Source organism: Mustela lutreola, chromosome 1, assembly GCF_030435805.1.
Source record: "Mustela lutreola isolate mMusLut2 chromosome 1, mMusLut2.pri, whole genome shotgun sequence".
NCBI lineage: Eukaryota > Metazoa > Chordata > Mammalia > Carnivora > Mustelidae > Mustela > Mustela lutreola.
In genome coordinates this window covers 34,877,690-34,999,585 of record NC_081290.1, presented here as the reverse complement: position 1 = coordinate 34,999,585, position 121,896 = coordinate 34,877,690, and the positions used below count along the sequence as shown (strand labels likewise).

Sequence of the window (121,896 nt, the reverse complement as noted above, 5' to 3'; positions counted from 1 at the left end):
GTTACAAAGTAAGGGAGTGTTATAGATCAAATTAAAAGTCATTCTTCTGGACTCTCATAGCAGCCCTGCATATGTGGGTTCTTTATCTCATTACATTTATATTATCTCCTTAATATGCCCCTAATTCAATCATTTATTCATCTAACTATTCATTCTCTAAATATTTATTTACAGTTTTACATAGGTCAGGCACTGTGGCAGGGGCTAGGAACAGTGTTGACAAGTTAGATCATGTATGGGACCTCACTGAACTTAGAGTGTAGGGGGGTATACAGACGATTTGATTAAACAGATGTGTGCTCTGGTAGCAGGTAGCAGGGGGACATAATCAGTAGTTAAGGAAGCCTGGAAAATTATTCTGAACTGAGAAGGACAAGGATCGTGGGAGGTGAGTGAGGTAAGTATCTTATGATGTTTGGCTTGGAAATGATGGGTCGCATGTCATATTTTTTAATCCCCCCAGTTTAGTGGCTTAAGAAACAAATTAAACCATTATCTCTTCATAGTTTCTGTGGTCAGGAATTTAGAAGTGACTTAATTAGGCGGTTGTGGCTGAGGGTCTCTCTGTCATCAAGATACTGACTGGGGCTGCAGTCATCAGGACATTTAACATAGCTTGACTGAAGGGTGTGTGAGCTCTTTCTCATGGCTATGGGCAGGAGCCCACTTCCTCACAACAAGGGTCTTTCGCCAGCACTGCCTGAGTATCTTTGAAATATGACAACTTTCTCAGGAGCATGTGATCCTACAGAAAGAACAAGGAGGCCACAATGTCTTTCATGACTTAGTCTTAGAAGTCATGCACCATCACTTGTACAAACATTCCATTCATTAGAAGTGAGTCACTTAGTCTACCCCATATTTAAAGGAGAAGAGAATTAGGCTACAACTATTTGAAAGAAGGAGTATCAAAAATTACATAAACATATTTTAAAACCTCCACATATGTTTGGGGAAATGACAAAAAAGTTCAGCATGGCTAGATTTAGAGTAAAAGGAGAGTGATGATGGTTGAGGAGAAGACTTGTGACCCATGACATGAGCTGGGCCCAGATTTCTTATTGCCTTATTAATCTCTGTGATTTAGTTTTTATTTTGAGGGAAGTAGGAAGCCATTGAAGAGTTTTTGTTTGTTTGTTTTGTTTGTTTAAACAGCTTTATTGAGATATAATTACTAACCATATAATTAGGGACACTGGGATGTCTCAGTCAGTTAAGGTCTGCCTTCGGCTCAGGTCATGATCCCAGAGTCCTGGAAATGAGTTCCACATTAGGCTCCTTGCTCATCGAGGACCCTGCTTCTCTCTCTGCCTGTCGCTCCCCCTGCTTGTGATCTCTCTCTCTCTGACAAATAAATAAATTACTTTTTAAATTCTTTGAAAATATAACCATATAATTATTCACAAACCATATAATTCATCCATTTAAAATGTTCAATTCAACGGCTTTTAGTATATTCACAGAATTGTGTCCCTATCACCACGATCAATTTTAGGACATTTTCATTATTCCCCCAAAAAACCTGTACTCCTTAGTTGTTACCCCTTATCCCACCTGTCCCTAGGCAGCTGGTAATCTACTTTTTGTATATATATATGTAATATATATATAATCATAATATATAATACTACTGGCTTCTTTCACTTATCATGATTTCAAGTTTCATCCATGTTTCACCATGTGTCAGTACTTCATTCCTTTTTATGGCTGAATAATACTCCATTGCATGGATATATCACATTTGGTCTATCAGTTGATAGACATTAGGGTTGTTTCCACTTTGGGACTATTATGAATAATGTTGCTATAAGGATTCACATTCAAGATTTTGTGTGGACATGCTTTCATTTCTCTTGGGTATATACCTAGGGATGGAATTACTGGGTGATATGATAACCATACGTTTAATTTCTTGAGAACCTGTAGACTATTCTTCAATTAGGTGCACCATGTTACACTCCTGCTAGCAATGTCTGAGGGTTTCCAATTTCAGGAATTCACATCCTTGCTAACACTTGTTATTCTTCCTCTATTTGATGACAGCCATCCTAGTGGATGTGATGTGGCATCTCATTATATTTTTAATTTGCATTTCTGTTTTAAAATGTGGATTTTGTTGTTATTCAAGTATGGCGAGGTCAAAAGATCAGATTGCCATTGAAGAGATAGCTGTCATACAGATCACAAGAGGAGGGGTTACGCCAAGCCCTGCCTGAGGAAGCCAAAAGGGGAGGCACCAAGTTAGGTCAGGCTGGGGATGGAATGTGGGCAAGAGCTTTTAATGTGGTTTTTATGGGAAGAACACAGGCGAGGCTGGTAAGCAGGGTCAGAATTCGCTAGGCTGAATAATTATCAGAGGCTCCACAGTGTTGAAGGCACTGCTCCTAGTTGCTTGGTATGTGGGTTTGGGGTAATTAGGGTAGGGAAATACTAGCCTGATAAGGGAGTAGTTGGGAGTGTGGGCTCTGGAGTGGTTGATTTGCATATGAAAAGCATATGCAGGCAAGTCCCTTACTATCTAAGGGTGGATAGCCCTACAAGGGACAGTTGCTTCAGCATCACCAAGACCCCCAAATGTCAAAGCCTCAAAATACATGGTTAATAAAATTCCACTCGTGGCTGATGATGTCGAGTGTCTTTTCAGGTGCTTGTTGGCCATTTGTATATCTTCTTTGGAGAAGTGAATGCTCAGATCCTTTGCTCATTTTTAAATTAGGTTATTTGTCTTTTTATTATTGAGTTGCAATAGTTCTTTATACATAGTGGCTACGGGTCCCTTATCCAATATATGATTTGCAAAAGAATTCTGTTCTGTGGATTGTTTTTTCATTTTCTTGATGTTGTCTTTTGAGGCACGAAGGGGAGGGTTTTAACAGGACCAAACAGATTTACATTTTAGAAAGAATACTTGGTACTATAGCTAATTGTGTGTGGGTGAGCAAAGGGTGTAATACAGAATCTTTGGCTTGGAAACTTCAGGACACATTGGAAGTGTAATTAAAGGAACACTAGAGATAGATTTTCCTCATTAGTTGGTACTTTAAACAAAATTTAAATATACACATTTCTAACTTCTAGAACTGAAAGAAGTGCAGTCTAAATGGAACATAAAAATAGTTAATTTTTTTTTTAATTGAGAGAAACCAGGAGGTGACGTTTAGATGTAAGGAGTTCATTGCTACAAGAAAAGTAAGTGTTTTCCTGCTTGGAAAGGGTTATAAAGTTATAAAGTTATAAAGTGAATTTCTATTTGATTTTAGACAAATATGACTTAAGCACTAGAAGGTGTGTCATTTTCAGCAGTAAGTATCACATTTCAGAATTACTACTGAGCAAAATATGAAACTCAATATGAAAAATGATTAATTCAGGATGCTTGGGTGGCTCAGTGGGTTAAGCCTCTGCCTTTGGCTCAGGTCATGATCTCAGGGTCCTGGGATGGAGCCCTGCATCAGGCTCTCTGCTTAGCAGGGAGCCTACTTCCCCCTCTCTCTCTCGCTGCCTGCCTATCTGCCTACTTGTGATCTCTCTCTGTGTCAAATAAATAAATAAAATCTTTTTAAAAAATTTAATTCATTTATATCTGAGTCTTTAAGTGAAGAGAATGAGGGTTTTTTGTTTGTTTGTTTTGTTTTTTAAGATTTTGTTTATTTGAGAGAGAGCACAAGAGAGAGCACAAACAGTATGAAGGTCTAAGACAGAAGCAGGCTTTCCCCTGAGCGGGGAGCCCAGCATAGGACTTGATCCCAGGACCCTGAGATCATGACCTGAGCTGAAAGCAAATGCTTACCCAGCTGAGCCCCCCAGGCATCCCTTCAAACACTTTCTAAAAATGCCCTTTCCCTGTGCCTGGGTGGCTCAGTCAGTTAATCATCTGCCTTTGGCTCAGGTTGATCCCAGGGTCCTGGGATGGAGTCCCATGCTGGGCTCCCTGCTCAGTGGGGAGCCTGCATTTCCCTCTGCCTTTGCTTACTGCTCCCCTCCCCTTGTACTCTTTCTTCTCTCTCTCTGACAAATAAATGAATAAAATATGTTTAAAAAATAAAAATAAAAAGTTTTTGAAAATAGGCTTATTTAAAAAAAAAGAAAATGGGTTTATTGAGGAGGATCAGGCCTGATGACAGGTTGGTAACTGAACATGTTATGTCTGAGGTTCCTCTGAGATATTCAAGTAACGATTGGCTCAAAGGCCTTCGGATGTATGATTCTGGTGCCTGCTGGAAATATCTAAATTGTAGTTCTAGATTTGGGAGTCATTTTCATACAGATGGTAACTGAAAAACATTGGATATATTGAGATAATTCAGGGAACTGAACAGTAAGAATGGAAGAAGGTGCTGGAAAGAATCAGGGAAGCATCATTGTTTGAGGCATAAAAAGAGGAACTTGGAAAGAACAGGAGGATTAGCCAGAAAGGTGGCAGAAAAACAGGGGGAGTCTCTGCCCTGGGTGTCAAGGTCAAGTCAAGAGAGCTAGACAGTGTGAAATACTTTTTTGAGAGAAAAATTTGTCTGCTGATTATAGGAATACAGGGATTAGAAATGATCTTAGAGTAATTTGGGGGGAGTAGTAAAGACAGAAGTCTGTGCAATGAGTTCAAGAAGGAATGTAAGTGGAGGGAATGGAGATTGTGAATATAGAACTATTCAACTGCCTTCAGTCCTAAGGGCTAGAGTGGAATGAGAATGTGGCATGAGAGAACAGCGTTTTTCATTTAGGAGAGGGCTTACGTGTTTAAATGCTGATAAGAAGAAGGCATTAAAACGATATTTTGGAGCGGGGCGCCTGGGTAGCTCAGTGGGTTAAAGCCTCTGCCTTTGGTCTCAGTTCATGATCTGCAGTCCTGAAATCAAGCCCTGCATCCAGCTCTCTGCTCGGTGGGGAGCCTGTCCCCCCCCCACCCCCCGCCTGCCTCTCTGCCTACTTGTGATCTCTGTCTGTCAAAAAAAAAAAAAAAAGATATTTGGGAGCACCTGGGTGGCTCAGTCCATTAAGCAACTCACCACAATTCCAGGGGCCTGGTATCGAGACCCCATATTGGGCTTCTTGCTCAACCGGAGCCTGCTTCTCCCTTTCCCTCTGCCTGCTGCTCCCCCTGCTTGTGCTCTCTCTTTCTGTGTTAAGTAAATAAGCAAATAAAGTCTTTTTAAAAATGTTTTTTAAATGAGCCATTTAGGTGACTCAGTTGGTTAAGTGACTGCCTTTGGCTCCGGTCATGATCACAGGGTTCTGGGATGGAACACAACATTGTACTCCTTGCTCAGTGGGGAGCCTGCTTCTCCCTCTCCCTCTGCCTACTACTCCATCTGCTTGTGCTCTTTCTCTCTCTGTCAAATAAATAAATAAAACTTTTAAAAAATAAGTAAAAATGAAAAGATATTTTAAAATACATTTAGTGCCATTTTATTACTGGCTTTGTTGTTGTTTCTGGAGATTTTCTCTGTTTCTTTCTTGTCTTTGTCACTTCTAGTCTTTCTTTTCACTCAAAGAGTCCCTCCCCTTTAACATGTCTTGCAGGGCTCATTTAGTGATCACGAACTCCTTTAGTTTTTATTTGTCTGGGGAAATCTTTTTTTTTTTTTTAATTTTATTTATTTTATTATTTATTTGACAGAGAGAGATTACAAATAGACAGAGAGGCAGGCAGAGAGACGGGGGAAGCAGGTTCCCTGCTGAGCAGAGAGCCCGAAGCGGGGCTCAATCCCGGGATCCTGGGATCATGACCTGAGCTGAAAGCAGAGGCTTTATAACCCACTGATCCACCCAGGCGCCCATGTCTGGGGAAATCTTTACTCTCCTATCCTGAGTAGTAGCCTACACCTGAAGCTAATATTACTAAGTAATATGTTAACTAACTGGAATTTAAATAAAAACTTTAAAGAAGATGAAATCTACTTAGACTTTAATATCTTAGCAAAGATATTAGTTGAAAAAAAGATATTAAAAACACAAATGAATAGTATATGGACCAGTTACTGAAGACTAAAGACAAAAAACCCACACAAGTATTGTGCTGAGTAAATGTTTCTCACATTGGTATGGGTTAACATTCTCTAATTACTTTATGTATATACTAGGATTGAACGTATCAGTAAATATATTGTGGATAATGAGAGCCAGGTTTCTCATTGTTGGAGAAAGAAGAAGTTACAAATAAAGGAAGAAAAAAGGCTGGAATAAACTTTGTGATCTGGAATCAATGGTGTCAGCAAAAACTGATGAATATATATATTCATATCATATATTCATATATATATGAATATATGTATATGTGCATTAGTAAACATACATGTAATTCCTTAGCTCTGTTCAATAAGAGGGCCACTGTTTATTAAGATACCCTAGTAGCAATGAACACTTCTAGCACCCAGATTGGCTCCTAAATGCCGTTCTTTAATAAAGGGAACCAGGGGACTTCTTGGAAAAGTTGTTGATTTCAAGGAGTCTGGAATAGCTTCTGGTACAAGAAATTAAGGAAGTGCTTAAAAAAGGAAGTGGGCATGTCAAAAGAATGCAGAAACTAGCCTGAATGAGCTCCCAATGGCCAAAGTTGAACAATTTGAGAAATAAAACAATGATAATATTGAATTATGACCCACAGAATAAAATAAGTATCTTTAAGTCCATACTGACACAAATATAATTAAACAAATAAACTAAGGAGAAGGTATAACTATTCCTCACAGGAGAATTCCAATTAGTAAGTGTAGAATGAATGAGGGAAATATACAATCTCTCTTAGGCAAACGTAACAGTAGTAAATTGTTGCAGGCAAGATCCACTGATGTGTGGTAGAACCAGTGAGTGACAATTCAAGGAGAAACAGGATTTTTGCAAAATCTCCACGTACCTTAAGATTTTTATCAATACAAAGGAAAAATAGTAATTTTGCTACCTGGTAGATACCAGCTTAACCAAGTGATCAAGATTAAGACACCAGTAGTAAGATGTATTGACATGATGTACCCCTGATAGGGTACAAAAGCCATTAAGGCAAAAACCAGTAAAATCTCAAGAATGTCTATAGTTCAGTTAATGGTATTATATGTTCACTTCTGTTTTTGATCATTATACCATGGTTGTGCAAATTGTTAATATCAAAAAAAGCTTGGGTGAAGGATATACATGAACTCTGCACTATGTAGTTTTTCTGTAAATCTAAAACGATTTCAGGACAAAAAGTTAAAAAAAAAAAAAGAAAAAGAATGAAGGTGAGGGGTGGGATCTAGAGCACAGGGTAAAAGGCACTCCTGGTTAGGAGGAGGTATGGCTCTCCCGTGGAACCAAGAGAGCTGGCGGAAAGCATGAGTGGTCATGGAAGTAGGGTTACTGAACTGATGTCGGGAAACTGGTGGGGTTCTTTAAGGGAAGACCAGGGTTGTCCCCTCAATGTCCACCACGGGGCTTGCCATAGAGCAGGGACAGAGCAAGTGTTTATTAAACTGAACAGGTCTGGATTTGAGACATGATTTCTAGATATGATCTTAGGCAAATTCTTTACTCTCTATGCCTCCATTTTCTCTGAAAATGGGGATGATAATCCCAACTGTTGAGTTAGAAATTAATATATATTTACCAAAGTCTATTTCCTTTTCTTCCTGGACACGTAGCTAGATATGCTTCAGCTTCCAATTATGTTAGAGGCCTACTGACTCACACATCACTGTCTCTCAATATATATTTAATGAAAGATCATAACTACTGAAATGTTCCATTATAAACTTTGTTGTGGGGACACCTGGGTGGCTCAGCCAGTTAAGTGTCTGCCTTCAGCTCAGGTCATGACCTCAAGGTTCTGGGATGGAGCCCAATGTTGGGCTCCCTGTTCTCAGGGAAACTGCCTCTCTCTCTCCTCCCTGCTCATGCTCTCTCTCACTCTCTCCAAATACATAAATGAAATTTTTAAAAAACAAAACAAAACTTTGTTGTATTACCAGTTACTCTTTATCTTGGTCCAACATAGTATCTTGTCTGGCCATGGAGGTGGTTAAGACCAAATGAGGGGAACCTGGGTGGCTCAGTCGTTAAGCCTTCGTTCAGGTCATGATCCCAGGATCCTGGGATCGAGCCCTGCACTGGGCTTCCCAGCTTGGCGGGAAGCCTGCTTCTCCCTCTCCCACTCCCCCATCTTGTGTTCCCTCTCTCACGGTGTCTTTCTCTGTTAAATGAATAAATAAAATCTTAAAAAAAAACAAAAGACCAGGGGCGCCTGGGTGGCTCAGTGGGTTAAAGCCTCTGCCTTCGGCTCGGGTCATGATCTCAGGGTCCTGGGATCGAGCCCCGCATGGGGCTCTCTGCTCAGCAGGGAGCCTGCTTCCCCCTTCTCTCTCTCTGCCTGCCTCTCTGCCTACTTGTGATCTCTGTCTGTCAAATAAATAAATAAAATCTAAAAAAAAAAAAAAAAAAAAAAAAAAAAAAAAAAAAGCCGGTATTCTTAATACTCTGACATTGGATAGACCTGGAAGGAAATAACAGTTGTGGGAAATATTTACAGATCATTTCTTCCCTTTTTTCCCTCACCACTCATCTAATTTGAGGACACACTATTATTAGAAACAGTGTGATGGTTAGGGGTACGCCGTGGTTAGAGAATGGGAAAAAAGAATTACAGCGAACAAAAACTTGCTTACCACTGAGGTAGGGTCCCCTGGGGTTGTAGTACCTTAGATTAAGCCATCAATGGTTTAGATTTTGAATCTTGATGTTTCTGGTTCAGTTAACACGGTCACATCACTTAGATGAATTAAATGAATCCACGGATTCTCATGCCAACCAATTTCTTGTGAGAATAATATGTAAATCAGAATGCTAATTTACTAATTTATGATAATAAATTAAACCAAAGAGCAGACTGTATGTTTTATCAGCTGCCTGATGCACTTTCTTTGTAGGAAAATCTATATGGAAAGCCATATACTTATAATCAGAAAGTTTTCTAATAAAAAGGAATCTAGAGCAAGAAGAGTTAGATATGTAATTTTTTTTAAAGATTGTAGATATGTAATCTTAAAGGCCGGGATTATCACGTTATGATAACTGAACACACATAGACTATACTTTCAGGGATCATTTCTATAGTTTGTTACTAGAGAAGTTTCTCTGAAGTCGTAGAGTACCCAAGACCACGAGGAGGAGGCGTAGTATCCCTTCCTGAGCGTGAAGCTGATCCTGAGTGTTGTGTATGATAACTGAACACAACCATTTCAATGGTAGGGACAGACTTGTTCAGGGACGGTTGCTTTTTCTCCACTGGTATTTTCTTTTATGTAGATTGAGCTGTGATGGTATAACCCTTAGCTACTCACTATTCCTTTACCCATCCCAGGAAAGAGAGTGATACCTAATTGGTAAATTTAGGAAGAATGACCTAGGCATCTCGTTTCATTCCTGCTCTTTTTCTTGAGTAAGTCGCACTCAGAGAGCACACACTTTTTTCAGGATATAAGATTTACTTGGTTCAGTGTGTTGCCCAGGGCCAACTTCTCCATTGGACACAGTAGGATCAATTTCTTGGGTCTCCCATACTTTCAGAGGTCTGTAAAATGTTTTAATTTAAAATCAGAAGGAAAAAAATGAACTTGTAGGTAAAAGAAAAAAATTAAGATTTTATTTATTTACTTGAGAGCGAGAAAGAGATAGCATGAGTGGGGGAGAGGCTGAAGGAGAGGGAGAAGCAGACTCCCACTGAGTAGGGAGCCTGAGGTAGGGCTGGATCCCAGGACCCTGAGATCATGACCTGAGCGGAAGGCAGAGGCTTCACTGACTGAGCCACCCAGGCATCCCAATGAAATAAAATGATTAGGGGGAAAATGTTCAGTATATAATAACACACACACACACACACACACATATTTATACACACACTCAACATCTTCATTATCCATTCATCCATGAATGGATGCTTAGGCTGTTTCCATAGGTTTGTTATTATAAATAATGCTGCAGTAAACAAAAGGGTGCATGTATCCCTTTGAATTAGTGTTCCTGTATTTTTTGGGTGAATACTCAGTAGTGAGATTGCTAGATCATAAGATATTTCTATATTTTTTAAAGATTTTATTTATTTATTTGACACAGAGAGAGATCACAAGTAGGCAGAGAGGCAGGCAGAAGGAGAGGGGGAAGCAGGCTTCCCGCTGAGCAGAGAGCCCGATTCAGGGCTCAATCCCAGGATCCTGAGACTATGACCTGAACCGAAGGCAGAGGCCCAACCCACTGAGCCACCTAGGCGCCCCAAGATATTTCTATTTTTAACTTTTTGAGGAACCTCCATACTGTTTTTCACAATAGCTGTACCAGTTTGCATTCCTACCAACAGTGTGCAAGTGCTCCTTTTTCTCCACATCCTTGCCAACATCTGTTGTTTCTTGTGTTGTTGATTTTAGCCATTCTGACAGGTGTGAGGTGATATGTCATTATAATCTTGGTTTGCATTTCTCTGATGATAAATGATGATGAGCATCTTTTCATGTGTCTGTTGGCCATCTGGATGTCTTCTTTGGAGCATGTCTGTTCATGTCTTCTGCCCACTTTTTAATCATAAAGTTGTTTATGTATTTTGGATACTAGCCCTTTATCAGATAATGTCATTGCAAATATCTTCTCCCATTTGTTTTGACTGATTGTTTCCTTCACTGTGTAGAAGCGTTTTATTTTATTTTATTTTTATGTAATTCCAAAAGTTTGTTTTTGCTTTTATTTCCCTTGCCCCAGGCGTCATACCTTGAAAGAAGTTGCTATGGTTGATGTCAAAGAAGTTACTGCCTATGTACTCTTCCAGGATTTTTATGGTTTCAGATCTCACATTTAGGTCCTTAATCCATTTTGAATTTATATTTGTGTCTGGTATAAGAAAGTGGTCCAGTGTCATTCTTCTAGGTGTTGCTGTCCTGTTTTCCCAGCACCATTTGTTAAACAGACTATTTTTCCCCCATTGTATATTCTTTCCTGCTTTCTCGAAGATTAATTGACCGATAGCTATGGGTTTATTTCTGGATTTTCTATTCTGTCTCATTGATCTATGTGTCTGTTTTTGTCAGTACCATATTGCTTTGATTACTACAGCTAATATACCTTGAATTCCAGAATTGTGATGCCTCTGGCTTTGCTTTCTTTTTCAAGATTGCTTTGGCTATTTGGGATCTGTTGTGATTGCAAAGAAATTTTAGAATTGTTTGTTCTAATTACGTGAAAAATGCTGGTTGATATTTTGATAGGGATTGCATTAAATGTATAGATTGCTTAGGGAGGGGAGTATAGACATTTAAACAATATTTTTTCTTCCAGTCCATGAGCATGGAATGTCTTTCCATTTCTTTGTTCATGAATTTCTTTCATCAGTGATTTATAGTTTTCAGAGTATAGGTCTTTCTCCTCTTTCAAACAGGTTTTTTGGCAGCAACCCATCAAAACAATGAGAAATTCCTATGCTCTATCATGAACGAATGTTCAATGAAGGACATGTTTTGAAACATCTACATCTATAGCGGATCCAAAGCAAAATCTGGAACTGTTTTACATATTTAAAGAGCACTTATGGAAACGCCTAGGTCGTTCATTCAGTTAAGTGTCTGCCTTTGGCTCAGGTCAAGATCCCAGATCCTGGGATTGAGCCCCCCATCTGGCTCCTTGCTCAGTGGGGGGTCTGCTTCTCCCTCCCCATCTGCCCCTCTCTGCTGCTTGTATGCATGCTCTCTCTCTCTCATGCTCTGTCTCAGATAAATAATCTTAAAAAAAAGAAAAACACCACTTATGTTAGGTGATACTATTCTACTCAAAGAGCAAGTTGGAATTATGAATACCATTTTCCTAGGAACATAATTATATTCTTAGTTTTTTCTTTACCTAGTTTACTTGATTAAAACCTTGTATGGGGTGCTTGAGTGGCCCAGTTATTTAAGTGTCTGACTCTTGATTTCAGCACAGGTCTTGAGTCCTGCACTGGGATCTGTGGGGAGATCTTCAGTGAGGAGTATGCTTCAGATTCTCTCTCCTTTTCACTCTGCTTCTCTCTATTTGTGCATGCTCCTTCTCTCTAAAATAAATATTAAAATCTTTCAACAACAACAACAACAAAAACCCCTGTATATTTGAGTTTTAGCTTTAAAGCAATTAAAATTTTGATTCTCAAAATGATTGAAAAGGCACCTGGGTGGCTCAGTTGGTTAAGCGACTGCCTTCGGCTCAGCTCACGATTTCAGAGTCCTGGGATCGAGACCTGCATTGGGCTCCCTGCTTGGTGGGGAGTCTGTTTCTCCCTCTGACCCTCCCCACCTCTTGCTCTATCTCTTTCATTCTCTCTCAAATAAACAATGAAATCTTTAAAAAGAAATCTAAAAGTCAATATTATTTTCCATTTCACTATCCTACTCCCCCTAGTAAAAATGACAATGATTATGCTCTGTATGTACGTCTTACCTCAGAAAAATTGCCACAGTCTCCTTAAAGACAGGGGTTGTGTCTTTTACTTTTATCATATCCCTAAATTCTCAAGAAATATTGGTTGAAGAAAGCATAGCTCCTGATATTTATTTAATGTTATTTAATTTTTCAATGGGATTTTAATTGATACAAATAAATTGTTCTGTTCTACCCCTTAGTGTATACATGCAATTATTCTGACTGACTTTACAGCAGATATCATTTCATCATCCTGTTTAAATTCACCTTATATAAAAAGTGTAGAGGAGTGCCTGGGTGGCTTAGTCAGTTAAGTGTCTGCCTTCCACTCAGGTCATGATCCCAGGGTCCTGGGATCGAGCCCCCGAGTGAGGTTCCCTGCTCAGTGGAGAGTCTGCTTTCCCGTCTCCTTTTGCCCCTCCCCCGGCTCCTGCTCAGGAGCTCTCTCTCTCTCTCACAGTCTTTCAAAAAAAAAAAAAAAAAAAAAAGTTATAAATACAAATGAAGCTTCTATGCTACAGTTCTTGGAATGTGCATTACAATACCAGGCTCATACAGAATACATTTAACTTCACGTGTAGGCTGTTTTAATTCTAGAAGATGCTTTACAAGTTCACTCGGGACCTTCTAGGAATTTCCCAAGTACTTCCCACATTTTCAGTTCCGGGAAGGATGATGTAAAATAAATAGTACTATCCACAGATTTGAAAAAATGTTAAAAGAAATGGAAACCACTTCCAGAAATGTTTAGCTTCAAAGTAGTAAGTAGTTCTGGGTCTTGGAAATTTATATTTGAAAATGCTTAAATAATTGTGTTAGGATTGGTGCTCTTCTTGCTCTGTTCCCTAATGCTTTTTCTAAAATACAAATCAGCTTAAACCAAACCAACAAACTTGTACTCAATCCTCAAACTGTCCTAATTAGCAAAATTCAAGAAGTTTCATGTTTCAGAAATGTTATCACCAAACATTCACTGAGAAGTCTCAGCTCTTAGGCAGTATTAGAGAGGAAGGTCTTCTAGGTGGAATGTGGCCCCAGGCCACAGTTTATATTTTGGCCCCAGGCCCAGGTTATATTTTCCACCATCAAACACTACTTTTGCTTAGGGTGAAAATCTGCTGAGCTAGCCCTCTCTTAACTTGAAAAAAGTATTTTTTGTGCTTCTTTTTTGTTTTTGTTTTTTTAAAGATTTTATTTTATTTATTTGACAGAGAGAGAAATCACAAGTAGGCAGAGAGGTAGGCAGAGAGGGAGAAGCAGACTCCCTGCTGAGCAGAGAGCCCGATGTGGGGCTCGATTCCGGGACCCTGAGATCATGACCTGAGCCAAAGGCAGAGGCTTAACCCACTGAGCCACCCAGGCGCCCCCCCCCTTTTTTTAAATTGTTAAATAATACAATCAGATTTTGAGAACCCAAATGGATTTCATTATAGAGAACATTACATTTTATTTTAACAAGCATTCACAAAAAACCTACTAAATAGTTAAACTCTGTTGGACACCACTATTAGAAAACACCTCAAGTTAACCTAGGCCCACAAAGGGGAGGTTTATTGTGATAAAAGAGATGTTTTAAGAGAAATAAGGAGAGGGGCACCTCGTGGCTTAGTTGGTTAAGCATCTGTCTTCAGCTCAGGTCATTAGCCTGGGGTCCTGGGATTGAGCCCCTCCCTCAGCAGGCTCCCTGCTCAGTGGGGAGTCTGCTACTCTCTCTCCCTCTGCCCCTCCCCCTGCCTTGTGCACTTTCTCTCTCTCTCTCTCTCTCTCAAATAAATAAATACAATCTTTAAAAAAGAAAGAAAGAAACTAAGGAGAGGGTTGCAGCTAGCCCCAGGAAAGACTACAACCAAATTGTCCATCTCTCAATCTGTTTTCTCTGCTTCGTCTGCTTCATTCTTTCCAGGAAAGGTTCCTTTGCTCCCCAGCCTTCTTGCAGAATATATCTGGCTTCAATTTCTGAGTTAATCCTCTAACAGGCTTAGCTGTGCAAAGAAACTGAATCTCTCTAGAGTATTTTATTCTTACTTAAATGATATTTTTTAAAAATAGTAAATAGATTCTTTTGTTTCAAAAAGGTACAATGAAAAGTCTTTCCAGCCCTTTTCCCTCTAGTTACCTATTTCTGTTTCTCCAAGGCAACCAATGGTACCAGTTTGTTCTAGCTCCTTCCAGACCTATTTTATGTATATATGATAAAACACATTTATCTATCTCTCTGTCTAGAGACATTTTCCCCCACTAATGGCAGTATAACATACACACATTTTCTCTGAGCAATTTATTCTGGAAACTCTACAGTATCAGCATTTAGAGAATGCCCTAGGATTTGACGTTGTGAGGTAACGTATTTCACCATTTCTGAGTTGATAAACATCTAGGTTTCCCCCCTTTTTTGCTATTACAGATAATGTTGCAATAAAAACTGGAACACTCACACATTTAAGAGTAATTTTTCTTTTTTCTGTGAGCAATCTTTTTTATGCATTATCTATTTTTTTTTCCTATTGGATTATTGGTCTTTTTCTTATTGATTTCTACATATTTATATATTAGAGAAATCAGTCATTTGTCTCCAATTCGAATTGCATTTTTTTCTTGTTTATCATTTGACTTTACTAATGATGTTTTTTGTCTTTGTCCTAATTCTAAAATTCCCCAGGAAGAGCTAATTGGATAAAGACACCTACTCTTGGTTAATGCACTGTGGCTGGGGAGGTAGAGTCATTTTTTTTTTTTTTTTAATCCTGGAGCGCACTTTATGGAATGGGGGTAAATAAAACTAAGGGGAAATTGTGAGTGAGGAAGTTACCCTAAAAGGAGTCTACTAATTTCAATGTGTAAAGAACCCTTTCTAGTAACTGGGTATACATCTTCTTGCCTAGGGGAAGAGAGCTCACAGCTTAGGGAAGATACACAGTGACACATAGTCACCACTACAATCGCTTAAAACCGGATATATAAATTCATGTGGGCATAGAAGCAGCAGCAGTTCATTATGTTTGGGGTATCTGGGAGAATTTTACAGGAGAAAAGGAATTTGAGCCGGGAGTGTAAAGACAGAAATAAGTGAAAATGAATGATTGCTGGCCAGGGGCTTAACATCATCGAAAGTAGGTTATATTGGGAAATGTATGATTGTCACAAATGGAAGAGTAATGTGACTGACAGAAAGATGTCACCAGGAATGGCTATGGGATGTATTATTTCCTTATTGGTAAATGATACGAAATCTTTGAAGAGAGAGAGGTCACAAGTAGGCAGAGAGGCAGGCAGAGAGAGAGAGGGAAGCGGGCTCCCCGCTGGCTCAAACCCAGGACCCTGGGATCATGACCTGAGCCGAAGGCAGAGGCTTTAATCCACTGAGCCACCCAGGTGCCCCTAAATGATATAAAATCTTAACAGTTACATAAACTGGAGCTACCACAATATGCTTCTGGACTGAAGCGTGGCTTCCTGTAAAAATCCCCCACAAAGACAGACTATGGTCGCTATCATACCCACAGGATTCTCCCGGGCATGAGAAAGCTATCCTTGCCATACTGCAGTTCTAGTTCTCTTAGGGTTTTTTGTTTTTAATACTCTCTTTGCCAATCCCGTCTCTACCCTTCCCTGTCAGCTTTGGAGACTGTCTCATGCCTGCCTGCCTACTCATGGAGAAATTGCGTAAAACAGGGATACATTTCTCAAGAGCATTCCTCAGTGTTTCTAGGCTTGAGGGTCCATTTGAAGTCCATATCTGTAGAATTAGTGGCAGGATTTGGATGCATGGGCTGAGGGGCTGGGATTTTATCTTCAAACATATAAATGAGTGTTTCTTCCCAAAGCATGATATAAAATTTTATGCCCTGAGATACTCTCCATGGAAATATGTAATATGTAATGCTATTCCTCCCTTTCATAGTGTACCATGTTATATTAAAATCTCTCAGAATTTATTCAAAGGACAGAATGCAATGAGAAGCCTTCCAGTTTAAAGGAAAGGTATAATTTATTTACCCTTCATTTACAGATTTTCTCATACAGTGTTTCTTACAATTTTGAGAAAAGCTAAAATAAATAGTGGGGAGCTGTGAAGTTTCTGATGCAGTCAGATTTCATTTTTCATGAAGTTTTCACTCAGTCTGCAACACCCTCTTTCTTCTTATTTTTTTCTTGTTCCAGTTTGCTTATTTTTGTTTTTTGCTTGCTTATTTTTTGTTATTGTTCTTTGGTTTCTCAATAGTAGGTTGACTTTTTTCTCTTCCTTCTACCTTCCCACCCAGCTTTACCGATATACAATTGATAAAATTATACATACTTATGTGTGTACAACGTGATTTAACATATATTGTGGAATGGTTAACACATCCATCACCTCATATGATTACCTTGTGTGGGGGGGTACATATGCGTAGAATACTTAAGATCTATTCTCCTAGCAAACTTCAATTCTCAAAAGTTATCTCCCATTAGTAGATGTGGTTAGTATTCTATTCCTTCCCTCAGGATATTTGTTTCCTCATTTAAAAATCTTTTACTTATTTATTTATTTATTTTTAAAGGTTTTATTTATTTATTTGACAGAGAGACATCACAAGTAGAGAGGCAGGCAGAGAGAGAGAGAGGAGGAAGCAGGCTCCCCGCCGAGAAGAGAGCCCGACGCGGGACTCGATCCCAGGACCCTGAGATCATGACCTGAGCCGAAGGCAGCGGCCCAACCCACTGAGCCACCCAGGCGCCCCACTTATTTATTTATTTTTAAAGATTTTATTTATTTGACAGATCACAAGTAGGCAGAGAGGCAGGCCGAGAGAGTTGGGGGAAGCAGGCTCCCTGACGAGCATAGAACCCCATGTGGGGCTCGATCCCAGGACACTGGGATCATGATGGAGAGCTGAAGGCAGAGGCTTTAACCCATTGAGCCACCCAGGTGCCCCTTAAAAATCTTTTAAACACAACTTTATGCCTGCCGTTTATAGATAATTGCACAGAAAGTCATTTTTCTTCATGATTGAGCCCACTAATATTTGCAAGTAATAGTAACTACTTTCTATTGAGTATTTTTACATGGTTTCATTATTTCAATTAATCATAAAGTGAATATAATGAATGCATTTGAGAAATGAGTGAGTTTTAGAGGGCTTAAAATAATCTTCCTGAAGTCACAGAGCTCGTAGCTCTTGTTAAGCATGGTAAAGCAATCCTTTATAAAGATAAGTCCACTGATACTTATTTACTTTAGATGACAGCAATATTACCCACTATCCAGTTTCCACTAGATTTAAAATTGAAAAGTACAGGCGCTCCAGCATATGTTGGTCTTATTCTCTTTCAGTAGCTTTCTTGCAACGATGCTATTCTAGGGGCACCTGGGTGGTTAAATGGTTAAGTGTCTGACTCTTGATCTTAGCTCAGTACTTATCTTGGGGGCTTGACCTTGGGGTTGTAAGTTCGGCCCCACATTGGGCTCCATTCTGGTTGTAGAGCCCACTTAACAACAATGGAACAATGTTATTCTAAGTTTAATTGGAATGAAAACAAGTATTTATCAGTTATTATGTACAGGAGGAAAAAGTCCTGAGACAGATTTTCTTTGATTTGCCATATGCTGTGTTGTAGAGCAACGCTCACTCATTCTTTCATTCAGCAAATATCCCTGGATTGTTTATATTGTACAAGGTTCTGAGGAATAAAAGATTGAATGGAGAATGGAATCTATCTTCAAGGAACTGATGAATTACTGAGGGAAATTATAAATATGTAAATAATTATAATTAAGCAGAATGCTGAGTCAAAATCAAAGAATGTGAAAGCAGAGATTATTTTTGATTGGGAGGAAATCATACTGATGTTCTAAACATAAATATAAACATCAACAAGCAGGTTTAGTATTTAGCCATTAAATAGGCCAAAGATGGCTTTAGACAAATATTAAAGATTTACTTATGATGCATTGGCCATTTTATTTACAAAAATCCAAGACATTTTCTAAAAGAGAAACTATTATTTCCTTAAAGGTTATCTTTCATAGAAAGAAATGGCAGTTTTCATCTTACTTAAAGTATTAGGTTGTAGGCATTTAGTCATTCTTTAGATTCATCTGGCATTTTAGAGAATTAAAATATTTTAGCAAACTGTAATGTAACCCATTGGAAGATTACAGAGAGCAGAGTGTGATCAAGAGTAGCAATTTGGTATTTAAGGTACATCAAGATACTCAACCATTCAAATATTCTTAAATTTCTTCTTTGAAATGAAAAGATACATGATCTTAAATGAGAACGAGCATGAAAAACAATCTTCTTAAATGAGAACGAGCATGAAAAACAATCTATTTATCCAATGTTTTAAGCCAGTGCTAATATCTCATCCTTTCAAAGATGTGTTGTACTTCTGCTATTGGCTTAGAATTTAAACCAATAAGGAAGGAGAACATTTTTATAAATATTCACAAAGAAAGGCTGGCATTGTGAATATTGAGTAAAGATTGCTTTGTTCTTCGTTTGAGTCTGATTTTCAGAATTTTGTAATATCGATGTTTTTCTCTTATTGGTGTAGGAAGCACTCATTTTTTAAAAAATTCAAGCTGGATGATGTCTTGGCTTCAAATATATTTTCCAATGTTAAGAACACTTTCTTTCTTATTGTTCAGGCAAGAAGTGATGAATCTTTAAGTGTTCAAAGGAAAATCAAGAATTTAAAATGTGTTATTACCGTAGTGAACATACTTCATACGAACAAAATTGATACTAATTTGCTAGATTTGTTTGAAGTTCATAATTACTAGGGTTCTTTCATTTCTAAAGTGGCATATATCACTGTTATTAGCCTCTTTTAATGGCTGTTCAGAGGCAGAGTTAATGTTAGGTTCTCAGCAATAGCTATTTATATCTTGAGATTCTGGGTTCTTTATTAAAATTTTTGCTGTTTTGAAATTTAATAAAAGCATTAGTAAAGATTTTGTATTGTAGTTTCTTAATTGGGACTCAAGGATCTCTAATAATAGAAAAAAAATCATACAAAAGTAAAATTGTGTATTGGTTTCATTAGAAAATCTACCATCCCGAGGTCTCTGCTTAAATATTTCTGATTCTTAAAAAAAAAAAACAACCCACTAGAATGTTTCCATTGAGTGTGAGTAGGTATTCCAATGAGATCCAGATGAAGATAAAAATTCACTTGAACTTTTCCCAATTTTCCACTCACTTTAAAGCAATTACTACAACATGGACAGTCTGCCTCTTCGACGCAGAGGAGTACTTCGTCAGGAAGCTGTTTTGTTTCTCTATGAAAAACAATGAAAGTGGAATAAAAAGCAATCGCAAAGGGAGTCGAACAGAACGAGAAAAAAAAAAAAAAAAAAAAAAAGGATCAGCAAAACCACCATCCCCTGCAGAAAGGAAGCGTGAAAAATTCATGCACCTGAAAACACTGACTTCACGTCCCATCCCAGAAGAAACAAACCAAAGAAAGCAGAGTTTAGGGGAAGAAACGGAGCAGGCGTAGGCGACAGGCTCATGGTACAGTGATCGCAAAAGGGAAGAAAACCTCGTTTTTTCTTGGCATCTGGAAACTGAAGCTCTAACTGGAGGGCAAGGTCAGTGCCTGCAGCCCAGCGCCGCAAACGAGCACACGTTTCGGTGCTTCCGCCAGCGCGTTCGGACCCAAGCGGGCAGCGCGGGTTGGGAGCCCGCAGCCTCCGTCCCGGCCGCAGCCGCCGTCTACCCCTTTGTTTCCCCGCGCCGAGGCGGCCGGCGCGGCCCGGAAACCGACGCGGGCAGCGCCGCGCGCGCAACGGCGGGTTCGCGCGCCCGCCGCCGCCGCCGCCGCCGCCGCCGCGGCCCGGAGCCCGGAGTCAACAGCCCAGTGAGGCAATGCTGAGGCGGTCGGGCTGGCCCCGCTGTCCCTCCCAACTTGCCGCCGGGACCCGCGCGCTGGCGGGCCCGCCCCGGCTGTCGTTTCCTCCCCCGCCTCGACCAGCGCCGAGTGCGACCTTGGGTTTCTGCCTTGGTTTTCGGGTTGGGAGCGTGCGGAGGGCTAGAAACAGCCGTGGTCTCCCGCGCCGTTTACTTCGGCAAAAATTTGGGGCCCCTGATCGATAACGTTCACGAGCTCAAAACAGCGCCCGTCTTCCCCGAAAACTCGACACTTGGTTTGCTCCTCCCTGTGGCCGCTCCACCGGGAAAGGGGGAAACACAGGATGTCGGGGGAGCTTTTTGGTGGTGGTGTTGGTGAAGGCGGGGGTCCGAGGGCAGAATCGGCCAGGCCCGGACTCGCTCTCCTGAGGGAGCAGGAGAGAGCGCGCCCGCCGGCCCGGTCTCCGGAGCCGGCCCCGCGGGGCGGGCCGATGCGCCACGGCGGACTCGGGGACGAACCAGAGGTCGCGGCGGGGGAGCCGTAGGGTGTGTGGGGGGAGGCGGAGGGCAGCGAGCCACCTGAACGACGTGGCAGCCATTCCCTACTTCCCGAGACCCCTCCCCACTCGGCCGCCCACCCGCCCTCTCGCGGCTGGCTGCTGCGAGGCTGCTCTTCCCGGGCCGAACAGAGAGCGGCAGTGTCTCCCCGCCCGGCACTCGCCGCGCGTCCCCCCCCGCCGCGCGTCCCCCCCCACCCCGCAGCACCCCCCCCCGCCCCGCGGCCGCCGCTGCTCGCCAGCCCAGCGCCGCGCCGGAGAGCGCAGTGGCGGCGGCGGGAAAGGGCTGCGGACCCGCGGCGCCGCGTCGCACACTCGACGACGCGGCCCCGGCCTCGACGCCCTCCACCCGCTTTCGGAGCAGGTAAAGGCGGCGGGTGATAGGCGCGGCGGAGGGTCCGGGAGGGAAGGGATTCCGGGGCCCCAAGCCGAAGCGAAGGGCCTGAGGCAGCGGCGGGCAGCGCTGCGACCGAAGCCCAAATCCCCGAACGTGGGGGCCGGCGCGGGGCCCGCGGGCCTGGCCGCCTGGACGGAAGGGAAGTGAGGCGTCGGGGAGAGGCGGGTCCTGGCGTGCCGCCGAGGCCGGGCGAAGGCGGGCGCCGCGGCCGCTTCCCCGGCCTCCCAGTCCCGGGCGGGCCTCCAGGCCCCAGACACACCCCTCTCGACCCCCCGGGGTTGCCTCCGTGTGGGTTCCCGCCGGGACTTGACCTCGTGCTTCTCCGAGCACCTTCGGCGTTTCCCAGGCGGAGCCTTCTCGGAACTTCGGGCCACCCTCCCGTAGTCCTAGCAAAGCCGTTTATTTACTCACTTCGTATCCAAACACAACCTCGCACTCCGCACGTTCCGATTTTGGACACCGTGGGGAGACACCCCAGGTCCCTGGTATTTGTGCCTCTTTGACCCTCGTCCGCACCCCCCTCCCCCACCGCAACTTTGATCCTCTGTGGGACCCTGCCTGAACCCTTCTGTCATCCGGACCCTCTCCGAGCTGTCCCTGTGCAAATTCGTCTTCCATAGAGTGAGTCATCCGACCGGGGGCACAGTTTATTCCTTAAGCTCGTTTGATTAAAACAGTAAACAGCCCCCCCCCCCCCCCCCCCAAGAGAGCTAGAGTAATAACGTGTAGATGCTAGATCTCGCTTGGTGTCGCTTTAAAGAATGTTCCTTTCCGCAACAGCCTTTAGAACTAGCAATCTGCTATTTGTGGCAGGGACAGGTTTGTACACATTCTCGCCATGCAGTGGTTGTAATGTCTCCATAGCACAATCCCGACTTGCGGGCAGGATTGGCTGGTTTTTCTACACAACATCTTTAAGCCAATCACGAAGCGCTGCTTGCTTGGAGACTGGTTAACTCAGAAAAGGTAGGGATTGGCTGAGCGCAGAGAAGAAAATCCTGGTGATCAACCTCGTCTCTGGGAAAACAATGACTGATTTGCAGATGCCTCTCTTCTCTCACTTAAAAAAAAATTACCTTTTATCCTAGCATCAGATTTTCGTTACGTTTTTATTATTTCTATGGCTTTTTCTCTCAAACACCGAGCTCTCTTTTGTAACTCCTTTTAACCATCCTTCAATTTTCAATGAAAGAATCCTTACCTGCTTTAAGAAATGTAAACGTCATGTGTTTGGATGCCCGGCGTGGTTCAGTTTTCTAACATGTACGTTTTTAAAGGTCAGAAATTCAGTCAACAATTTCTAAGTCCTATGCTAGATAGAGCCTTTATCATTTAAGTGGTTGTGTCCGGACAGGGGGGCTGCAGTGGTGGAGATGGTGGGAAGAATAGGGAAGAAATGGCTGCTTTTGTACGAGGAGCCTACAATTTACTTCATGAAAAAAGACTACTATATTAACGTGGGGGTGGGGGGACCAACAACAAAACCAGTGCAAAATCCCAGTGCAGAAACCCAGCATACAGTACTGATGAAATGTCAGTCTGTGTACCTGTTGATTTTCATAGCTTTGAAGGGGAAGGGTAAAGAGGACCAGGTGTTGGACCGAATAGAAAAAGTGGGCTTAAGTTATTACGGAAGAGTATTTTTTCTTTATTGAAGTAGGTATAATATCTTGTACACAGTAGAGGCTAAATAAATATCAGCGTAGGTGCATGTTTTTTTAACTGAGGATTTTCCTTCTTTTAAAATCTCCTTGTTTGGCTTCACCATTATCCGTGATTGTGGGTGCCTTTTGATACGCAAAACAGTAACCATTTAGTGGTCACTCTGAGTTTTAGGGAACAGCTATCTCTTTGCCTTCCTTCCTTCAGCTTTTTATATGCAAACTCATGTTGTAAGTCTTGTGAAGAGTAGGTCAGGCCAAATATTGAATCTTAATAGATCCCTATTAAATGCCTTTAGAAGTAGCTTTAGGAATTAAAGAAGAGATTGAATGATTGGAAAAATATTTGCCATGCTAGGCAATGAGTAAGCCAAAAGTCATTATCGGCCTAATCACCCTCATCCTTACAGTAATAAAAGTGGCTACCAATAATACCTGTTTGTATTTGTGCATATGTATATAAATGTATACATGCGTATATGTGCGTGTATGCCAGGCACTGTTTTAAGCACTGTGCATAGACTACTGTATTTAATTTTCACAGTTCTATGAGATTTTCATTATTACTGGTACAATTTCACAGATGGGGAAACAGACAATATGAGAAATGCGAAGAAAGTTGTCCCAACATCAGCCAATTGGTATTTGGCAGAGCCAGGATTCTATCAGTTCTGGATCTTTCTGACCCCAAACCTTACTCTTATCATATTCTTTTTGTGGCCCTCTGAAACAAAAGCTTTGATATCAAGTAAATCGTGACATTTCCAAATATCTACCATTCCTTGCATCAGTTATAAGATGGATTATTTTATGTACGTTTACAAAACCCCCCCCAAACCAAAAAAACTCCCAAGTAACTGTGATATGCCATTTATTTTAGGGTTGTCCTTACCACATAAAATGTAAAGATGTCTTAAAATTGGTGAAATAAGTTATATTGGTTTGTCACATAAACATTTTTTCCCTCTACATTACAGTTCAGTTTGCTTATATAAAATCATATACAGATTTTAACATTACTCTGAATTTTGGTTTATTGAAGTTTCTTTTAAGTACCTTCCTACCCCCTGAACTGAAGTTTTAAAATATGTGTAGGTGGGCAGACTGTTGGAAGAATCTCAGCCTTGTTCTCCAGAAATTATTTTAGTAATACATCTAGGTTCAGGTTAATTAATTTGTGCTATCCAAACTCACATAACTTTGAAAATTAAAAAAAAATCATTTTGTTAATTTCCACGGAGGAGGAAACTAGCCATGCGAGCTAGGTTTTTATGACTATTAGTGGAATTAGTAGCAGGAAGAACCCACATGTTGCCCTTGACTGAGCACTGGTTCTGGGTATACCAGTCTCAATAAACCCCACTAGACTGATAGTGGACACCATTTTTCTAAACATGGATTGTTCGAATCCTTTGATCATATATTACATCAGTTTCTCTTAAAATGTTGAGAATGGTCCAAATATATGGTTATTAGTGTCTTTTTTTTCTTGAAATATTTTTCTCTAGCTTGGGGTTTTATTTTTTGATTATTTTTATTTGTCAGAAGTTTAAAATGTTCATACATGAATCCATCATTCTTTTCCTTTCTCATTGTTTCACATTTTGTTTTTTAACATTTTATTTATTTGCCAAAGAGAGAGAGAAAGAACACACAAGCAGGCAGAGAGGCAGGCAGAGGCAGCAAGAGAAGCAGGCTCCCTGCCAAGCAAGGAGCCCAGTGCAGGACTCGATCCCAGGACCCTGGGATCATGATCTGAGCCAAAGGCAGCGGCTTAACCAACTGAGCCACCCAGGCGTCCCATTGTTTCACATTTCTAAATTAAAACATTTCATTGTTCTGCAGCTGTGATAATCAGTTTTTTCCTAATATTCCTAAAATTAACTTTATAATCAGAATTTAGAATAAATTCGAAGCATAAATTCATAATTCTAAGGTAATACCACCTTAATTGTTTTACAGATTATTATTAAATCATTTATCACTGTTAAAAACTTGAATCTTCGTGTTTTGGAAAGCCTATCTTATTACATGTAAATTTTGAGATATAGTTAGGACTTTTTCTGGATTCTTGCATTTTTTATAATAGTTCTTCAGTCTTTTATTGGACTTTTGTGATTGTACCATTTAATTTTATTGTTACTGTCATAGCATGCTTGGTTTGTTTTTTAGTGGGCTCCATGCCCAGTGTGGAGCTCAGTGTGGGGCTTGAACTCACAACCCTCAGATTAAGACCTGAGCTGAGATCAAGTGTTGGTTGCTTAACCCCCTGAGGCACCCAGGCACGCCTTCATGATATGCAATAGTATTTGGTAGAAGGAATTTCCCCATGTTACTTTTTTGATGAAAAACATTTTTGTACATTTTCTATTCATTAAATTTAAGAATTACTGTGAGAACTGACAATGATACTTTTTTGTTGTTCTGAAGCAAGGTTTCTTTTTATTTATTTATTTATTTATTTATTTATTTGAAAGTGGAGCCCAACGTATGGCTTGAACTCATAATCCTGAGATTGAGACCTGTGCTGATATCAAGTCAGTTGCCTAACCAATTGAGCCATTCAGGCACCCCAAAACAGGGCATCTTTTTAAAAAAAAATTCTGTGTTTGAATTTTATTTATTCTGCCTAGAGTGTTTTATTGTTTTCTCTGCCCTCCTCCCCCTAACCTTTGAACCTTTGATGTATTTCTAATATACACTTAATGCTATGCTAAGCTTCTTCCTACCTCCCTTTAGTAATTGAGCCTCACTGAATCTTCCTTTTTTTTTTCCTGCTAACACTGGTCCCAACCTAATTACTTTAGGTATGTAAGTATTAAATAAATACTGGCATGAATAGAGGAGATATTTTACTTTTGAAAATATTTCTCTCTGTTACCATCTATATTCTGATAATTCTCTGTCTTCAACCCAAAGCTCTTTTCCTGATAAGTGGACTCATGTATCATTTGTCTTCATGACATGTCCATTTGTATGCTATCATCGGGACTAAGCCTATCTCAAACTGTAGTCATTAACAACTTTCCGTCTCTTATCCTCAAACCAAAAATACAGAACAGATTGTTTCTTCTCAGTCTTCTTTCTAGCGGAAGATTAAATGAGATAATGCACGTGTGTTAAAAATTCAGTAAATGCTAGAGATTGATAATAATAACTTGGGAGAAACATGGGCTATCCGTTGTCCTCTCTTTTTGCTTTCACATTCTGATTGATCACTGAGCCCTGTTGGATACTTCTTAGTATTTCTTGACTCTGTGCCTGCCTTTTCCCTCTCCCCAAGGCTACCATCCTGCTCAAGGTTAGCATCATCTCTCACTAGGATTGCTGCAGTCCTCTCCTAAGGTTGTATCCCTGCTTCCAGTGTTGCCTTTCTCCCCCGCCCCCTCATTGTAGCCACAATAATCTGACACAGCTGCATATTTTACTTCCCTGCTAATAAACCTTTATTGTGGCTTTTCATCATCTTTAGGATAAAGTCAGCTTCTTAATTTGGCTTTCAGGATCCTCATGATCTAATTTCTGTTCACCTCTTCGTCTTCATCCTCTCTCACCTCTTCCCTTTGCCTTCAGTGTGCTGAACATATTCGGTTACAGCATTTCTTCCTTAGGATGCCGGGTTCGTTCAATCTAAGCCTGAGTACAGGAGCTTCCCTCTGCATTGCCTTCTCTGGTTCCCCGCTTCCTTTCCCTTTGGTTTTGTTGTCTTATGCTTGTCTTTTGGGTCTCAGTCAGGATCATACCTCTGTGGGGAAGCTTTTTTTGATATCTCAAGGCCTGGTTTTTCAGGTTTGTCCTATTTCTTCTGTTTGTTTCCCTAGCCAACCTGTATTATCACATTGTTCTACTTTGCTTATCTGTCATCTCACCCTGTAGTGGTTAGGGTTAGTGAAAGAAAGAGGTGTATTGGCTATCTTAAAAAATGAGGTGATTTGCATGGAGGGAATTAAGTAGTTATTTTTGGGTTTACCTAGTAGAGAAGGGAAGAAGACACTATATATAATAGATGAAAGTCCCCCCCCTCCCTTTTTGGGAAGATTTTATTTTTGCAAGAGAGGAAGAGGTGGGGGGAGAGAGCGTGTGTGCAGAGGGAGAAGTAGATTCCCTGCTGAGCAGAGAGCCTGATGCGTGGCTCCTTTCTAAGATCCTGGAATCGTGACCTGAGCTGAAGGAGGATGCTTAACCATCTGAGTCACCCAGATGCCCCAGATGAAAGTTCTCTCGCTTAGGAAAGGGATACTAGGTAGGCCCTTTTATAGTGTCAGTGAAATACATCTTTACGTAAAATTTCCATATATTCAGTTTCTCTGTTAGGACTTTTTAGATTGCAAGGAACAGAGATACAGTTAGAAATAGCCTATTTCAAAGGAGAAGTTACTGGTTAACCACACAACAGAAATGGTATGGCTAGAAGTGGCCATATGGGCTAAGTTAGGAACTTGCCCGTAGGTCGGTCCTTCCTATACCTAAAATCTGTGTATACTGGTGCCATTTCTCCTCTTGTGGCTATACTTCATGTGGTAGGACCCGGTTCCTCCCAGCACAGCTCTATTTAGAGCCTTATTTATGAGGTTTTGGGTAGATTTGGTCACATGTCCATACCTTGACCGATGCCTGCAGCTGACGAGCTGAGGTGCTAAGGTGCTATGCTTTGTTGAGTTTAGATCACGTAATGTGCTTGTTTATGTGTCAGGGGTCTGTTAACAGAAAACAGACCCCTGGTGGAGTAGGGGAGGAGAAGGAGTTTTGGGGAAAGAAGTGGTTGAGTAGGATATGGATATAGCGTATGTACAATCCTCGTAGATTGTAGAGTATTTTGCATATAGTTTTTGGAGCTATAAAGATCCAGGAGGTCTATTCTATCCCGGGACTCAAAGCTGATAACTCATTATGTAGTTGTAACCAATGTAGTTCACTTCTCAGGATTTCTGTTTGTGATTTTCTTCTCTGTTCTGACTCCAACTCTTCAGTGAACATTTTCTTTCCCTGCTAAAATCACCTTCTCTTTTTTTTTTCCCTTTGTACTTAAACCCCTTATAATTTTATTTAAAAAGTTGGTAAACATATACCATAAAATTAACTATCTTAATCATCTTTAGATGTACAGTAAGCACAGTAGTGTTAACTGTATGTACATTTTTTTTGTGTGAATGTATTTGTTTTTATTATGTATTATTAAACAGCTTTAGCAATCTTACTGGCAAGAAGCAATATTAAAAGAAATACCTTCTTTTAATCACCTTGCTTCTTTTCTTTTCTTTTTTTTAAATTAACTTACACATACTTATTTCAGGGGTACAGGTCTGTGATTCATCAGTCTTACATAATTCACAGCGCAGACCATAGCATATACCCTCTCCAGTGTCCATCACCCAGCCACCCCACCCTGTCCAGCCCCCTCCACTCCAGCAGCCCTCAGTTTGTTTCCTGATATTAAGAGTCTCTTATAGTTTGTCTCCCTCTCTGGTTTCATCCCATTTCATTTTTTTTCTCTCTTCCTCCATGATCCTCAAATTCCACATATCAGTGATATTATATGATAATTGTCTTTCTCTGATTCACTTATTTCACTTAGCATAATACCCTCTAGTTCCATCCACATTGTTGCAAATGGCAAGATTTCATTTTTTTTTTTAAGATTTTATTTATTTGTCAGAGAGAGAGAGAGAGAGAGAGAGCACACAAGCAGGCAGAGGCGGAGAGAGAAGCAGGCTCCCTGCTGAGCAAGGAGCCTGATGTGGGACTCAATCCCAGGACCCTGGGATCATGACTTGAGCGGAAGGCAGCAACTTACCTGACTGAGCCACCCAGGCATCCCAAGATTTCATTTTTTGATGGCTGCATACTATTTCATTATATATATTACATCTTTTTATCCATTCATTTGCTGATGGACATCTGGGCTCGTTCCATAGTTTGGCTATTGTGGATGCTGCTGCTATAAACATTAGGGTGCATTTGCCCCTTTGGAGCTCTACATTTTTATCTTTGGGATAAATACCCAGTAGTGCAGTTGCTGGTTTGTAGGGTATCTCAATTTTCAATTTTTTGAGGAACCTCCATACTGTTTTCCAAAATGGATGCACCAGCTTGCATTCTCACTGACAGTGTAGTAGGGTTCCCACTTCTCTGCATCCTCACCAACATCTGTTGTTTCCCGACTTGTTCATTTTAGCCATTCTGACTGGTTTGAGGTGGTATCTCATTGAAGTTTTGATTTGTATTTCCCTAATGCTGTGCGATGTGTTTGTTTTTATGTGTCTGCTTGGCCATTTGGATGTCGTCTTTGCAGAAATGTTTATTCATGTCTTCTGTCCATTTCTTGATTGGATTATTTGTTCTTTGAGTGTTGAGTTTGATAAATTATAGATTTTAGAAACTAGCCCTTTATCTGATATGTCAGTTGCAAATATCTTCTCCCATTCTGTTTTTTGGTTTTGTTGACTATGTCCTTTGCTGTGCAAAAGCTTTTGATCTTGATGAGGTCCCAATAGTTCATTTTTGCCCTTGCTTCCTGTGCCTTTGGTGATGTTTCTAGGAAGAAGTTGCGGTGGCTGAGGCTGAAGACTTTGCTTCCTGTGTTTTCCTCAAGGTTTTTGATGGATTCCTGTCTCACATTGAGGTCTTTCATCCATTTTGAGTCTATTTTTATGTGTGTTGTAAGGAAATGTCCAGTTTCATTCTTCTGCATGTGGCCGTCCAATTTTCCCAATACCATTTGTTGAAGAGAGACCGTCTTTTCTCTGTTGGACATTCTTTCTTGCTTTGTCGAAGATTAGTAAGCCATAGAATTGAGGGTCCATTTCTGGGCTCTCTATTCTGTTGCATGGACCTATGTGTCTGTTTTTTTGCTGGTACCATACTGTCTTGATGATTACAGCTTTGTAATAGAGCTTGAAGTCTGGAATTACGATGCCACCAACTTTGGTTTTCTTTTTCAGCATTCCTCTATCTATTCCGGGTCTTTTCTTGTTCCATACAAATTTTAGGATTATTTGTTCCATTTCTTTGAAAAAAGTTGATGGTGGTATTTTGATAGGGATCACATTAAATGTGTAGTTTGCTCTAGGTAGCAGGGACATTTTCACAATATTTGTTCTTCCAATCAATGAGCATGGAACATTTTTCCATTTCTTTTTGTCTTCCTTAATTTCTTTCATGAATATTCTATAGTTTTCTGAGTACAAATTCTTCACCTCTTTGGTTAGATTTATTCCATATCTTACGGTTTTGTGTGCTGTTGTAAATGGGATCATCTCCTTAATTTCTCTTTCTTCTGTCTTGTTGGTGTGCATATGTGCATTGTTAATACAGTAGATCTCTAGAACTTTTTCATCTTGTAGACCTGAAACTCTAGTCCCAAAGAATTCTCCTTTTCTCCCTCTTCTCCAGCCCCTGGCAACCATCATGCTACTTGCTGTTTCTAAAGTTTGACTACTTTAGATACTTCGTAAAAGTGGAATCGTATAGTATTTGTATTTTTATGACAGGATTATTTCACTTAGCATAATGTCTTCAAGGCTTATCCGTGTTATAGCATTTGACAGGATTGCCTGCCTTTTTTGAGGCTGCATAATATTGCATATTGTGTGTTCGTGTGTACACCAATTATTCTTTATCCATTTTTCTGTTAAAGAACATTTATGTTGCATGGACATTTTTGGTTGTTTCTACTTCTTGGCTGTTGTGAATAATGCTGCATTGAACATGATTGTGCAAATATTTCTTTGGGGTCTTGTTTTTTTTTTTTTTTTTTGTATATACCCAAAAAGTGGGATTGGTGGATCATAATATATTTTTGACTTTGGAGGAACCTCCATATTGTTTTCTGTAGCAGCTGCACATTTTATTTATTTTATTTTTAAAATTTATATTCCCATATAGTTAATATTCAGTGTGAAATTAGTTTCGGGTATGCGACATAGTCATCAGCAATTCTTTATATTACTCAGCAGCTGCACATTTTCCATTCCCACCAGCAGTACACAGGAATTTCAGTTTCTTCCCATTCTTACCGACGCTTGTCCCAGCTTCCCCCCCCCCACCTTTTTTGATAGTGGCCATCCTAAAAGTTGTTAAGTGATACCTCATTATGGTTTTGATTAACATTTCCTGATGATTAGTGATGTTGAACATCTTTTCATATACTTGTAGATCATTTGTATATCACTTGTAGAGAAATAACTATTGGAGTCCTTTGCCCATTTTGAAAATTGAGGTTTTGTTTTGTTTTGTTTTTTGACTTGTAAGATGTATGTATTTTGGATATTAACATCTTATCAGAGATTGGTTTGCAGATATTTCTCTTATTCTGTAGATTGGCTTTTTGCTCTGGTGATTGTTTTCCTTTGCTGTGCAGAAGGTTTTTTTTTAAGTTAGATGTAGTCCTGTTTGTTCTTGCTTTTGTTTCCTGTGCTTTGGTGCCATATCCAAGAAGTCATGCCAGTCCAGTGTTATGAAGCCTTCTCCCCTGTTTTCTTCCAAGTTTTATGGTTTCGGTTCTTATGTTTAGGTCTTTAACCCATTTTGAGTTAATTTTTTTTTTTTTAAAGATTTTATTTATTTATTTTACAGAGAGAAATCACAAGTAGATGGAGAGGCAGGCAGAGAGAGAGAGAGAGAGAGAGAGAGAGAGAGAGAAGCAGGCTCCCTGCTGAGCAGAGAGCCTGATGCGGGGCTCGATCCCAGGACCCTGAGATCATGACCTGAGCCGAAGGCAGCGGCTTAACCCACTGAGCCACCCAGGCGCCCCTTGAGTTAATTTTTGTATATGGTGTCCGGTAAGGTTCCAGGTTCATTCTTTTGCATGTGGATATCTGGTTTTCTAGGCACCATTTGTTGAAAAGACTATCCTCTCCCCATTGTGTAGCCTTCACATCCTTGTCAAAGATTACTTGAAGGTAGGGGTCCCTAGGTGGTGCCTTTGGTTAAGCGACTGACTCTTGGTTTCAGCTTAGGTCATGATCTTAGGGACATGAGACTACATCAGGCACCTTGTTCAGTGAGGAGTCTGCTTGGGATTCTTTCTGTCTTCCTCTCCCTCCCCTTTTGCCCCTTTCCCCACTCGTGCTCGCTCGCGCTCTCTCTCTCAAATAAATAAAGATTACTTGACTGTATATGTGAGGATTTATTTCTGGGCTCTGTATTCACAACCTGAGATCAAGAGCCATATGGTCCACTGACTGAGCCAGCCAGGAGCCCCTCTTCAGTTTTATCATTTAAGATTTCTTCTTTCAGGGGCACTTGGGTGGTTCAGTATGTTAAATGTCTGCCTTTGGCTCAGGTCATGATCCCAGAGTCCCGGGTTGCGGGGGGGGTGAGGAGTGGAGGTCCTTCTCAGTGGGGAGTCTGCTTTTCCCTCTGCCCCTCACCCTGGTCTAAATAAATTAAATCTTTTAAAAAAATTTTTTTTCTTTCATTTTCTTCCTTCTCTTTACTTATGGAGTAGTTGAATTTTTCTTCTCAGAACACGCATGGATAGATAACCAGATATAACCTTTACTCTGCTTTATGAAAACTTGGCATATTTGAATTAGAAGTTTCAAATTAAGTGTTGGTATTTGGATTAAAAATAATTTTTTTCTTTATAGATTAGAGTAGTTTACTTGAAGCATGGTACATTTAAAGACTTTTATAAATGGAAAATACTTAAGCATATAGGAAAGTAGAATAGTACATTGAACTTGTGTATACCCACCTTCTAGATCGAATAATTTTTAATAATTTTGCCATATTTACTTTACATATCTGTGTATGTACAGATATTTTCTGCACCATTTAAAAGGATATTAATGGTGGCAAGTGAAAGTTATTTTTAAGATTTTATTTATTTGAGAGAGAGAGAGTGAGCAAGAGAGAGCACAAGCCAAGGGGAGAGACAAAGGGAGAATGGGAGGGAGAAACAGACTCAGTGTTTCAGATTCAGGTTAAAGGTTTTTAGATGAGTACTTTAGCAATGCTTTGTATTCATATTGCTTCATGTTAAGAGCACATAATGTTTACTTGTCCATCATTCTTTTTTTTTTTTTTTTTAAAGATTTTATTTATTTGACAGAGAGAGAGAAATCACAAGTAGGCAGAGAGGCAGGCAGAGAGAGAGAGGGGAGGAAGCAGGCTCCCTCCGGAGCAGAGAGCCCGACACTGGGCTTGATCCCAGGATCCTGGGATCATGACCTGAGCTGAAGGCAGAGGCTTTAACCCACTGAGCCACCCAGGCGCCCCTACTTGTCCATCATTCTGATGCTGTGTTTCATCACCACGCTGAGGTGGTGACAACCAGATCATCTTATTGAAGGTTATCTTTTTCTTTTTGCATCTGTAAGTCATCTGTGAATGGCACTTCGGCACTGGGTAAATCTATCAACCTGTTTCAACTAATAATTTTAACCTTCTTTGGTGATGGCTGATTCTTGTTCAGCTCCTCGTTACAAATATTAAGATTCTTTTGTTCCTTTTACATTCTTTTAGCATAGTCATGTTCTGTGAAGAAGTTTCCCTCATCAGTTAGGGCTATTTTGTTATCTTGAAATGATGTTCTACTTGGAGAATAAATGCTTAGTTTGTTCCTTTAATATAGCCTTTTCTGGAGGGTTACAGTTGCCTCCAGTGGTGACAAATGAGGTTGGGTCTTTTTTGTCTTTGTTTTTGTTTTTGTTTTTTAACTTTTGTGGCTTACTTTCTTTCCTTTTTTTTGGCTGATGTATACTTTTATTTATTTATTTTTTTAAATTAATTTAATTTTTTCAGTGTTCCATGATTCATTGTTTATGCACCATACCCAGTGCTCCACGCAATACATGCCCTCCTTAATACCCACCACCAGGCTCACCCAACCTCCTCCCGCCCCTCTCCCCTCCAAAACCCTTAGTTTGTTTCTCAGAGTCCACAGTCTCTCATGCTTCGTCTCCCCTGTGGATTTCCCTACTTCACTTTTCCTCTCCTTTTCTTAATGTCCTCCAAGTTATTCCTTATGCTCCATAAGTTAGTGAAACTATATGGTAATTGACTCTCTCTGCTTGACTTATTTCACTCAGCATAATCTCCTCCAGTCCATGTTGATACAAAAGTTGGGTATTCATCCTTTCTGATGGAGGCATAATATTCCATTGTATATAGGGACCAAATCTTCTTTATCCATTTGTCTGTTGAAGGGCATCTTGGCTCTTTCCACAGTTTGGCAATTACTTTTTTGGCTTTCTCTGTGGAATATCATATGTACTTATAAGTATTACATATTTTGAACTTCGGTTTCATTTAGGATTATATATCGATGTAGATTTGCCTTTATTGTATATATAAAATATATTAATATATTATTTTTTTGTAGTGAGAAGACATGTTGAATAACAGGAAGAGCTATAGAGTTTGCAGATATCAACTGTGGCCTTAGTAAGCACATTCTTAGCGTCTGTGTCAGACAGATGGTAAGTATTGTTAAAGTCATAGAGTATGAATTTTTTGCACTTAGGTTCTCAAGCTGTTTTAGTGGCTTAAAAAAATCTTTCAGAAAGAAAATGTAATCGTGGATTTTGTTACTAGAACTTCTCAAAGAGCTTGTGGTTGTATAAAAAACTGTACTGTAGTTCTGCTTTTCCTCTTTAATATTTCCCCTTTAATGTATTAGAGTCTCTGCTTCTAAAATGCTTCTTCATATTTTATATATTCTCCATCTGCAAATATTATTTGTGCACCTATTTTATGTGTGGGACTACAGCTAACTGTCAGACTGGAGTATGTATCATTACTTGTGTTACTAAGGAACATGGCTAATAGGGAAATATACACACATAGATGAAAATATGTTGGTAAAACCAACAGTGTGAGGCCCTAAAATAACCAAGCAAGACTAATACTGGCAGTATGTAATGGAGGATTATAGAAAGTGTTGAAGAACTCTAGAGAATTACATCTTCCTGGGTTTTTTGGCCAAAAGCTGTATATTATTTAGCAACTGGATTTTTCACTTAAAAATATGTTTCAGGGGTCATTCTGGTTTCTACATATGTCTGGTTTCTTTATCTTAAACTGCTTAATAGTTGTCTAGTATTCTAAAGGGTGACTTTTACCATTATTTATTTAGCCATACTTCTATCCATTGATATTTAGGATGTCTTCAATGATTAGTTATGGTAGTTTTTATGTCAGATAAATACATTTTAAGATTACTGGTCACCTTAATTTGATTACATTTTGTATAAATTCTGGTGTTTTGTTTGTTTGTTTTTTAGTGACACACCTTTTGGTACCTTCATGAGATTTAGTATTTATCTTATCCTTATCATAGTGGTACACTTAAAATCATTTTGTAGGTAACTTAATCCCCAGTAAAGGTGGATTGTTTGGTTTGGGTAGCATTTATTTCTGAAAGAGATGTTTCTTCATCTTGTTTGGGATGATAGAATGTTTTGGGTTCTGTGACTTCCATATATATTCCTTATAGAGTGATGTTTTTGTTTTTCTTTCTTTTTTGATGGCTTTAAGGAGCTAAAGTATTATTAATAAATTTGATTGTTCGTATCAATTTTCTTAGGCCTCTTCTTTCTAGATGGTTGATATTGCATATATTAAATAGAATATCTTTCTTGTTACAGAAATTTATTTTCTGATATTGTTCTATAAAGTTAAGTTTTCTAAAATTAGTGGCCTTTGTATAAATAAAGCAGATTTATTTGTAAATGACATGGGGAATTTCTTTAGTGTTTTAGTATTGTGTTGATGATGTAGCTTTCGATAGGAAGGTTTTTTTTTTGAAGTGGTATTTATTGGTATATTCACTTTAATGGCAGTACTGACTATTGCCATACCAGTGTTAGAATTTGTGTTCACTCTTCTACGTTTATAAATTTCATGTTAACCCAGACTTTTTTTTTAATATTTAAAAGAACATGTATCTTTATCTCTTAAAAAAAAACAACAAACAAGCAAACAAAAAAAACTTGAGTTGTTAAGGCCACCTGCTGGAATATTCTGATGGTAATCAGTGAGCAAATACATATTGGTTGGTTCTCTATCAGGTTAAAATTGAATTATAGAGATAGAAGAGCTTAGAAAATGAATAGAATATGAAATTTAAATTTTCATGGCCTCATTATTAATAAAAATTTATATTACTTGTTTTTAGGTTTTTCATTTGAGCCAGTTTCACATTTCTCCATAATATATCAAACCTTACTTACCCATCCTTATTTCCCATATCCTTTTAGAATACACTCTGTAGGTCAGGTATGTATGTGAATAAGCTACATAACCTTGTTTAAACTAGCGTATTAATAAGGCTCTCTTTATGGAAGAAGAAAGATGCCTTGGATCAGTTGATAAAAGAGTTGAAGATCACTCAGGGGGATAAATGGAATTGAAATAATCTGGGTATAGAAAGTAAAACTGGTACTTGGTGGTAGTGTATGTTTTCATAGAGGTGCTTCACTATACTAAATATTAGTTGGGACACTTAAGCTGCCTACATGTTTAGATCTTTTTCTGTATAAATGGACATGATGGAAAAAGAGGTAGAAGGGATGTATGGCTTGCCAGGTAGAGGAAGTATAGAGGAAATCTAAGATTCAGCTTTATTAATAGTGGTTGTTTTTTCCCTCCTGTTTATTAAAGTATGTATATAGTATAGATTATTTGGAAAATGCAAAAGTAGTATTTAAAAAGAATAGTATGCTAAATATAAAGTAATTTATAATCCCATAAGAGATTTCTAGTCTAATATTGTAATTTAAACTAGTTCCATTTGGGTGTCTGTATAAATTATATTTAGTTTTGTGTCTTGCTTTATTTTCTAACATTGTCTTAAAAAAAACACTCTCAAATATTATCCAAAATATAGTCTTTAATGACTGTATAAAATTCCATTTTAGGAATCTTAAAGGGATATTGTGCTTAGTGGAATCTAATAAATCTGGGTTCAATCCCTGTTTTGTTCCTTGAGAGCCTTAAGCTTGATACTTACCTTTTCTAGTTCTTATTTTTCTTATTTGCAAAATAGGCATAATATTACTTACCATTTTAAAAGTTAAGTAAAATCATGGCCATAACATTCTAGCTGATGTATGTTAAGTATTTCATAAACGGTAATTGCTATCACCAGAAATTATTTTGTTATTTCTTTCTCATTACTTTATTGTTTTTTAGTTTTTCTTTGTAAAAAAATTACTGTATTTTGAATATTTCTGTATAAATATCTATTTAAATATGTAAATCTGATTCTTTTCTATCATGAATTTCTGAAAGTGGAATTGTTTGATCAAAGAATGTAAGTTGACCCTTGAACAACACGGGTTTAAACTGCCCGGATCCACGGGCATGCAGATTTCTTACAGTATAGTACTGCAAATATATTTTCTCCTCTTTATATTTTCCTTAATAACATTTTCTTTTCTCTAGCTTACTTTATTGTAACAAAACAATACATATAATATATAATACATATAATACATTTACAAAATTTGTGTTAATTGACTTGTGTTTATATTCTCAGTAAGGCTTCCAGTCAACAATAGGCTGTTAGTAGTTAAGTCAAAAGTTATCAGTGGATTTTTGATTACCTGGTTGGTGTTCTTACCACCTCCCCCAACATTGTTCAAAGGTCAACTCTAATTTGAGATTTCTTGATACACAGTGCCAGTTTGCTTTCTAGAAAGGTTCTACTAGTTTATTCTCATTACAGTGTATTAGAATTCCTATTTCACTATAGCCTTGCCAACAATGGCTATTATTATTTAAAGATTATTTTTTTATCTATTAAGCAACATAACAGTCATATCTGACGTAACAGTAATATTCTTTCTCTTTAAAAAAAAAAAAGAAAGAGAGAGGATGGGCATGGAGCCTAATGTGGAGCTTGAACTCAGGACCCTGACATCAAGACCTGAGCTGAGATCAAGAGTTAGACGTTTAACTGAGTCACCCAGGCACCTCAGTAATATTCTTTTAACTTCACTTTTTAAAACAAGGATTTATTTATTTATTTATTTGGGGGGGGGGAGAGCACAAGCGGGGGAAGTGGCAGGCAGAAGAAGCAGGTTCCCTGCTGAACAAGGAGGCCGATATGGGACTCCATCCCAGGACCCTGGTATCATGACCTGAGCCAAAGCTTTACTGATGACATCACCCATGCATTCCTCTTTTAACTTCATTTTATTAATGGGGTTAAACTTTTAAATTTTTATTGAGTATTACAATTTCTTTCTAGAATTCTATACCTATTGCTTTCCTGTTCTTATTTCTTTTTGCTTACCTTAATCCTTTATTTATCTAGCAGGAATTTATTGAGTGCTTACTATGTGCTAGACATTGTTTTGGTATTGGTATATAGTTTTGGTACTTATTATTTAGTTTAGTGATGGCAGTGCAGGAGTGAACAGAATTGCCAAAAGCCTTTGGTTTCAAAGAGTTTACTTCCTAGAGTCAGGGTATATACAAGCATTAACCAACATAAACATTGAAATTACAGAGTGGTAATTGATTTGGAGGGAAAAAATAATGAGAGAGAAATGGAGAGAACATTCGTGTGTGCAGTTTTGCATAGTACGGTTAGGGGAAGCCTTGCTTCAAAGGTGCCATAAGTTAAATCTTGTAAGGAGTGAGTCAGGTATGTATCTGGGGGAGTGCATTTCAGGCTATGAATTAAGTATAAGGGCAGTGAAACAGGAGAATACTGGGTGAATTTAAGAAAGAGCAGGAGGGAGAGTACCAAGAAATGATTTGAAAGAGTTCTTAGGGAACCATACTGTTTAGTATCTTAATTAGGCCATTTTAAGAATTTGAGGTTTTACTCTATATGAAATGCAGAGGTCTTGGAGGCTTTAAATCAAAACTTTGACTTAGGATCTACAGATTCAACAGAGTCCCTGTCAATATTCCAAAAGGCTTTTTTGCAGAAATTGGTAAACGAATTCTAAATTTTGCATGTAAATCCAAAGGGCGCAGAATAGTCAGAAGTCTTGGAAAAGAAGAGCAAAGTTCAAAGACTCACTTTTCCTGATTTTATTTTACTTTTTTAAAGATTTTATTGTCAGAAAGAGAGAGAGATACAGAGAGACAGAATACAAGCAGGGGGTTTGGCAGGCAGAGGGAGAAGCAGGATTCCTGTTGAGCAAGGAGCCAGATGTGGGACTCTATGCCAGGACCCCCTGGGATTGTGACCTGAGCTGAAAGGCAGACACTTAACTGACTGAGCCACCCAGGCATCCTTACTTTTCCTGATTTTAAAACTTAACTACAAGTCAAGATGATGTGATACTGGCATAAGAGTAGATATATAGACCAGCGAAATAGAATTGAGAATTTGTAATAAACCCTTATAGTTATGGTCAGTTGATTTTTGGCATGGGTGCCAAGACCATTCATTGGAGAAAGAATAGTCTTTTTGTTTTTTCAAAGATTTTATTTATTTGTTAGGGAGTGAGCAAGCGAGAGAGAGCTCACAAGCTGGAGGGAGCAGCAAAGGGAGAGGGAGAAGCAGACTCCCTGGTGAGCAGGGAGCCTGCCAGTGGCAGAGGTGGGGGAGGGCTTGATCCCAGGACCCTGGGATGGACCTGAGCCAAAGGCAGATGCTTAATGGCTGAGCCATCCAGGCGCCCCAGTGTGTAGAGTTTTTATCATGAGTGGATGTTGATGTTTTTCAAATAGTTTTTGTGTGTATATTGAGTTGATTATATGATTTTTCTTCTTTATTTTGGTAATACTGGGTATTGCATTGATTAATTTTCCAAACATTAAAACAGCTTTATAATCTAAAAATAAATTCAGGTTAATTGTGATACTTTTTTTTTTAATAAATAACTAATATTTTTGTGTTTTGTATAATATATCATTCATAATTTATGTCTTTCTACTGTAATATTTTGCTTTGGAATTTTGCATTTATTTTCATGATTGAAATAGGCCTGGAACTTTTTTCTTTTAATATCCTTGTAAGGTTTTGGTATCAAGGTTAGGTTGGCCTCATAAAATGAGTTGGGAAGTGTTTTCTTTTTAACTGAGTCTCTAGAAGAGTTTGTGTAAGATTGATATTATAGGTTATTTAGTGGGATTTACTTATAAAGCCATCTAGACCCTAGAGTTTTCTTTGTGGGAAGGTTTTAAGTTAAAGATCCATTTCTTTAATAGATACAGGACTATCAGATCTTGTTATTTCAGATATGGTATGATATATGTTTTTAAAAAAATGTACATTCCATTTAAAGCTTAAAATTGGCATAAAATTATTTATGATCTCTCTCCCTGTTTTAACACATGTCTCTCGACTTGATGGGCCCAGCACACTTCCACTGTGCAACTCTGCTGTATCTGGACTTGATAATGATGTCCCCTTTTTCATTTCTGATATTGGTAATTTGTACCTCCTCTCTCTTTGGTCGCTCTTGCCAGAGATTTGTTATTTTTAATAGTTTTTTTTTTAAGACTAGTAGATTTCAGAGAACTGTCTTTTGATGTTGTTGATCCCATTTACTATGTATTTGTTTTCTATTTTGTATTTGCTGTTTGTTATTTCCTTTCTAGTTTTTTGGGGTTTGATTTGCTGCCGCCCCTCTCTAAATGGCCTATTGAATGTTTAGACAGTTGATTTTTCAGCCTTTCTTTTTTTCTAATATATGCATTTATATGCATCTTTTTTTAAAAATAAAGATTTTAATTATTTATTTGAGAGGGAATATGAATGGGGGGATGGGAAAGAGAGAGGGAGAGTCAGAGTCTCTGCTGAGCAGGGAGCCTGATGCTGGGTGGGACTAGATCCCAGGACCCTGAGATCATGACCTGAGCCGAAGGCAGATGAACTAACTGAGCCACCCAGGCACCCGCATTTATTTGTATGCATCTTTTTCTGTGCATGACTTTAGTTGTATCTCACAAATTTGGATATATTTATTTGGTTAAAATATTTTCTAATATTAATTTATTTTATTTTTTAAATTTTCATTTATTTATTTTTAAAAAGATTTTACTTATTTATTTAGAGAGGGCTTGTGGGGGGTGAGGAAGGCAGAGTGACAGAGAGGGACAAGCAGACTCTGGGCTGAGTGCAGAACCAGACCCGAGGTTCAATCTCACATCCCTGAAATCATGACCTGAGCCAAAATCAAGAGATGGATGCTTAACCCACTGAGCCACCCAGGTGCCCTTTAACTATTGTCTTGAATTGATGTTAGCATTTCACTAACATAGTGGAATTCTTCTTTGACTTAAGTACGGGAGTATATTTTCAAACAACTGTGTCTTCTAGTTCTGTTTTAGTTAATAATTTTAATATAATCCCATATGTACTAGAAAATAAAGTATATTCTGTGGTTATTTGATTCAATGTTATATAGATAGTAAGCCAAGTTATTTATTGATCTTCTCTGTCCTTATTGTTCCTCCCTTCATTTTTTTTTTATTTTGTTGGGGGGGGCTCTTTTTTCTAATAGTTATAGAGGGAGCATTTTTACAAGTTGAATACAAACTTAGAATTGCAGAATTGTTACATCTTCCTGGTGAATTTTATCATTGACATGTACATCAGTGGTGATTTAGATAAGAGCAATTTTTATTTTTTTTTGAAAATGATTTAATATTTGATGTAAAAAGAACAACATAAATCACAGGGAAAATCAGAACCTTTCTGGGCTTCTTTTTCACTTAGTTTAGTTTAGATTGGCTTGTACTTTGAAATGAATATGGGAGAAAGTACCAAAACCTTTGGTTGCTTAAGATCTCTAAAACATTTTTTTCCTTTTAAAAAAATTTTATTTTTTTATTCAAGTATAATTAACATACGGTGTTATATTAGTTTCAGGTATACAGTATGATGAGTCAATAATTCTATGTATTTCTCAGTGCTCATCAATATAAGCATACTCTTAATCCCCTTTATTTCACCCATCTGCCAACTTACCTCTTCTCTGGCAACCACCATTTTGTTCTCTGTATTTAAGAGTCTGGCTCCCCCCCCGCCTTGTTTCATTTGTTTTGTTTCTTAAATTCCACATATGAGTAAAATCATAAGATATTAGTCTTTCCCTGACTGGCTGTTTCACTTAGTATTATATCTTCTAGGTCCATCCCATGTTGTTGCAAGTGGCAAGATTTCATGGCTTTTTTATGGCTGAGTAATATTCCACTGTGTTTGTGTGTATGTACACATCCCACATCTTTAATCATCTGTTGATGGATTCTTGGGCATAGAGGCCTGAATTCATGACCCTGAGATCAAGACCTGAGCGGAGATCAAGAGTTGGACATTTAATGGACTAAGCCATCCAGGCATCCTTATGTCTTGGCTATTGTAAATTATGCTTCAATAAACATAGGGGTTCATGAATCTTTTTGAATCAGTGTTTTCATTTTGGGTAAATACCCAGTAGTGGAATTACTGGATAATATGGTAATTCTATTTTTAATATTTTAAGGAACCTCCAAATAACTCAATACCTAAAAACTGAATAATCTGATTAAAATGGGCAAAGGACCTGAATAGACATTTTTCTAAAGAAAACATACAGATAGGCAACAGACAAATGAAAAGATGCTCAACATCACTAATCATTGGGGAAATGCAAATTAAAACCACAATGAGATACCACTTTATACCTGTCAGAAGTACTAAAGTCAAAAAAATAATAAGTGTTGATGAGGATTTGGAGAGAAAAAGGAACTTTTGCGCACTGTTGGTAGATAAGAGCAATTTTAGGGTAGTTGTAGAAATGGTGGAGGCAAAAATCTATGAAAGAATGGAAGGAGAAAAATTGAAAACAGTTGCTGTATGTTGTACGTATTTTCCCCTAATTTTGTTTCTGATACATAGGTCTTTTACATTTAAATGTGGCTAGATCTGTTAGTATTTTTTTTTTTCCTTATGATTTCCTCTTTGTACTTTTTTGCTTATATAGTTTATTTTCCCAAGATAGGATATTCACTTGTTCCATGGATCTTATACTGCTGAACATTGCTGTCCACTAGAACTTTCTGCACTGATGGGAAAAGCTTACTATTTCTGCTCTCCAATATGGTAATCATTAACCACATGTAGTAACTGAGCATTTGAAATATGAGTAGTATGACTGATGAAATGAATTTTTAATTTAACATGCTTTTTTTCAGAATTAAACTTTTTATTTTGGGATTATACATTCACATCTGGCTCTAATAAATGTACAGAGAAATCTCCTGTGTTCTTTACCCAGTTCCCCCGATGGAACATTTTTGCACAACTGTCCTATGGTATCATAACCAGGATATTGTCATTGATATAGAACATTTCCATCAATACAAGAATCCCCCAACTTACCCTTAAATGGCCACACCCAGTTGCCCTCCTCTCCCCATCCCTTCCTTAACTCTTGGCAGTCATTATTCTGTTCTCTATCTCTTTTTTTTTTTTTTTAAAGATTTTTATTTATTTATTTGACAGACAGAGATCACAAGTAGGCAGAGAGGCAGGCAGAGAGAGAGAGGAAGAGAAGCAGGCTACCCGCTGAGCAGAGAGCCCGATGCGGGGCTGGATCCCAGGACCGTGAGATCATGACCGGAGCCGAAGGCAGAGGCTTAACCCACTGAGCCACCCAGGCGCCCCTGTTCTCTATCTCTAATTTAAAATGTTATATTAATGGGATCATCAATATATAGCTTTTGGGGATTGGATTTTTTCCATTCAGCATAACTCTGGAATTTCATCTAGGTTATTTTTGTGTATCATTACTTTATTCCTTTTTATTGCTAACTAGTAATTTGTGGAATGGAATGGAAGTATCATAATTTGTTTAACAGTTCACCCATTGAAGGACATCCGAATTGTTTTCTAGTTTTTGGTTATAATGAATGAAGCTGCTATAAACTTGGTGTACAGGTTTTTGGGTGAACTTAATATTTAATTTATCTTAGATAAATGCCCAGAAATGCAATTGCTGAATTGTTGTATGATGTTGTGTGTTTAGCTTTTAAAGAAATCTCCAAACTCTTTTCCAAAGTGACTGTACCATTTTACCTTCCCGGCAGAGTGTATGAGCCATCCATTTTCTCTGTAACCTTGCCAGGATTTTGTGTTGTCATTAGTTTTTAGGTTAGCCCATTTGATAGCTGTGTAAGTAATATCTCATTGTATGTAGCTTTAATTTTGCATTTACTTAATGCCTAATGATGTTGAACATCTTTTATGTGCCTATTTGCCATTCATATATCCTTTTGGTATTATGCTTTTTGCCCATTTTCTAATTGAATTGTTTGGTTTTTACTCTGGAGTTTTGGTAAGTTCCTTATGTATTTTAGATATCAGTCCTTTGTTGGATATATGGTATGCAGGTATTTCCTCCAATCTATAACTTATGTTTTCATTTTCTTAACAAGGTCTTTCAGAGAGTGAAAGTTTTTAATTTTGATGAAATACAGTTTATCTGCTTTTCCTTTTATGGATTATGCTTTTGGTGTTTTGTTTAGCTCTGGGTCCCAGAGATCTTCTCTTTTTTTTTTGGTTTTTGTTTTTGTTTGCTTCTTTTCCTAAGATGTTTATAGTTTTATGGATTTGAGTTTTTGGTCCATTTTGAGATAATTTTTCTATCAAATGTGAAAATGAGGTCAACATTTATTTTTTTAATCTGTGGATGCCCACTCGCTATAGTTCTTTTTGTTGAAAAGACTATCTTTTCTCCATTAAATTGCTTTTGCACCTGTCAAAAACATATTGGTATATTTCTGTGTTGGTATATTTCTGGGTTCTCTCTTCTGTTTCCAAGTGTATAATCTGTTTTCAGATCTATATGTCTGTCCCTCTACTGATACCATACAGTCTTAGTTAATGTAGTTATACAATAAATCTTGAAATTGAGTTGACTGATTCCTCTGTTTCAAAATTGTTGTAGCATTTAGTTTGAGAGTAATGTTGTCCGTATCCACAAAAAACAATCTGAGAATAATCTTGTCCATATTCACAAAAACTCTTGCTGGGGTTTTGAAAGGAATTCTATCAGTTTAGGGAAAATTAACATCTTTACTATGTTCAGTTTTCTAGTCCGTGAACATCCTGTGTCTTCCCATTTATTTAGATCTTTGATGTCTTTTATCAGTGTTCTATAGTTTTCAGCATACAAGGTTCTGTAGTGACATCCTTTTTTTCATTCCTGATATTGGTACTATGTGTCTTTCCTCCTTTTTTCTTTGTTAGTCATGTTAGAGGTTTGTCATTTTTATTTTTAAAGAACTATCAGTTTGTTTCATTGATTTTTCTTTTTTGTTCTTATGTTTTCCATTTTATTCATTTCTGCTCTTATTTTTATTTATTCCCTTTTGCTAGCTGTGGATTTGTTTTGCTCTTCTTTTTCTAGGTAATTGCTGTGGGAGCGCTTCAATTATTAATTTGAGACTTTTCCTCTTTTGTGATTTGTTTGCATTTGGTTATAAATTTCCAGCATTGCTGCTTTAGCTGTGTCCTACAAATTTTGATATGGTTTATTTTCATTTTCATTCATTTCAGTGTATTTTTAAATTTTTCTTAAGACTTTCTCTCTGACTCATGGATTATTAGGTATATTGCTTAAGGTCCGGTTATCTCTGTTAATTGATTACTGCTTTGATTCCATTGTGGTCAGAGAATACACTTTGTATAATTTCAGTCCTTTTAATTTTCTGGGTTTGTTTTAAGGCCTCGGATATGGTTTTTCTTGGTACATATTTGGTGGGCACTTGGAAATAATGTATTTTGCTATTGTTGGGTGGCGTGTTCTATAAAAGTCAATTATTCTTAATTGATGACGTTACTGTGTTCAGTATCCTTGCTCATCTTCTGTCTAGTTATTCTATCAATTGTTGAGAGAAGAGTTTGAAATTTCTCTAATTGTGGATCTGTCCGTTTCATTTTAGTTCTGTCAGCTTCTGCTTCACTTATTTAGTGGCTCTTTTGTTTGGTGCATACACATTTAGGGTTGCTATGTCTTCTTGGTGCATTGATCCTTTATGATCATATAATGTCCTTCTCTGTCTCTGATAATTTTTTCCCCTCTGCATTCTACTTTATGTGCTATTAATATAGAAAAGTGCAATTTAACTTAATTTAACTTAATTTAAATTTAAATAGGCACATGTGGCCAGTGGCTGCCATATTGACAGTGCAGTTCTGGAAGATGGAGAGAGCTATGACACAATAAATTTAATTAAAAGGTAAATTTTATAGTATGGGTGTTAAGGGCCAGTGGTTGGTTCAGAGAAAGGGAGATTGGGGGAGAGGGATTGGGGCGACATGATTTTAAATTGGTTAATCAAGGAAGAAATCATTGACTGTGACACTTGAATAAAGATTTGAAGGAGTTGCAAATTTTGGGGGAGGAGTTTATCAGAGGCCAGCAGAGAGATGGGCTACTGCAAGAACTTTAGCTTTTACTGAGTGATGTGGAGAACCACTTGAGGATTTAGAGCAGATCTTGATTCATTCTGACTTGTAGGTTGTTGTATATATGTATGTTGTATTTTGTACAAAGATCATTCTGCTTAGTGTGTTGAAAATAGACTGTAGGAGACAAGGATTGGAAGCAGAGCATTTAGGATCCTGGAATATGAGTGAATGAGGACAGTAGCTAGACCAAATGGTTAGAGTATATTTTGGGGAAAATATCAGACATTTAGTTTTAGATGTTAAATTTGAAACGTTTATTAGATACATCCAAGTAGAGAAAGCAAGTAGACTATCTGGGGTTCTCTAGATCAATGAGTCCCTGCCCTTGTGGAGCTTACTTACACTTTCTTAATTATGGGTAGTAAATACAATAAAAAATGAGTAAAACATACTCATTCTTTGAAGATGATAAGTCTTATGAGAAAATTCGAATAAGGAAAGTCGGATAAGTGGTGTTGGGGGATTGACTTCTTGAGTGGGTAATGTTTAAGTAATGATAGGAAGGGGTTGAGGAAAGAAACTTTTATAGATACCTGAGAGACTAGTAGTTTAGGTAGAGGGAGCCAAATGTAAAAGTTCCCCACAGGGAACATGGCTGGTGTGTTGGAGAAGAACAAGGAGGCAAAGTGTGGCTGGAGCGACACTGAGCAAGGGAAAGAGGTTTAGGGATGACAGTACTGATGTAACACATGTCTGAGTTATGGGCTTTTACTTTTATGGGTTTTAAGGGTTCGGGCTTTTACTCTGAGTGAAATGGGAAGTCGGTAGATAGTTAAGCAGATCTGTATGATCTGACTTATAGTTTAACTGAGTCACTACTGATTGCTCTGCTACATATAAATAGAAGAAGGGACGAGAAGATTGGTTTAAGACTTATATAGTAATCTGGGCAATAGGCTGTGGTGGCAGTGAGATTGTGAGGAAAGGTCATATTCTGGATACATTTTGAGGGTTGTATTGACAAAGTTGGCTTACTGGTTGGATGTGGGATGAGAGGAGTTAGGAATTTTCTAAGATCTGATTTCTGATCTGAGCAGTTGGAAGAATAGAGTTGTATTAATTGAGGATGGAAAGACTGAGAAGAGTGGGTGTGAAGGAAGTGACCAAGAGCTCAGCTTTGGGCATGTTAAGTTTATAATGCCTGTTAGACGTCCAGATTTGGTGTTCAGTAGGCATTGTCATTGTGAATACTGTTTTATGTTTTTCAAAAAATAAAATAATGACATTAAAACAGTGTATACACTGTTGGGAAAATTGATTACAGTTGTTAATATCTTGAGTTTTAACATGTTCAATCTTGGCAAACTTGAGTATTTTAGAGAGAGAGAAGTTGTCTGACTGCTTTTTGGCTTTGCTACCAGAGTTGGTGGTACTTTCTTAGAGTTAAATAAAGATGTCATTCCAATTTTAGAAATGGAAATGTAACTATATAGTCTGAGTGTTTTTACTTGCTTTCTGTTTTAGGTCCTATTACTGCTGGATTGTGCAAGATATTTAACCATGTTTTCTTTGAGGTATGACTTAAATATCAAACATCTTAAATAAGAAAAGGGAAACATTTTAGTTTTGGAAGTCAGAATGCCAAGGAGAAGGAAAAATCTTGGGGGAAATCCTATTCGGAAGACTGCAAACTCTAAGGAAGTTGTCGTATCCGGTGTTGCTAGTCATGAGGAGCCAACTACTATTCCTTCCATGTGTGAGACAAAAGTTGATCAGGAGGAACTCTTCACCAGTATCTCAGAGATGTTTTCTGATCTGGATCCCGATGTAGTGTATTTGATGCTTTCTGAATGTGATTTCAAAGGTGAGAAAAAGTTTAGTTTGAACCCTTTGCATCATGTAAGAAGATTCCATGTACTGTGCCATGACTAGTAGTAATATAGAAAAATGATTGCCTTATTTCTGTTTTGTTAATTTATTGAGCATCTGCTATGGGCAAGGTACTAAGTTGGTATTGTGAGTAATATGAAGAAGAAAGCATAGTTTTTTCTGCTTTTGAGAAATATACAGTTCTAGATGTAAGATGTATATATAGATGTCATATTTTATGTTTTGTTTTTTTTTAATCTTTCCCCTAGAACAGGTGGGCGCTATTAACATTTCGGACTGGATAATTCTTTGTTGTGAGTGGCTTTCCTGTAAATCATAGGATGTTTAGCAGCATCCCTGGCCTATTCTCCGTAGATTCCAGTAGCAACCTTCAGCAGCCTGTTGTGACAATTAAAAATGCCTCCATCTATTGTCCTATGTCCCTTGGGGACCAGAATCATCCCCAACTGAGAACCACTGTCTTAGGATGTAAGCTCCATAAAGACAGATTTTTATAAACTGTTTTTATGCTGTATCCCCAGCCCCTAAAATAACAAATGATTCAGATAGGACCTCAGTAAATATTTATTGAATGAAAAGATAATTGTAATTGTGGGAATAAGAGCTGATTAGGAGTTGATGCTAATAGGGTAGTGTTTCGCAATATTGGCTTTGGAGTCAAGAAACCTGGGTTAGATTTCTAGTTCTGCCACTTAAGCTCTCTGGGTCTGTTTACTTATCTGCTAATGCGAAAAATAATAATATGTATCTCATATGACTTTTTTGGTGAGAATTGAGATTTTTTTTTGTAAAGTCTTTATCTTTAGTATTATTAATAACTTGTAATAAATTGTTTGGAAGTATTTTGGCAGATGGACAAGCAATCAAAGTTGACTAAATGAGTAAATTAAATGTTAATGCTTAGTGTTGATATGATCAGTATAAGATAAAATTATTCAAGATTGGGGAAGTTTTGCTAATGCATGAGAAACTTCCATTATTACTTATCACATGGACTGTGATGTGAGCATATTTTAACTATCCTGTTATGATATGTATGCAGAAAACCAGTTTTCAGCAGTTCATATGATGCTCAGAAATGATAGTGTACAGAATTTTATGTGACTTCAATATTTATTTCCTGATGTTGCGGTACTTTAAAATTTGTTTCACATACACTAACATAGAAATGAGGAATTACAAGAAAAATATATTACCCTTACATCCTAACAAAAATATTTCTCTTTTCCAGGATCTTCTCTACACCTTGTTCATAAATACTGATATTTTGAGTATTTTGAATAATAGTATTGATGAAAATATGTATTTTGCTTTTTAAACTTAACCTAAGCATTTTTTCCGGTGTTGCTCTGATCTTTATAACTATTTTTAATAGCTTTCTAATATTTCACTGAATTGTTGTGCTCTAATTTTTTTAGTTATATGTAAATTTTTCATGAATAATTAATAATTTTTTTGGTTGACCTTGTGTTTTTCTATTATGTAGATTTTCTTCGTAGAACTACTTCTGTGTTTGCTTGCGTGCTTTCTTTCTTTTTTTCCCCTCCATGTTTAGGGCTTCTAACCTTTGTACTATTGCTATAATATCCTAACTGATCTCTGCCGGGCCTGCCCCTCCAATTCCTCTTTGTTTTTCTTCTTAAGGGAACATTATTTGGGTGCTTACTAGGTGCCAGTCCTTGTGCACAGCACATTTTCACGGATTATCTCATTTAATCCTCACAACAACCCTATGAGGTAGGTACTTTTATTATCCCCATATTGCAAATGAGAGAATCAAGGCTTAGGAAAGTTAGGTAACTTGTTCAGAGGGTCTTAGGCAGCAAGTGGAGATTTAGGTGTTGGTTTTCTGACTCTAGACCAGAGCTATTACCTCCTGTGCTCTGCTTCCTTTTCATATATATTTTCCATAAAACAAAAGACGACAACACAAAAATAAGCAAAACCCCAAATTTCAAATGCTTAACAATTCTAATTCTGTATTTGTATTATAATAGAAAGAGCTCAGCATTGGAGTCAGACATGCCAGTCCTGACTCTGTCACTTAATACCCGTGTGACTTGGGCCAACTTAATATACTTTTTGAACTACATTTTCTTCATCTATTTGCTAGAAATACTATACCTCATAGTATTATTTGATGGTTCATTGAGGTGATAAATATAAACCATCAGAGACTGTGGACCCTGAGGAATTAACTGAGGGTTTGGGAAGGGAGGGGGTTGAGAGGTTGGGTGAGCCTGGTGGTGGGTATTAAGGAGGGCACATATTGCATGGAGCACTGGGTGTGATGCATAAACAACGAATTCTGGAACACTGAAAAGAAAAAAAAAAAAAAAAGCTCCTAGCTCAAATATGGTGACAGGTAGTTTTTGTAGAAAGTAAAATTGATATGTCCTACCATGACATGTAGCACTTTTTCCAATTCTGCTTGATCTTTTCCAGTTTTGTCTCCTTTTATCTTCCATACCTACTGTGTGCTCATACTCCAACCAACTTCTCTTAATACCTTAAACATGCTTTGTGTTTTCAAGACTGTCTTTACTTTTCCCTTTGTGTCTGACGAGTTTCTTTTTAATCTTCAAGTCCCAGTTCACTTATTACCTTATGTGAAATTTTTTTTTATTCTCCTATAAGGCTGCTATGGCATTTGTGTATTACTAAAAGTGTGTATTATTTAATCTACATTATATTATAATGTAATTGTTTTCTAACTTAATTATCTTTACCTCCATTAGGCTTTAAAAATCCCTTAAGTATAGTAAAAACTATGTCTTATTTACTTTGAACAGAGTATGTCTGATACGCTGATGCCTATTTTTTGTATTAAGTGAAATTCATAGCATAAACCATATAAACAGGTTTATAGGAGAGTGCTTAAAAATGCTTAATATTTAAAAAGATAGGCAAGTAGCTAAGTACTTATTGAATGAATTAACTGGTTTTGGGTCTTTATAAATAACCATAATATATGCAATTATAGGTATTTTTAGATACCACTTACAGATAATTTTTAGATACAACTTACAGGTATCTTTAGATATAATTCATAGATATTTACGTTTATTCACAATTGTCAGAGATTATCTTCTTGATGGCAATTTATTGTCCTACTTTAATGCAATTTGTCTGATAGTAACAGCATTACATGACTTCATTCAAACCTTTCACTAATATAGACTGGTATATTTGTAAAATATTAATTAAAAATGACTTGAATATTTATAAATTTCTATATTCCATTCAGTGCAAAAGTATAAATTTACCCAGATTTTAATCAAATTATACTTCACTGTTTTCAATACACATGTATATTGCTCTTGTTGTTGTACAGTTGAAAATGCAATGGATTGTCTATTAGAATTATCTGCCACTGACGCCAAGGTAGAAGAATCATCTTCAAAAAGCTTTGTTGCTTCTGAGAACCAAGTAAGTGTTGTGGGACGTGAAATAATGGAAAAGTATCCTCCTGAAGAAGAGAGTGAAGAATCAAAAATGGATTCATTTTTGGACATGCAGCTAACTGAAGACTTGGATTCTTTGATACAGAATGCTTTTGAGAAATTGAACTCTTCTGATGACCAAGTGTACTCATTTTTGCCTTTGCAAGATGTTAATAGTGTTAGTGACCCGAGTGCATTTATAAATTCGGATTCAAATAGTATGACTCCCATTCTTTCTGCACAAAATGTGGAGTTGAACAGTGAAAATTTAGAGAATTCTGCCTCTGCATTAAGTTCAAACACCTTAATTTCACATTCTGTTTCTAATGAGTCCAAAAGTTTTATAAAGAATGACACATTGGCATTGGAAGATTCTCTTCTCAGTAGTTCTTTAAATGTAGCAAATGACACTGTGGTGGGTGGTAGCAATCTCAGTCAAAGACAGAAAGAGCTTTTAGAATCTGAGTGTGTCGAGACTCCGTTCTCTCCAGCCCCTGTAGATTTGGATGCCAACGAACCTCAGCCTCCTTTAAGCCTTCCCGTGCAAAATCTGGGGCTTGATTTACTAGGTACAAGTGAGGATCAGAAATCTACTTCTGTCCCTGATGCATTTGTACCTTCTGAAGAATTTGGTTTCAAGCCACAGAAACATACTGAACTGCCGTCAAAGGGGAAGGATGTGAATTACTGCCCTATACTTACCCCTCTCCCTCTACTGCTGCCTCCTCCTCCACCTCCACCAATGTGGAATCCAATGATTCCTGCTTTTGACCTCTTTCAAGGAAATCATGGCTTTGTAGCTCCTGTTGTAACCACCACTACACACTGGAGACCGGTCAACTACACGTTTCCCCCTCCAATTATTTCTCACACTTCCCCAACAAAGGTATGGAGAAATCAAGAGGGAACAAGTGCTTATCAAGTGCAAGAAGCCCCAGTTTCTCAGATTGTAAGAAAGAAGACGTCATCTTATGTTGGACTAGTTCTTGTTCTTCTCAGAGGGCTTCCAGGATCAGGAAAATCCTTTTTGGCAAGGTATGAGGTTTAATTGAGTTTTTAAAACAGTGTAGTGCTTGAACGTGAACATTAACAGAGTATGAATATGTGAAATGCTATTGCTTAATAGAGATGTTTAGTAACCACTAAAATTTTTTCTTTTTACTCATTTTTTTTCTTTGTAGCTAATAGCAGTACTCTTTTCTCCAGAAGTTTTTATTGAAGTCTTCTATCTTAGACTTTCATTTTGGGAGATAGAATAGAAGAAAAATTCAAAGATAATTCCAAGACTGTGAGCTTCTGAAATCAGTAGAAATAGCTTTATGTGAAAGAGAACTACTTTGAATGGGAAAAAAGAGAAGTTCAACTTTGATTACAGAGTTACAAAGCCATAATTGATTTTCAATTCAAGGAATAAAATAGACTTGTTTTAGGTCAATGTTCTTGGGAGTCAAACTTCTGCTAAGAGGATTTCCAATATGAGTTGTCTGGATATTATTGTATTCTCACTTTTAAGTACCAATACTTGAATTCTATATTTGGATTATGACCTTTTAAAAATTAGGAGAGGGAGTTTAGGAGAAAAATTAATGAAAATAATTCCATTTATCTTTCACAGGACTTTGCAAGAGGATAATCCAAGTGGAGTTATTCTGAGTACTGATGATTATTTTTACATTAATGGACAGTACCAGTTTGATGTAAAGTACTTAGGAGAAGCACATGAATGGAACCAGAATCGTGGTAAGAATAGACATTAGATTTTGAGTAATATTAAGAGCACTATGAAATATTTGTCTTTTGAGAGGGAGACAGTTTTTAAAAAGGGTATAATTCCCTTTATTTATTTCTCCTTTTTAAGACTTTATTTACTTGATAGAGAGAACTCATGAGTGTGGGGTGAGAGGTAGAGGGAGAGGGAGAACCAGACACCTTGCTGAGCAGGGTGCCCCATGCTTGGCTTGATCCCAGGACCCCAGGATCATGACCAGCTGAAGGCAGTTGGTTAACTGACTGAACCGCCCAGGTGCCCCCCCAACTTTAATTACTAAAGTGAATTATTTACTTAACTATATATAATATATAAAATTGTAGCAGTTGTTACATTACAGAGTAAGAAGTGAAAGAGGTTAGTCTTATGTTACAGAATTGTTAGGATTAAACAAGTTAAATTTTGTAAAATGCTTAGAACATCGCATAGCATGTTTAAGTTTTACTTAATCAGTGGGGATCTTGCTAAAAGTGTATCATATTTTCTATATGGGTCTCAGAATAGCTCAAGATGTCTCCAGTTGTCTGGTATGCTTCAGTTTCTATTTCCTAAAATGGATTTTTTTTTTTAAAGATTTTGTTTATTTAAGAGAGAGAGAGCACAAGTGGGATGAGGGGCAGAGGGAGAAGCAGACTCCCTGCTGAGCAGGGAGCCTAATTCAGGGCTCAGTTCAGGACTCCAGGATCATGACCTGAAGTAAAGGTAGATGCTCAACCGACTAGGCCACCCAGGTGCCCCCTAGAATGGAATTTGTATTGTTAACCCCTGCTCTTCCCTAGATTGATTTTATTGTTATGGGGGGACAGTGTGAGAGTAAAAATGGCTCTCTCCTCAAACCGACCTTACTGCTTTTATTAATGCAATGATCTGTTCACTGAAGATGGTTTTATCATGAAATATTTAGTTACAAATAGTTTGAATTTCATATGAGGAATTCTTTTTCTTTTCTTTGTTCTTTCCTATTTTCTTTTCTTTTCTCTTCTTTCTTAGTAGGCTCCATCGCCAATGTGGAGCTCAACATGGGGCTTGAACTCAGGACTCTGAGATCAAGACCTGAGCCAAGATCAAGAGTCAGCAGCTTTACTGACTGAGCCACCCAGGCATCCCATGAGGAATTTTTAATACACATAGACGCTATGTTAGCCTTTATTTTATGATAAAGGCAACATGAAAGTGATTCTTGATTTTGCCATCTTCAGACATTTTTAAATTTTTCTGTATTTTTTTCTTGAACTGAATATTAAATTGAGAACTCAGGAAATGGCTCAGTGGGTTAGGCCTCTGCCTTCAGCTCAGGTCATGATCTCAGGGTCCTGGGATCGAGCCCCGCATTGGGCTCACTGCTCAGTGGGGAGCCTGCTTCCCTCTCTCTCTCTGCCTGCCTCTGCCTACTTGTGATCTCTGTCAAATAAATAAATAAAATCTTAAAAAAAAAAAAAAGAAATGAAAATACTAACACAACAAAAAATGAAAACAGTAGGATGTGGTGAAGAATAATCTTGGATTTGGCAGTTACTAGCTGTGTTTTCTTGTAGAAGTTATTTATACTCTCTAGAGCTCATTGTCTTCGTCTGTAAAAGGGCTTAATATTACCCCCATGATTGTTAAGGTTGAAAAATAAGTGTTTAGCAGTGGTTCAACATGTCCTCACTACTGTAAGAGCCATAACAGTAATGATATTAAGTTAATAGGCAGAACTCTTTTTAAATAGCTTTATTGAGAGAAGAATCACATGGTTTTAAGCATATTCAGAGCTCTACAACGATCGCTTTTAAGAACATTTTTATCTTCTACCCACTTAAGCCTCCATGTTGCATCACCACTTCCTCATATCAGGGAGATCATATGATAGTTGTCTTTCTCTGCTTGACTTATTTCGCTAAGCATGATACGCTCTAGTTCCATCCATGTTGTTGCAAATGGCAAGATTTCATTTCTTTTGATGGCTGCATAGTATTCCATTGTGTATATATACCACATCTTCTTGATCCATTCACAGACCTGGGGATAAAAATATATGTATATAAAAAATATATGTTTATAAAAAAAAAAAAAAAAAAAAAAAAAAAAAAATGAGGAGCAAGAGAAAAAAAAAAAAAAAAAAAAAAAAAATTTTTATCAATTTTAGAACATTTTTATCATCCAAAAAAGATCCTTTACCCATTAACAGTCACTCCTCATTTCTCCCCAACCTCTTCCTGCCCTAGGCAACCACTAAGTTACTTTCTGTCTCTATAGATTTGCCTGTTCTGGGCATTTCATATAAATGGAATCATATCATTCATGGTCTTTTGTGAATGGCTTTCTTTCACTTAGTGTAACATCTTCAAGGCTCATGTTGTAGCATGTATCAGTAATCCATTCTTTTTTTTATGGCTGAATAATACTCCATTGTATGAATATGCCACATTTGATTTATTCTTTCATTGGTTGGTGGGCATTTGGGGTGTTTCCACTTTTTGTCTATTATGAATAATGTTGGTATGAATGCACAAGTCTATGTCTAAACTTCTTTGGAACTACCAGCCTGTTTTTCCAAAGCAACTGCACCATTTTACATTCTTGCTAGGGGTTTATCAGGGTTCCATCTTCTCTAAATGGTCACCAATACTAGTTTTTATCTATATATTTGATTATACCTATCCTGGTGGTTGTGAAGTGGTATTTCACTGTGATTTTGATTACATTTTTCTGGTGGGTGATGATGTTAAGCTTTCTTTGGTGTATCCTTTTGGCCATTACTTTATCTTCTTTGGAGAGTTATCTAAGTTTTTTTTTTTTAAGATGTGATTTAAAATTTTTAATACATTAGTTATATTCAGGTACAGTCTTTCCCTTAAAAAATATTTAAATGAAAAAATAATATATCCTTGAAAAAAATTGTACTTTTTCTAAAGTATCTTGTGTTCTTTTTTGAAAAAGTATTTTTTTTCCATCATGATGACTGTACTCTTTAATCCAGTCACCTATTTTACCCATCTTCCCTCTCATAACCATTAGTTTGTTATGAGTGAAGAGTCTGTTTCTTGGTTTGTCTCTCTTTTTTTCCTTTGCTTATTTCTTAAATTCCACATATAAGTGAGATCACGTGTTACTTGTCTTTCTCTATTGACTTATTTTGCTCAGCAGTATACTCACTAGCTCTATCCCTCTATCCATTTTGTTGGAAATGGCAAGATTTCATTTTTTTATGGCTGAATTAATAGTCCATTGCGTGTGTGTGTGTGTGTGTGTGTGTACACCACTTCTTTATCCATTCATCTGTCAATGGACACTTGAACTGTTTCCATAGATTTGTTGTTGTAAATAATATTGCAATAAACATAGGGGTGCATGTATCCCTTTGAATTAATGTTTTTGTACTTTTTGGGTAAATACCGAGTAGTATGATTCCTGAATCATAGAGCATTTCCATTTTTAGTTTTTTTTTGTTGTTGTTTTTGTTTTTGATTTTTTTTGTGTGTGTGTGTGTAATCTCCATACCATTTTCCACAGTGGCTGTACCAGTTTGCATTCCCACCAACAGCGCACGAGGGTTTCTTTTTCTCCACATCTTCACCAACACTTGTTTCTTGTGTTTTTGATTTTAGCCATTCTGACAGGTGTGAAGTGGTATGTCATGGTGGTTTTGATCTGTATTTTGATCTGTATTTCCCTGATGATGAATGAACATCTTTTCATGTGTCTGTTGGCCCTCTGTATGTCTTCTTTGGAGAAATGTCCCTTTGTGTCTTCTGCCCATTTTTTTAATTGGATTATTTGTTTTTTAGATGTTGAATTGTATAAATTCTTCATATATTTTGGATACTAACTCTTTATTGGTATGTCATTTGCAAATTAAGATTGAGGTATCTTTCCTCTAGACCTTCTTTGCAGATGATTATTCTCATGAATGATATTGTACTTTGTTGAATGCTATTTCTGCATCTGTTGAAATGATCCTGTGTTTTTTATCTTTTCTCTTATTGATGTGATGTATCATGTTGATTGTTTTGCGAATATTGAAGTATCCTAGCAACCCAGGAATAGATCCTGCTTGATTGTGGTGTATGATTTTCTTAATGTATTGTTGGATTGGATTTGCTAATATTTTGTTGAGGGTTTTTTCATGAGAGAAAACCCTCTCTTTTTTTGTAGTGTTTATCTTGTTTTGGTATCAGGATAATGCTGGCCTCATAGAATGAATTTGGAAGATTTCCTTCCTCTTCAGTTTTTTGTAATAGCTTGGTAGAATTCGCTTGTGAAACCATCTGTCCTGAACTTTCATTTTTGAGAGTTTTTTGGTTAGTGATTAAATTTCATGCTGGTAATTGGTGTGTTAAATATTTCTATTTCTTCCTGCTTTAATTTTGTTGGGTTATATGTTTCAAGGAATTTATTCATTTCCTCTAAGTTGTGCAGTTTTTTGGCACAGAGGTTTTCATAATATTTTGTAAAAATTGTATTTCTGTGGTATTTTCTCTTCTTTCTTTAGTAATTTTGTTTATTTGGGTCCTCTCTTTTTTGATGAGTCTGGCTGGGGGTTTATCAATTTTGTTGATCTTTTAGAAGAACCAGCTTCTGGTTTCATTGATTGGTTCTATTATTTTTTTAGTTTCTATATCATTTCTTTCTTTTTTTTTTTTTTTTAAAGATTTTATTTGTTTATTTGACAGACAGAGATCACAAGTAGGCAGAGAGGCAGGCAGGGCAGGAAGCAGGCTCCCCACTGAATAGAGAGCCCGATGCAGGGCTTGATTCCAGAACCCTGGGATCACGGCCCAAGCGAAAGGCAGAGGCTTTAACCCACTGAGCCACCCAGGTGCCGTGTATCATTTATTTCTGTTCTAATCTTTATTATTTCCTTCCTTTTCCTGTGTTTGAGTTTTGTCTTCCTTTTCTAGTTCCTTAATCATTCCTTATTTTTAAATTGGATTATTTGCCCATTTATTACTGACTTATAAAAGAGTACATGGAATTTTTAAAACTTCCACATAATTTCCTTGTAAAGCTTATTTATTGTGCTTCATTGTTAATTTCCTGAATGGTTCAAGTCCTTGGGGAAAAAACATAGTTTTTTAAGAAAATATCTTGCAGGGATGCCTGGGTGGCTCAGTGGGTTGGGGCCTCTGCCTTCGCCTTGGGTTGTGATTCCAGGGTCCTGGGATTGAGCCTGCTTTCCCCCCACTCTCTGCCTGTCTCTCTGCCTGCTTGTAGTCTCTGTCTGTCAAATAAATAAATAAAATCTTTAAGAAAAAAAAAAATCTCTCGCATGACAGTGTATAATAATGTTTTCTTTATTTTACATCATTACATCTTTTTGTATGTGTTTGTTTAAAATTTGTACTTGTTTGTTTTAAGACTTTATTTTGGAATTATTTTTGATTTATAGAAAGGTTGCAAAGGCAATGTAGAGTTTCTGTATACCTCTCATTTATTTCCCTCTAATGTTAACATCTTATATGATCGTGGTACATTTATCAAGACTAAGAGATTAGTGCTGGTATATTGCTATTAACTAAACTCTGACCTTATTTGGATTAGTTTTTCTTTAAAATTTTAATTTATTTAATTATTTTTATTATTTTTTTATAATTTTTGTTTTTAATTAGGCTCCATGCCCAATGTGGAGCTTGAACTCACAACCTTGGGATCAAGAGTTGCACGCTCTATTGGCTGAGTCAGCCAGGCACTCTGATACTAGTTTTCTATTTAAGTTCTTTTCCCTTCTAATATCTAATCCAGGATACCATGTTGCTTTTAGCATGATATTGTTTTTAATGATAGTTTTTTTCCCCATTTATGCCATTTATACATGTAACACACATAAAATTTAGACAGTTTTTGTTTTATAATTTTCTCTGATTATAACTTTAGTATTTATTTTTTATTATCTGACATTTACCTGTACTTTAATTTTTCATACACTCAAAAGTGACATTCAGAAGTAGAGTTGTGGGGGGCCTGGGTGCCTCAGTTGGTTAAGCAACCAGTTCTTGATTTTGGCTTGGGTTGTGATCTCAGGGTTGTGGGATCAAGCCCTGTATTGGTGTCCGAGTTGGGTGTGGAATCTGCTTGGCATTCTTTCTGTCCCTCTCCTGCTGCCCTTCCCCCTCCTTAAAAAAAAAAAAAAGTAGTAGAGTTGTGAGTAAAATTACCACATATCTATGATTTTTAAATTAGGAAAATTTCCAGAGAATACTTAATACTGTTATAAAAAGTGATTTGTTGTCTTCTGTTTGTGTTTTTCAGCGAAAGAAGCGTTTGAGAAGAAGGTGTCTCCTGTAATAATAGACAATACAAACCTACAGGCATGGGAAATGAAGCCATATGTTTCTTTGGTTTGTACCATAAATTATCATAAGTCTATGGTAGTAAGTTTGAAATTGTTGGGGGATGTGATTACATAACCGAATCTTAAGCAAACAGTGTTTGGGACTGTAACTGAACTTTCTCTGGTCTTAAGTGAAATGAGAAAAATAGGAGTAGTATTTGCATAAAGCTAAAATTAATCAGTTTTCAGATTCTGAGATTTAGTTTTTAAATCCTGTGATTATTTTCATTTTTGATGTCTTATGAAAAAATAGTGGTATTATCATTTTATGTTTGTGTGTATATAGATAATAAATTATAATGTTATGTTTATATGGGTATATGTGTCTGTGTGTTAATGTGTATACACACAAATATTTTTCCTTATTGCTATTACTCGGCAGAAACAAAATTGGCTGTCCTTTGTTAGTAACCAAATTTCTTTTGATTCTGCTTTTCTGATAAATTGAGACTTTTATAAATTCAACGCTTTTCAGTTCTTCAAATTTGCCAGATTCTTTTTTTTTTTTGCCCAGCTTTGATGTCACTTTTTTCAGGAACTTACTAAAAAGTGGAGTGGAGTACTCTTTCTGTTTTCATGGTACCCTGACTTAATTCTGTGATACCATTAACATGCTGCTTTTATCATTAAGCCATGGGTTAGCTAGCTTTTGTCTATAAAGTGCTAGGTAGTAAATGTTTTAGGTTTTTGTGGGCCACCTATAGTCTCTGTTGTGGGTTTTTTTTTCCTTTTCTTTTTAAATGATCCTTTAAAGATAACAAAAAACTGTCCTTAGCTCTTAGGACAAATACTGGCTGATGGCCTAAATTTGGCTCTAAGCCATCTATATATTCTTGAAGATAGGTCTGTGTTATTTATCATTGAATCTTCAAGGCCTAGCACTGTGCTTGGCGTATGATAAATACATATTTGTTGGGTTAAAATGGTGAACGAATGAAGCTTTTGTGATTATGGGTATTGTTTATTCCCCCAATATTAGCACACGTGTGTCTGGCATGTTAAAGCTCAATTTATATTTCTTCAGTTAATGAATATTGTACTTCTTTAATGTCCTCAGCATATCCAGCCTGTACCTCCTTTGCTGTGCTTTATGCACTTATACAGTTTTGAGGGTGTGACTCTTCATTTTTCTGAAGAAAATTAATGCCTTTTGAGAACAAATGAGATTTTACTTTTATGAAGGGGCAGTAGAGGGAAGAAAGACTCAATATTAGTACATGGGCAAGTGAAAGTCAGTTTGCTTTCTGGCCTCAGGAGTTCCCAGTTTCTAGCCTAACATATTTATCATGGGGAATGCTTTCTCCCTTAACTTTACTTGCCTTCTCTGTGTGTTTTCCTTAGCTTCCTCTTATCATATGGAGGTTCTTTAACACCCATTTTCCCAATGTAGAAAATAAAAAAGCCTCTGCATTACTGTCTTACTGATTTTCATTTAGCCTTCAGGCTTCCATAGTAGTGTCTTTCTTTCCTTTTTTTATTATATAATAATTGAAATTATAAAGCTGTTTTTCCATTATTGATTCCTTGGCTCTTCCCAACTCTGCTTAGAAGTATAAAGGACTGGTGCTTATCATAGAATGATATTTCAAATTCTATGGTCATTCTATGATCATTCTATGATCAAATTCATTTTTTCTTCAAAAAGAAGTAGATATAGCAATTACTGTAGAGAAGAGGATCGCTTTTTGCTCCTTTTGGTAGCAAGATAATGAGAGCTGTGGGGGAATGAATAGGTTGGAGATAACCGTCTATTACTAACATGACTCATTTACAGAAGTAGTTTGGAAGTGAGTTGGGGCTAAGTAGCAAGCAGTCAGGTATGCTCAGTGGCATCTAGCAAAAGCTTATTACTTTAAGAAAAAAATATATATAGTTTCCCTCGTGAGCTGTCATATAGCTTAACATAAATCAGAATCCTCCCAAGTAATAAAACGTTATTAAGATTTGCCTATTGATATGGGAGTTGAAAAAGTCTTTAAATTCATAGTCTCTTTTTTTTTTCCCCTCTGTATGTATATATTCATTTAAAATTAATTTGATCTAAGAGCTATAGGACACTCCTTAAGGTAAGAGACTGGGGCTGTTGCCAGCCCCTGAATAAAGTGTATACGGTTTGGTACTGAGATGAGGAGTTGGAAGTGAGTAGATGCATTACAGGGTGTTCGGTCACTTGTTACCTAGGTTGATTTGGGGGCTTTTCTGTCAGAATAATGGAAAATAGCAATGAGTACTTTGCATCTTGTCATAAAACTTGAGGGGATCAGTAGTGGGAGATGAGGTCAGAGATGTAATGGTAGTTGGGGAGATAGGGCAGATTATATTAGGGCTCATAGATCACTGTGGAATTTTAGATTCTACCTTGAGTGACACGGAAGGTGTATTAATCTGCTCAGGCTGCCATAAGATACCACAGACTGGGTGCCTTAAACATCAAGTTTATTTTCTGACAGTTGTGGAGGCTTGGAGTCCCAGGTGAAGGTTTGGTAGGGCTCGTTTCTCGGTGAGAGTTGTTTTCCTGGTTTGCAGATGGCTGCCTTCTTGCCGTGTTCTCTGATGGTATATAATGAGTTCTCTGGTGTCTCTTCTTATTTGCTTACTAATTCTGTCACACTGGAGCCTTACCCTTATGTTCTCATTTTAACCTTAATTATCTCCATAAAGGCCTTATCTCCAAACACAGTTACATGGTGGGAGTGGGGTTTCAACATAATGGGGCTTGCAGGGACACAGACATTCAGACCATAACAGGATTTTGAGCAGGGTAAGGACATAATCTACTATTAATAGGATTGCTGTATCCCAGTGTTGAGACTAGAGTTGGGGTAGAGGCAGGGTGGGGTGGCAAGGGTGGAAGCGGGAGATTATTTAGAGGACTGCAGTGATAATTAAAGTAAGAGATCATATGGCTTACACCAACATGGTGGCAGTGAAAGTGACAGTACTGATTAGATTCTGGGTATACTGTGAAAGTAGAGCCAACTGAACTTCGTATTGGATTGAAAATGGATGTGAAAGAGGGAGAAGAGTTCAGTGTGACATCAAGGTTGGTTTTTGGCCTGTGTAATTAGAGGTTGTCAGGAGGTGAGAATGATGGAGAAGGGTTCAGAAAAAATAGTTTTATGATAGGTGTGTGGTAATGGATTTTGAAAGTTTAGGTTTGAATATATTAAGTTTGTTGAATAGGTAATTGGATCTGTGAGTTTGGAGTTTAGGAGTGAAATCTGAGCCAGAGATAAGTATCTGAGAGTTATTATCATATGGATGATACTCAAAGCCAGGGAATGGAATAATATTACCAAAGAAGTGGGTATAGATCAAGAGTAGAGGACCAAGGACTAAGTGAAGGACCAAGTGGGAAGAGGTCTGGGCAAAAAAGGACTTGCAAAAAAGAGTGAGAACACCCTTCCAGAGGGGCAGGATGAAAGGATCAGGAGAGGGAGTGATGACCTGTGACAAACGCTGCTGAAAGTCAAGAGGGGACTGAGAATTAACCGGAGCATTTTTCAGCGTGGAAGTAATCTGTGGTCTTGATGGACAGTTTCAGTGGGGTAGCCAAGCCCAATTGGAGTGGGTTTAAGAGATATGGGGAGAGGAATTGGAGACAAAGTGTAATAATTATTTTGAGGAATTTCTTCCTGCAAAGAGGAGCAGGAAAATGGGGAGATTGCTGGCAGGGGAAAGGGGATTAAGAGTAACATGGGAGAAATAACTGAATGTGATGAGACTGGTTCAGGGTGGTGAAACCACCTCAGAGAGAGGGTTGAATTGCTAAACTCAAGTTATCCTTGAGATGCAGAGGGGAAATGTGTGCAAGTGTACTAGTGTACAAGTGTAAGGCATGGCTTTTAGATTATAGCCATGTTAGAGTTTTGAAAAATAAAATGAAGTATTACTTACAATAGTTTTAAAATTATAAAAGTAATACATGTAAGATAAATAGTAAAATTATAAAAAAGAATGCCAAAATTCCTACTCCCTTGAGGTAGATACTTTTAGTAATATTTTTGAGAATCTTTGTAGAAGAAAGTATATAAAAATGTGTGAATAATTCTTTTTTACCCAAGTGAAAATTCTGTATCTTACTTTCTTGACAGTTTGTATTGGAACCTTTTCCCATTAACACATAAAGCATTTTTTTAAATTGCTGTATTTTCATTGTATGGTTGTACCTTCATCCAGTTGTGTATTAATAGTCACTGTGCAGTCCTCTTTTTTTTTTAACCACAAATAATGGTGAACTGGATAGCTTGTGTCTATGTGCATGTTTGTGTGTGTATGTGTGTGTATTTGCACTTACATAATTTATTAGCATAACTTTCTAGAAATTAATTGCTGGGTCAAAGAGATTGTACCTTTTGCCAGCTTAACAAACTCATCACAATTACATAACCTTTAGGTTCTTTCAGTTTTTACATGCTGTGAATTTGGGAACAATGCATTTAATTTCATGGAAGTAGTATTTTTAAATACATTTGTCTTTTTTGTATGTAGTCTCAAAAACATAAATATAAAGTCCTCTTCCGGGAACCGGATACATGGTGGAAGTTCAAACCAAAGGAACTTGCAAGGTAAAATTTAGAGACTGTTTAACATGTTTTTAATTTTATGGCTGTGATAGAAGGTCCATCTAGACTTTTTTCTCCCTATAAATAATGAATGAAACAAACCAGATTAGATTGCAGCTTTGATAACAAATTTTGTATTTCCTGTAGACCTTTTTTCAGTTTATGAAGTTTGTATCTTTTTGTTCCTAAGATTGAATTAATTAACAAACATTCCAGTTGTCTTATATAGTCAGTACTTTATCACTTATTAGTAGTATAATATCAATATCTGAAATTAGATCCTGAGGTTTGGCATACCTGAGCGACATGGGCTGGGAGGAACAAATCATTGTGCTGCCTAGTGACAGTTTGCTTTGTGCTCTGTGTTCCCTTGGAGAGAACCCTAACTTGATTTTGGTCAGGGTTATTTTTTCTTGGCCATTTTAACTAATTTCACTTCTAACTAAAGGACAACCTAGTTTTAGTATATTCCTAATGTCGTGCAACCATCACCACTATCTAATTAGCACACATTTCCGTCACCTCCAAAGAAACCCCGTACCTGCTGTTGGTCACTCCCAATTCTCCCTTTCCTTTGGCAACTGCTAATTTGCTTTTCTGTCTATGAAATTGCCTATTCTAGACATTGCATATAAGTGGAATCATACAGTTTGTGGCCTTTTGTGTCTGACATCTTTCACTTAGCATAATGTTTCAAGGTTCATTTGTATTGTAGCATGTATCAGTACTTCATTCCTTTTTACATGTTTTTGGTACGTTACTAGATTTGGTTTTCTAGTATTTTGCTTAGGATTTTTGCATCTGTATGAAAGAGTAAGGTTGATCAATAATTTTTTCTTCCTTGCCCTTTCTTGCCTGGCTTTGGTATCATGGTTGATAAAATTAATTGGAAAGTATTTCTTCTTTTTCTCTTTTCTGAATTTGTGTAAGTTTGGATGTTTGATAGAATTTACTTTTGAAACTTCTGGACCTGCTGTTTTCTTTGTGAGAAGTTTCGGTCGGAATTTGTCCATTATACCAAAGTTTCCAAATTTATTAAGATTTTATTAAAATAATTATAATATTCTCCTACCATTTATATCTGTTTCATCCATACTTAAGTTCCTCTTTTCAATCTGGATATGTTTATATGTATCTTCCTTCTTTTTTTCTTGATTATTCTCACCAGATACAAGATTTTTTTATTAGCCTTTTCAAGTAAACATCTCTTTGCTTGTTTGATCTTTTTGTTATAAGTTTGTTTTATGTTCAGTTCATTTCTGCTTCTCTTTTATTCTACCTTCTTTGCTTTTTAAAAAATCCATTTTGCTTTGTTTATTCTATTATTTTTATAAGGATTCATCTGAAAGTTTAGGTTATTTTCTTATATGAGCATTTGAGGCTATAAATTTCCCTAGGAAATTAGATGCTCCTAGAATTTTAATATGTAATGTTAATATATAATACTTTCTTTTTATCATTTATCCTCTAATTTGCATTATGATTAACTTCACTTCTTAACCCTTGGGTTATTTAAAATTATGTTTTTAAGTTTGTGAGCAGATAGTTTTTATATTTCTCTTTTAAGAAATCATTTTCAACTTAGTTGTAGTGGGTAAGATTGTGCATTTGTGTGATACTAATTCCCTGATATTTTAAATGATGCATTTGATGACCCACTGCATTGTGGTTTTTTTTTTTAAAGATTTTATTTATTTATTTGACATAGAGAGAGAGATCACAAGTAGGCAGAGAGGCAGGCAGAGAGAGAGGGGGAAGCAGGCTCCCTGCTGAGCAGAGAGCCTGATGTGGGGCTCTATCCCAGGACCCTGAGATCATGACCTGAGCCAAAGGCAGAGGCTTAACCCACTGAGCCACCCAGATGCCCTTCATTGTCTGTTTTTTTTTTTATTAATGTTTCATGTTTGCTTGATAAAAATGTATACTGGTTATAGTATGTTATATTATTAAATCAATTCTGTTGCTCATATCTTCTTTAGCTTTACTTTTTTAAAAAAATTTGCTTGATGGCTTAATGTATAAGAGAGGAATGAGGAAATTGATGTGAGAGGGATGTGTTGAAATCTCCCCTTATTGTATTGAGTATGTTCAAGTTTCTTCTTATAAATCTACCTATTTTCACTTTATGTATTCTGAGGATATTTTTTGATGTGCTTATAAGCTTAAAGTTTTTATATCTGTCTGATTGAACCTTTTATTCTTGTCAAGTGATTTTCTTTTACCCTTAATATTAATTTTTGTTATGAAGTCTAATTTGTCTAATATTAATAGAACTATACCAGCTTCCTTTTAGGATTTGAGTGTTATTTCAATTTTTCCATACTTTTACTTTTGACTTTTCTGTGTCTTTACATTTAGGTGTATCTCTTATAACCATTACTGGGTTTTAAAAAATCTTCTCTGTCCATCTTTGGCTTTTCATTCTTAAGCTTAATTCTTTTATGGTTATTTTGGTTATTCATATAATTAGTCTTGTTTCTTACTACCTCACTCTGTGTACTTTCTCTTTATTTCACCTTTCCTGTGATTGTTTTTCTCCTATCACAGAAAATTATATATTTGATTTTTTCTCCCTTTTTATAAACATGCCTTATTTTGGATTTTTTTCACTGAATGCAGATTTTCTTATTTTTTCCTTTTAATTTAGAAATTATATACAGTATTTTTATCCTTTTAGTTGTTATATTAAAACTTAGATCATGCAAACTTTAAAGTCAAGCCATTTTCTTAGCCTTCCTTCTCACAAATATAAGGACTTTCAAACATTTTAACTCTGATATTTACCTCCCTTCTGACTTACATACTATGATTGTCCAGAATGTATAGACAGTATGTGTTTTCACTCATATAGTTATTGGTTTGTGCTTAATTTTTCTTTCATCATAGATATTTCATCTGGGATTTCCTTCTGTCTGACATTCATCTTTTAGGATTTTCTTTACAGTATAATTCTGCTTCATGTCAAACTCTTTTTTTTTTAATCTGAAAATTCTTTTATTGCCTTCATTCTTATAAGATACTTTGGGTGTGCATATTCTAGATTGACAGTTTCTGTTACTGAAGATAACATTTCATTCTCTTTTGGCCTCTGTTATTCTTGTTAAGTTAGCTATAATTCCAATACTTGGTTTAGATAACTCGTTTTTTTCCCTTTAATTTCTGCTTGCTTTTAATATCATCTCCTTATCTTTGGTGAATGACAATTTTAGTACCATGTTTCTAGTGGATTTCTTAATATGTGTCTTGTTTGGGATTTGTTGGGCTTCTGAGATCAGGGGACATCAGTGATGTCTTTGATCAGTTCTGGAAAATCCTCAGCCATTTTTCTTTAAATTGCTTCTGTCCCATGTACTCTCTTTCTGGGACTTGGATTGGATGTATACTACCTTTTTATTCTGTCCTCTATGTCATAACTCTTAACTTCTCTTTCATATTTTCTATCTCTTTGCTTCTCTGTGATCTGAAACCAGACAAGATTGAGGTAGGTAAATATGAAAGCCAGATTTGCCCAGGTGGCAAATACTAATATTAGCTCTGGGATAGACACTAAGCCTTGGGTCCAACCCAAGATAGGAATTTGTTGCAACTAAGATGTTTTCATTAATACAGGATCCTTGAGGGACTAAAGCATATTCATCCGGCCTCCTGGCAGATGCAAATCCAGATATTGCACGAAGGAAAGCACCCCAGTTTAAGGCCCGAGGATTCTCATATATTAGGTTCAACTAAACATGAGTCCATAAAAACACACAAATAAGCTACCATGAGTGAAAGCACAAATATGACAGATTTCATATTTGGTCATCCAGAGACTTGGTATACTAGGAATTTTTTTCTTTGTTTGGACTTAAAATGTATTAAAATATATGTGTGCTTTAATTGACTTGGGATCCAGTTTTATTGTAATAGGAGAGCCCTTTGGACATCTAACCTGCCGTAGTGGCATAAGTAGAAGACTATAGTGGAATTTTTTTTACCTCCTAGTTAATAATTAGTCTTGAAGTGATGGTCATATTGTTACGAAATGTTTTTTTGCAGAGCTTGAGAATAACTTCTTTGAAAGTTATTAGGATCTGCTGGCTTTTTCTAAATTGATAAATGATGTTTAGTAAAGTTCGTATGCAGTGATTTAAAAAATAGTCATTTCAGACATCCTGAATAAGATGAAATTAGAATTGAGCAATATATATTGTGTCATAATAAACCAGCTTAGCTATTTTTACATATTATTAATAATACTGATTTTCTTGACATTTTATGTTCCAATTTTGAAAAAAACTTAATTACCAATATCCTTTCTACCCTTTTCTCCCCTGGAATTTTTAGGCGTAATATTCATGGTATAAGCAAAGAAAAAATATCAAGAATGTTGGAACATTATCAGCGTTTTGTTTCAGTTCCAATAATCATGAGTTCTTCAGTTCCAGAGAAAATTGAACGTATTGAGTTGTGTGCCTATTCTTGTGAGGACAGAAGTACTAGGTAGGTTAAAGTCCCTCTGTACACAAATTCAATTTGAAATATAAAAAGAATAATGTTTGAGCTTGTGAAATCTCTGCCAAACAACTTAAAAATATAAGTAGACTTTTATTATTTGTAGGGTTTTAGATATAGTCTTACCTAAAGCAAGATATATATGGTTAGCAAGTTGTGTATGGTCAGCAAGAGAAGTGAAGTTATATATGCAGTGACATGGGATTTTTTCCATTGTCCTCAGGGTTTTGTGTTTATACTGTGAATACTCCTGCCTTCTTTATGTAACTGCCCACGATTCCAGTATGTATCTGCGATTGGCTGTGGTTATTTTGTATATAATTGCATCACTTCTTAATTTCTTTAGGTATTTGTAAAAATACTCTTTCAAGTTAGTATTATAAAAATTAATTATTAATGGTATACTTTGTCTAAGTAATACAGGTCACAGCCTTTTGAAAGTTTGTAGTCCAGCATAGTACTGGTTCTATTAAACATTTAAGGCATATCAACAGATATGTGAGTTAAAAAATAACCTTAAATATAGATAGAGCTCTAAATTGCCCACACTTTTTGATCATAAGGAATGGTGAGGCTTTATTAGAAAGGAGCTGGGAAGAGAAAATTCATAAATGTTCTTTTATTGAGGAGTTGTGTTGCAAAGTGGTTTAGGGGATGGGCCCCCTAAACTGTGTTTCCTGGATTTAAATCCCAAGGTTCTGTAATCTTTGACAAATTATAGAATCTCTCTATCCTTCAGCTCTTCATTTCTAAAATGGCAATAATAACACCTTGCTCAAGCGAATCATATAAGGATTATGAATACTTTAAGACTTAGAATAGCATCTGGCATATAGAAGACTCAGTGTTAGATGTGATTTCATTTAGGAAAGCTTCATGGGAGAGTTGGGACTTTGAGAACTCCAGAATAAAGAAAGAGGGGAAGATGAATTGATATATTGACTAAGGAAAAAACACTGAAGTTGAAAGTGTAATAATTAGGCAAAAGCTCTCTAAGTCTGAAATTAACATTGAGGATGGTTTTAAAAAAAATTAACAGGTGACATTTCAAATGACAGCTCTCTTCCCTTTCTCTCATTTCTTTTAGTTGTGCAAATCCTGTTGACTCTTTGTACCTTTGTAAATGAAGCTTAAGCATTACCCTCTAGCAAATGACAGGTGTTATAGAGGTAGACTTCTTTTCACATACATTAAGCTAAAATAGTTCTGATGAAAGCCAGGGAGGTGGTGTCCTCTTCTGGGAACAAATTTAGAATCGTAGCTTTAAAATATTTTCATTTATTTATTTGACAGACAGAGATCACAAGTAGGTAGAGAGGAGGAAGCAGGCTCCCAGCTGAGCAGAGAGCCCGATACAGGGCTCGATCCCAGGACCCTGAGATCATGACCCGAGCCAAAGGCAGAGGCTTAACCCACTGAGCCACCCAGGTGCCCCAGAATCAAAACTTTAATATTTAATGCATATGAACACCTTAACTGAAAAATCTCATGTTTACTATTTAATTCAAAAAAGTTTGAGTGCTTCCTATATGCCAAGTATTATGTTAGGTGTTAGGGTTACAATAAAGGGATGTATTCATAATGTACAGGGAAGGATCAAGATGAGCTTTTATAATTTTAATGTAGTTTATTTATAGAAGTTTTAAAATGAATGTTAAGAGCCTTATCTTTCAGTTGAATGCTTCTTTGATTTAAATCATAATGTTAACGGCAACATTAAGAGACTTCCTTATAATACTTTAAAAAAATCTTGCAGCCCAAAAGACAATGAAGATATTACCTCTGAAAAAGAAGAAAATGTTTTATCCTCATCTTTGAAGCATCTAGAATTGACTGAAGAGAAGAAACTTGAAGTGACCAAAGAAACTGTATTACCCGAGAATGTTACAGCTCTCTCTAATGCAGATTTAAAAAAAGGAAGAAAAGAAATAAATACTATGAATCCTAACATTCAGAGTGCTTTCATTCAGGAAGTTTCGGACATGGATATTTCTGATTCTGAAAGCAAACAAGCAACAGAAAAAAGTAAAAAAGAACAGGTTGAACTGACTTCTGAAAAAGAGTGCAGTAAAGTAGATGCAGTTGGTGTTGTAGAGAGAGTGTTGTCAAGTATTTGCTATGGTGAAAATAACCAAGAAGACTATGATCTTTCAAATACTACACCTTTTCATAATGAAAGATCTTCACCTGGTGAAACACTGGAAGAAAGAGCCACAGTAAGGAAAAAAGCCTTCGGAAAACAAAAAAGCAAGTCAACTTTGGAAAAGTTCCCAAGACCTGAACTGTCAAATTTTGTTGGTGACTGGCCAGTTGATAAGACTATTGGTCAGAGGACAAAAAGAAACCGAAAAACTGAAAAAGCTTCATCTATACAAAGTGACAAAAAATATAATCGCCCTCAGTCACGCAGAGGATTGGAGAGTACCCTATCTGTGAATATGGATCATATCCAGCAACGAGAATCTCCACATGAAAGTACAGAGGATGACAGGAAGTCACAGTATGATGATGCTTCAGAATCTTTCAATAACTGTCAATATGATACATATAAAAATACTGAAAAACAGTCATTCACCATTGTGGGTGACTGGCCTTCATCTGATTCCTTAGCTCAGAGAGAGCACAGATCAAGAATGCCAAAGAATAATTTAAAGGAACCCAACCTAGAATTTGGAACTAATGACGGTATGAATGAGACACCCTTCTGCACAGCCCATGAGACCTGTTGTTGGGGCACAAGCCCTGAAGAGCTAAAAACCCTGGGCAGTTCCACTCTAGGAAATTCTGAAACGCTGCCCAATGAAATGACCTGTGAGAGCAAGACTTGTCCAAGTAAAAACAGTCACAGACAGCATACACTGTCTCTTACTTTTACCAAAAGTGAGCCAACTATTCCTGGAGTAGTAGGACCACAAACTTTAGCTGAATTTCCAGAAGGAAAACCTAAAAGAGTTCCTGGAATAGAAGAAGGGATGTGTACCCAGACTGAACCACGGGATTTTGCTCTCTTATGGAAAATAGAAAAGAATAAAATTAGTGTTTCGGATTCTGTGAGAGTGTTAACAGGACGATTAGATGGGTTTAAACCAAAAGCTTTCAATAGCAACACAAAATTAGATGTTCAAGAAACAATTCCATATAGGGTCATGTATGACAAAAGCACGTATGTCGAAGAAAGTGAGCTTACTAGTGCTGATGAATCTGAAAATCTTAACATTCTTTGTAAACTCTTTGGATCCTTTTCATTAGAAGCCCTGAAAGACTTATATGAGAGGTGTAACAAAGATATTATTTGGGCCACAAGCCTTTTGTTGGATTCTGAAACTAAACTATGCGAAGATACTGAATTTGAGAATATCCAGAAATCATATGATGAAGCACAAATTGGGCCATTTTCTCTGGGATTAAATTTGAAGGAAATTATTAGCCAAAGAGGAACTTCAGAAGATTCTAATTCTTCTGTGCCAGAATTTAGCCATGGCACTGCTGACAGTAACACTAACATACAGTCCTCCTGTGATTCCGAAGAGGGAAATTCAGAGCAGGCAGAAATAAGAGCTATCACTACTGAAAAACCTGGATTAATAACAGGTTTATTTCCGAAAGCCACTCTAGATTTAAAGAATACTAACGAAGTACTTCCCAGTAGCCAGGCAGAACTTCCGGGTCTATATACCATGAAGCAGTCTTTCCCAGGTACTCTCAAAGCTCCTGGTGCTCAAGATGTGAGTGAAATGGAGAAGCACCTAGAAGTCACAGAGACCGGAGACAGTATACATTCTTCTTTGAATTTGTCTGATATTTTAAACTCTGTACCGAGCACTTCAAATCTTGAATTAAATGAAGAAGTTGATTTTATTGACTCTCTTGAAATAAAGAAAAATGAAAACTTCCCAAAGGATTGTGTGAGATTTCCAAACACCGAAGAATTTATGAATGAAGATGAACAGGAAATGGAAAAAATTCTAATGGCTGAGAGTACTTTGTCAGCTGGAGTTAGTGAAGAAGATAAATCTGAGACGTTGAATCCCATGCCAGTGATGCCCAAATCTCTGACCATAGACTGTCTGGAATTGGCATTACCGCCTGAGTTGGCTTTTCAGCTCAATGAGTTATTTGGCCCTGTTGGTATTGATTCAGGTAAAGAAAAAAGTACATTACGTGTGTGTGTGTCTTTGTGTGACTAGAATACAGATTCAGGGTTCTGTCTTAATTTTAAAATTGTTTGTTAATCGAAATATAAAAGTAATTTGTGTTGCCTACCTTATTTTTGATACATCTGTTTGTAGGGGATTTTTAAAAACCGTAATTTAAAGAAATAGTATTTATATGGATTTTGTGTTCATCCCATTCATATATTTTCTGTGGTATTTACCTCATACTTATTTGCACAGATGAACCTTTTTGAATCTCTGGTGCTACTCCAGAGATACTTAAGGCAAGATTAATTTCTTAGAACACACTTCTTGAAAAGTCTTGAGTAGTGGAAATGAATATATACATTTAAACTAATGGACATGAATAACTTAAATATATGAAGTATTTTATAATTGCACCTGCCAGGAAGTGTGAAAACAATGACATAGTACTTAAACAAATATATTCCAAGAGATTTAGAACTAGGAATTAGGTTAGTAATTAATCTAAATTAATTTTAATGGTACATAAGGTGGTTGAGTATGTTTTCTGAAAACATATGAGTAATGATTATATTTTCTTTTCTTTTCTCCCCCTCACAAGGGTCTCTAACAGTTGAGGATTGTGTGGTTCATATAGATCTGAATCTGGCTAAAGTGATTCATGAGAAATGGAAAGAATCTGTAATGGTTGGTAGGCTTTTTTTTTTTTTTTTTTTTTATCAAGAGCTCCTTTTGTCTTCACCTTTGCTCTTAATAAAATCTGTTGTATGAAAGAATTCTATTGAATTTTGACTTTGAGAGAGAATGAACTTTTTCCAGTAAAGAGATTAGTGATATTTTTTTGTCTTCCCAATATTTTAGAATATTTCCAGACTGGCCAGATATAGAACTAATGGTGGAGCTCAATGTGATTGTTGGCTTTTTTTTTTTTAAGACAAAAATCATAGTTTTTTATTTTCTAAAGACTTGTAGTACTAGTTGATTAAATTTCAAAAACAGTCTAAAGATAAACAGCCTCAGAGCTCTATAAGTGGAAAAAAATATATTGATAGGGTCAATTTCATAATCTTGCTTATTTTATTGTTTCACTTAGATTTAGCAAGGATGATTAATAGTTTTACAAGGAGAAGTGATTTCTAGAGAAAAATAATATAATCTTATTTTCTAATGCACCCTCCCTTTGTAAATCCCCCATCCTGCATTTGTGTTTAGGAGCGACAAAGACAAGAAGAGGTATCCTGTGGCAAGTTGATGAGAGGTAAAGCTCATATTTTTTTTTACTTCTGATGTTCTTGTCATGATGTCAAAACTTAGTATATGTGTATGAATTTTACCTCATTATTAAATGTACTTCCACAAAATATGTTACCCAAGCATTTCGATTTGCAAATAAAAGTTCTTTTAAAACATTTATCATTTAATATTGATGTAAAATAAAACTAGAAGAACTAAAAAGTGCCTATAATTAACTTTCATGAGTACAGTGGAATGCCTTAGGTTATGTATCTGGTAGTACATATGGTCAAGGTGTTTCCTGTTTAAGATTTTGCTCTGAATGAAAGAAAACTGTTCTGGTTTGAGAGCGATAAAATGTTCATGTGTCTTATTGAGAGCATCATTCAGCTGTTACTTGGTTACTCAAAATGGGTATTGATGTTAATTTTATTAGAGCACAAAAGTCAGCTTGCTTTTGGAACATCTGCCAAATTGAAATATTTGATTCTAGAAGACTTTTTAGGTAGCATTGTCCTCCGTGATTAGCGCAGGGTGGCAGAGCTGTTAACAGAGGTCTCCTGTTGTGCACGTTGCCTTCAGATCTCCCCATGCCACACCGGGATTCTGGTTGAAGGTTCTTTGGGTATAATTGCATCTTCGAGAACTAGAGCTGTTTGAGAGCTAGAGGTACCAGGTACCGAAAGGGTATCAGAGTTATGTGGGTGGCAGTATCTCCAGTCTTCACTCTCTGGAAAAGCACAGGAGTGTATCAGAATGTGCTGATATCCCCTAGAGATGCTGAGATAGTATACACTTAAAGCTTGTTCCTGTGAACTTAGAATGTTCAGTTTCTTCCTTATGTTGAATATCATTTGTTCAGTATGTGTTGTGTGCCTTAATGGGTTTATGGGTTTGCCAAAATACTGGTCCTTTCAGTGTTTGGAGTGGCTGAGCAGAGCTGCGCAGAGCTGTGCAGAGCTGCTCGGCTGGTGGCTTCCACCTGGCCACAGCTGCCTTTGTTCACCAGCGTGTGTGCGTTGGTTTGTCTGTGCTCGTGCGGTATAGAAAGGAGTGGGGACCATCGCGTTGATTTACAGTGATACTCAGATCCTTGCTCATTTGAAATATTCCTACATTTACACCTATTTCCTGTTTGTAATTATGTGAAGATACATTTTGAAACCTCAGAGTTATATTTATAAGCTAGAAATTAAAAAAAATTCATGTTTCTTTGGTCTTTCTGAGGTAGTTGTAACAGAATGAGTAGTGCATTGTGTGTTTATTGTTGAGAGTCTGATTCTATTTATACTGCTTTTGTAGATCCTTCCCTGGTTGGGCATATTGGTCTTGATAATCCTGAACAAAAGTCATCTCAGAGAACGGGCAAAAAATTACTGAAGACTTTAGCAGCACCTGAAATGCTACCCTTACTGGATCATTGGAACACTCAAACTAAAAAAGTGTCACTCAGAGAAATAATGTCAGAAGAGATTGCCTTACAGGAAAAACACGATTTGGTATGAGTTAGTATAACTATTAAGCTTTTATCTCTTGATTCTAGGTTGATGATATGTTTACTTTGTGATTTTCATTTGATTCTGTATTTCCTAGTCTGGAATCTTTATTTAACCTGACTGAAGTTAATGTTAAAATTGAAACGGTTTTGAAATTTGAAGCTGAAATTTTTTGCTTCTGGGAGACTAGTTGATATTCTATAACAATAAGTCAGTCTGTGTTAATTTTTTTAGATTTAATTTTGCAGGTGATTGAGCTGCATATATATTTTTTGACTTTTAGCATTTATTTCTATAATTTTTTAATTTTTTAAAATAATTTTTTAATTGTTGAAAAACATGAAAGAAATCTTTTATTTAAAGATAATTTTATTCATAAATTAGTAAAAAGAAATGTCTTCTGTCTTGCTATTAATGATGTTTCCAACCTCAAAACAATATATATATATTTTTTAGGTAGGTTCCATGCACAGCGTGGAACCTGGGGGGTGGGACAGGGGCTTGAACTCATGGCCCTGAGGTCAAGACCTGAGCTGAGATCAGGAGTCAGATGCTTAACCAACTGAGCCATACAGGCGCCTTAAAACAAAGTTTTTTAGAGAAAAATCTAGAAACTTAAAAAAAATTAAGTACTCTTCTTTTTCTAACTTTTTAATCAAACAAGTTCAAATAGAAACTTTATTTTTGTTCTTTATTCACCATATCAAGTTTTATGAAGCCATAAGTGAATTTGGTTTCTTTTCTATTTCTTCTTAGCCTTTTTTTAAATTCTGAGAATTAGTATTAGAGAATTTCAGAAACCAAAAAGGGAAAAACCTTAGAAGTTAGTTAGTCCAATTCTCAAAGAAAAGAAGTAATTTTTAGATGGTGATCTTAAACATTTTACTTTCTTACTCATTTGACTACTCAAAGGAGCGTCTTTACATTTGGCTGAAATACATAGAATTGGGACATTAGAAGAATGGTGGGATTCCTCCACCTTCGTATTTATTTTCCCCAGTTATCTTGTTAATCAGTTGGAAATATGCTGCCATTTTTGCATGTTTACATAACCTAAGGAACAATCTCTTTGATAGGGTCTTATAATGTGGTGTTTCACCTATCCTCTTCATTTATATGTGTAATAAATTGGAGAAATGCATTTACTTAAAGAAATAAGGAAATTTTAGAACTTAGGCCCAAATAGTGTGACACCTTTTGTTGAAATGCCTTTTTTACTACTGAAACTTATCTTTGTGGTTCTAATCTGCCCTTTAATCTCTCAGTATAATAGCGAACAGATGAGTATCTTTGACTTCCCAACTTAATGCATTTTTTTTTTCTATCAGTGATTTTTGCTTATCTTTCTATGGGTTGGGTGATAGAAGCTGTACTTATTTTGTCCCAAGGACTTCTCTGTAGGTAGAACCTCAATAAAAGAATTTCTTGCTGCTTTCTTTTCACTCTTTGTCTCCAAAGGAGAAATATGCTTTGTATTTTTTTAAGCAAAGAATATAAAATAAAACATTAGGCATGATATATGAGTAGAATAATAATAAGATGGTTAAGGTCATGAGTTTCAGTCATGAGACCTTAGAATTTGTAGTTTAGAAACTCTATGACCTGGTAGAGTGCCAGTAAATCTGATAACTGAATTTTTTATTAAGTTCAGATTATAATGTATATCTTAAATAAAACATGAGATATTTTTAATTCTTGAGGTGGCTTGTTTCCATTACTCTTGTGATGTGTGATGTGTTCAACTCTACTAGTCTCTCTTTCTGGTCAGATTGTCACCTATTGTGGATCCTCTTTTATTGTTGTTTGGTGTTATAAATGACCTAAATACGTTAGGCTTCAAAAGCAATAACTGTTCTAGGGTTGTCCTAGATTATTGTAATTTTCATATTTTTGAGTCACATTTGAAATTTTATAAGAAGTTATTTTTCAAACATTAGCAGCTTCATAGCAAACAAAAATATTACTACTTACATCAGAGTGTCAACAAATTGTTTTAGAGTTAGAAATCAACTTTAAGAGTGTTTACCATAATCCTAGATTAGAATTTAAAAAGCACGTTTTATTTAGGTAAGTTCTTTAGGTAAGTTTGGCAATTTAAACAGATCCCATTTACGAATTGTGAAAAAAATAACAATCAGCGACAGTTCTCATACAGTTATTTTGGAGTAAATATGTTTGTGAAAATTTTTTAAATTGTGAATTTTAAGATTTTCTCTCAACCTGAATTTGCAACTTATTTGTACGTTGTAGTTTCTGCCCATTGAGGAGAATATGTTTTTGAGGACGTTGTTCACAGCATCACACAGTGTCCCTTTTATGAGGACCCATGGGAGAAATTTCTCTCAGGTCTCAGTACCAGAAAAAGCTGTACTTCTCCTGAGCAACTGGTTTGTTTTTATTTTATGGACACTGAGAATCTTTGTTTCCCCCTTTGCTTTGGCCACTGAGAAGCTCAGAACTGAATTTGTGGCCCACATTTAGCAATGTACAGGATTTTATGGCATGCATTTATATACTAATTTTACTTGCTAGCTTTATCCTATATTCTTGCTTTTTTTTCTGTACTCTGACTTCTTCATTTATTTATATCCTGTTTATATATGTGTGTGTGTGTATGTATATGAATATGTATATGAATATGTATCTTCATCTTTTTTTAATATAATATGACTGTGCTGAGTGTGTATATGTGAGAGTATATATATATTTATATACACTTGCACACATTTGTATATGTGTGATTGTGTATGTATATAAATGAACAGCTTCAAATTGCAAAAAATGGGATATAAATAAATAATGCAAGAATACTTACATTACTAATTTCAGTCTTTAATCAGTGAAGAAAGTCTGTGATTGCTTTTAAATGACTAATCTTTTTGCAACAAAATAACCATGCTTTTGGATCAGCATAATTAGTTTTATAAATTCTGTCTGAAGGATGACTTTTGTCTTTCTCGTTTGTTTGTTTTAGAAAAGGGAGGCACTTCTGTTTGAAAAAGATTGTGCCACTAAACTAAAGGAGAAGCAGCTCTTTAAGATCTTTCCAGCCATTAACCAAAATTTTCTGGTGGACATTTTCAAGGACCACAAGTGAGTGATAGGATTATCTGTAGGTTCTATTATGATGTAATTGAAAGCATATCATTTTAATTTTTCTGATAACAAATCATAATAGGCATATTATAAACTACTTAAGTGCAATGTACATAATATAGAAAGTGAGCAGGTTTTGACAGGTGGTTCATGGTCCACTGATGTGTATGTGCTTACATGTGTATTGTTTGCTTTTTTGTCTATGTAAAATATATATATTTCACCAAAAATAGGTTGCTTTATATACTATTTTGTAGTTTTGTTGGTATTTATTTTTCTAGTCCATACTTAGTAATTTGCTTTAAGTCCATAGAGTATTCCATAGTAATCTTAAAGTTTTTTTTTTTTAAAGATTTATCTATTTACTTTCCATTCTAATGGCCATCTTTATAAAAATCCAGATATAAAATGTATTCTTTCAGTCTTTCCAACTTTTCTTTTTTACAAAGACAAAAAAGACATGTAAAATACATTCCCAGTTGTCATTCTTAGGTGGATGTTTTCCCCCCAGAAGTACTATAATTTGAGCGTGCTCCTCTTTATGGCCTTTTTGACTGCAAGAAAAATTGGTAACCAGTTCCAGGAAGCCTCCTTGAGCATACGTTTTTGCATACATGGATGAATGCTATTGTATGCTAGTTTAAAGTGAAATTGCTGGTTTAGAATGTACGCTTTGAAAAGTTTTAGAGCTAATGTCAATTTTTTTTTTTTTAATAGAGGCTTTCTGTACTGATAGTGTAACCCATCCTGGATATTAAGAATCTTTAAATTTTTCGCCATTCTAATGGATAAAATTGTTGTTTAAATTTAAATTTTCTTTTTAAAAAATTAATTAATTAATTTTTGAGAGAGAGAGAGAGCACAAGCAGGGAGAAGGGCAGAGGGGGAAGCAACTCCCTGCTGAGCAGGAGCCCAGTGTGGGACTTGATCCCTGGACCCTGGGATCATGACCTGAGCTGATGGCAGATACTTAATCCACTGAGCCACCTAGGCGCCCTAAATTTTAATTTTCTTGATTACTAGGAAGGTTGAGCCTTTTTCATTAATTTATTTTTCTCGTCATTAATTTTGGCCAGTTTTCTGTTTGGTTCTTTGTATTTCTTTTGACGTTTGTGAGAACTCACTATATGTTATGTGTAGTTATCTTTATTTCTGTAGATTATAATTATTTTTCTACCCTGATACTTAATTGTTTAACCTAGGATAGTCTCTTTGCGTCTATACATATTTTAATTCCTATGTTTTATCAGAAAATTACTTCCTTTTTGGTTTCATGTGTCCTATCACAGTATTATAAAAATATTCCTTAAGTGTTTTTATTTTTTTTATTTTATTTTTTGATTATTTATTTATTTGATACAGATAGAGAGGGGGAGACAGCACCAGTGAGAGTGGGCATAGGGAGAGGGAGAAGCAGACCCACTGATGAGGAGGGAGCCCAGTTTGGGACTCCATCCCAGGACCCTGGGATCATGACCTCAGTTGGAGGCAGACGCTTAACCAATTAGACACGCAGGCACCTCTCTTCAGTATTTTTAATAGCTAAAAAGTTTTAACATATCTAGCATTTCCCATTTACCCAAGGAGTTTTAAATTTTCTAAATTTTATGTGTATGGTATGAGGTAGAGATTTAACTTAATTGAGATGAATAGATCATCTTTACCCACTGATATAAAATATAAACACTACTATTTGCTATATTCCAAAATATACGTTTTCTTTTAAAGACTTTTCAATTCTGTTGAGTTCTTTGGTCCTGGGTTTCCACTATGTTGTTTTAATTATCATAGTATTACAGTGTATTGGATGTTTGGCATGTTAGGGATACTTCTGGTTTGAATAATATGTATTTAAATCTTAGTATTAAATTTGTATTTTAGCAAGAGTTTTTTTTTTTTTTTTTTTTTTAAAGATTTTATTTATTTATTAGAGAGTGAGAGAGAGCATGAGCAGGGGGAGAGGCAGATGGAGAGAAGGAAGCAGACTTCCTCACTGAGCAGGGAGCCTGATGCGGGGCTTAATCCTAGGACCCTGGGATTGTGACCTGAGCCGAAGGCAGACGGTTAAACTGAGCCACCCACAGGCCCCAAGAGGTTTTTTGAATACATGCCTTTTTATAATCGTTTGAGAATCTAATATAAATTTTTTCTTTAGTTTTAGTGTATTTTAATCATAATAGTGAGTTTCTAGAATAAAACCTATTTTACCTTCAGATTTTTGTTTTTGTTTTTGATTTTTTCTTTTTCTTTTTTTCTAAGTTTATTTAAGTAATATTTATACTCAATGTGGGCCTCAAACTCATGACCCCAAGATAAGAGTCATGTGCCCTTGGTGCACCTGGGTGGCTCAGTAGGTCAAGCGTCTGCATTCAGCTCAGGTCATGATCCCAGACCCTGCATCAGGTTCCCTGTTCATCAGGGACCCTACTTCTCCCTCTCCCTCTGCCTGCTGCTCTGCCTGCTTGTGTTCTCTATCTCTCTGTCAAATAAATAGATAAAATCTTTAAAAAAAAAAAAAGGGTCACATGCTCTACACACTGTGCCAGCCAGGCACCCCTGATTTTTTTCCCTCTAAATGCAGTGTAGGAATTGATTTCAAGATTTCACAACAGTAATTAAATGAGATTGGTCTCTGATTTTCTGTTCTTGTGCTGTCCTTGTCAGATTTTGGTTTCAGGGTCTTATTTGGCTTTAGGCTTAATAAAATAATCTGGAAAGACTGCCATTTTTCTCTATGCTCTAGAAAATTTAAAGTTGGTACCTTGAAAGTTCTGGAGTTGTGCCTTTTCAGAGAGAAGGTCTTTAGAATCTTTAGTATCTTTTTAAGGTTATTGCTTTATTCAGATTGCTTTTTTCATGAATCTTTTCTGGTAGTTTGTCTGCTAGAAAATCAGTTTTACCTTAATTTTTGAGTTTATTATTGTTAAGTTATATAAATATTCTTTGATAATTGAAAACATTTTGTATTTGGTTGTATCCCTTTTTTCCTTTCCTGATGTTTTTTTTTCTCTGTGTTGTTTTTGCTCTTTATCAGATTGGCCCTTGTAAAGAACAAGCTCTTGGTTTATTGATCTGTGTTTTCACATCATTTATTTTTGTTTTTAATTTTGGTAATTCCTTTCTGTTTTTGATAGTTCCTTTTTCTTAAAATTTGTTGATATATTTTCAACTCTGGTTAGTTTGTTTCCTTTCAGTCTTTAATAAAAAATACATTTAAGGATATGAATTTTTCTTTGTATAGTGTTTTTGATATATATATAATGTTTTGATTTTGATACATAATATTTTCATTTTCCTTATTTTTTCCATTAAAAAAATTTATTTATTTGTCAGAGAGAGAGAGAGAGAGCACAGGCAGGGGGAGCAGCAGGCAGAGGGAGAAGCAGACTCTCTGCTGAGCTAGGAGCCCGGTATGAGACTTGATCCCAGGGTCCTGTGTTCTGAAGTGAACACAGACATTTAACTGACTGAACCATCCAGGCATCCCTCATTTTCATTATTTTAAAATAATCTCTAATTCAAGTTGATTTTCTCATTTCCCCAAAAGTTTTTAATTTTTTTTTTAAGAGGGTTTAATTTTCTAAATGGTTTGATGTCTCTAGTGGTAGGTAGAGTGAGGATTATTATTTATTTTGTTTTGTTGTATTGAGGTACAAGAATGTGGCCTGAAGAGTTCTTTTTAGAATTTAAGATTTTCTTTGTGGTTTATGCATGATCAGTTTTTACAGATATTACATGAAAGGTGCTTTTGAAAAAGAATATTCTCTTTTAAGTATGTAGAGTTCTAAACATTCACTTAAATCAGGTTTTAAATGGCATTATTCTAATAAACAACTTCTCTATTTATTTTTGCTCCCTAACTGGCTGTTTTCTTAAGACTTATGTGTTAAAATCTCCCAAGGTTATGGGGATTAGGAGAGTGTGCACTGATATATGGCAACTCTCTTTTATGGGCTGATAAAAGATGGCCTGATGTGAGACAACCCAGAGTTTTGGTTCCCTGGGCAAGGAAGGGGGGCTGAGTGAGTCCTTTCTGGTGATGGCCCAGGTTCATGAGGGTCAGTCAGGCCCTTTAGGGTAGGTGATCAGTTGCTTCCATTTGTTTGCTGGCAGCTGGATAATTTTTTCAGTTAGCAGTAGCTTCACATTTACCCTTCAGAAGGGTAGATGGGTTCAGTTACTGATTACATGTCCCTGTGCTGTAATCTTCCAGGGCCATCCTACTCTACCACCATCACTGGTGGATATTGCCTTCTGGTCCCATGAGTAAGAAAGCATGTGATTTTAAGGGCTATTTAGGGTGGTAATTGCTGGTAGCTTGCAGCCCCTAGGAACCTTTCCTTGGGGAGCATATCTGAGGCCGCAATATCAGAGGGCTAAACCGGTAGTCCAAAATGGTTTTCCATCAAGAAGAATAGCAAAATATCACAGTACTTTGGATCACTGTTTAGCACATTTCACAAATACTCCTTTGTGGTCAGCTCTTCATTATGTAGTCACTGGGAGCGATCAGAAGCATAAATAGCCTGAAATAATAGCAGTATAAAATCATTTGCTTTGGAGTGAGTTTCTTTCGAGATTGGAACACAAGTATTTCAAGTCTATGTCAATTTGTAAAATTTTATATTACATAAAATATAGAATCTCCATGGAAATGTGCCTAAATAATTAGGGGTGAGAGGTAAGATAGTATATTTTCCTTTCTGTGTCCCTACTTAGAATTTCTTTGATTAGAACCTTATAGTTTAAGTAAAAAGTGAAATTTCATGCAATAAAAATGTCAATTTGAAGATATATTGTCTGTGTTTGATGTTTGGAGGAAACTGAAACCATGTGTGAACCCAACAAGGGGCCTGAGAAGTATAGATGATAAAATGAAAGTAAGATTTGTTGTGGATGATCTACCTGGAAAAAAGAATCAGAAAAATTAATTATCAGTATGTTACCTTTTGGTCTTCATTTACAAAAATTAGTTTTTGAGAGCTTATTATTTAATAGTTTCCTTCTGATCATTCTTGAGTCTCTGAGATACGTAATGAGCATATAGTGTCCATGTTTAAAACTCAGAAGTAAACCAATTTTTCATATTCTTCTAAAATGTTTGAAGGTTTGCTAGTGTTACTGTTTTCATAATTTTTGCTTTTTAAATTAACATTATGTTTGTAACTCTCTACAGTTATTCATTAGAACACACAGTTCAGTTTCTAAACTGTGTCCTTGAAGGAGACCCTGTAAAAACAGTTGTAGCGCAAGAGTTCGTTCACCAAAATGAGAATGTCCCTTCTCATACTACACAGAAGTCTAAGGAGAAAAAGGTATGGAGTTATTTATTTTTATTATAATGGTAAATGATTGTATATGGAAATGTAATTGTTTGTTGATATAATTTAGTGATTATTTCTCAACATTTTACCTACGTTAGAAATTTAACCACCAGCAGTATATTTGATTTAGGATGTCTGTTTGCTCAAAATAATGAATTTATAGCTGATTATGTTTTTTTCTTCAGTGTTGTTATGTATGGCAAGCACTTGAATGTCTAACTTTTTCTTTATAGATACTTTCTCTGTATACGGTAGAGTATGAGGCTTAATTGAATAGCACGGTGGGTGATGGTATGGTGGGTTTTAGGTGTAAGTATGTTGAATATGTGGGCAGAGATTTTTAACCATTTGAGAGACTGCTGAACTTTTTTCCAAAGTGGCTGTACCATTTTATGTTCCCACCAGTAATGTATGAGGATTATAATTTATCCGCATTGTCTCTGACACTTGTTAGTATCTGTCATTTTGATTATAGCCATCCTGGTGTGTGTGAAGTTGTCTTAAGGGTACCTGGGATTTGTTTTAATCAGGTATATAAGATACTGAGTCATGGCAATGTCATGAAGGAAGAAGTTTATTATACTCACAGATCTCTAGAAATAGGAGACATGGCTTGCCACCCAGGGCCACAATGAGACACACCAGAGTCAGGAGACCGAGCAGAGGGGAAACATGGACAAGAGCCTTCTCTGTGGTTTCTGTGGAGAGGAATGGGTGAGGCAGAGCAAACACGTTTAGGATTGGCCGGTTTGAACAGTTGCGACAGGCTCTGGAGCGTAGGAACCGTCTCTGGTTTTGTCCTCTCTGGTGTAGGTGATTAGGCAATGTGGATGATGGCCTTGAGGGTGAGAACCCCATAAAGGAAGTGGTTGGGAATATGGGCTTGAGATTGGTTTACTTCTGTAAGGTATGCTAGCAGATGAGTTTTTTGCTATCTCTAGGAATTAGCCAGCCCCAGGGCTGGGGATACTTTATCTCCAGGGGTTAGCAAGGAACCCAGATGTCAAAGCATCAGAAAACAGGAAATAAACGGTTAATAAGCGTTTATAAATGGTTGTAAATAAACATTAATAAATGGTTTATTTATTTGAATAATAAAGAAGTGGTTATCTCACTGTCCTTTTGATTTGCACTTCCGTGATGACTGGTGATGGTGAGCACTTTCTCATGTGCTTATTGGTCATTTGTATGTCTTCTTTGAGGAAATATCTATTTGTATTTTTTGCCCATTGAGAAATGTTATTTTATTCTTGTTTTTTTAAAAAAGATTTATTTATTTGAAAGAGAGTGTGTATGTGTGTGAACAAGAAAAAGGAGAGGGGCAGAGGGAAAGAATCTCAAGCAGATTCCCCACTGAATGTGGAGCCCTACATGAGTGGGGTCTGTCTCATGACCCTGAGATCATGACCTGAGCCTAAATCGAGAGTTTGATGCTCAGCTGACTGAGCCACCCAGGTGCCCCTTAAAATGTTTATTATTTTTTTAATTTTTAATTTTTATTTTTATAAACATATATTTTTATCCCCAGGGGTACAGGTCTGTGAATCGCCAGGTTTACACACTTCACAGCACTCACTGTAGCACATTCCCTCCCCAGTGTCCATAACCCCGCCCCCCCTAAAATGTTTATTCTTGAGTCATAGGATTTCTTTTTATATTCTAGTTACAAGTCCCTTATCAGACATGTGATTTGCAAAATTTTCTCCCGTTCTGAGGGTTGTCTTGTTACTCTTTTGATGTTGTCTTTCATTTGAAGTACAAAGTTTTAATTTTGATGATGTACAATTTATCTTTTTTGTTGCCCTAGTTAAGAAACCATTACCTAATCCAAGGTTATGAGGTTATTTTTTTGTTTTTTATGTTGTATATTTTGTTTTTTAGGGAGGTTTTGTTTTTATGTTTTCTTCTAAAATTTTAAAATTTTAGTACTTACATTTAGATCTTTTATCCATTTTGAGTTAATTGGTGTATAGGGTGTGAGATAGGGGTCCAAGTTCATTTTTTTGCATGTGGATATCCCCTGTCACAGAACTACTTAATTGCAAAGACTGTTCTTGCCCCACTGAATTTTCTTAGCACCTTTGTTGAAAATGAATTGACTGTTAATTGCTAGACTGTCAGTTCTGTTCCATTGATCTGTATGTCTGTCATCGTACCAGTACCAGTACCACACTGCCTTGATTATTGTAGCTTTGTAGTTAAGTTCTGGAATTGGGAAGTATGAGCTTCCAACATGTTCTTTTTTCAAGATTGTTTTTCTTCTTCGCAGTTCCATGTGAATTTAGGATCAGCTTGTAGAGAAGCCAGCTGGGATTTTTTTTTTTCTCAAGTTTATTTATTTATTTTAATAATCTCTACACCTAACATGGGACTCGAACTCCGAACCACAACCCCAGGATCAAGAGTTGCATGCTCTTCTGACTGAGCCAGCCAGATGCTTCAGAGCCAGCTGGAATTTTTATGTGGTGTGCGTTTAGTCTGTAGATCAACTTGAGATGTATTGCCATCTTAACATTATTGCCTTCTGGATCATGAATTTCAGTTTAGTTAGGTCTTAATTTCTTCCACAGTTATGTTGTAGTTTTGAATGTAAGTTTTGCATGTCTTTTGTTAAATTTATTCCTGAGTTACTTTATTCTTTTTGATGCTGTTGTAAATGAAATTGTTTTATTTTTGGATTGAACATTGCAATTGCATAGAAATACAATTGTTTTTATATATCAATTTTGTATTACCTTTAGGCTTTTTTTTTTTTTTCACAGACCTTCATTATCCTGCTTTTCTTACTTATTAATTGAGACCACCAGGAATAACTTATGTGCTCCCATTTTTCTTTGAATATTTCACCATTTTGTTTACATGTAGGACTCAGTTCATTTTTGTATTTATGTGATCTGTTAGTGCTATACATGCCTCTGTTCATCATGGATAGATAAGTGTATTGTAGTATTTCATAAGATGCAGAGAGGATACAAGATGATGATGAGACCATCAAGACCAACTTAGGAATGAAGGTTATTTCTTCTCTCTTCTGATAATAGAGCGAGGCACTGTGGGTCATTATGGTGGTAGAGGAGATAATGGGAGGAAGGTGTGCTTGCTCAAAATGGGAGATGATTGGAAGATGTTTGAATAAGAAAAGGGGATTTTATGAGTTATGTAAACATTGGCCAAAATGTAGACCTTTTAAGTTATTCTGGACATTATTCTTAGCTTTTTACACAAAATATAGGCAGGTATCATAACACTGATAAAAAATATTTTCAGATTTTTGAGCAGAATACTCTGTCTTTGATATCCTAGGACTCTAAAGGACCACAGATATTAAACAGGGGTATCATGGTACCACTAATATGTTGATTTGTCTCTTTTCAAGAAACTAGCATTTAAAACTGTTGTTTTGTTAATACTACTGTTTTTCCCTTTAGCCTTTAATGAATTTTACAAGCTTGTTACCAGGGGAAATGGTTTTGGTATTATAGTACATTATACTTTCAAGAGAGTAAGTGGCATTAATGAGGAGAATTCTTAGGAAGCATGTTTCTCTTGGCCCTTGTTAATAGGGTTATAGTAATAAACCACATCCCTATGAAATGGTTATAAAAATAAATCTTGGTTTTATTTTGAAAGAGAATAGCTATTTGGGAAAGCATTTCTCATTGCATACTGTTTTTTTTTTTTTTTCTTTTTTAAGAATAAGAAATGAAGGGTCTCTTCCCAGAGATCCAAATATGATTTGCATTTTTTAAGTATGAACACCAACAGAGACTCTGATGCTATGAAATATTTATGTTCATACTGTTAAGCACTTTGGCTTTTCAGAAGTCATAGAAAGCATTTTTATTATCCTCTCCTTACCAAATCTTTGATTTTTATCAGATGCAAAACCATATACTCATAGAATACTTAACATTAATATGAAACAAGCTTGTGATTAAGTAATGGTGAGAGTGACAGAGGGTCCATGCATATTCTTATGTGAGAGAGAGCTTTGTATTCTTTCATTAAATAAGTTGGCTATTTGTTGCAAAAGTAAATCAACTGTACAAACAATTTTTTTAAAAGATTTATGTATTTATTTAAAAATTTTTTTAAAAGATCTTATTTATTTATTTATTTCACAGAGAGAGAGAGAGAGAGATCACAAGTACGCAGGCAGAGAGAGGGCAGCAGGCTCCCTGCCGAACAGAGAGCCTGATGCGGAGTTCGATCCCAGGACCCCGAGATCATGACCTGAGCTGAAGGCAGAGGCTTAACCCACTGAGCCACCCAGGCGCTCCTCAAGATTTATTTATTTGAGAGAGAAAGAGAGAGAGAGCATGAGGGGGTGAGGGTCAGAAGGAGAGAGAAAAGCAAACTCTCCACTGAGTGCAGAGCCTGCCTTGGGGCTCAATTCCAGGACTCTGAGATCATGACCTGAGCTGGAGTCAGCCATTTAACTGACTGAGCCACCTAGGTGATGCTATTTATAAATTTTTTGACTTTAATAATGGGTCAGGAATATGGTGATACCTTTATTTTATTCTTTAACTTGTTTTCAACCTCTAGAATTCTAGGGGTTTAATAAAATGTAATGAGTAAAAAGATAATATAATCAACTATTATATATTAGACCAGTATTTTTAACCAACCTTTTGTGATTTCGGAACTCAATTCACAGGCAGGCAATTTGAAAAAATGATCAATTAGTAATGTAGGTATTATATAATATATACATAAAATTTAAATGTAATATTTAATATATATCAAATGATATTACTTTAAAAAATTAAAGTGGCATTTTATTAAAGATTGTATTGTAGAGTACATTATAATTATAGTTTTTGGTTATATTTCTAATTTAATGACAGTTTTCAGCTTTTAGGAATTTAAGAGCCTACACTATTTAATTTACTTTGAATTAATTGTATCAGAAAAGTATGATTTATTTAAGAAGTTAAAAATTATATTTTTGGAGGAATTTTGGGATTGAGTTTTCATAAAATGTTCATTAAATTACTTGGTATGGCACCTGATACTTGGAATTCTTTTATTTATTTATTTAATTTTTAAAAGATTTTACTAGTTTATTTGACAGAGATCACAAATAGGCAGAGAGGCAGGCAGAGAGGGAGGGGGAGGTAGAGGCAAGCTCTCTGCTGAGCAGAGATCCCTATGCAGGGCTTGATCCCAGAACCCTGAGATCATGACCTGAGCTGAAGGCAGAGGCTTACCCCACTGAGCCACTCAGGCGCTCCTTGGAATTATATTAAGCTTTTAAGAAAATCCACTTAAATCATAATAATTAATATCCACTCCCACCCCCTAGTGACATGCTAAGAAATTTATCAGATTGCCATTTGCAAGCAGTTTTCTGCAAGTGGCTCTTTAGGAATGTGCTAAATCAAAAACCAAATTGGATGTAGAAGTCACTATATTTTGCTGTTTTTTAAACACCAACTTTTGATACTTAGAGACATCTTCAGAAACATGTAGTTTTCTGTTCAGTGGGGAGTATTGGAGCATAATTATTATTTTCATTACTTTGTGTCTTAGAGTTACTTTTGCTTGTTTAAAGTCCATTTTGAATAGCAGGTACTTGATTGATGGTGTTTCAGAAAGCTCAGAAGTCAACACTAGCATAGTGGCTAGTTGGTAGTAGTGAGCTGATTGAAAAACTGCAATTGAAAAATTGAAACCTACCTGTAATTTTTACTAATAGTTGTGGGCATTCCATATATCCTTCTGCTTTATTTTTTATTTTTTGAAAGATTTTGTCAGGGGGAGAGAGAGAGACCACAAGCAGGGGGAGTGGCAGGCAGAAGGAGAAGCAGACTCCCTGCTGAGCCTGATGTGGATTTGATCCTAGGACCCCGGGATCATGACCTGAGCCAAAGGCAGATGCTTAACTGACAGCCATTCAGGAGTCCCTGCAAAAAGAATTTATTTAATGATTTTATTGATTTTTTTAAAATAAAAATTGAAATATGCCATTACTACCTTCAATGACTGGACTCTCTGGGTTTACAAACTAAAATTTGGAAAATTTTGCATTAGCTATATGAGTTTTATTCTTTGAATATCTTGTGTTTTCTTTTTTGGTTTGGCTTTGTGACCTAATTATATTTTGATAATTTTAGAGAACTTTGCAACATCTTTTAAGATAAGAGTGGTTAAAGAAGAGGTAACTTATACCATGAAAAAGTTAATGTAGTTGCTAAATACATGACTTACTAAGTCGACTCTGGGGAGAGTCTCCTTTCCTGAGAAGAAGGGTTAAAAAATAGGGATGCCTGGGTCGCTCAGTGGGTTAAGCGTCTGCCTTTGGGTCAGGTCATGATCTCAGGGTCCTGGGATCGAGCCCCACATTGGGCTCCCTGTTCAGTGGGGAGTCTGCTTCTTCCTCTTCCTCTGACACAACCCCTGCTTGTGCTCTCTTGCTTTCTCCCTCTCAAATAAATAAATAAATAAATACAATCTTTTAAAAGAAAAGACAAAAAATAGTGCATCTCACTTTCTGAAGAAAAAGCCTATATTTTTCTACTCTTTTTGTGTTTTATTTATTGTCTAACATCTTGTAGGCAAAGAAATCAAAAGAGACTGAAGACATACCAAGTGAACCATCTTTCCAGGATTTTGAGTACCCAGAGTATAATGACTACAGAGCAGAGGCTTTCCTGCACCAGCAGAAGAGGATTGAATGCTACAGCAAAGCAAAAGAAGCTTATCGGATGGGGAAAAAACACGTTGCCACATTTTATGCCCAACAGGTAAAGAGGAAAACAGATTATTATTTCTTTTATTGTCATTTATGATATCTGATTAATCTTAAAGCAGGTAATACTCTTATTGTGACTAGATTAAGTTATTCTGGGGGATGTAGATTATATAAATGACATGAGATAGCCTAATATATAAGAAATGTATGGTTCTGAGAATTTCCTCTCTGTTGAAATGCTCAGTTTCTATGGTTGCTTTTGCATTTATGGCTCACATGAATTACAGTTTATTCTGTCAGTCCATATTTTCTTTTAGGATAAAATATGTCATTTAGCACTACTTCTAAACAGATACAGGTTTTCTGAAGGAAAGACAACAGAATGTTAATATTGACCATGTCAGAGTGGAATTATGGGGGACTTGTGCTTTCTAGCATGTTTGAATTTTTAGTAATATATCACTTTTAGGTCCAGAAAAAGAAAGTTGCATTAGTATCTTTCAGGGAAGTAAAATTTTGACTCAGGCTTATTGGACATAGTATTATAAGAAACCTATCTGATTTCCTTTTTAGCTTTGTGGTTCCAATATGGATTGCTTTTTGTCATTGAGTGGAGAAAGATATCAAACTGGTATAACCTCGTGCGCCCAAATAACATACCTTGAGGGATGGCTTCAGGAGTAACCACAAGATGTTGAATGAGATCAGGATTATTGAAGGATAACTAATGGAGTCCTTCTTGAGATAGGCGATGTTTATTTAAGTCTTCCTCTTCTATGGTTTTTGGATTAGGAAATCTGTTAGAAATGATGATTTAGTATTTTAAGAACTACGTTACTGATTCACCGAAATTCACCTAAACTTTGGTGCCTTCTTGCATAGGCCACTGCATTATTTAAAATTTTAGATTTGTTGTTCCCTCTTTTGTCTTACCTTTTATTTGGGGCACTGTTTATTTCCTCATTTGTCTTCTAAGTAGCACATAGCAAAAGTGTTTACTGGTGGTCTATTTAAAATAAAAGGGTAGTCTCCATGAGCAGAAGATGAAAGAAGCCAATCACCTTGCTGCTGTGGAGATTTTCGAGAAAGTCAATGCCTCCCTGCTGCCACAGAATGTTTTAGACCTCCATGGGCTGCATGTGGATGAAGCTATAGAACACTTGATGACAGTTTTACAGCAGAAAACTGAAGGTAAAACTTGCGGTAATGACAAATTTAAAATGGAAAATATGGGGCATCTGGGTGGCTTGGTCATTAAGCACCTGCCTTCGGCTCAGGTCATGATCCCAGAGTCCTGGATCGAGCTCTGCATCAGGCTCCCTGCTCAGCAGGAAGCCTGCTTCTCTCTCTCTCCCACTCTCGCTTGTGTTCCCTCTCTTACTGTCTCTCTCTCTCTCTGTCAAATGGATAAATAAAATCTTTTAAAAGAAAATATGTTTTTGCTTATATTAGTAAACTTGCCAATCAGGAGATTCTCAGTTCACCGGCTGAGGATATCTGTGTCACGTTTATGGATATTTGTATTTAGAATCATGCTTCAAGGGGACCTTCTTGGAAAACTCATTGCCATAGTCATTAACATTTTCTTTTTATTTCCATATCTCATATTTTTTTGTTTCAAGTTTTTAATTCTTGTTAGGTGACTCCCTACTTCAGTATTATTTGTATTCCTTTGCTGTATATTAAAGGGGGGGCATGGTATAATCTGAGAATCCTCTGTGACTTGTAAATGGGACCTTTCAGGAGTATCAGACATCTTTGTTCAGTGGACATTTATTAAAGCTAATGAATGTGTATTAGATGCCAGTTGTTCAATAGGTGTTCGTAAAATGCGGAAATAAAGTGACGATTTTTACAGAATTATCACAGAAGGCAGGCTTTCGGAGTGTGTGCATTATGCGGGTGCTCCCTTTCTCCCTTTCTGCTTGTATTTTGTCTTTGCAGGTTCAGGAAAGGCCACTACCTGCCTCTTCTCTAAGTTCTACCTCTTCCAAGGGGTTTGGATGAGGATCTTTTTCCATCCAGTGTCATGTACTTCATATGCATTAAATTATCTTGTTTCTTTTTCATTATCATTTGGATAATGGTAGCATTTAGAAAAAGTCAATCTGTTTTAGTTACTCCAGACCCCAATTCCAGAAGTCATCTTCTTTTACCACTACTAGACTATTTTTGAATTCTGAATTTGGCTTTTTCTTTATCTTCCATTTTATTGTGGAGACATGGGAGTCCATGCCCCAGGTATGAACTCCATAACCCTGCCTTGTCTCTGATAGCTATATTATTCTGGTTAACTTATGCATATATGATATTACATATATAGTATTTATAGGGAGGCTTTATACTTTATGCAAGTTTATCAATGTATCATTTTAAGTTTATCAATTAAATCCTTGATGAAATATGATTAATATAGAGGTTGGAAATTCATCTGTTTACCATAAAAACCATGTTGAAAAGCTTACAGTAATATAATGAAACACCTGTGTCCCCATGAATCCAAGTAACAAGTGATAACATTTTACCAGGTATGCTTTACATTTTATTTTTACTCTTCCCTTTGTAGTCTTTCCAGGTATTTTTAAGATTTTTTTTTTTTAAGTAATCTTTACACTAAGTGTGGGGCTTGAACCCACAATCCTTAGGTCAAGAGTCGGTATACACTACCAACTGAGCCAGTCAGGTACCTCTGCTCTTCCCAATCATTTTTTCTTTCTTCCTTATCTTTCTGGTGGAAATCAACATCTTTCAGTTTGGTTCCTGTCTAGTTTTTAAAATACCTTTACTATATGTACATTCATCAATAATCATTCTGTAGTATTTCTTTTGTGAATTTTAAGAAATAAATGTACATGGTTTCACACTGCCTTCAACAAAACTGTTTATTTTCACTCAGCATAGTTTTCAAGATATACTCATGTTGATAGTATCATTTTTTTATTGTAACCGCTGTATAATATTCTGAGTACATCATAATGTATCCATTCCTCTACTCACATTTAATTATTATGTCACAGTGAGCTTTACTTTGCATATCAACATGTGTACTCTTATTGCTGTCTTTTTTCCTGGATTTTTTTTTTAAAGATTTTATATGACAGAGAGAGATCCCAAGTAGGCAGAGAGGCAGGCAGAGAAGGGGGGGGGAGCAGGCTCCCTGCTGATTAGAGAGCCTGATGTGGGGCTCGATACCAGGATCCCAAGATCCTGAACTGAGCTGAAGGCAGAGGCTTAACCCACTGAGCCACCCAGGAGCCCCTTTTCCTGGCTTTTTATGTTGAAAAATTAAGAACCCATAGAGAAGTTGAAATAATTGTATAATAGACAATTGTAAAAGATATATCTTTTACCCAGATCGATCAGTTGTTAACCTTTGGCCACATTTGCTTAATCTGTTTAAAACTGGTTTTTGCTGAACTATTTGAAAATAAGTTGTTAACCACTGTGGTACCTTACCTCCAAATACCTTAGCATGTTTATCTCTTGAGAACAAATGCATCCTCCTACAGAATTACAGTACCATTGTTACTTTTAAGATATTTAACATTGTTTTAACAATATTGTCTAATATACAGGCCACATCCACATTTCTCCAGCTATATGGAAATGTCTTTTACAGCTGTGCCATTTCTTCCCCCTAAGCCAGGATCTAGTCAGACATTATATGTTCCAGCTGATTGCCCTGTGTCTGTAGCCTGCAGTAATATAGAAATAGTTTGGGGCACCTGGCTAGCTCAATCAATGGAGCATGTGACTCTTGATCTCAGGGTCATGAGTTCGAGCTCCGTTTTGGGTGTAGAGATTACTCAAGAAAAAATAGGAATAGTTACGTTGCCTGTTTTTTTGTCTATGTTGACATTTTGAAGACTCCTAGCTTTTGGTAGATTGACCTACAGTTTTGTCTGATTCTTTCCTCCTGATTAGATTCAGAGTATTTTTTTGGCAAAAAGACTACATAGGTGATATTGAATTATCCTTGATAAATACATCAAAAGCCATAACGTGGTCATTTTGGCCCATTATTGGTGATGTTAAGTTTGATTTCTTAGCTCATGTGGGACTCTGCTAGATTTCTCTGTGTAAATATACCTTTTCTTTTTAATTAACTAGTAGTTTTTGGCAGTAAGGAGCCTGATGTGGGACTCGATCCCAGGGCCCTGGAATCGTGACCTATGCTGAAGGCAGTCGCTTAAGCAACTGAGCTACCAGGCATCCCTTAACCCTTTATGTTGCTAGTGAGGATGTTAAATGGTGCAGCCACTATGGAAAAGGTTGGCGTTCCTCAAAAAGTTTAACCTAGAGTTACCGTATGAACCAGCAGGTTCTGCTCCTGGTTATGTACACAAGAGAATTGAAAGCACAATTCATTCACACATAAACGTGAATGTTCACAATAGCCAAAAAGTAGAAACAACTAAATGTCTATCAGCTGATAAAAGGGAAAACAACATTTGGTGTATCTATTCAACGGAATATTATTCAGCCACAAAAAGAAATCAAGTAGTGATACATCATGCAACATGGATGAGCCTTGTAAACGTTTTGTGAAAGAAGTCAGATACACAAGGGCCCCTTTTTATATGATTACCATTCATATGAAATGTTCAGAATAGACAAACCAATAGAAACAGAAAGTATATTAGTGGTTGCTGGGGCTAAAAAGTATGGATTGGGAGTGACTGCTCAACAAGTACAGAAAATTTCTTTCTGAGATGATGGAATGTTAGTGTTTATGGTTGCACAATATTATACTAAAAGCCACTGAATTGTACATTTTTAAAATCATGAGCTTTATGTTGTATTAACTGTATCTTAATAAAAAAGATTACAAGAAAAAAAGTTAAATAACTTGTGTAATGTCAGACCCAAGATACAAAACCCTTTCTGACGCCAGGCCTATCCTTGGGCATGTTGCCACCTGTGGTAGTCTGTAGTTGCAGCGAGTCACCACCAGGTGGTAGTATTGTTGAACAGAAATACATCCAGGGGACAATCTGTGGCTCTGCCCTCCATTACTTTTAGTAATAAAAGGGGATTGTCAAACTTGGGAGTGAATAACAAAAGAAGTATCTGACCTTTATGTGCCTTCTGGTTGGACTGTGCATCACAGGCACCCATGAAGTTTTTACTACTTTGTAGGGATTTACAGGGAACAGAGGAACAGGTTAAATAGTACCATGAGGATACATACAATCAATGCTGTGAAAATCTGGGATAAATAAAGTTTTTTTTTTTTCTTTAAAGATTTTTTTTAGTTACTTGTCAGAGAGAGAGAGTGTGCACAAGCAGGCAGAGTGGCAGGCAGAGAGAAAAGCAGACTCCCTGCCGAGTAGGGAGCCCAAGGCGGGTCTCAGTCCCAGGACCCTGGCATCATGACCTAAGCTGAAGGCAGCCGCTTAACCTATTGAGCCACCCAGGTGTCCCATAAATAAACCAAATCTTTCAACAAATTGTAAAGAAAAACCCAGGAGGAAGGAGAATATTTAGATTAAAAGTTACTTCAGAAATATATCAATCAAATGCAATGTGTGGACCTGTTTCAACTGTGACTTAAGCAAACTACTGTAAAAACATTTTGTTGAGGGAAACTTTTAGCCATTTTTAGAAGCATGATATTAAGGAGCTATTTATAAGATATGGTGGTGATATTGTGCGTATGTGTGTGTGTGTGTGTGTGTGTAAGAGTCCTTTTTGAAATATACACAGAAATATTTACAGATTTAAGAAATCTGAGCTGGGCTTAAAAATGAGTTAAATAGATTTTTTTTTTTTTTTTAAGGATGTTAAATGTTAGGAATAGCGTGAAATTTGGGGACCTCTAAACATAAACGTTAATTCATTCAGTAGCCATCCTTTGAATGCCTACTTTTATCTGAGGCACGCAATTTAACTGTGGAACATTTTCAGAACAGTGAATTTAAAAATGAGGTGGTATAAATGACTGCCCTAACTGATAAGGGGAGCAGCAGTGAAGGAGTGATGAGAGGGAATTATTATGGGAGTTGAGGTTTTTTTAAAAATAAACTTTGTAATATCACATCTATGAAGAACAGGGCACAAGTAACAATTGTATAGCATAAAAACTCTTCAAAGTGAATATCCTGTGTATGTAGCACCCAAGAAGAGTTGAATTTTGAACAGAACACTGCTTGAAGTAATGGGTATGGACTAGAGTAGAAATGGAGATCTTGGGGCGCCTGGGTGTCTCAGTTGGTTAAGTGTTTGCCTTTGGCTCAGGTCATGATCTCAAGGCTCTGGGATCAAGCCCTGTGTTGAGCTTCCTGCTCAGCGGGGAGTCTGCTTCTCCCTCTCTCTCTGCCCCTCCCTCTCTGCCCTGCTTATACTCTCTCTCACTCAAATAAATAAATGATGTCTTTTTAAAAAAGGCAAGAAAGAAATAAAGAAATGGAGATCTTAAGCAAAAAAGGAATTAGAAATGCAAGGGCAACATACCCTCTTAAAATTTTGGGCTAAATATTGCCTTGGAGATAGGAGACTTGAAAAACGGTGGATCTGCTGGAGTCTTAGGGCAACTTAATGAGCAGAATATAGAATATTTATATTATGTATATTTTATGCTAAAGGTAAAATTTGTGCTGTTTATGATTGAGGAACAAATATTTATTAAATTCATTAAGTCAACTCTTACTTAACACTGTTTTTGTTATTTTATTGTAGCTGTTACTTACTTTATGGATTTTTACATTTGATTTTCACCTGGTCATATCCAGAGCAGGATCTATATTCTTACAAGAGGCTTAGGCTCATTTAATATTTAAAAATTATCTCTTTAGAAGAGTTTTTTTAAGGTTTTTTTTTTTTTTTTTTTTTTTGGTAATCTCTGTACTCAACATAGGCTCGAAACTCACAACCCCGAGATCAAGAGTCACATCTTCTTCCAACCTGAGCCAGCCAGGTTGCCCTTAGAAGAGTTTCTTAACAATTATCTTTAACAGTAAGACTGTATCCCATTTTCCTGATAAGGAAATTGGCACAGATAGGCTAAATAACTTGTCCATGGTCATACCATCCAGCCATTAACAGCAGAACTGTTAATCAGACCAAAGCTGGCTGGCTTCAGAATATTTAATTAAAAGGGTCATTGTGAAGATTTTTTTTTCTTTTTTAAAGATTTTATTTATTTATTTGACAGTCAGAGATCACAAGTAGGCAGAGAGGCAGGCAGAGAGAGAGGAGTAAGCAGGCTCCCTGAGGAGCAGAGAACTGATGTGGGACTCAATCCCAGGACCCTGGGATCACAACCCGAGCTGAAGGCAGAGGCTTAACCACTGAGCCACCCAGGTGCCCCCATTGTGAAGATTCTTAGTTAATAAATTAAGTTGCCTTAAGCAGTGCCTCACTCCAGGTGTGTAACAATTGTAAGATATCATTAATATTGTTATTGTCATTATCATTATTTTAGAAAGAAATTCTGGTAGGGCACAGAAATCTCCTTCCCCATAGGGGAAGAACTTTCACTTGTGTTTAGGTGGATGAGTTGCTTTGAGGCTTCTGTACTTAAACAGTATAGATGAAACATGGATTTAAAAACCTCAATTTGGGGGCTTTTTGAATTTATAAATATCTAAATCCCCATGAAAATAATTCCATATGTGTTTGAATAGTTCAGGTTTGTTTTCTATTGAGAATGTAACATAAATGAATTTTAACTGTTCCAATTCCTGTTGTAACAGAATTTAAGCAGAATGGTGGGAAGTCCTATCTGTCTGTGATTACGGGGAGAGGAAACCACAGCCAAGGAGGAGTTGCTCGCATCAAACCAGCCGTCATTAAATACCTCACAAGCCATAGCTTCAGGTGAGTATAGATTTCTGTTATTGATAATGGCAATTGCCCATATACAGATAGTAAACACTAGTCATGTGCTCAGATGGTTTATTAAAATAGTTAACTAAATTTAACCACCTCGTATTAGTCACAAGTTTATGCTTAAATTATGATACAACATTCCCTGATGGATATATGATGTTCAGAAAACCAGAAATGAAAGACAGATGTGTTTCTTGTTGAAGCAATCACTTGACAAAACTATTTCTATCATAAATTCAAAATATAACAGAAAGTAAGTATAATTGTGTTTTTTTGATCATGTATTATCCAAGATAGTGAGATTATATGTATCATAGTTTAAAATTACTATTTATGCGTTTATAGATTTCGGAAGGAGTTGGGGGTTTCTACTAAAATATGATTATAATTTGGATTTTTTTAAAGTTTAGCAGAAGCATCCAGTCACTATGAATCTATACATGTCTGTAAATCAAGTGTTGTAATGATCTTAACTAACGAACATGACATGTCCTTTTTCATTAAGTGATTATTATTCAATAACAGGAAATGACAAGTAAAGTCTTAAGAATAAGATCTGTTGATGGATAGATTCCCTGAGGATGTTTATCATTAGGTACCAAACCTCCCTTTACTTCTAGTTTTAGTTACATTTATGCCATGTAATAAAATGTCGTTTGGCTACATTATAGGAAATGGTAACATTAATGCTGAGCATGCGAACAGGTGACATTTCAGAGTGTCTGTTAAAAAAGTAGTTGGACTAGAACATTATCATGTTGGAATTAATGGGCTATTGTAGAGACTAGTGTTTTTTAAATTTCACATTAAGGGCTTGGAAGCATTTCACGGCCTGAGGAATCAGACTTACGATTATGTTAGATATTTCTTTTTAGTACTCACTTAATGCGTAGAAATAATGTAATGCGGACATCAGCTTATCCTTCAGACAATATGCTCTTCCTTCATGAAGGTCAAATTCAGGTTTGAGAGTTTTGAAAAATCTTAAATAATTACTAAGTTAGGAGTAACCCCTAGCTTTAGGATTCTTTATTTTTACAATGGATTGAAGGATACATAAGCATAGATATTGGTCCTGGATGATTGACTTAATAAAGGAGAATACTTTGATAGTAAATATTGTATTTGGCATAGACACTTGGAATTGATTACATGCATGATATACTCCTTAACCATTCTGAAGTTTTTACCTAAAATAAGTCTTTTTCATTTCTTTAGGTTCTCTGAAATTAAACCAGGATGCTTGAAAGTCATGCTAAAGTAAAATAAACGTCCTTGACTTAGACGTGTGAAGGTTTGTAGGTTAAACTTAGTTTTATTTGCGGTAAATTTAGTCATTTTTACTGTAAACATGTGTTTATTAGAAATGTCCAGTTATAGTAAAAACATTATGATGATGTTTTTCAGAACTCGAAAAAAATAGTTTTTTACTGAGTCAAATGCCAAATATGTTGTCTGTTATATTAAAGAGAATTTTTATTGATTATAAAATGTCTAAGAAAAGTATTAGCTGCTGTTTCGAAGTTTGAAGTGCTCTGACTCTTTCTCAGAGAAAAAAATACCTTTGTATTAATTGTTTAACATTTAGTAATATCCTAAAGGCATCTTTGAAAGGTATTTTAAAGTGCTTTGAGACCTGGTTCATGCCCATCAAAGCCTTGTATTAAAAGGAGTAGAAGTAGTAGTAATAGTAGTAGTAGTAGTGAAGAAAAGATAATCTAACAAAAACACTTGAATACTTTTTGATTTCAAAACTAAATACAAAAAAAAGTTTCATTTTGCCATATCTTACAGGAAGGAAGGCATGCCGTTTGCACTTTCCTTGGTCTTGTATATGATCTTGATCTCTTACCTTTTGTTTGTGTGTGTGCATTTTCTAGGAGGAAAGTTGGAGCTTGAGATTATATTACAGTTTTATGCCTTCTGTAGGCAGAAAAGTTTTTAGAGAAGGAGAAATGGTTAGATAATCTACCAAGTATTGGTGGCTTATAGAACTGCTTCTAGAGCTGTCTGTGTAAATGGTATTTAAGACGGTACTAAAGAGCTATATTTTATATTTGAAGCATATGATTTCTAAAGTGCAGTAGGTTAAAGTCCTCTATTAATTTAAAGCAAATATAGAAGACATTTTTGATATAATCTTAAAAGGAATCTTTACAATTTGAAAGTTTTTTACCCTTGTTTTTAAAATGAGCCAGCTTTTTGAAGGGAAACTTTGATTGACTTCTTGTGTGTGTGAGCTAAAAAGTCCCGTTAGTATGTCAATTATAATTTCATTTACGCAAGTTTAATGTGGTAAAGTATAATTTTCCAACATGAAACAATGGCTTATTGACTTTGGATATGGAGACTGTTTCCAACATATGTAATTTAACAAATGGTTGTGTTGCTTTTTGATAAGCTTAAAAATCATTTGGATCAAGAATTACAGGGTCGAGCTGTTCCTGAAAGAATCCTAAATTATAGAATGGTTTCCCAAAAGAACAGACATTTTAATGAAAATAACTCAAAAACATGTTTTTATATATCATGAAAGCATGCTTTTAAAAGAGCTATATCATTAAATTTACTTCCTCAAAAATAAAAATAAATTTATTATTTAGAAGTACTTAGTGAGTGGTATTGAAATATTATTCTTATGTTTGATAATAATTTGTTTAAAAAAGAAAAACCAACAGTTTAACATATTTTTTGTAACGTCTAGAAGAGTTATATAAATTAAAAATAAAGCAATTCATTTTAAGAACTTATTATGAAACTACAGTTGTTAGTGAAATAAAATATTTCTATGTATAAATTAATATGATTTAGGAAATGTGAATAACAGTGCTAAAACCCGGAGTTATTCGAGTGTGTACAGCTGCATACTAGCTTTCCATGTTTTTATAGTTCCTCACCCCGTTTAAGAAAGTGTCGCTTTTGTGCACTTCAGATAAATTTATTTGTGTTATTGTAATTATGATTAACATGGGAGCAATAAAAATGAACAAGGGGTGAGGTATTTTGTGGGCAGAAACCAAATGAAAGAGGTTACGTTTTCTGCTGTACCAACCTCAACTTTAGGCTTTATTTTGGTATATCTCGGGTATTTTTCTTAATCATCATTTGTAAGTATTTAGGCAAATTTTGAGCATCTTGTGTTTTTATGAAGTTGTTTAATTCTAAACAGACTCCCACCCCACTGTCTAGCATAGTTTAAACAACATAATTATGAAAGAAAATTTTATAGTTGCTCTTTTCTTGTTTTGTTTGCCCGTTTCTAAATCCTGCATGCCAAAGGTTCAGGGCTTATCAAATTCTTCCCTTGCTTTCCAAATCCTGTGTGTCATAAGTAAAGACAGTGTGGGGATTATCGAAGTTTTCAGGTATTGGTGTATTTGTGCTAATCCAGGACTCATTAAAATGGCTCTTTGCAAGTGTATCGATCTTCTAAAAGTATAACACTTCTGTAGTTTGGAAGGTTTTAGTAACAATTAGTTTTTTTCAGTAGTCTCTCACTTGTATCTACCAGGAAAAAAAAAAGAGAACTAATGTGGAAACCACAGTGGAAGTAGGTTGGACTGAGGAAACTCTTTAACAGTATTTTCAATTCATCCACTTCCTTACTTCAACGTGATACTTGGAAGCATGTTGTCTTAGATTTATTGGCTGTCCATATAGTTCTGTAGTTCTGTATTATTTTCAAGTTGAGGTTTCATCACTTTATTAGTGTTTCTACACTATTTGCAATTCTATGGCCTTTAAATATAGGACGTATTATATGGTAGAAAATCTGACTTATACTTTAAAGTGTCTTGCATATTATAACACATTTTGAAAAGAAAAGTTAAACAATTCTTCTGTTGGATTGTTTCCAGTCCTTATTTTGGTCTTTCTCTTTTTAAATTAAAATGTTTTGTGTGTGTTCTTAGAAAAAGAAATGTATAATAGCAAGATTGGTTATTTCTGAGCTGGATATTAGAAACGTTGAGACTCAGGAAATTGCTCTGACAATGTTTTAACTGCTCTCAATTTAAGAAAATGACAAAATCTATAAAAAAGACACAAAAATAACGTGTGCTGTTTTTTTTTCCAAGTGTTTTTTCCAAATGCTTTTCCATTGTGCAATGAGGTAAAGTTTGGTAGTTTTCTGTGGAGTGGTTAAATATTGCGTATTTTTATTTACATGGTAAAGAGAACAGATTTAAATGTTTGTGTGGCCAAAAAAAGTGTCATTTAAAAGGTAAAGTAAATTTATGTAGAATGTATGTTAATGGTGCTTATTTTTAAAATGTAATTGAAGTTTACATATTACTTAATGCCTCTACAGAATTTAGTAGAGAAACAAGGCTGGCATACATGTATATCCTGGAGAGCCTTTTGTAACTTAACATTATCTAATGAGAAATATTATTATTTTCCTTAAATTTGAGCAGTTGACTTTTATGGTCCAAATGATGAACCTGTTACTAGCAAATGATTGAATTAACGGTGAAACTTCTCATTAAAATATAATATTGCAGCTATCAGTTGGAGAATATATTATAAGATTTTCAGACAGTGTATCAGAAATGTAATGTTTTTATTTGTACTATAAAGAAAATGTAATTTTGCTGTTAACTCTGTACTTTTTTATTGAAAATGTTTTATAACTTTGCTTTTAAAATTTCTTATGAAACCATTTGCAAATTACATACTTAATTTAATAAAATACTTTAGCCACAGTCCAGTGTGAGGAAATCCTTCATTTGATGTGGTAGGGTTAGTGGTTTAAATATTAAAGTGTGTCTTTATATGTAACTTTGTAATTTCAAGGAAAAGAAAAGGGTCATAAAACTTTTATTTCTGTACCACAACTGTGTTCTTAAATTATTTTGCTATAGTAAATTGGGGTCCATTTTTGAACTAGATAAATGGATTAGCTAGGTTTGTTTTTTCACACCTTTGTGTCTTTTGACTGATAGCAAAATTAAGAATTGGCTCTAAGAAACTTAAGTAATACTTTAATCAATATTAAAGACTTGTGAACATTTATTCACTCCAAAGCAGAACAATTCACCCATTTACCAAGGACTGCAAAATATCTATTCAACAAATATTTATTGAGCACTCGTTACTGGAGATACAACCTGAGACCATTTCTCCCCACAGGTATCTTATAATTCCAGTCAGCTATCCCTGTGTAGTTACTTATATTGTGAAACACTTCCATATAGGTTATATTTTAAGACTCAAGAGAATCTTATTACATTGTGTCTTACAAAGTCTTAGGGAAGGTGTCCATTGGCTCATTAAGTGCAGAGGTAAGACTTGAACCTGGGTTCTCTAACTCCAACTATAGAGGAGTTACATTTTCATAAGAATAAAAATAATTACTTGGAAAGAAAGAATATCCTATTACCCCCAACTAAGAGAGATGTGGCTACACAGTACGTGTGTTTGAAAAACTGCCACTTATAAATCTGTCTTCCTCCCTTATACAAAGGAAGCTGTGGGTTTTTCCCAATAACAGACATAAAAGTTCATTTTTCTCCTCATATAAAATTCCAGAGCTGGGGACTGCAGGACCAATGGGTGTGCTCTTTTCCACGGAGTTTTTGGAGATCTGGGATCCTTTTATTTTAGCTCACCACTCTTATCATACCCCAGGTGTGGTCATCGATTCCTAAACCAGGGTAGTGGGTACCTCGAGCTCTAATAATCACATCTGCATTCTGTTGGAGGAAGGACAAAGAAGAAAGGAGCAGTGGGCAGGGGCCAGCGATCTTTTGTAGAAGATTTTTGGAAGTTGCCATGCAATACTTCCACTTACATCTTACTGGCTGGAACTTAGTCATGTGGTCATATCTATCTGCAAGAGAGGCTGGGAAATTGTCTTTATTTCAGTCTACTATACGTTCAGCTAAAATTTGGGCATTCTCTTGGAGGACAGAGAATGTGCATTAGGGGAATTCATGGCAGTTTCTGCCATATCATTTTTGACCATTGTTTGCAAATAATGTGAAAATCAGTTCTTGTTGCATTCTGTCAACATATCTTTGTTGAGGATTACCCTGTGGTAGGAATAATAAAAAAGGAACTCACAGTCTATTTTAACTTAAATATTCAAATAATATTACTAACCAACATGGATGATTAGGGTGGTGTTTCCTGAAGGTTTAAGCTGGTTGTAGCAATTTCATAAAATAAGACAATAAAGTTTGCTGCATTGATTAACTCTTCTTTTTATGATGGTTTCTTTGTAGCATGTGATGGTGTTGGATGGCACTTTGCCCACAGCTGACCTCTCAGAATTGAGAGTCAGTCCTCTTGAACCCTGTCACTACTTTATCCATGACGTTTTTTTGATAGTCTAAATCCTTTGTTGTCATTTCAACAGTCTTCACAGCATCTTCACCAGGAGTAGATTCCATGTCAAGAAACCACTTTCTTTGCTCATCCAGAAGAAGCAACTTATCATCTGTTAAAGTTTTATGGGATTACAGCAGTTCAGTCACATCCGCAGGCTCCACTTCTCATTCTAGTTCTCTTGCTGTTTGCATTATATCTACAGTTATTTTTTCCACCAAGGTCTTGAATCCCTCCAGGTCATCCATGTGGGTTGGAATCACCTTCTCTCAAACTCCCATTAATGTTGACATTTTGACCTCTTACCATGAATTCGGAATGTTCTTAATGGCATTGAGAATGGTGAACTTTCCAGAAGGCTTTCAGGTCCATTCGAGGAATTACTGTCTATAAGAGGGATAGCCTTATGTAACAGGTTTCTTAAAATAATAAGGCTTGAAAGTCAAAGTGACTCCTCCGTCCATGGGCTGCAGAATGGAATTTGTGTTAGCAGGCCTGAAAACAACAGTAATCTCCTCCATTTCCATCAGAGTTCTTGGGTGACCAGATACGTTGTTGATGAGTAGCCCTGTTTTGAAAGGAATCTTTTTTTTTCCTGAGCAGTAGGTTTCAACTGTGGGCTTAAAATATTCAGTAAACTGTGTTATAACAGATGTGCTGTCAGCCAGGCTTTGTTCTGTTTATGGAGCACAGGGAGAGTAGACTTAGCATAATGGTCAAGGGCCCTCGGGTTTTGGAACTGTGAATAGAAGCCTCAACTTAAAAGACTCTGGCTGCATTAGCTGTTAGAAGGTGTATCATCTACATCGGAAGTCTGTGTCATGTGGCCACCTTTGCTCATGACCTGAACTAGATCCTCTGGGGAAGCTGCTGCAGCTTCTCCATCAGCACTTGCTGCTTTACCTGCGTCTCTCCTTTAACCTCATGAACCAGCCTCTGCTGGCCTCAGACTTGTCTTCTGCAGCTTCCTCACCTCTCTGAGCCTTCACAGAATTGGAGAGAGTCTGGATTGGGCTTTGGCTCAAGGGAATTATGTGGCTAGTTTGATCTTCTATCCAGACCCCCAGAACTTCCTCCATACCAGCAGTAAGGCTGTTTTACTCTCTTACTCATGGAATCACTGAAGTAGCACTCTTAATTTCCTTTCGAGAACTTTCCCTTTGCATTTACTGCTTGTCCAACTGGTACAGGAGGTCTCACTTTTGGCCTGCCTTGGCTTTCAACAGGTCTTCCTCACTAAGCTTAATCATTTTTAGTTTTTGATTTAAAGTGAGGGACGTGTGACTCTTCCTTTCACTTGAACGCATAGAGGCAACTATAGTGTTATTAATTGGCCTAATTTCAGTATTACTGTGTCTCAGGGAATAGGGAGGCCCAAGGAGGGAGAGAAATGGTGGCTCAGCCAATGATGGAGGTCAGAACACATGCAACATTTACTAATTGAGTTTGCACACGGTTTGTGCTCCCTGCCCCAAGACAATGACAGTGGTAACATAAAGACACTGATCACAGATCATCATAACAAATATAATAATGAAAAAGCTTGAAATATTTTGAGAATGACCAAAAACAACAAAGAGATAAAAATAAGCAAATGCTGTTGGAAAAGTGGCACCAATAGACTTGCGTGATGCAGGGTCACCATAGACCTTCATTTTGTAAAAATGCAGTATCTGTGAACTACAGTACAGCAAAAGCAGTGAAATGAGGTATGTATGCCTTGCGGTTGTCTGTCTGATTGAATGCACAGTATTATGCTTTTTGTTTTGTTTTTTATTTCGTTTTGTTTTGGGTTTTTTTTGGTAGCTTCTACTCTCCTGGAAAGGTATCTAATATACAACTGGGGACTCAAAAGTCAGTGGAAACCAAGCCTAAATCTGATCAAGCCTGTAGATCTAACATCCAGTTTATATGAATTACAGAGGACAGAGGATTATGTCAACACCATGGGATGTGACCACCAAAATACAGACTGTGGGATGCTCTAACAACAGTTTCTTCAAATAAATTACAAAAGGAAAAAAAAAAAAAAACACAGAGATGGGAAGGGAACCTATACATTAAGATGGAAGAGGCATATCAACCAGTTACAATTTATGGACTTTATTTGTTCAGCAAAAACTATTGAGTTTTTTTAATGACAATAACAAGGACTGGCAATGTGAACATTGACTGGACACTTAATTATATTAAAGATCTATATATCCATTTATCTATTTATTTTAGGGATGCTGATACTGTAGTCATATTAGGAAAAATACAGTCCCCCCCCCCCCATCTCTTTCTCTCTTTTGTAGGGAAAACCTAATCCTTCCCCCTGTGTTTCTTTTCTGTGTCTCTTTACTGCTTACACAAAACACCCTTCTCTGGTCACCAAATGTGTGGAGTTTTCCCCCACACCAAGCAATTCTCTTGAGATAAATTGGGTGTCTACAATTCAGCTCAGTTCTTACATGATCTACCTGGAGGTAACATCCACACGTTAAGGGTTCAGTCCCACAAGACTGTCCCCCCCAACCTCAGATGCTGGTTGCAAGTAATAAGTAGGTCCCCAGGTTACCCACAACTATCCAACTTGGCTATAAATTGGGGGTTCCCACATCCTCTCCTCATGGTTTGAAAATTTGTTAGAGTGGCTTACAGAACTCGGGGTAACATTTCCTTACATATACTAGATTATTAAAGGATACGATAAAGGGAACAAACGGACAGCCTGATGAAGAGATCCTGGGTGAGACCTCGGATCTGGGAGGGTCTCGAGTCCAGGGGCTTCTGTCCCTTGGAGTTGGGGTGCATCACCCTTTCTATTTGGATGTATTCATCTATCTGGAAGCTCTCTAAACCCCATTGTATTGGAGTTTTATAGAGGCTTCCTCACATAGGCCTACAGTTATTGACTCCCATTTCCAGCCCCTTTCCTGTCTCAGGAGGAGGGCTGGGACTGAAAATTGAGATTCTGATCATGCATGGTCTTTATGGTGACCAGCCTCTAACCAGGAGCCACACCAGAGTCACTTCAATAGAATAAAAGATGCTTCTAGTGCTCTAATCACTTAGAAACGGGTTTTAGGAGCTGTATGTCGGGCAGGAATGGGGTCAAGCACAAATACAGTAAGAGATCACCTAGTGTTTTTATCACTTTGGAAATTACTACAAGGGTTTCAGGAGTTCTGTTCCAAGAACTGGGTTTTTAAGTAAGAGATCACCAAGTGTTTTTATCACTTCAGAAATTACTACAATGGTTTCAGGAGTTCTGTGCCAAGAACTGGGGGCAAGAGACCAAAATGTTCTGTTATCTCAGAGATTACATTTTTTAGTCCACTTTTTGAAAAAGAGATACATGCTAAAATATATAAAATTATATGATGTCTGGGGTTTACTTGGAAGTAAGATGAAGTGGGTGGGTGGGGGTACTTAAAAAATATTGACCTAAGTTGGTAAATATTGAAGCTGGCGTTTTATTAGTTTTTGGTTCTACTTCTGAATATATTCAAAACTGCAATAAAAAGTGTTTTTTTTAAGTTGGTAGAAGAGCTAGAGAAGTAAATTTTAGACTTGGCTCAGAGAATGACTTTCAAAACTGCAGAATTAACCTACTGTCACCTCTGCCCTAATGAAAAGGCCACCATGGCACCATTGCCACACCTGCTCTCAGTGTACCCAAAGTTGGTAACAGACAACTGTTGCTGAAAACCCTGACCTCTCTATAACTTGACATTTTATCGGAATGAGACATAGAGTGCCTTCAACTTACTTCTACCTCCCACATCTCATAATAGTGTATCTAATGGGTGGACACTATTTTATATCCAGATTTTTACCTGCCAGAGGAGTCTAGGAAATGTAATTTTAAACTTCTCAGTCTCTGTGGTACAAAAAGTCTCATTAGAAGAAGTGGAGCAGAGGCCGAATTATCAAATGTCCATATTTACAATACTGATGGTACTTGTCAAATCAGACACTAAAAATGGATTGATACAGTTATTACAAAAGCTTGTATGTCAACTAGGGTATGTAGATGTATGCCGGGGGCTACCACGAGTCCTGGATAAAGGTAGCAGATCTTTCAGGAATATTAATTTCAGTCAATGGCAAATTATGTGCATTATTATTCACTGTACTTTATTTGTATAGTAAAACAAAAATGGATAAATTGTGGAGAAGAATGGGCAATTTTGCATTCATTTTTAAGGTAAAACAGTAGGGTTCAAAGAGATTAATCTTTGGGCTATTTACCTGGGCTCCTTTCCCCAGGATAATGGTTTTCAAACTTTGGTGGACACAAGAATCATCCACAAAAGGTTCAGTTAAAATCCAGCTTTTTGCCCTCCTTTAGACTTCCTGAATCAATCTCAGGTGGTAGGGCCCCAAGTTTTAAGTAAATACCCCAATGGTTCTAATGCAGGTGGGGCAACACCTTAAGAAATGCTACCCTAGTTGGGATAGCCCATCACAAAGACTTTGTTCTTTTTTTTGGCTAGTCAAGGTAATGTTCCTTGGCTTCTACCCCAGTTCTGGTTTGCTGGTTCTCAACCATAATCAACTCTGCCGTGGGATACAGAAAGAAACCCTGGTTTGTTTGTTTATTTATTTATTTATAGTTGATATGCGGCAACTTATATAATCCTCAAAAAAATCCCCTGAGGGAAACTGAGGCATAAGCAACTTGCCTAATATTACATAGATAAGAGGTGATGGAGCCGGGATTTAAATCAAGACAGACTTCAAAGCCTGTGCATTTATCTGTGATGCATATTACCTCTTAGCAATGGTCAGACTTAAAATTTTATGGAGGAGAAAGCAAGATACATTTTTACCTGGTCTGTCAGAGTAAAACCCATGAACCTTCCCTCCCTCACTGGCAGTCTCTTCAAGGCTCTTTAAGTCTCCACTAAATTTCTCGTCAAAGTTCTCCCAGCTTCTGGCTACTGCCATGTTACAAAGCTACTCTTGCATTTTAAAGTTTTTGTTATAGCAGAAACCTCATTTGGTACCAAAATCCATATTAGTTATCTATTGCTGTGTAAAAAAATCATTTCAAAACTTAATGGCTTGAAACAATGAAAATTATTATTCTCTGTTTCCCAGAATTCTTGGAGTGGCTTAGCTGGGATCATTCTGGGTAGGAGTCTTTCATGAGGTTGCATCCAAGAAGTGGCTTGGTGCATCTGTCCATTGAAGGCTTGACTGGGGCTGAGAAATTCACTTCCAGCCTTTTTGCATGGCTTGTAGATTGGCAGTGGTTCATTTGCATGGCTTGTAGATTGGTGCTGGTTGTTGGTGGTAATCTTTAATTTCTCCCTGTGTGGGCTTCTCTATAGGCTGCTTGAGTGTCCTTACAACATTGCAGCTTTCTCCAGAATGGGCCACTCAGGAGAGGAAAAACAGAAGCTGCAGTGCCTTTTGTAACCTAGTGTTGGAAATTTCACACCATTATTTTTGCCAAATTCTATTAGAACCCAGTCAGTTAAGTACAGCCCGCATTCAAGGGTAGGGGAATTAGCTCTACTTTTTGAAAGAATGTTCAAGAATGTGTGGACGTCTTTAAAAACCATGATGTCTGCCATGTGCCGGGCATCCCAGATACTTTGCAAATGTGTCCAGTATCATCTTTACAGCCATCTTGTGGGGCAGGTGTTATTGCCCAAATGGCAGAGGTTGTTGGCATACACAACAGATATTCTTATTATCACAGCCTTCTTTTGTTTAGGTATCTGGTGGCAATGTGCTGAGGAAAGCTCGGCTGCTCTGTAGCCCCAGAAAGTGAGTTACGATTGGTAAAGGCCATCATGGCAATCCCATTTCCTTTTGCCAGTGCTTGGCTCAAGGGTGGATATTTGACCAAGCCAAAGGCACCTAAGGAGAATTCTAGGAAAGGTTTCCTTCACTAATACAGAGAGGCACATGGGAGGAAGTGCACTCTTCTTCAGCAGGACTTGGGGTCTGTATGAGACGCCTGGTAACGCAGTCACCAATGTAGTAACAGGAAGAGATATGCCCAAGTCCCCCAGGCAATCTGCTGAGGATGGTGGAGCATAAAGAGGAAAGAATCTTTTTTCTTGATGACATCACAGAACCACTGAATTAACCCTGGTACTGATTCCTAACCACTTTATTACGGGAGACAATAAGCTACTTTCGCTTGGATTTTCTGTTACAGCTGCAAGTGTCTTAATGGCTAATATCCCATTTTGCAGATAAGGAGAGAGATGTTCAGGGAGATTGTGTTGCTTGTCCAAACTTTACTAGCTAATAAATGGCAGAACCGGGTTTTGGATTGAGAGCTGTCTATCCTCAACACCTGGTACTTGCTTATTTTCTCAATTAAGTGATTTTTCTCCAGTTTTCAGAAGGGAGGAGAAACAGACATCAGTTGGGTGAAGTAAGGTTAGTGATTGTCAGAACCTAGAGGGGGCTGGTAGAATTGGGGAATAGAGGTGAAGATGTTGTGGAGGTAAAGGACTGATTCAGAAAGTTCCGGGGGGAGAGAGAGAAGGTAGAAGGATGTTGTAGGAAGGGAGAGAATATGAGAGTTCAAGATATTGGGACTGTGGATATTTGTTCCCAACATAGTTTCATTTGTGGCTGAGCATGGAGGTGATGGTTATCCGAGTGGAGAAGGTCACAGAAGTGATATCAGATTTCTAGATCATCCATTTTAGGTATGTATTCCACAGGACGGTGACAGGCAATGAAGTGGAAGGGGAAGATTGAAAGCCATCTGCCCAAAGTGTGGATGGATTAAAACCTGTTCTCTTTATTTGTGTGGTCCCCATCCTTCACACTGATAGGATCTGACCCAACACAGCTCCATTTTGAGGAAAGATTTATAAGGATTATTCTGCTTTAATCTAATGTTTTGCACGTACTGGAGGGATGAGATGGATGCAGTCACCGAGAGGATTGTGGGAAACGAACAATTTCCCAGATCTTCTGGAACCGTTCTTTGCAGCAGGACCTCGTTGTTCTGTTTGCACACTTAATTACTGATCATTTATCCATCTGGATATATAAAAGCCAATAAAATATACTTAAAAAATGACCCACTAGTTTAGTTTATTGGTTTCTCTGCTTGTATAAACAATCGAGAACTGATGGCACTCTCCTAAATTTCTTTGCTACGGTTCTGACGTGGATGGAGCTCTCACTGTCTTCTTAAGCTCTGGGCTAAGGTTTTCTTTTCACTGTTTGGTCTTTTCTTAGGTAAAATTAATTTCTTCCCTTCAAAAATAATGTTTGGCATTTGGTTACTTAGGAATCTATTTTTAAAGTACCTTATTAATTTTTTATTACATTCATGAAATGAAACTATTGGCTAGAATTTCTGAATATAGTTTCTCCCTTGGCCCTTTTACTTTTTGGTCTTTGTCCTTGGAGTCATGTTAAAAATTTGCCTATGATTTTATTGTAAACGAATTCAGATTTTTTTAAATTTTTATTTAAAAAAAAACTTTTAAAAAAGATTTTATTTATTTATTTGACAGACAGAGATCACAAGTAGGCAGAGAGGCAGGCAGAGAGAGAGAGAGAAGGAAGCAGGCTCCCCACTGAGCAGAGAGCCCGATGCGGGGCTCGATCCCAGGACCCCGGGATCATGACCTGAGCCGAAGGCAGAGGCTTTAACCCACTGAGCCACCCAGGCGCCCCTGAACTTAGATTTTTTTTTAGGAAGTAGGCAGGATAGAAATCAATCAATCTATATGTTTAAGGGGAAAAGAAACAAGGTGCAAAAGTGTATTTACACATTTGTGTGTTTTTTTTTTAAAGATTTTATTTATTTATTTGACAGAGAGATCACAAGTAGACAGAGAGGCAGGCAGAGAGAGAGGAAGGGAAGCAAGCTCCCTGCTGAGCAGAGAGCCCGATGCGGGACTCGATCCCAAGACCCTGAGATCATGACCTGAGCCAAAGGCAGCAGCTTAACCCACTGAGCCACACAGGCACCCACATTTGTGTTTTTTTTTAAGAAAGGATATCTGTGGGGGCACCTGGCTGGCTCAATGGAGCATGTGACTCTTGATCTCAGAGTTGTGAGTTCAAGGCCCATGTTGGATGTAGAGCTTACTTAAGAAATAATAATAATAAATTTTAAAAAGGATATGTGTAGATAAATCTATTTACATACTATACATCTCTTTCTAAACACATGCATAGACCTACGTATACACACACATACATGAATGCTAACCCACACATAGAAAGAATGGAATAGATCATGGACCTCAAATGACAACCTCAGAGGGTTTTGTGCTTATAAGATAGTGAAAGTAATTCTAATCTTCGTATTCCTCAAAAACTGTTTATGAAACATTTGTGTTTTATACAACACAAGTTATATAAAACATAACTTGCATGAACACTTCTTTAACTGCATATCCACATAGTCTTTAGTCTTTCTGTCTCTCACTCTCTCATATCCAATACACACCCCAAAGCCTGTCTTTTTTGCCAAAACCTTCCCTGATATCTCTGCCAGTACTAGTCCTTGTCTGTCACCCCGCTACCTTTCTTTCCTGTTTTTTTTTTTTTTTTTTTTTTTTTTTTTTTTTTAATCCTCTTCCCTGTAGTGAATAGGCCTGGGCTTTTGGGATATAAATCTCCTCCCTGGACTTCTTTGCTTCTTTATGTTTCAGTCCTCCACTCCTGTTTGTCCCGTCCACAGAACAAGGCAGTGGGAGACAGGAATGTAGCAGGTGGGAAGGGATCAGGGTGCAAATGGCAAAAAGCTTTGTTAGTAGGTAGGAGGATGAAAAGAAGCTATGGATACTCCTATAGTAATAATTTTTGTTATACATGAAGAATTTTTGAAAGGTTTTGTAAGAAACTGTGAAGAACAGGTTACCTTAGGAGTGGGCCTGGGGAGTCAGAGGTAGGAGAGAAAGATTTTACTTTCATTATCTGAACAAATTTTTAAAAAGACTGTGTGTATATTGCTTTAAATATATATTTTAAAAATAGACATAATTAATAGATGTACATTTTAAAATATAGTGAAAAAAGCCAAACTTAAAGATTTTTATTTATTTATTGACGAGAGAGAGAGAGGTATCACACACAGCCAGGGGTGCGGCGGGGGGGGGGGGGGGGGAAGCAGAGAGCTTCCTGCTGAGCAGAGCTGGATCTGATGTGGGACTGCATCCCAGGACCCTGAGATCATGACCTGAGCCGAAGGCAGAAGCTTAACCCACTGAGCCACCCACGTGCCCCAAAAACCAACCTTGATAGAGTGAGTTATCTAGTATGCAAATGACATGCATTTTGTTACATTTCACTTTAGGCTACAGTGTAGTAGCAAAATGTTATAACCAGATAATTTAATTGATGTTGGTGACGATCCAGTATTATCAGGAAAAACATTAATATTATCTCTTCAAATTCTTAAAGGGATACTTTCATTGCTAGAAGAAAGAGGACAAATCCAGAGATCTAATGTGTAGGTAATAGGAGTTCCAGAGTGAATTACAAGGGAAGACCAAATGTAATAGATGTAAATTTTCCTGAGCTAAATGAAAACTTATATTTGCAATTGAAAGTGCCCTAAGTCTTAGGCAGAGTTGATGAGAAAAGAACACACTTTAAACATTCTGACAGCATTCCTGAATACCAACGTCGAAGAGAAAAACCTTTTAAGTTTCTAGACAGAAAGAGTAAATAATTTACAAAAAGAATCAGACTGGCATGAGACAGTGGAATAATGTCTATCCCTATTTGGAGAAAAGGAATGTAACCCAAGAGGCAGGTCTCTTTCCAACCTAACATCATTCACCTGCCAGGAGGAAAGGACTGCAGAAATGTAAGGATTCCAAGAATATATCACTCATACCCCATCCAAGAAAACTGTGAAAAGAGGGCTGTAACTGAACAATGAATGAATAAGAATAGAGATCTCAAGAAAGGAGAAGGTGAAGGAGAAGGGGAAAAGTGATGAGTGGATAGTGAGCCTTGTAATATATGTGGATAATAATGGAATGACCGAGAATATGTATTACATGTGTTAAATGAAGACTCTTAAGATAAATGTGACTCTACTAATGAGAGCTTGGAAGTAAAAGTTGCAAAATTTCTCAGCAAAACCCAAAAGGCGGGGTTGGGAGAAGGGGAGTGGAAGTAAAAGCATTCTAGAAGTATTATCTTACTGAGGTGGAGGGAAAGTATCAGGAAATAGACTAATATGTAGGGGAAACACATCTTTTCAGGAAATAAAAAAGAAGATAATCATTAATGGAATGGGAGAGTATATAATTTAGAAATTAATAAGGGGGAAATGGAATAAATTATAACTTGTTCATACTGGTAAATATAAAGGAAATAGGGGAATAAAGTCTGTTCAACAGTAAGCAAAAACAAGAGGGAAGGAATAAAATCAAGAGTATCAGAGATTATATTAAATGTAAATGAACTTGGTTTTCCCATCCAAAGACAGAGATGTCACATTAGATTAAAAGCAAGCCCAGCTGTACGTTGTCCATAGAAAACACTTAACATAGTAAAGAAATATTCTAAAATATAGAGATTGGAAAAACAATACCACACAAATGCAAGCAAACAAAACTAGAAGAGGCAGTATTAACATCAGCCAGGTGGCTGATGAGCATGAGGAAGAAGAACATTTGCCATGAAGGGCATAACATAATGAATATATGCATCAAGCAACATAATAGCTAAACATATGTAAACCAAAATATTAGTAACGTAAAGATAATTTCATAAACATGAAATTAGAGTGCATTTGTACTATACTGTTTTCAGAAATAGATGGACCTAGTAGACCAAAAAAAAAAAAAAAAAAAGTAACATGATACCAAGGCATCTAATCAACACATATACTTTAATAAATATATATGGAATCTTACACTGTTTTTTCAGAATCTTACATTCTTTAAATAAAGATTACATATATATTTCCAAGTGGCCATTGACTATCTACAAAACTGATCATAAACTTTTCACACAAAAAAATAAGAAATTTTAAAGCAGAGACTTCTATAGTTTACATTATCTGATGAAATTAGAAGAAAATTTATGAAATTAGAAATAAATTTTTATTTTTATTTTTATTTATTTTTTTTTTAAAGATTTTATTTATTTATTTGACAGAGAGAAATCACAAGTAGATGGAGAGGCAGGCAGGCAGAGAGAGAGAGAGGGAAGCAGGCTTCCTGCTGAGCAGAGAGCCCGATGCGGGACTCGATCCCAGGACCCTGAGATCATGACCTGAGCTGAAGGCAGCGGCTTAACCCACTGAGCCACCCAGGCACCCCAGAAATAAATTTTTAAAAGATAGTTTAACCAATTATTTGAAACTTAAGACTACCCTCCTAAATAATTTCTTGGATCAAATTAGAAACTAAGATTGAAATTGTAAACTTTTTTTTTTTTTAAGATTTTTTATTTATTTATTTGACAGACAGAGATCACAAGTAGGCAGAGAGGCAGGCAGAGAGAGAGGGAAGCAGGCTCCCTGTGGAGCAGAGAGCCTGATGCGGGTCTCGATCCCAGGACCCTGAGATCATGACCTGAGCCGAAGGCAGCGGCTTAACCCACTGAGCCACTCAGGCGCCCCGAAATTGTAAACTTTTTAAAGTAAAAAAGGAAAACCTACCATAACCAAACCTACAAGACCCAAAGAAAATTGCATGCAGGGATGCCTGGGTGGCTCAGTTGGTTAAGCATCCAACTCTTGAACTCAGGTCAGGTCATGATCTCAGGGTTGTGACTTCAAGCTCCATACTGCGTGTGGAGTCTACTTAAAAAAAAAAAAAATGTATGCAGACAAAGATTAAAAATACAAGAATTCAGTGTTCATCTTAATAAATTAGAAAAAGAACCATAAAGGACATTAGAAAAAAAAGATAAATAAAAGCACCCCCCCATAACCCCTTATGAACCAGAGGGTAAAAAAAGAACTAGTAAAAATCAAAATACACAGCAATTCTATACAATTCTCGTGGAAATAAAAACACAAGTCTCAAGATACATATTCAAGGATATTCATTGCAGTAATGTTTGTAGTGGCAAAAACTGGAAATGAAGTGAATACCCTTGCAAGTGTAATTATCAAACCAGCCATATTATAGCCAGCTGTAAAACACCATACAGCCACTAGAATGGACAAGTCAGTTCTTTTCCAGTTATCTGTTGTAACAAAGTACCCCCCAAACTTAACTGACTTAAAACAATAATTTTATTATGCTCATGGCTTCTGTGGGTCAGGAATTTGGAAGAGGCACAGTAGAGACTCCAAGCACAAGGGAGATGGTTTGTCTACTCTCCATGGTATCTGAGGTGTTATGTGGAAAGCAGAGGGGAACTTCATGGAAGGTTTCGGGAACTATGCAAAGGCTCATCCACTTCCATCTGGCTGTCTGGCTTATTGGGTGAAACTTAACTAGAGCTGTCTCCTAGAAGTTCTACACTTGGGTTCCCAAATTAACCTGCACTTCTGCACAACATGGTAGCTGAGAGAGTGGGGGGCGGGGGAGGAGGCAGAAGAGGAGGGAGTGGGAAAGAAGGAGAAGGAGGAGGAAAAGAGAAAGAGGAAGAAGAAAGGGGAGGGGGAGTGGCAGAAGTAGGAAGAGATAGAAACAGTTTGAAGTTACATCATCTTTTCTCACCTAGTCTTAGAAGTCACACAACGTCCCTCTGCCACATTCTAATGTGTCAAGACAGTCACAGGCCCACCAAGGTTCAAGAGGTGGGAAATAGACTCCACATCTTTATTTTATTTTTATTTTTAATTTTTTGACTCCACATTTTTTATAGGAGAGTGATCTGTTACTGGAACAGCATATGGGATAGGTATATATTATTGTGGCTATTTTTGGAAAATAAATTTACCACTGATGTCTACCAGTTAACTTTGAGGGCATTCCATGATGTATGATTATTAAACAGACAATATAACCAATGTATAAGTAAAATTCTGTTTTTGTAACAGTGAATGACAACTCTGATATATGTGTATATTATGATTATATGAATAGAGAGAAGGCCATGGAGAGATGAGCCAGTGGGTAGTCAACTTTGGTTGAGGGCCTAAATGGAGGGCAGAGATAAACGAGAATATAAAAGTGCACGCATACCTACCTACCTACATACATACAAATACAAGAAAGTGCTAGTAGTGGGGCTAAAAATAGTGAAGAGTGTGTGTGTGGCAATGTTGCATGTGTATGTAGATTCTGAAGGACAAAATCTGGAACAATGGGAAGGGCCATGATTTGCAGCTGGTGTCGAAAGCAATGGCATCTCTATGGTGCTTTTGTAAGTAATATTGGGGAATTTCCAGTTTCAACACCTGGATTAACAGAAATAGACTTGTTCAAAATCATGACCCTATTATCATTAGGGAAAGTAGTTTTGCTTCTCTTGAAAAAGATGTTTTCCTTCCAAGTTTGCTATTTTTCTGCTATTATTTTAAAAAGGATATCATGTTGGCCATCTTTCTCTTTAGTGGTGTAATGTCTGGTCAATGTCTGAATGGTTATTATCACTTGAAAATTTTAAGTCTTACTAGTTTTAAATAGTAGTGGAAGAATTGTTTCCTAACATCTAAATTTATATTCCTCTTGGTTTATCTGAATTACTTTTTGTTTCTGAAAACAAAAAATTTTATATATGATTTTATTTATATATATGTATATATGATTATATATGATTAAGTCATGTATCTTCACTTATTAGCCCTCAGTTACCACACAACTTTCTTTTCTCTCCATGGTTGATTTTTTGGGGTTTTCCCTAGTGAAGAGGTTGGGGAGAGGAAGAGAAAATAATCTGAACGCAAGCTGAAGAACTATTGCTTTATCTGAGGTTCTTGGATAGGCCTGCTTGAAACAAACATTTAAATGGAAGTTGGCCAAGGAATTCCCTAATACCCTTGAGCCACCTAGGGGCAGAGAGATCAGTGCCCTCTGAAAGTGTGGTGGACTGTCTTCCTTTTAATCCTCTTGAATGGTAGCAGTAATTCAGGATGGAGAATGTATTTGAGGACCTTAGTACAACTTTACCACTAGAGGTCAGAAATTAGCCCATGAATCCTTCCCAACTTCATCAAGCGAGCTCTGATAGTTACTGCTTTATGTAGTTTTCATTGGGTTCTTCTGATGAGGTTCAGAATGCTAACCAGATATCTTTGAGGCTTAAAGGAAACTCCTGCATCTTTTTTATGTCAAATTTTAATAACTGGATTACTTGGAGTCTTTAATCCAGCCTCAGTCATTAACCTTAATTTTTTTTTTCTGCCTACTTACGCACTGAACGCACCCACCACACCCAATATAAGTGTTTATAGTGCTAATGTATTCAAAGGTTACAAAACAGAACATGAACTTGGTAGACTTCTAGTAAGCATACATGGATGAACTCATCCGTTTTTGTGTTCTACTGGAAATTGTTGACTCTATTTTTTCAGCTGTATCTTTTTGGCCAGATGCTACCAAATGAGATAATTTCTTGTTCAACAGCTGTATCAAGTAATGCATTAACTTGAATGATTGATTTAATGTGTAACGAGCCATTGAAGACAGTGCAACTGTATTTAAAGTATCCTCATTTTGTTCAATGATGTCTTTTCTACTTTAGTTCCTCTTTGGTGTATTGGAAAGTGATTGAAACGAGGGAGTAAGTGATATGTATTTTTTTACATGTTTACAAGTGACAGCTTTAAATATTTTTTGGAATTTGAGAATTCAGGCTTAATATTTCAGTAAAGCAGATTGGCATGATTTATTTAGTGGTATCTAGCTTAATAACTTTATCATTAGTTGGGTTGGGTTTGGGGAGAGGCATTTAGATATGTTTAGCCTGTCTTTCTGGGTTGCGTATTTAAAGACTGGGCTTCAACTTTTCTCAGCCTGTCTTCTGCCTGGGGCAAAGCCCTCCAAAGTGAAGTGCTAGGACATGCTATCATGAATATTGTTTGCTGTGGGCCTATCCCTGCTGCCAAGAATGAGACAGGAAAACAGGAGCCAAGCACCAGGAGAAGGCTGCCAACCCCCTTGGAAGGATGAGAGTGCCATCTTGTACCTACCTATTACTACTGTGATTGGTGTCTCTGCTACCTTTGCTCCCAGGGGTAATGCTGGTGGTAGTCCCCATGCAACAATGGCCAAAGAGGCAGTCAAGGCTGTCTGATGACAGGTTTAGCTTTGGATTATCTGCTAGATGTGGGTCAGTATTATGGGTTGAGTTGCATCCCCTCAAAGTTCGTATGTTGCAAACCTAATCCCCAGTACTTCGTATACGATCTTATTTGGAGATATGGTCTTTACGGAGGTAATTAGGTTAAAATCGGATCATTGGGGTGGGCTCTGACCCAGTACACTGGTGTCCTTATCAAAAAAAGGGAAATTGGGACACAGGGATATATGCATAGAGGGAAGACAATATGAAGAGACATGGGATGAAGATGGCCATCTACAAGCCAAGAAGAAAACGGCCTGGAACAGATTCCTCCCTCACAGCCTGTGGAGGGAACCAATCCCTAGACACCTTGATCTCAAGGCTTTCGGTCTTCAGACTGAGACAATACATTTCCATTGTTTAAACCACCCAGTCTGTGGTACTTTGTTATGACAGCCCTAGCAAACCAATACAGTGGATTTGAATCAGTGCAACTCAGCTGTGTGTATTTAAGTCTATGACTGTCATTTCATGTACCCTTCCCAACGGCATGTGTCTGTCATCTATTATAGCCTCCCAATATCTAGCACATGGCCCAACCACAATAGTATTAATGTTTGTTGACTAAATGAGTGAATGATTATATTGAGTCTATGATGTTCCAAAGCTAAGAACGTTTTTCCTTTTGCAAAAATACCACCCAATGTTCCCTATAGGTATCTCTCAGAGTGTGTCCTGATGACACGACTCCGATGCTGCCTATTTGCTCCACTAATCTCCCCCTACCGAAGAACAAAGGGTGGACTTGACCTATATCTAGTTCTACTTGCACCATCAGTGGAGGCTTCTCTTATAATCAGACCAACTCCCTCATCTCACAAGGGCTGGTTTTGGAAACCTGTCTGTTTTCCCACCTCAAGTAAATCACTCATTTCCTGGGTTCAGTAAATGGCTGAATAATGAGCAAATCTGCAAGCAAAGTTGCAAAAGGCAATTGACTGCCCTAATCCCATGGACTTTTCTGGAAGGAACCCCACCACGATGACAAGGAGCCTTGGATTTTATATCATTCCATGAGGGCTCAGATGTGACTTAACGTGTTCAGTACTGTGGGGAGATAGTCCCTGCCCTCGAGCATTTATGGAAAGACAATAGGACACGTGATTGCTCTAATACACATTTATGATAAATACCACATTAGAGGACTGGGGAGAAGGCTATCAGGAGACAGACAAGGAAGCTTTATTTTGACTGGGACAGCCAGGAAAGGCTTCATGGAAGAAGAAAGACCTATACAAGGTTTTGACAGAGGGAGCTGGAGGGAAACATGTTCTGTGCAAGGAGATAATGTATTTAAAGGCTCAAAGTGGTGGTCAGGATATTCCCAACACCTTCCCTTATAAAGTGAGCCTGAATTTTAACCAAAAAAACCTCCCAAGATGATTCTGATGGACACACCCCTGTCTCCACCAACTTTGGTTAAGAACTGCAGGATTAAGGCAATGAAATCCCAGTGACTGGAAGAAAACATGAGGAGGACAGGAACCACAATAAACGCCCAAATAATTGTGACATATCTTTTTTTACACTGAGTTAACTTTAAATTTAAGCTCTAAGTGCTTTCATCTAAAACACACGGTCAAAGCAGGTCACCAACAGCAAGCCTTATTCTCCTGCCTTCCTGAATCCTCCTCCAGTTTCCAGTCTGGAGGGGAAGAGAAGGCTTGGGGCAGTGCTTGGCTGAAGCTCAGTTTTGAAAATAGCATTTGAACAGTACTTTGGACATGGGTTGATTATGAAAGGAAAGAGTTATCTAGGTTCTTTCTGGGATAAAAGGTGGTCTGGTGTTGTGTACAAAGAAGAAAGAGGTTGCTTTGCTTTGATTTTTAAGACTTCCTGCTCAAGGGGAGCACAGACTCAATGTGAGAATATACAACTTTTAAAATATCAGACAAATGATCTCATCTCCTGTGATCACAGCCCCCATTTGTAGGTCACAGGACT

General features: G+C 36.9%; 1 protein-coding gene and 1 pseudogene across 10 annotated transcripts; both read left to right on the top strand.

Annotated features, from left to right (window-relative positions):
- Positions 1-9,047: 9,047 nt before the first annotated feature.
- On the top strand, positions 9,048-9,254 carry LOC131822779 (small nucleolar RNA U3; annotated as a pseudogene).
- Positions 9,255-19,855: 10,601 nt separating this feature from the next.
- N4BP2 (NEDD4 binding protein 2) lies at positions 19,856-103,271 on the top strand. 10 transcript variants are annotated; one of them, XM_059163126.1, is made up of 19 exons: positions 19,856-19,975; positions 34,176-34,272; positions 45,900-45,982; positions 47,679-48,018; positions 51,379-52,522; positions 53,103-53,227; positions 59,487-59,575; positions 64,060-64,136; positions 68,460-68,615; positions 70,384-72,767; positions 73,368-73,453; positions 73,979-74,024; positions 75,302-75,498; positions 78,470-78,588; positions 83,768-83,906; positions 90,476-90,664; positions 91,635-91,803; positions 98,307-98,430; positions 99,661-103,271. In XM_059163126.1, exons 4-19 carry the CDS (start codon positions 47,793-47,795, stop codon positions 99,704-99,706), a joined length of 5,316 nt encoding a protein of 1,771 aa, XP_059019109.1. In that variant the 5' UTR covers positions 19,856-19,975; positions 34,176-34,272; positions 45,900-45,982; positions 47,679-47,792; the 3' UTR covers positions 99,707-103,271. The 10 variants fall into 10 exon arrangements, 9 of the variants coding, with proteins under 9 accessions (XP_059019109.1, XP_059019117.1, XP_059019124.1 ...); XM_059163141.1 differs by lacking the exon at positions 19,856-19,975 and adding an exon at positions 21,002-21,155 and having other exon boundaries at positions 47,679-47,728; XM_059163113.1 differs by lacking the exon at positions 19,856-19,975 and adding an exon at positions 21,002-21,155.
- The last annotated feature ends 18,625 nt before the right edge of the window (positions 103,272-121,896 follow it).

What these genes read in the sequence shown, in the direction of transcription:
- N4BP2 (XM_059163134.1), top strand. Translation starts at nt 47,793, where the DNA reads ATGCCAAGGAGAAGGAAAAATCTTGGGGGAAATCCTATTCGGAAGACT. An exon ending in TGTGAGGACAGAAGTACTAG is followed by an intron (nt 68,616 to 70,383) that starts GTAGGTTAAAGT and finishes AAAATCTTGCAG; the next exon opens with CCCAAAAGACAATGAAGATA. An exon ending in TACAGGAAAAACACGATTTG is followed by an intron (nt 75,499 to 78,469) that starts GTATGAGTTAGT and finishes TGTTTGTTTTAG; the next exon opens with AAAAGGGAGGCACTTCTGTT.